This window comes from Zootoca vivipara, chromosome Z, assembly GCF_963506605.1.
Source record: "Zootoca vivipara chromosome Z, rZooViv1.1, whole genome shotgun sequence".
Classification (NCBI taxonomy): Eukaryota; Metazoa; Chordata; class Lepidosauria; order Squamata; family Lacertidae; genus Zootoca; species Zootoca vivipara.
The window spans coordinates 19863500-20007678 of NC_083294.1; the positions used below are offsets into that span (position 1 = coordinate 19863500).

Consider the following 144179-nt stretch of genomic DNA (forward strand, 5'->3'; position numbering starts at 1 on the left):
TTTCATTAACTCTGGGAGTTTATACTTGATTCTGACCAAACTAAGCCTCCTACAGCAAAATAAACACCAGTATTACCTCTCCCCAAAAATATAATAGAACCATAAAACCATGGAATTGTAGAGTTGGAAGGGACTTCCAAAGGTCATCTAGTCCAACCCCTTCAAATATGACCATAAAACCTTCATTCCCCCTCTATTCGATTTAACAGCATTAAACATGAAAAAAATAGAAAATACGCAGTGTACTTCATGTTTCAGAGAAACACTCCCCACTGTATATAGCTCTCGTGATTCACACTGTCACTGAAGAAGAGAAAAATCATACATAATCATTGGGGCCTGAGTGTTACATATAATCAGGGGGAGGGGGGATGGAATATGCAATTTAGTAGAAAAGACAAACAAACAAACAAACAAACAAACAAACAGGAAAAGGATGGAAGAGGGGAGTCACACCAAACATTTTTCAGACATTTAAGAGGTGAATTGTTGCCATCAGCTATCAGGATGGAAGCAATTGGAGAAGCAATCTTGTCCATGGAGCAGCTGGGCAATGGGAACATCCTGCAGAGGGTGGGAGCAACTCTAAAACAGGGAATAGAGCCCTTTCAGCCCAGGGATTTCTGGGCGACTTCCTGAGCGCCACATGCTGGTAGGTCAGAAAGCAACAGTGGATGGAGGAACACGTGTACATTTTGCCTGTGTTTAGCAGTCTAGATTGTACACCCACTCACAAATCTCTGCTTTCCTCTGTCTGGGTAAGCAAGAGGCATTATAAAAGTTCAAGGCGATATTTCAGCAAGGATAAGACACCTGTAATGCATCACAGGACCAGGGAGGATGAGGGCAAGCTTTGAGGACTAGATTAGAGAGGCCTGGAGGGCTGCATTTGGCCCCCTTCCTTAAGGTCCCCCACCCCAACTCCTGCTCTAAAACATGATTCTGCTTAAAGTAGCCTGGCGGGGTCTCCTTGTCTAAGAATGAATGGCTTCCTGGGGATCAGTGTAGCTCAGTGGCAGCAGGGGCGTCGCAATAGGGGGTGGGGGGGCGGGGCGCCCTGGGCTCCACTCTGCGGGGGGCAGCACGGCGCCCCCTCCACCGATGGCTGCCACTACCGCGGTGGTGGCGCGACCGCCATCGCGGAGGCCCCGATGTTGCTGGCCTCGCTCCTCACTTCTTCCTGGTGGGGCGGAGGCAAGGGGTGGGCCAGAGAGCCGCATCAGTGGCAGCCGCTGCCTGAGTAGAAAGACGCACAAAGCGCGCTATGGAGCGGGTTGCTGGCGGCGGTGCTCCAGTGCCCAGATCCGAGGATCCCGATGCCAGAGCGGTGGCGCCAGCAACCCGCTCCATAGCTCGCTTTGTGCTTCTTCCTACTCAGGTGGAGGCAGAGCGGTGAGGGGCGTCAGCGAGCTATGGAGTGGGTTGCTGGCGGTGCGGCTCTAGCATCGGGATCCTCAGAAGTTGAACATGCCACGTGCCTTCCATACTGAGTTTTCCATATTGAGTTTTCTGTATCAAGGTTTCCGTATTGAGTTTTCAGTTTTCAAACATTTCGGAACTCGAACGGTCTTCCAGAGCGGATTACTTTAAAAAACCGAGGTACCACTGTATTGATAAAAGGCGCTGTGAGAACCAGCAGGAAATTGCTTGAGTAGTCAGCAAGGGGAAAAAAGGTGGATTACAAAACAACTTGATTTTGTGCTCCTTTCTTCCTCATCTCATCAGGTATAGCCCTTACATACAATACACATCTATTTGTGCATTTTATTGTTAAGATCACTGGCATGACTGGCGGTGAGGGTTTCTGTGAGTACAGCACTCCAGTATTGGGGGAAAGGATTGCATTTTTATTCTTTGGGACACATGGTAGTCCTATTCAGAGCAGGCCAATTGAAGTTCATGGGCAATACTAACTTAGATTCACTAATTTCAGTGGATCTGCTTCTGAGTAGGACTTAGTTGAATACAACCCACATTCTTTAACATTGCCAGAAGAAGACAAAACATGATAAAGTGTCACTGTTTTAGTTTTCAACACCAAGTTAAAGCATAGGTGTTGAAATCCCCCAGAACCAGCAGTCTGGGCATCCTCAACACTACTTCCATAACCAACTCTTTCAACTCAAATAAAAAAAATTCCTTCCAGTAGCACCTTAGACTAGTCCAATTAAGTTTGTCATTGGTACGAGCTTTCGTGTGCATGCACACGAAAGCTCATACAAATGACAAACTTAGTTGGTCTCTAAGGTGCTACTGGATGGAATTTTTTTATTTTGTTTCGACTACGTCAGACCAACACAGCTACCTACCTGTAACTAAATATTTCAACTCAGGCAATGACACTACTGGGCAGCGAGGTAATGAGATCTTGAGGGGCAGGACATGAGATTGCTTGGTTTTCTAAGCTGTTTCCCAAATGGGGGAACATCCTACGTGACTGAGCAAGCATATGTCATTCTGCCCAGGATGTGGTTGTTTGTTTTACCTACCACCTTACTAAGAAAGATTTCTTACACAGAGTCTGCTCTTTAAAAAAAATTACCTACAAGAAATTTCCCTTTACAGTCCTACAGAATCTCTGCAGCGACATTTTTAAAAGTAGGAGATATTTAGTTCTGGCCATGGAGAAATTGTGTGAGGCCAATACCCCCTATCCCCTTTTGACTATTGGTTACAATGGGTGGGATCGTGCACTCTGCTGTCTCTTGCTCAGAAGTAACTCATACGTACTCGGATTCCTCTTGGCCTCTCAGTCCTGCAGAGTGAGGATGAATTGAAATCTGAAGATCTTGAAAATCAGACAGCGGAGGTGTGGGTTATGGAAAACAAGAACCAGTCCTCTAGGCTTTGACGTCAAGTCATGAAGGGCACGGAAAAATCAGGTTCAAATATCCTGAAATCTGCTCAAAGCCAAGCCTTAATTACTTATCTAGCTTCAGTCAGTGTCAGGCTTTGCAAGGCTGTTCCCCCCCCCTCCACTTAGTGATGTTAATTGTTATTAGAGTTATAATCTCATGATCTCATTAAGCTAAGCAGCAGCCCGCTCCCTGAAAGCCGGGTGGTATTTGATCCCCCTTCTGCCCCGGCTCATGGGCATGAATCAATGGGAGTTAGTTTCGCACAGCTCCCATAAATGATGTACAGGCGTCCTTGATGCATGGGTTGTGTGTCTTGCCATTGTTTTTCTCCACAGTTGCGTGCCATCTGTTTATGCTTGTGATAACTCATTTCATTTCTCTGAGATGGCACAGAACGTGTTCCTTGAAATCTCCTTTTTGTGTGCAGAGCTGGAGGTTTATTCAATGTGCTCTCCACCCCCACTATGATACCTATAATACCCTCTCTTAATTAAAAATATATCTGAGAACATTTAAAGCAACCCCCAATCATCATCATCATCATCCACAGGATAAAACTCACAACCATACATCTGCAGCACACTAATACATTAAATACTGAAACTCCATATGTGTTATATTTCTTATGATTTTACAGACGTGCAAGTTGTATGTTCAGAAAGTGAAATGTTGTTACGACTTTCTCTTGCTTTCTTTTATGGGTAAGGCATGATGTCTGTGCGAAAGGGAGGTCAGTGGCATGGCCATACCAGCCAAGATCATACTATTCCCTTCCAGCCTTTTTTCAGCCGGAACTCAGTTCTGGCCCCTCTCAGGTGGGCACCATTGCCTTTCTAAGAGAACAAGGGAGGTGTTCATGCTGAGTTCTGGCACCTCTTTTTTTCTAGAAAAACAGCACGGGAAAGCTTAATAAGCTTTTTTGGGGGTGGGGGGGTAGATAATTACACCCAGGTGTCAAAAGTCAATTACACATTATTTCAAGAGATGGCATGAATTTCAACTATGTTAGGTAGGACAGCAGCAACAAAAATAGTACCTCTTCCAATAATTCAATTTTGCCAGAATGGACTGGAGCACCTTCAGTGAATAGGATGACTCAGCCTCATGGACTGGCAAGGCAGGGCCTTTCAAGTCTTCTGTCTCCTCTTCCAGGGGCAGGAGCCATCCCACCCTCCCAGTTCTGCTTTGCCCCTGGTCATCTTGGCAGGTCCCCTTTTCCCCTGTAAGGAAAGTTTTTCCTTACTCTGTACCACTAACTGTGGCTTCTTTTCCTTAAGTTTTTGATACAACCAGGAAAGCTGAATGAGCTAACTATAATAAGACTACAGTATATTATATTATATTATATTATTATATTATATTATAGGTGGTATATATATTATTCTCCTGCCAACCTAGCAGTTCGAAAGCACGTCCAAGTGCAAGTAGATAAATAGGTACCACTCTAGTGGGAAGGTAAACAGTGTTTCTGTGCACTGCTCTGGTTCACCAGAAGCGGCTTTGTCATACTGGCCACATGACCCGGAAGCTGTACGCCGGCTCCATCGGCCAATAAAGCAAGATGAGTGCCGCAACCCCAGTCGTCCACGACTGGACCTAATGGTCAGGGATACTTTTACCTTTATATATATATATATATAATTATTATAGATGGGTGGGGCCGTGGGGGGCTGAAGGAAGAAGATGGCTGCTTAAACAAAGCTGTAGTTGGCGGGGGCGGGGGCGGGGGCGGGGAGGCTAGCTGGGGTTTTTTTTGCCCTGGGTGAAGCCTCCATCACCTTCTGTCCTTTTTTTTGAAACAGGATCTTTTATTATGATTAAATGGCAAGTTCACAAGCACTTTGGAATATTGCTTGCTTCTAATACAGGTGTTCTAATTTCTCTGTGTGTGTTAGGATCTAGAGGACAACATACATGTTTACACCATGTGAATATATAAAGAGGCCATACAATCAGCTATAAAAACTGAGACTTGTTTATACTTCAAATAAAATACCTGCAATGAAAGAAAAGTGATGCTTCTATTCTTTACTTTTTTATTTTATTCCTTAGAGTCTTACACTGCAACCCTTTACAGTGGTACCTTGGTTCTCAAACGCCTTGGTTCTCAAACACCGAAAACCCGGAAGTAAGTGTTCCAGTTTTCAAAGGATTTTCAGAAGCTAAACATCCGATGCAGCTGTCAGGCATTGTTTCCGGGGCACCTGCACCAATCAGAAGCTGTGCCTTGGTTTTTGAATATTTCAGAAGTCAAACGGGCTTCGTGAACAGATTAGGTTTGGTGCTTTTGTTTTTGCTATTTATTTTGCATTTTTGTTTTTGAGGCTTTTTTGGTTATTTGTTTTTGTGACTGTGTAGAACCCAGTTCAGCTACTGATTGAGTGAGTGAGTGAGTGACTGCGGAAATGGATAAAAGCCCCCATCCAAACAGTGACTATCATCAGTGCAGCTAAGAAAAATAAATAAATTTTAATTTTTATCATTTACAATACTGTCTTATTTATTTTATAGTATAGTACATTGATTATTGCTTTCATTTTATGGATCAATAGTCTCATTCATGAGATAGTAAAATTCATGGTGAATTGCTGTTTTAGGGGTTGTTTTTAAAAGTCTGAAACGGATTAATCCGTTTTGCATTACTTTCTATGGGAAAGCGCGCCTTGGTTTTGGAACACTTTGGTTTTGGAACAGACTTCCAGAACGGATTAAGTTTGAGAACCAAGGTACCACTGTACATGTCTACTCAAAGTAAATCCCACTGAATTCAATGGAGGCAACTGTGTAAAGATTGTGCAATCTTATACTGCAACCTTAAGCATTTTTTAATCAGAGGTCCCACTGAGTTCAATAAGACTTATTCAGATAGACGGTTGCTGCACATGGAAGCACTACTTTTGGGAAACAATTTACTTTTACTGGAAAGGATCCTCATTTGTGCTTTGGTCATACAGTCATAATACTTCTTAGGATTCCTCAAATGATCAATTACTCTCTGAGAAAATATACTTAAGGTTGCCTACTTTTTTATGCCCTGTAAGAACAAATGAGTTGAGGGGAGGGTGCGTGTATGTGACAGACTGAGTCTTTGACTCTGGTGAAACAAAGCCTAGTTTTGTCCCTGGCCTGGCTTGAACTCTAAGTTCTTTTTGAAGGCCCAGAAAAACAGCTTGGAGCAAAAGCCCCCACTGCCTAAAAAAGCCTAAACCTTGAAGAAAGTCATAATAATAATAAATTTTTATTTATAGCCCGCCCTCCCCAGCCAAAGCCGGGCTCAGAGTGGCTAACACCAAATATAAAACAACTAATTAAAATACAACTCAACAAGACTACATACATCAAAATTAAATTAAAAATGCAGCCTCATATAAAAGGGGGAAAGAAAGGGAAAATGGGGAAGGGAATCAGGTTGGCTCCAGGCCAAATGTCAGGCGGAACAACTCTGTCTTACAGGCCCTGCGGAAAGAAATCAGGTCCCACAGGGCCCTGGTCTCAGGGGACAGAGCGTTCCACCAGGTCGGGGCCAGTGTTGAGAAGGCCCTGGTTCTAGTAGAGGCTAATCTGATTTCCTTTGGGCCCGGGACCTCTAAGGTATTACTGTTTATGGACCTTAAGGTCCTCCGTGGGGCATACCGGGAGAGACGGTCCCGTAAGTACGAGGGTCCTAGGCCGTAAAGGGCTTTAAAGGTCAAAACCAGCAGCTTAAATCTGACCCTGTACTCCACTGGGAGCCACTGCAGCTGGAAGAGCACTGGGTGAATATGCTCCCATGGCAGGGACCCCGTGAGGAGCCTCGCTGCAGCATTCTGCACCTGCTGGAGTTTCTGGGACAGCTTCAAGGGCAGCCCCGAATAGAGCGAATTACAGTAGTCAAGCCTGGAGGTGACCGTCGCATGGATCACTGTGGCCAGGTTGGGGCAGGAGAGGTAAGGGATCAACTGCTTAATGCGGCGAAGGTGAAAAAATGTCGCCTCAGCTGTTGTAGTAACCTGCGCCACATTAGAAAGGGAGGCATCAAGGATTACACCCAAGCTCTTAACGGAAGGCAATGGCACTAATTGGGCCCCCGCAAGAGAAGGGAGTTGGTCCCTCATCCCCATGCCATCCCGAGTTAGCCAGAGGACCACTGTCTTCGAAGGATTTAGTTTCAGTCGGCTCCCACGAAACCATCCAGCCACAGCCTCCAAGCAACTGGTCAGTGTGTCCGGGGCCGAGTCGGTGTGGCCATCCATCAGCACATAGAGCTGAGTATCAACAGCATATTGGTGACAACCAAGCCCAAAGCTCCGGACAATCCTGGCAAGGGGGCGCATAAAGATGTTAAAAAGCATCGGGGAGAGGATTGCACCCTGCGGCACTCCACACACCAAGGAGTGGCGCGACAACATCTCCCTCCCTAGAGATAAAAGAGCACAGTCATTGTTGGGCTATGCCCTGTATCCCCACATCGGCAAGGCGGTGGTCCAGAAGATCATGATTGACCATGTCAAAGGCTGCTGACAAATCTAAGAGAATCAGCAGTCCTGACCCACCTCCGTCCAGTTGTCTACGGAGATCATCTGTTAGGTCCCAAAACCAGGGCAGAAACCGGACTGAAATGGGTCTAAAGCCGATGTTTCCTCCAGAAACCTGCCAAGCTGTTCAGCAACCACTCTCTCATTTACCTTGTCCAGATATGGAAGATTCGAAACTGGGTGGTAATTGGATAGATCTAAAGGATCTAAAGTAGAGTGGAATGCAAAAGGATTCAGGAAAGCTGAAAATAAAAGACATCACTCAATTCTTCCTACCACAAGATAGAAGGCTGGGAGAACTAATAGGAGGCGAGAAATAGACTCTTTAGAAATTAATAACACTAGTCAACCTCTTATACATGAAAACACTTTTAGAGGTAAAAACTCTAGACTTTTGGCAAACAGATGTAAAAAGCAATGGCACAAATCGCATTCTGAGCAGATGTCTCTCCTAAAGACATCTGCTCAGAATTTGCTTCGCAATCTCCAAATAAAAAAAGATACCCGCAATTTCTTAGAAAATTTAGCCATATCATCAACAACTCATGATGAGAAAACCTTTTAAGATAGCCCCATCTCCCTAGAAAAAATTGACAATGTTCTTAAAACATTGAAACCACATAAATCTCTGCTACTTCTGAGTTTTTTAAACAATTTTGAAGAAATGTCATTAGCATATATTGTCCACCTATTTATTGACCTAGCAAGAGGAGCCCCTCCTCCCCAAAACATGGTACAACTCCAAAATTGTAGCTATTCCAAAACTATTTAAAGAAGAACAGAAGGTAGAATCTTTCTGGCCAATCTATCTGATTAATCAGGATTATAAAATCTTTATGTCCATGCTAGTCAACATTATTTTACCACCAAGATCCAAAAGGAATTCACATAACTCATAGGCATTAGATTCTGTCACACAAAGCTTAGATTAATTATAGCAATAAACCTTTATTCAAAACACTGTCTCGCTTGTATGGTGGACAATTCTTCAAAATTTGAAGGGAAAAAAATGGAGCAAAACTCATTATACACTCCCAGACAGATTAGCAACAGTAAAAGTTATGATCCTACCCAAACTGGTGTTTCTATTCCAATCATCCCCAAGTCAAATCCCACTCAATCAGATACAAAAGTCTTTTCCTTCAAAGGACCCAGAATAAACGCCCTTAAAGGCAGCTGTTATTGCCACTCCCCTTAAAGAATGAGTAGTAGATCCCCTAGAAGGCTCCTTCCCCAGTGTCCCATATGCCTGAGTGATACAGAATTCAAGCCATCTAGAAAATAGAGGATGAAGACACCCTTTTCTCCTTAAATGGACCTAAGTAAGACATAAACGGGGACCCTACCTTCCAGAACTCTAGTGCTCTGCTTAAAAGGGGGGTAGGGCATGTCTTAAATCTAGGGAATACCATCTACATCCCTGACTGCATGAGGGACTAGGAAAGAAAGAAAAGAAAGAAAAGAAAGAAAGAAAAGAAAGAAAGAAAGAAAGAAAGAAAGAAAGAAAGAAAGAAAGAAAGAAAGAAAGAAGCACCTAGTCTTGGGTTCTATGAAAAACTGAATTAATTTTGGACATTAAAAAGAAGGGGTTGGGAAGAACACAACTTTATCCTGGTGGGAAAACAATGAGTTGAAGATCAGAGGACAAGGCCCTCAACTCTGAAAACCTATGAGCTGAAGTCATGGCAATAAGAAAACAGTTTTCAAAGTTAAAAACTTAAAGTACTTAAGGGCTCAAAAGGAAGACACATGGAGTCAAAGAACAAGGAAGGAGATTATGACAAAACATCAGGAAGAACTTTCTGACTGTAAGAGATGTTGGCAATGGAACAGACTCCCACAAGAGGTGGTGGACTCTCCTCCCTTGGAGGTTTTAAAGCAGATGTTGGAGGGCCTTCTGTCAGGGATGCTTTAGCTGAGATTCCTGCATTGCAGGGGGTTGGACTAGATGACCCCAGGATCCCTTCCAGCTCTATAATTAAATGATTGTATGAACAGGCAAAGCTAGCATTTGGAAATTACATAACAGCAGTTACATTTTCATTCAAACCAAGAGAACAAAAACATATTAATCCATTCTGAGTCTAAGAGAAAGCAGAGGGGGGGGGGGAAATGAGGTGGGTTAATGTTCTCCAGTCCACTCTTCAAACTGAAATTAACAGTAAGTACCAATTTTCCTCTTTTGCCAGAGTGGATTGGAGTAGATGAAGTGAATAAGTGGCTGCAGAGCATTATTCCCTCAGGACAGGGTGGGATTCTTCTGCCTCAAAACCAAATATGAACAAACCTCTGTAGCACCTTTCTACGAAAAGCAGCAAGGCCAGTCACATTCACACCATGCATTTAAAGCCCTATGATACCACTTGAATTCTCAGAGCTTCCCCCAGAGAATTCTGGGAACTGGAGTGATGGATGCTGAGAACTGTAGCCACTTCTCAGCATCCTTAGTAAACCATCAGCCAACATCCCAGCAAACCTATCAGAGTAAATGCTAATTGAATAGACAACATCGTCTAATCTCTGTGCAAACAAATCTGGATGAATGTTCAATCAACAGGATGTCTAGAAGTGCCTGCACCTAAGGGGTAAAATCTACCCTCCGTTCTGCGGTGGAGCAGGGCAGGGGGTAGCCCAGACCCTCACTGACAGATATGTTTGGAGGTATACAATACACCTCTGTGCACGATGAGCTTGTTTCTTCTACCCCTGCATTAACCTGTCACCTGGATACTCCCTTTCAATCTACACATCCTATACATTCATTCACATACCCCATCATAATAAAGGCATGACCTGTTAAATAAGGAAGCCCTCTGTGAAGGACATGCCATGGGTCTGCTTCCTGGTGACCCAGCTACTAGTAAGAGTTGGTGGGAGCATTAGCTAGCCAGGTGAGTGAGAGTGACAGTTTGATGCTGACAGTTTTAATAGTTAGGGACTTTCAGTTTAGTTGGACAGAAGGGGTCTATGGCTAATCCTCCCAGGCCCAATACCCTTTCTCCTTGTTCCATAGATGTGCCATAGGTTTCTTCTGAAACTGGCTCTCAGTTAGAATTAGGGATTGTCTGTGGGTAGACAAGACTGAACAATTTGAGTGGGGTTAGCCTAGGCAGGACAATCCAGTTTTGATTCCCTGACAGAAGGGTTAGGATACTAGAAGGGTCTGGGAGTGCTTATTTGGGTAGTGCAAGTCAGTAGTCATGCTAGAAACAATTTAAGCATCCAGTGACAAGTTTAAAGTGTGACGTTAAGAATAACCCTAAATATCTCTGCAAAGTGTTTGTTTGAAACAAAGGGCTACTGCACAGCTCTAGTTGTCCTGTGCTTTCCTGCTTGTCCTGTGCTTCTAGACGTGGGTCCAAATGATTTTGCACTTGCCTTGCAGCTTTCCCATGGAAAACACATTCTTTACCACCGAATTGCAAGAAAAAGCCATCCATGGAGAACTCAATTGCTGTTTGGTCCAATTCAGCTGTAATCCACAGGTTTCCCCTGGGAAAATGGTAGAGCAAGCAGAGGTGTGGATGGGCCCCAGAGTGTGGTGCCTTTCAAAAGTAACCACTAAGCTATAACCTCATTGAATGTAAACATATAAAAGTTCTTGTTGTGTTCTAAAATGTTCCTCAAGATCTCATCACCTTGCTGCCCAGCAGTGTCTTTGCGTAAACTGAAAGAGTTGGTTATGGAAGTAGTGTTGAGGATGCCCAGATTGCTGTTTCTGAGGAAAAGTAGTCACAAGTTCGCCTTCAGATAATGATAATATCATGCTACTATTAAACACAAACATCTTGCCCCTGAATTGTGCAAGCTGGTCTGTGAGACCTGCAGGTATAGGGCAGTATACAAATTTAATGAATAAAAATAAATAAAATACTGTATAGGAAGAACAGTTTAAAAATCAGTGCCTTAAATTTGATTCCCCCCTCCCCTTCCTTTCCTTTCCCCCTTGTGTATCATGTTTCTCTAGATTGTAAGCCTGCAGGTAGGGACTGTCTTGTTTTGACCATATGAAAGCCACTCTGGGAACCCTTTTGGGTTGGTACCAAATGCTCCAAATGAGTAAATAAAATAATTTTCTGCAGGAGCTTCCTGCAACCAATCAGAAGCTGTGCTTTGGTTTCCGAACATTTTGGAAGTTGAACGGACTTTTGGAACGGATTCCGTTTGACTTCTAAGGTACGACTGTATTGCTTTGGGGCAGGGCTGCAAACAACAAAAAGCAAGGGAATTGTTAGCCACATCCATTCCAGCATGTAACAAATGGGTCAGGTGTTGTGCCCAATCTAGTTCAACACTCAGTATCTAACAGCAGCCAACCAGATCCCCCAAAGAAACTCACAAGCAGGGTGTAAAGACAACAGCCCTCAGTTTCCATCCTGTAAGAAGAGCTTAAGTAATTTGTATAATCCTCTTTTCAAGCCATCCAGGTTGGTAGTCATTACTGCCTCCAGTGGGAATGAGTTCCATAGTTTTACAAGGCAGTGAGTGCGTGAATGACTTCCTATTGTCTGTCCTGAATATATTGACATTTAGAATCCACGGCTGTACATGGGTTGCGGTGTTATGAGAGAAGGAGAAAAACATGTATCTATTGGCATAAAAACTGAGAGCCAAATTCCATGCTGTTCCAGGGATATGTGACTGGGTCTCCTTATGTTTTTAGTGCCTGCAGTTGAGTTCTGAATTTTACTAGAGCAAAAGGATAGAAGTCATGTTATGAAACACTCAGTACAGGACAGCCACTTTGGAAATAAACATCTTTAACTGTTATCATGTTTTGTTTTGTTTTTAAAAAAATAAACTCCAAGAAGTGCTGTCAGTATGTTTTCTTAGAAAATGTATATGGTGGAGAGTACAATTTAGTCTATATCATATCTGAGAGTTGCTGTGGAATTGTGGATCTTTCCTGCAGAAATGTGTTGTCTTCTCCCCACCTGCTTCTGTGGAAATGCCCTTCAAACATTCCACATTTCTTCTGTTTATAGCAGCTTGTGTTTGCCTTGTTATGGCTTAATTTGCTCATGTTTTCTTCCTTCATTTGCAAAGACAACATGCAAAGACAACCCTATAGCTTTGCAATCATGTACAAAGGTAACCCAGTTTTTTAAAAAAGCAAAAGAGGAGGCTGTGACAGATACCCTCACTGAAAATGGGTGCTGGGCAGTGTTATTTTTCTAGAAAAAGAGGTGCACCATGAACATCTCCCTCGTTCTCTTAGTGGGGGAAATGGCGCCCACCTGAGAGGTGCCAGAACTGAGTTCCAGTGAGTTCTGGCTGAAGAAAAGCTGGGTAACATGACCAATGTTGGGGTTGTCTTGTTTAGGTTAAACCACTGAGCCTACGGCTTGCCGATCAGAAGGTCGGCGGTTCGAATCCCCACAACGGGGTGAGCTCCCGTTGTTTGGTCCCAGCTCCTGCCCACCTAGCAGTTCGAAAGCACCTCAAAGTGCAAGTAGATAAATAGGTACCGCTCCAAGCAGGAAGGTAAACAGCGTTTCTGTGCGCTGCTCTGGTTCGCCAGAAGCGGCTTTGTCATGCTCCCGTTGTTGGAAGCTCCCGACCTGGAAGCTGTACACCGGCTCCCTTGGCCAATAATGCGAGACGAGCGCTGCAACCCCAGAGTCGGTCACGACTGGACCTAATGGTCAGGGGTCCCTTTACCTTTACCTTTACCTTTAGGGCTGCCATACATCCAGAATTCCCAGGACATATCCATGATTCATCCGTCGGAAGTAGCGTCCAGGCGGAATTTCTGAAAATCAGAAAAAATGTCTGGGGAAACCTGGGTGTATAGCAAGTTTGCAAATTTCAAAAAAAAAAAAAAAAAAAGCTCAAAGACGTGAACTGAAAACTTACAAACTCAGAAAACATGTAGCTGTAATTTCATTGCACCATGTTGCATGACCATGTTATAAGCAAAAGGACAGTATCCTCAGCTACAAAAACACACCCAAACATGCATTTTCTGCATTCTTTGCCATTCTCTAAGGTACACACGGAACTCGGGTATGCATCATGAAAGGGCTCAGTCTCCCTATGTATGTATGTATGAATTTATTATTAAGGTCACAGCCCACTTCCAGCCCACATACAGTATCAAGGAAATCATAAAACACGATAGGGATACATTTGAATTTGCAATCAAATATAACAGGGACAATACAGATATAACAACAATTATTTTTGTTGTTTAGTCGTTTAGTCGTGTCCGACTCTTCGTGACCCCATGGACCATAGCACGCCAGGCACTCCTGTCTTGCACTGCCTCCCGCAGTTTGGTCAAACTCATGTTCGTAGCTTCGAGAACACTGTCCAACCATCTTGTCCTCTGTCGTCCCCTTCTCCTAGTGCCCTCAATCTTTCCCAACATCAGGGTCTTTTCCAAGGATTCTTCTCTTCTCATGAGGTGGCCAAAGTATTGGAGCCTCAGCTTCAGGATCCGTCCTTCCAGTGAGCACTCAGGGCTGATTTCCTTAAGAATGGATAGGTTTGATCTTCTAGCAGTCCATGGGACTCTCAAGAGTCTCCTCCAGCACCACAATTCAAAAGTATCAATTCTTCGGCGATCAGCCTTCTTTATGGTCCAGCTCTCACTTCCATACATCACTAACATCACTACTGGGAAAACCATAGCTTTAACTATACGTACCTTTGTCGGCAAGGTGATGTCTCTGCTTTTGAAGATGCTGTCTAGGTTTTTCATCGCTTTTCTCCCAAGAAGCAGGCGTCTTTTAATTTTGTGACTGCTGTCACCATCTGCAGTGATCAAATATATATAAATTAAAACTTAGTTACTAAAATGCAACCTAAAATTATCGTTTAAGGCCTTAATCATTATGATAGTCTCCCTGTGTATATGATTCTCTCACTACGTGGGCAAATTTTCAGTGTACAGTCAGCTAGTTTCCAATGCTGGCATTTACCTGCCAACTGCACCAAAGTTACAGCATGTCTTGACCTATTAAAAAACTAAACAATGCACAGAGTTGATTTTTACAGGCTAGGACCAGTTTACCCTCACTAGAGCAAATAAATATGCATTGGAAACGTCATGAAAACATGCACTTTTCATATTACAATAGTAATATTTCGGACTGGTAGACCCCTATGAAATTGGCATTTGGCTTGTTCACTACTGCAGTTCACTAAGCCAGTTTGCAAATTGCAATGCCTAGTTTCCTTTGAGCAAGTATTAGAGGAGCAAAAGAATACAGACTGATGCAACCAGGCAGGATGTGCCACATTGCGAACTATGCATACTTTTGCAACCTGGATTATACCAGGGCTGCCATACACATGGAATTCCCCGGACATAGCCAGGATTCGTCTGCTGAAAAAAGCATCTGGGCAAAATTTCCAAAAATTGGCAAAACCTGGGTGTATGATGAATTCTTCTTTTGAGATTTTTCAATAAAATAGCTCAACATATTTGGTGGCCAGATATTCACTTTTTGAAATGTGGCTTCTCTGCTCTCACTGCAGCAATTGCTGAACCCAGGTGGCAGTTGTCCACATGTGTGAATAATGAAAGATCTAGGAGTGAGGTGCCCTTAAATCATGTCAGCAGGCAGATGACAGCCATCAGGACAAAAAACCTGGACTGTAGCTTTCATAACATGGTTAGGAAAATTCATGGAGGGTTGGCTTCTGAGTTGTTTTTTAATGCAGTGGCAAAATGCTCAGAGGCTATCTGCTTTTGCAGTTCCAGGTTCTCAGCATTAACAATTGTGTTCTGGTCTCTTCCACCAATGCAGTTATTACAACAGTGGTGCAAGAAACACAATAACATTACAACATGCAGTTATGCTAAAGCAAACGAGAAATTTCTGGAGGGTCACTGAACTGCATGGGCAGATTGTGCCTGCATGTTCCTTTTTTTCTGGCGTCAAGATGGTCAGGAACTGGGCAATGGACTGTTTCTTCTTCTAAAGCAGAGTGTCTTTGATTTTTCACAAATAAACTAGAGGGAAAGTATGTGTTTATGGGTGCTGCAGCTGTGTTTGCAAAAGCAAGTGGCATGAGGTTTTTCTTGAGGGTGGGGTATTCAGGGATTATAGTTGTGAAACATTTTTTGGAGGCCCAAGACCTTAATTCCATACAGTCATCATCCTACCCAATCTTATAAGCGTTATTTAGAATAGCAATTTGCTTGACCCACTAAGGAAAATAACACAAGAAAATCCCGAAGAGTAACAATTAATTACACATTTATTCAAAATCCAATTGAAACTATTTAGCTTAATTAATTCAACAAAACTGATGAACTTGATCCAGCCATAACATGGTGTTCAAAGTATGATAGTCTTGGATACACCATTTTGTAACTACTTCACTGGTCAGCAAATTCTTAATGGGAGGGATGGGCTGGATGAAGTGATACCAGTTTCCCAAATTTGCATTCTCTTTAAATTAAAAAGTCCCAAACACTGCTATCTTTCCTCATATGTGAGTCAAAGGCTATATGTGCTGTTCCCCCCCCCCTCTACATTTTATCCTCCTAAAAGTCCTGTGAGGTAGGTTATGTTAATAGATTATGAGTGGCCCCCAGGGGACCTAGCAAGCTTCATGGCTGAGTGGGAATTTGAATCCCTGGTTCCCTTGGTTCTTTTCTAAAGCTCTAACCAATTCACCACTCTCTCTAAATTCTATCATTTATAAAATTAAAATGATTGACTGTGTCAGTATGAAATTTGGTATATAGGATCTGAGGCAGTGTATAATTTGGCCAGATTTCACTTACACCATGTCTTCTATCAGTTGAAAACTGGGCTTAGTTTGTTATGTGAAGAGTATACCGTTTCTCCAAAAATAAGGCACCGTCTTATATTTATTTTTCCTAAAAACAACAACACTATGGCTTATTTTCAGGGGATGTCTTATTTTTTATTAAGTATGGTACAGTTTAACCTACAAGGTTAAACTGCCTATCACTGGCTTATTTTCGGCGTATGGCTTATATAGTGGTACCTCGGTTTGCGACCGCAATCTGTTCCGCAGAGGCGGCTGCTCACCGAAGCGGCCACTCCCTGAAGGCACGCTTCTGTGCATGCGCAAGCTGCACAGATCGCGTCTGCGCATCCGGCACCGCAGAACCTGGATGTAAACACTTGGGTCCGCAGCGGTCGCTCGTCAAAGCAGTCGCAAACAGAGGTAGACGTAAACCGAGGTTTGACTGTATTCCTTGAATGCTTGAAAATCCTGCTATGGCTTATTTTATGTCTACGTCTTATTTTCGGAGAAACAGGGTACTATGTGTTGGGGCAGGAATTCCTCATCTGCATTCGAGGCAACTGTTGGGAGAAGCGTATCTGTATTATTTCTGCCTGGACATTCACTACATGTTGTTCTGGTGAGGTAACAGTCTTTTGTGCACACAGAAATTTTAAGGGCACACATCAGGAAGAAATTCTTAGCTGCATTTGCAGAATTTTTGTCTTGACATTCACATGTTGTCATGGTGAAGGAACACTGTGTATTTTGTGGATGCATCAGGCATAAATTGTTGGGTATGTACATAGCAACTGTTGGGGGGGGGGAGCTGCACCTGTATAATTTCTGTCTGGACACATCACTGTGGTGAGGGAATACAATACACGCCGTGGATGCATCAGACATAATTTCTGGCATGTACGCAGCACATATTTTCAGGAACTGGACCTGTAGAATTGAAGGACTTCTGTGCGGAGGTATTCTGACTCAGCTCCATATTTTTAACTAAATGCACAAATGTTGAAAGTTGTGGAGGCAAGCAACCCACCCCACCCTTATTCCAAATCACCCTCCTCCAGGAATTGGTGGGCAGCCTTGTGGAGCAGGGAGCCTCCTGTATTCATGTAGGCAATTTAGAACCTTGATTTTGTTCAGGGTTTTGCATCGTGCAGCCAGCCCATTGATGCAAGTAGAGCCTCTGCCATACAATGAAGCTGAATGCTGGAAGATTCTGGCAGATGAAAGAAAAGTTATTAACACAGTGCCTTGTATACCTGAAGGAGCATCTCCACCCCCATCGTTCTGCCTGGACACTGAGGTCCAGTGCCGAGGGCCTTCTGGCGGTTCCCTCACTATGAGAAGCAAAGCTACAGGGAACCAGGCAGAGGGCCTTCTCAGTAGTGGCACCCACCCTGTGGCATGCCCTCCCATCAGATGTCAAAGCGATAAACAACTACCAGACTTTTAGAAAACATCTGAAGGCAGCCCTGTTTAGGGAAGTTTTTTAATGTGTGACATTTTAATGTATTTTAATCTTTGTTGGAAGCCCCTCAGAGTGGCTGGGGAAACCCAACCGGATGGGCGGAGTATAAATAAGAAATTATTATTATTATTATTATTATTATTATTATTATTATTATTATTATTAAACTATGGAACTCACTCCCACAAGAGGCAGTGATGACACCAACCTAGATGGCTTTAAAAGAGTATTGGACAAATTCATGAAGGATCATAAGACTATGAAAGACTGCTAGGCATGATTCTTATGCTCTGGCACAGGTCAAAGGCAACAATGCTTCTGAATACCACCAGTTTGTTGGGAACTGCAATAGGGGAGAGAGTTCTTGTGTGCATGTTGTTGTTTTTTAATGGATTAATTTTAAAATATGGGGTAGACAAATTCACTGGTATCCAGAACATTCTCAGACTGTGGAGGCAGACATTTCTTTTACCTGTCCTCACTCTTCCACTGCTTAGCTTCCTGGGGTGCCCACAAGTTCTAGTGTTATGTCAGAGAGAAACACTTCTCTATCTCCTTTCTCTCTAGGCGGTGCATAATTTTACAAACTTCTACCATGTCACCTCTTACTCATCCTTTCTCTAAACCAAAAAGTCCCAAATGTTGCAACCTTTCTTCAGATTGGGGGGGGGGGTGTCACTCCACCCCCCTGATGATTTTGGTTGCCCTTTCCTGAACCTTTCCAATTTTACAGTATCTCTTTTGTGGTTGAGACTACAACAGGACAACAGCACTGTAAGGTTGGAAGGTCCCCTGGTGCTGCTGTCCATGGAAAGACTTTCTCTCCTTCATGCCTCCCCTGGAACATTTTGTGTGTTCCAACAGTGCCACACCCTGATGGCTGGAGTCTCTTCAGCTAGAGCCCTTGCAGCTGACCCTGCCCTTTTGTCTCGCTTCTCTTGGTTTAAGAGAGAAATGTAAAGGATTTGCTGGCGTGACAATCCTGAAATTTAATGAATTGTGCAAGTTTCTCATGTTAAGCATTTCCACATTTTAGCATGTGCTAAAAGAAAGAAGTGCTGCAAAGTCCTCTTGGTGTGGCAGCGTTGCAGGATGGCAAAGGCATCACTGGGGCCCCAATGAGGGAACTTGAACTTCAGTGCCCTTCCTGATGGGCGGTGGAGGCATAAGCCCCAGCTGCCTATCAGGAAGAGGATCCTAACCTGCTCCTGGCTTTGGCTAATGGGGATGCAGGCTGCACCAGGGAGCAGAACTGACAGAGCAGATAGGCTTCCCTCGGATCCTCCCCTTGCCCATTTAAGCAGCCCGCACACGGGGCACTACCTGTTCATTCCTTCGCTGGATTTCCCTGCCCACCCACCCTTGGTTTACAATGATAGTCAATGACTTTGCTGTGGCTACGGTGGTCGCTGTTCTTCATGGAGCCGGGTAGGAATTTGCCCACTGGGCTAATTGGCTCTGAGCTGGTGGTTTTGCCCACCTCATCGCAATCGTCACAGCTTGTTGGGCATTGGAGCAGTCCTTTGTCTTGGATGGAGGCGAGGTTGTAGTCTCCGTCTGCCCCTCCAAATGCTGGGGTATCCCGTTAAAGGGAGCTGGGGGGAGTGGCCACGTCCGCATGCCCGGGGGGGGGGAGCGTCCCTGTGGAGGTCACCCTATTCGATGCAAGTTTTAGGAACCCCCACCTGGATTGACCACACGTCACTTCCGGTGAGCGGGTCGGAAGTATTTTGATTGCCCCATGCCCAAGCCAAACCTCTTTCATTTGTATTCAATAAAGTTGTGGCCTGTTTTTACCCCAAACCAGTCTTATTGGTCTCTTATATGGGTTGGGGTATGGGGACCCCGATGCCTGGTCCTGCAAGTGGTTTCTGTGTACTGTGTAAGTGGTCTAAGTACTTGTGTCAGTGGCATTTTAAATGTCAGTTCTGAAACCCAAGAATTTAAATCTGCATCCATCAGTTGAACCAAAAGAATAAAAAAAGACTGGAAGGAATGCAAAAATCTATGATGAGCACTAATTAGCAGGAGCGAATGTACTTGAGTTTTGATTTGCCAGTATAAACTTTCTAATATATATGAAAATCACAGGTCCTTAATTTATTGAAAACAAAGCTTAGGATAAAATAAACCCACTGATTTTGAGAACCTCTGTTCTTCATTCCCAGATTGACACAAGAAGAGCCATATTAAATTCCCAAAAGGTTTTCCTAGCCGGTTATACAATTATTTGAAAACAAAAGTCTTCCATTTGAATAGGAACTTTGCTAGGCCTCATCATTGCCACGCAGCTCATCAGCAAACCTAAACCACCATCCCCTTTGCATTTGCTCTTCCATGTTCCTGCTTTGGATGATGGTGCAAGGGCCAAATCCAGGAATGGCAGAAAGGAGGAGGACATTTAACACTGCCTAGGGACTACAGAGGGGCTTTGCTTTTGGGAAAGCGAACCATTAAGCAACCTCACAAGGCAAACAGCAGACTTTATGGAAAGTGATTGTGTAACTAAAGCACAATCACTTTAAAGAAAAGCAATGCTAGATTGTTTCCTAGCACTGTTTTTTGAGCGCAGGGAGGACTCTCCCTGCCACCCCCACCCCCAGTCTCAAACTTTGAAGCCTTGTGAAGAGCTTTGTGAGAAAACAAGTAGCAGGTCACACTCTTTATAATAAAGGTCATTTGCCAGAGATGTGCAGGTGGGACAGGTCACAGGAATCATTCAAACTTTTGGCCCAGGAGTTAAAAAGAGAAAATTTAACTACACAAACTAACACCATCTTAATGATATTTATTTTGCTTATTGCTACAAATTTATTGAGAAGTGACTTGGGAAGATTTGGCGGACAGTGCACAGAAGAAACCAGCTTTTTGAAGTGTTGTCTTTATATTCAGTATTGTAGCTACATGCTGGCGTCATTTCACACATAGGAATTAGAAATATAATTTCCCAAAGGAAACTAATTGCTTACATTGATATTTTCTCATTGTGGCAAGATGTTCTGCACATATAACACCGATCCTAGCCCAACTGCACTGGCTAGCAATAGGTTTCTGGGCCCAGTTTAAAGTGCTGGTTTTGACCAAAGTATTATGCTTATCAGAACCCCACTACCCCAAGGACCAGCCCTTCCCATATGAACCAACACAGTCCCTGCAATTGTCATCTGAGGCCCTCCTTCTTGTGCTCCACCCATGGGAGCACCCGAGGTTGGCAACGTGAGAACAGGGCCTTCTCAATGTGACTCTTTCTTGTGGGATGCTCCTCCTTGGGAGGGAGACCTGGTGCCCTTGTTATAGATCTTCAGTGCTGGGCAAAATTTTTGCTTTCCTTTCCAACCAGGCCTCTATCTGTGATCGTTTAAAGCAGCCATTCCCAAACTTCGGCCCTCCAGATGTTTCGGGCTACAATTCCCATCTTCTCTGACCACTGGTCCTCTTAGCTAGGGATCATGGGAGTTGTAGGCCAAACATCTGGAGGGCCGCAGTTTGGGGGTGTCTGGTTTAAAGTGAGTGGGGTGTTTTAATGTATTTCTCACCTGCCCGCCCCCAGTTTTAGTGTGTGTATTTCAGGTTGTTGTTGTTTTTTTATTTCATTAGTTGCTCTGGGTCACTGTGGCAAAGAAAAAGTGAGTAATAAATTTAATAATGATGATGATGACAATGATGATGATAATAAATTTAATAGCAATAAAAAATAGAGGTGAAACCAACGAATACATAACCAAAGAATACAGCATTATTCTGACAACAGTAATTAAAATAACTGAAGAGGGAACAGCCTCTTCAGTTCTGATTTTCACAAAAGTTAATCAATCCTAACGGGAGTACAAACCACCTCTGAATCAAAATTTAACAAGAGTTAAATTATTGCAGTTTTGTAATACTAGATTTTTGTATTTTAATGTTTTGTTGGAAGCCGCCCAGAGTGGCTGGGGGAACCCGGCCAGATGGGCGGGGTATAAATAATAAATTATTATTATTATAATTATTATAGATATCATGAGACTAGACAATTTGATAGGCAAAGGTTTACAGTGAGCTACAAGTTGCTACAAGGGGACCCAGGTGGCGCTGTGGGTTAAACCACAGAGCCTAAGGCTTGCTGATCAGAAGGTTGGCAGTTCGAATCCCTGCAATGGGGTGAGCTCCCGTTGCTCGGTCCCAGCTCCTGCCCACCTTGCAGTTCAAAAGCACATCAAAGTGCAAGTAGATAAATAGGGACCGCTACAGTGGGAAGGTAAACAGCGTTTCCGTGCGCTGCTCTGGTTCGCCAGAAACAGCTTTGTCATGCCGGCCACATGACCTGGAAGCTGTCTGTGGACAAACGCTGGCTCCCTCGGCCTATAGAGCAAGATGAGCGCCGCAACCCCAGAGTCGGACACGACTGGACCTGATGGTCAGGGGCCACTTTACCTTTACAAGTTGCTAAGACTAGAAAAATTACTTGTATATAAAATTATCTACTTTATCTTTTTTGGAAAAAACAAACAAACCATTGTGGCACAATTCAAGCTTTCTAGCTGCACTGGCTTTGGTACTTAGAAAAAGAAGAATAAATCCTCCCCTTATAGAAAACCACAGATCTTCACCAGCCTTCGGTGCTGACAGCTACATCTAGGTAGCTTTTTCTCTATGAAGTCTGCAACTGGGCTGGGGAGCAGGAGGGGGGACCTCTTTAGTGGTTCCCATACACATTTCCGAAGAAAAGTGGCTGATTCAGGAGCAACAGGGTAGGTACTTGGTATACTGGACCAATGTATGCCACAGGTGCCTGACCGCTGAAAGGAACAGGAGGTCTGTTCTCTACAGAAGCCCCCAGGGGAACATTGCTGCCATATTCCATCTTGATAGTTGGAGGCTCTCCCAACATGGGATTCGCGCGGTTCTGAAACAGCTGCAAGTCTGCGAAGAGGGAAAACACAACTAAGTGAGACGCCACATGTATAATCAAGGGGTGAACAAGCAACATCGAGGGGTGGTCTGCATGTCCGAATGGGTCACAGATGTAAAGTCCACAGAGTGGACTTTATTCCTTTTATTATTTCATAAAATTTATATGCTGCTTTTGTAAAAAAAACAAAAACCCCAAAGCGGTTTACAAAAAAGAATTCCATGCTGCCTGAACCGTAATCCTTTTCTTTTCTTTTCAATTATTTATTTATTAATCATTAGCACATGACCAAGCAAACACGTAGCATACCCGGCATAAAAATAAATAAAAAGATGCAGTTGCACATATCCAAGATTTTAAGATGAGTCTATATAGCCCAGCTATAGCAAAGAGTAACTACCGGGAGGAGTACTTATGTGACTCTCCCTATTTTTATAAATAGTAATGATGATAATAATAATAATAATAATAATAATAATAATAATAATAATAATAATAATAATAAATGGAGTCCACATCAAAACTGTCTAGTTTGGCTTCTCCCCAGACCACACATATATGAGCTCATCCACTCTCCCCACCACTTTCCCCTGGGAAAACCCACTTTTTACCACTGGATCGGAACAAATGTCAATCAGGTTTTCTGTGGACTGATGTTTGCTCAGGTTCAGGGCTAAGGGTTTCCCTGGGAAAGTGGCAGGGCGAACGGAAAAACCTCTCTGACTCGTGCCTCGAAATCTCAGGACAAGCGGAAAGTCTCTCAGACATGTGCTGGGTGGGCATGGCACAAGCAAACTGTGGGCAAGCCCTATGCCTGACCAGTCCATAACCCTTCCTAATTCTTTCCGTTCATGCGTTCAGCTGCCTTTCAAGCACAGAGAAGCTGAGCAATGTGTGCCTGTGTGTATCCCAGACCTAAGAGCAACCAGAGGGGCAGAGAAAGGAAGAACAAAAGGAACGAGGGTGGATGGGAACAGACTGTTTCATGACACTTTTCAATGCGGGGGGGGGCGGGGGCGGTGGGAGCTTCACTTCCCATGAAATGTAGTAAGACATTTCACCTTTTTTTTAGTGAATAGTTATTTATTGCAATTCCTTTTTAACCTACTTTTGGGGGGGGGGGAGAAGCCATTGTGGTTAGTGTTTTAGACTAGGATCTGGGAGAGAACAGGGTTCAAATCCCTACTCGACCATGAAGCTCACCGGGTGACCTTGAGCCAGTCATTGCCTCTCAGCCTAACCTACCTCACAGGGATGTTGTGGGGATTAAATGAGGTGGGAGAAAACCATGGATGCCTTGAGTTCCTCAGAGAAAAAGGTGGGATATAAATCCATCAAAACCCACCAATAAATAAATAAATAAATACTTTTATCTAGTGCTTTTTTTCTGGGGATCCGCAGGGGTATGCATACCCCTAAACATTTTGTGAATCTTTGTACTTTTGTCCATTTACTGTATTTATTTCCCCCTGATTTGAACTATAAAATGGTGATTTTCTTGAGTCAAAATGAGAGTACCTCTAAACATTTTTTAAGAAAAAAAAAGCATTGCTTTTATACAAGCTCACTCAAAGCACCATACTTCTTCTTCTTTTTAACTTAATTCACAACTTTTGTGTTAAAGGCAAAGCTAAACCCAGGAGCATTCTGAAGCCAAGTGCTGCAGGAGTGGAATGTGTTCCCCTAAATCTAGTAGGTAGCCAATGGGCTTAAACTGAGAAACGGATGTGCAGTTTTAGACAAGGTCTCACCATTTCAGGGGCTGGAGGCAGCAAGGTTCTTAGTCAAGTAATTCTAGGCTGCATCAATGGATTATGGTACCCAGATCAAGGGAAGTCCCAATACAGTACTGTTCTATTTTGCCTTGGTCAGAACACCACCTGGAGTCTTGTGACCTGGGTGCCACAATTTAAGGCAAGCTGGAACATGTGCAGAGGAGTGCAACCAAGGGTATGGAAACAAAGCCTTATGAGGAATGGTTGAGGGAAGTTGGGGGTGTTTAGCCGGAAGAAGAGAAGACTGAGAGGTGATACAGAGGAGAGCCAGTGTGACGTGTAGTGGTTAAGAGCGGTAGACTCTTAATCTGGGGAACCGGTTCGCGTCTCCACTCCTCCACATGCAGCTGCTGGGTGACCTTGGGCTAGTCACACTTCTCTGAAGTCTCTCAGCCCCACCCACCTCACAGAGTGTTTGTTGTGGGGGAGGAAGGGAAAGGAGAATGTTAGCCGCTTTGAGACTCCTTAGGGTAGTGATAAAGCGGGATATCAAATCCAAACTCCTCTTCTTCTTCTACAATAGCCACCTTCAAACATCTGAAGGGCTGTCACATGGGAAATAGGGCAAGCTTCTTTTCTGCTGCTCTGGAGGGGAGGACCTGACCCAATGAATTCAAATGACAAGAAAGGAGATCTGGACTTTCTGATGGTTAGAACTGTTCAATAGTGGAACAGACTTCCTCAGAAGGTGGTGGACTCTTCTTCACTGGAAATGTTGGGTGACTACCTGTCAGGGATGCCTTAAGCTGTGACTCCTGCATTGCAGGGGGCTGGAGTAGATGACCCTTGGGGTCCCTCCCTTACAACTCTACAATGCTATGAGAGTTTGAAGACCTGCTCGCATACGCTCAATGTAATGTTTTTTGAAAAGCAGGAAACTTTCAAAAGGTATGACACTTGGTGCAATAGTTATTACCCTTTGTTTCATTTTTCTCAAGTCAAGGAACGTGTGCCTGGGCCTGCCTCTGCAGTGCAGGGAGCAGTTTTTATTTTCTTCAATATAGTATGTAAAAAACAGATCACCAAATGGAGATAAAAGTGTTCCCATCATCACATGGTCTTGAACACCAGGTGAACGTGTGTGTGTGTGTGTGTGTGTGTGTGAGAGAGAGAGAGAGAGAGAGAGAGAGAGAGAGAGAGAAAGATAGAAAGAAAGAAAGAAAGAAAGAAAGAAAGAAAGAAAGAAAGAAAGAAAGAAAGAAAGAAAGAAAGATATCATCTCCCTGCACTGCCACCGCCACCACCACCACCACGTTGAGCAACATCTGGGAATAAATAAACTTTCTACCTCTGGGAATAAATAAACTTTCTACCAAAGCAGTTCACCTATTTCCAATAACTCACCATTCCTCCTTGGTGCCTCCTGCTCATTCATCCCAGTCGCAAGTGTTTCCTGCCAAATAATCCAAAAGCAAACATACAAGGAAACAATTAAGGATGAACACTTACTTATATATAAATTAAATTCTGTTATTCATTTAAAAAAATCAGAGTGGTTTACAACAATTCTATATAAAGCCCATTCAATAAAGATCATGTAAAAAATTAAAATCAGGAATCAACTATTATGGAAAGTTGTATTCTTAACTACCTATATACAAGGAATACAGTGGACGCTCGGGTTGTGAACGTGATCCGTGTGGAGGCATGTTTGCAACCTACATCTGCGCACACTCGGGTTGCGATTCGGTGCTTCTGCGCATGCGCAAAGCATGGTTTAGTGATTCTGTGCATGCATGCATGCCGAAACCCGGAAGTAACCCGTTCGGGTACTTCCGGGTTCAGTGCGGGATGCAAGTTGAAAAGACACAACCTGAAGTGTCTGTAACCCGAGGTATGACTGTAGAAACATCTCAGGGACTTACGGTAAGTTGGCACAGAAGGTGCCTGCTGAATCTCTATTGGCAGGGTGTTCCACAGCACTGGGCCAATGACATGAAAGGCTTGGTCCTTCATTGTTGTCAAAGAAGCCTCACCAACTTGGGGAATGACCAACAACGCTCCTGTGGGTGATCTCAGTAACTGAGCTGGGATATTAGGGTTTAGCCAGGCATAGGCAACCTTGGCTGTCCAGATGTTTTGGAACTACAACTCCCATGGTCCCTGACCACTGGCCCTGTTAGCTAGGGATCATGGGAGTTGTAGTTCCAAAACATCTGGAGAGCCAAGGTTGCCTATGCCTGGTTTAGGCAGTCCCTGAAGTACCCAGTACCTAAGTAGCTCAGGGCCTTGTAAATTAGTTCAGGAACCATAAACCTGGCACAGTAGTAGATGAGCAGCCAGGGCAGATGCTTAAAAACCAATCTGAATGTGAGGTGACAGTTGCTTAGCTTTGCCTGGTTTGCAAAGTATTTATAATAAAACACACAGCTTGTGCATAGTTCATTTGATCAGGAATCAATAAATCTTTGAATGTTGTTTACTAATCTACTGAAAAAGGTCTACTCTTCTTTACTCTAATATACTTCATCTGTTTAGTCCTAGAGGCCAAATTCATGCAGGTCATTTCCTCATGTTTTGTCACTGACACTTTGCTTGAGATCACTTGGGGCACTGCTGCAGCTGCTCCCAGATGTGTACCAGTAAATCCCAGTATGTGCTTGATATGTTCTGTGTGTCAGCTAAAACATTAAGGCATCTAAAGTAACTATTTGGGGGGGGGTCTGTTACCCTGGTAGTTCTGCTCTGCTTAGCTGCAGTGTACCGTATACATATTTTAAATAAATAATTTTAAGAAGCACTGAGAGCCAGCCTTGGCTGCCAAGCGGCAATCAAACCGGATCTAAGGGAACTTCAGATTTCATTTTTTTGTTATTATTCTAATAATGATCTTCCAGTATTTTTGTGCAGAATTATAGGTTCACTGCATATAGCAATGCATCCTGTTCTTCTTTTTGCACCTCCAGTGTAATTCTTAATAGAACTCATTCACTGAGAGGCAGCGCGATGGTGTGGTTCAAGTGTTGGACCAGGGCCTTGGGTAACCAGGTTCAAATCCCAACTCAGCCATGAAGTTCATTGGGTGTGACCAGTCACTGCATGTCAGCCTAGGTTGTTGTGGGGATAAAATGAGAGAGCCTTGCTGGGAAAGGTGGGATATAGAGGAAATAATCGAATACATTGCTCCAATTTGATCCCTCACACTGAAACCATTTTATCTTACAATTGCATGAAAGCCAGGAGTCCAAGCTTGCAATGCTCCCGCCACCCAGTAAAGCAGCTTCTTCAAGAAGCAAGGAGCAGCAGCCTGAAGTGCCCATGCTCCCAAAACAAAACCAACCAAAGCGTCCCTGCTGCACTGCATTTTGCAAGAGAGGCTCCCCATCGCCAACCAGCCATTCTCCCTTAGGAAACCTGCACAGGGCATTCTTCCAGGAGGTCAGACTACACACTACAGTTTTGAGCAACACTTGCGGGACTGGTGTTGCTGGTAGACGCCACTGCAGCATTAGCAAAACCCAAAACATCTTGGAAAATGAGCTAATTCAGAAAGAAAAAGTGAACACGCTTTCTTCTAAGAACTTGATCAAAGAGAAGGCAGACAAGATCGTGGAAGAGGTATTTCCCACTGTCTATCTAAACACACAGAAGAGCTTTACCTCTGATGGGCCCAGGAATGGAGTGGGGGGTAGGGGGGAGGCTGGGGGGTGGGAGCGAGGAAAGGGGGAAAACTTCTCAAGAAGTCAAAGGCAGGTGCTTGTAGTATAACACAGGAGGCTTTAAAATACTGGACCCCAACTAATATTGAAGGGAAGTTAGAGAGAGTTCAGGAAAACGGGACATAAAGTGGATGTACTTAAGGGTCAACTCTGGGGGGGGGGGAAATGCCTTTAACTTATCAGGGATCATTCTTTGTCCACTGGGCTCCTTTTCTCTGACCTAGGAGTAGACCCAGCCTCCCTGTTCTGTATGTCCATTCCATGTGCAAGAACTCAACATCCCCACCCAATTTGTAGAAAGAAGTACAGACACTTCAAATGAAGAACCAATGTGATTGTCCAAATATTTTTGAAATCTGTTCGGGATAATATTTCTGACATGTTAAGATACCCTTGTTGGGCAAAATACGCACCAACTGAGTGGCAACAGCGGCAGGGTCGACGAAATAACAAAGTCGTCTTCAGTATCTTTGCTTGCTTTTATTTACAATTATATACACCACACTCCTCTACTCCTTTCCTCTCATTTCACAATACATCACCACAACCACACCCATGAACCATTTGCTTAAATACAGAATTCAAAATAATCAATTACCCAATCACATTACAGTAAGCAAACTCTACCTTCAAATATTCAAATTAGCAAAAGCTCACAGGTGTGCTATCATTCACATCAAGGTTACAAACACACATCTCTGTGTAGCACCATTGACCACATCATTCTTAAAGGAAAAACCTAACAACCCCCTGCTGGTCAATGATGCGTAGCAGTAACATCCAGCATCTTCTCTGTATGTTTAAGATGCGTAGCTGTTGGCAAAGCTTTTGTGAAAATATCTGCTATTTGCTCTAGTCCAGCTACATATTCAAAAGTAATCATTTTTTCATTAATCATTTGTTTTGCAAACTCCAAGCGTAACCGTAACGTTCTGGTACGTTGGGTATTGCCTTCTGATGTCAAAATGGCTATTCCACTTTGGGAATCAATGTGCACAGGTATTGGTAATTTTACTTTTATTTTTAGGTCTGCAAACAACTGCAAAAACCATTCAATGTCTCTGATGGCTTCAGAGCATGCACAAAGTTCACTTTCTGTGGTTGACATACAAATTATATGCTGTCTGCGCGTTCTCCATTCAAATGGACATTCATTGTATCTGTAAACAAAACCGGACACACCTTTATATTTGAAATGTTCAGATGCATGAGATGCGTCACAAAAAATATCGAACCCTGTGTCATTATGCGCCTTAAAATGTAACCTGTAATGCAGTGTGTGTTTAAGATAAAGCACCACTCTTTTTAACGCTCGGAAACACTGCTTGGTTGGATTCTCCACAAATGTGGAAAGAAAATTAAAACTGAAAGATATGTCTGGTCTGGACACGCGCTGAATAAAGTTCAGCTTTCCTAATATCGACCTGTAAAGTGTTTTGTCATGAAAAGGTGTATCCTCTTCAGTAAAAGTAAATCCACATGTTAATGGGGTTTCTTTTCCTTTTGCGTTCTCCAAATTTAGCACTTCTATTAAATCCTTAATTTTTGCAGTTTGATGTACAGCAAAAGAACCATCTGCAGCCCTGTCTATTTGCATGGACAGGTAATTCTTAACTTTCCCCAAATCTTTTACATCAAAGCGTTTACAAAGTTGAGAAAGAAACAACTGGTATTCCTTTAAATGTTTACATGAAAATAATAAATCATCAACATAAACGGCCAATTTGACAACAGAATTATCACATTGTTTGGTAAAAATGCAATTATCAGCTTTCCCCTGCACAAATCCAAATTCAATCAAGGTTTGTTTTAAAGTTTCATGCCAATTCCTGCCACTTTGATGTAGGCCATACAGAGATTTGTTTAATTTACAAACTACTCCAGGTGCAGCATCTACACCATCCGGAACTTTCATGTATATGTTTTCATGCAAATCAGCATTAAGATAAGCTGTGGAAATATCACAATGGTACAATTCACACCCATTTTTAACAGCGTCTAGCATCATCAACTTTATACTTTCAAACTTCACACTCGGAGAAAACACATTCTCGTAATCAATGTCTTCCAATTGTTGATAACCCCTTGCTACTAACCTAGCTTTATATCTCATTACTTCATTTTTATCATTAAGTTTTACTTTGAACACCCATCTTGAGTCTATGACTCGCATATCAGGTGTTTGCTTCACAAAAGTCCAGGTGTTATTTTGATTTAGAGATGCAAGCTCAGCGTCTATTGCTTTTTTCCATTGTTGAGCTTGTGACTTTGGCATGGTTTGTATCTCTTTAAAACTTTTTGGTTCAAAATTAACTTGGTTACAGTATACATTGTTTGCAACTTCTTCTATTTCCTCATCAGTAGCAATATTTCTACGTTTAAACAACTGCTCCTGTCGTTTTTGCCTTTGTAGCTGTTGTTCATCGATGTAACGCTGCGGCTGTCTAGTTATCCTACTGGAGCGTCTAAGCTCTGGTAAACTTTCACTGTCAGCTTTTAAATTTCCTTCCAAAACTTCAGAAATATGGCTAGTAGAGGGCTTTGGACTTAAAGTATGGTCTGAGTTGTCCATTGCCTCTTCTTCCCCTTTAAACTCACATTCTCCAATCTCTGACTGATTACTGTCAGGATCGGTATCAACTGGCTGCTCGTTAGCATCAGCTGTACTCTCTGGGGATATTTCTTTAAGACCATCACTATCTTGAAACTCAGCTACACCATCCCAGTGTACTGATGGTATAATGCTACGGGTAAGGTGAAACTTTTTTGTGTCTGGTAAATAAATGCGATAATTCCCTTGCTGATATCCCATAAATTTACCTGGGATACCTCTTTCCTGCAGCTTCCCTTTAGCTGGGTAATGCATCATAACATCACTGCCCCAAACACACAAATACTTTAGATTGGGACGCTTTCCAAAAAGCATTTCATAAGGTGTTACTGTTAATGCAGAATGATAGGATCGATTCTTTGTATGCGTGTAACAGCTCAAACATTCAGCCCAGAAGCTATCAGGAAGTTGAGCGTCATGGAGCATTGTTTTTATCCCAGATTGTAGGTTTTTGTTAACAACCTCAGCAATCCCATTCTGCCAGGGACTCCTGGGTGAGGACATTTGGTGTACTGTCCCCTGCGCATTTAGGAACTCTTCAAAATCCTGCGACATAAATTCACCTCCAAGATCAGAGTACAGATTTTGTATATTTTTACCAAAATGAGTCTTAACCCAATTGCAAAACTTTTTATACATTTCTAGTGCTTGAGACTTCTTAGAGATTGCATATGTCCAAACATATCTGGTTTTCTGGTCCACAAGTGTTAGCCAGAATCGGGACCCTCCAAGTGATTCTGGCAATGGTCCTACTAGATCACAGTGAACCCTTTCAAAAGGCTCTGCTACTTCTCTCATAGTGCTTTTGCCCTTTCGTGCCACCTTAATTTTATGTTTGCAGCATGACAAACAGTTCATGTAAAATTTACACGGTTTAATCTCTAGACCATGCACTATATCCCGTGTTTTCAAAACATCTGCAAAGTTTTTATGGCAAAGTTTGCGGTGAGCTTCATGTAGGCAGTTTTTATGTGGCTGGCAATTTGCCAACCCCTGCATGCTCCTATTGGCTACACCACAACAGCTATTGCTTCCTCCTGAAGAGGAGTGAAACTTGAGCCTGTAAAGCCCATGAGTCTGTTTTGCATAGAGAACCTGCTTATTGGCCCGATAAAACCGGCACATTTTTTCAGTAAATTTAGCTCTAATACCTTGACGTGCAAACTGATAAACCGATAATAAATTCCCACACAGTTCAGGGCAATAAACAACATCTGATATAGTAATATTCAAACTATGCAGTTTTATAGTACCCTTTCCAAGTGAGGGCAAAACTATTCCATTCGCTAAATGCACATTTCCAGTCTCTGGTGTGTAATTTATGAAGAGACTGCGATTGCTGCACAAGTGCTGCGATGCGCCACTATCGATGATGAAAAAGTCCCAGTTACCTCTTTTAACTTCACAAGGCTGTGGTTCTGCAAAGAATGCTTGTGGCTCGAGTTGACTACCTCGCTTCGGTCGCTGTGAAGGCTTCCACGCCTGAGTGGCTGTGTGTCCCTTTTGCGACCTAGAGGAAGTCTTTTTACTCTTTGTTCTGCATTCCGAAGCAAAATGTCCCAAAAGGCCACAGGCAAAGCATTTCTTGTTGGCTCTTAAAGCTACAACATCCCTATTGTCATTTGAATGCACATTCTGCTCTTTGGGAACTGACATAACAGAGGCATCTCGCCTGTCCAGCTCCGCCATCAGTTTTGCAGTCATGCCTTCAATACTCAGCTGGTCAGGAGGGACCAAAGCGAGCTGGCTTGCGACTGCATCATACTCTTTGTTTAATGAGCAGAGGATTATAAAACAAAATTGATTAACAGGAACCACAACGTCTCTTCTCAAAAGCTCCAACCTGATTTCCTGTAAATGTCTCAGGTGAGCTGCCAAGTCACCGCCAGGTTGCAGCTTTGCCTGATAAAGCTGGCGGTAAAAAGCCAAGGCTGACGCGGACTCTTTTCTCAAATGGACCGCAGCCAAACTCTCCCACATTTCTTTAGCCGACGTTTTATCTCTGATATACACAACTTGCTGGTCGGACACTGCTAAGTTTATAAAAGCTTTGGCTTTGTTATCCCCCCGTGTCCATTCAGGGGTAAGTGGCTGAGGAGGGGTGTCTGTGGCGTAGTTAAACAGGTCCTTACATTCGAGTAATCCTCTCATTCTATAGGACCAAAGACTATAATTACCATCAGTTAGTTGAGGAAAGGTAAGCGCCGTCTTTTCGCCGTCATCCATCTTGGATATACTTCTGGCTCCTTTTCGACTGGCAGATAGCTCAGCTTTGCAGCCCTCTTAGCAAGCAGTTCAAACACCCATGCGCAGTTCCTGGGCCCATAACCGGATGTTGGGCAAAATACGCACCAACTGAGTGGCAACAGCGGCAGGGTCGACGAAATAACAAAGTCGTCTTCAGTATCTTTGCTTGTTTTTATTTACAATTATATACACCACACTCCTCTACTCCTTTCCTCTCATTTCACAATACATCACCACAACCACACCCATGAACCATTTGCTTAAATACAGAATTCAAAATAATCAATTACCCAATCACATTACAGTAAGCAAACTCTACCTTCAAATATTCAAATTAGCAAAAGCTCACAGGTGTGCTATCATTCACATCAAGGTTACAAACACACATCTCTGTGTAGCACCATTGACCACATCATTCTTAAAGGAAAAACCTAACAACCCTTATACGCTTGGAATATAAAATAGTTCTGTTTGACCTATCTAAAGCATGCTATCCTTGAAAATGATCAATAATCAGTATTATGTCATAACTTCTACTAAGATTATGAATAATAATAATAATACCGGTAATAATTGGGGGCGGGCAGTACATCTCCTACCATATGTGGATGGATTGGAAAAAATCTGGAATATATTAGCAATTGTTGAGTTAACTTATCATAAAAGAATACTGTTAGAATCAGCTTAACAAGTTTCTGGAAATATTGGGGAGGGGTGTTAATGTTTTGGAATAATATGTTTAAAGACAATGTTCAATCTGCTGTAATATTTTGAGTGAAGCCTCTCTGAAACTTATGCAAGGGTTACATTCTGGGGATCACGCCTAAAGCCAAAATCGTGTACAGTAAAAACCCAGTGGTGGTTGGATGCTATTTATCCCGGAACCTCTGGCTTTTAATTTTCATTTTTTTATTGCCATGTGTTTAAATCATAGAACCAAAGAATTGTAGAGTGGGAAGGGACCAGCTGAATGTGCACAAGTTAAATGTGTGTAAGTTTTGGCTTTGCTTTTTAACTTTATGAATTTTCTTTCTTTCTTTATTGAATCTAAACTTTTTTTTAATTAAAAAAACAGGTTTGGACTCACTAGAAGACCCCTAAAAATGCTGTTCCATTTGCTTCTAATGGAAGCCAAGCCAGGGAGCTCAAACAGCAGATGAGCTTGTCTCAAAAGTTGCACAGAGCTGATATCACAAACTGGTAATGCATATCAGTAGGTGAAGGGGCCTCGGCCAGGAACACTGTGCTTGAGCTGCTGCCAATAGCAACAAAACTCACCAGAAGGTTCATCTAATCTCCCAGCCTATCAGATATGCTCAGAAGAAAAGCAATTGCTAAAGCAACTCAAGGCCAGTCAAAAGAATCAGCACATCACACACACACACACCCATAATCAGTCTAGCTTGGTAACCATCCTTAAGCCACTCAACAATCTGAAGAAAACCATTTGGTGCCACTTAAAGGCTAAAGAGAAAAGCAGAAGTTTGTAGCTACCATGAAAGGTTTTCTGCACCTACGGCTAATCCCTGGAGTAGTTCCCTCTCTAAGGTGGGGGTAAAGCCACCACACAGGATCCCCTTCTTCCATTACAGGAGAGTGACATTTCCTTGGGCAGAGGTGGTGGGAGGTTGGTGGGGGAGAATCCTGCGGGATTTGTCATCTTTCCGCAGGGCCTGCAAGACAGAGCTGTTCCGCCTGGCCTTTGGGCTGGACTTAGTCTGACCCCTGTGTTTTCCTCCCTCATGGCTTGGATTTATGGACTACTTAAAACGAGGCTGCATTTTAAATTTCAATATTGTATTTTAATCTGTATTTTAATTAATTGCTTTTTATGTTTTATTGTAATTTTATTGGTGTTAGCCGCCCTGAGCCCAGTTTTGACTGGGGAGGGCGGGGTATAAATAATTTATTTTTACTATTATTACTATTATTGTTGTTGTTGTTGTTGTTGTTGTTGAAAGTTGGGGGCTGGGGAGTAGCTTTTTGGACTTTTCATAATCCTTGACAAGCATTCAGGTATAGGAGGGCCGGCCTTCTCCTCACATGCACCCTGACGGCAATTCTTTCAGAAACGGAGGTTTTCTGTTCAGATGAAATCAAGGATTTAAAGCACTTTGAATCTGCTCAACTCCTGTGACTTCTTCAGAAAACTGCTTTTTGGGAGGGATTGGGGAAGAATCCCAACCATTCCCTTCAAATGAAAGTTATCAGGGTTTTAGAGATGGGCAAGTCAGACTATGTTTTTCAAGTACTTCGCTACATGACTGTTTTGCTCCTTTCTTTTGGCAGATATGGAATATCTTTTTTTAAAACAGAAATGTGGCCCTCCATCCCTGTTTGAGTTCCTTGTTTGGAAGCTGTGAGAGTTAAGGCAGAGCTGCGTAAAACAGGCAGGTCCTGTAGAAACGCCAGAAAAAGACTGCATTTGCCACATGCCCAATAGCATGGGTAGGCAAACTAAGGCCCGGGGCACGGATCTGGCCCAATCACCTTCTCAATCCGGCCCATGGACGGTCCGGGAATCAGCGTGTTTTTAAATGAGTAGAATGTGTCCTTTTATTTAAAACACATCTCTGGGTTATTTGTGGGGCATAAGAATTTGCTCATTCCCCCCCCCAATAAAAATTATAGTCCAGCCCCCCACAAGGTCTGAGGGACAGTGGACTGGCCCCTGCTGAAAAAGTTTGCTGACACCTGCCCAAGAGCTTTCCCCTCACAAATACTATTCCTACTGTTCTATCTATCTGGCAAACCTGTTGGGATAGGGCCACTGCATCCAGGTAATTTTGTTGCCCACAAAGAGACAAAAAAGTTGACTGTGAACTCAGAGCCACCTCTCCCCATATCACTGCCTCACGTCTCGCTGCCAGTAAGTGAAAAAGCCTCTGCCGCTTACGTTTTTCAAACTACCGTCTAGAGCTCCTTCAAACTTCACATCCAGATCCTGACGCTCAGGAACGAAGGTCTGAAAGCACAAACCAAGAAAATAAAAGATGTTGTCAATTAAGCAGTGATACAGCATTTTGTCTGTGAATCAGTTACATAAACTTTTGATCAACCCAAATAAGGTTCTGCCTGCCAACCAATCAGGCAAGAGACTTGAAATAGGGGAACTGAAGATGACAGATTCTCCTGATTCTCACATAGAACATAAAAACATCAGAGGAGCCTGCTGGATTAAGCCAGTGGCCCATCCAGTCCAGCATCCTGTTCTCCCCAAGAAGAGGAGACAAGCAACTCTCTGGCAGTTACGTAGATTTTCTAAATCCAGGGATGGTTTCTTGAGGTGTGGTTTTGTCACTGCCAGCCCCTCTCACAGGGAGGCATTAACCACATCCCTGGCCCAGACTGCTGTCCTCTCCCTGCTAGTTTTTATCAGCAAAGAGGGGCAAGGGTACAGACTGCAGGTTGTCACCCTGACTGATCCAAGCACCTTGTCCACATCCTTGAGCCTTACTAACTGAAACTCACCCAACACATCAGGTCTAGACACCCCATGAGATTCATCTGCTATAACGGTGGAGTCAAGATCACAGGGGATGCAAGCAATTTTATCCACAAAATGCTTTGCAAACAAGTCATATTGAGCCACTGTCAGTTACACCATCTCCTTTGGTTCAGACTGTAACGAGGCTCCACACTACCAGGAAAAGCTCTGCCAGATGACATAGTGAGAATGCAATGGAGGCAGCAAAATAGGCCTTCTTTGCTGCCTTCACTGCTGCTAGGTAGGCTTGATGATGAGCCCTCACCCATGTTCAACCAGATCTTCCCTCCACTTGTGTTCAGGCTACCTCACTCGCCCTAAGCTTTGGAGTATACATACCATGGAGCCAAGCAGGCTCCACAAAGTGGGAAAGGGTGCTCAGGGGCAATTGTGTCAATTGTCATTTGGATGTTCCAGAGGTGGGCCAGGGCTTCAACAGGAGAACCAGTCATATCAGCCAGAAAATCTCCCAGAGCCTTATGGAAACTCATTGGGTCTATCAGCCTTTGAGGGCGGACCATTCACACAGGACCCTCGTCTCTGAGATGGGGGGAAGATGCTGATAGCCTAAATCTCAGCAGGAAGTGATCTGACCATGACAAGGGACTGATGTCAATGTCCCCCACCTTCAAATCACCCTCTTCCTGCCCAGTTGAGAAAACAAGGTCCAGAATGTGGTGTGCCACAAGTGTTGGGCTGGTGACTTGTTGGGACAGCCCCATGGTCATCGTGGCAGCCATGAAGTCTTGAGCCACTCCAGAGCCAGTCACCTCAGCATGGATGTTTAAGTTCACCAGAATCACCAGTCTGGGAATCCTCAACACTGAGACCAGCTCTGTCAGCGAGATTGCTGAGCAGCGAGATGGGCAGTAAACCAGCAGAATCCCTAATCTGTTGTGATTGCCCCACGCCAGGGAACACACACTCTTGATCCCTGCCCCACGCTGGAGAGAAAGAGAATTTCTACAGAATACAGTGACTCCCCTTTCCCTGACCCTCAAATCTGCCCTGATGCTGCACCAAATATCCAGGTAGGCACAACTAGGTGAGACCAATTCCACCCTGCTCACCCACCCAGGTCTCAATTATATTGTGCAGATGAGCCTCCACATCCACAGTGGAACAATGGGTGAGGATGCTCTCACTCTGAGCCAACTTCACATTCAGCAACAGCAGCCATAGACCTGAGGGCTGGATAATAAGATAAGTCCTCGAGTTCAAGGAGAAGCTGGCACATGGCAGTCACCAACTGCCTGTGCCATGTGCCTTTTACCCTGCCTGCCCACCTCCTACACCATACCTTCCCCTACCCTGAACCACTGTGATGGGGGGGGAGGCTGCTGTTCCCAGCTCCTCTCGCCCCAGGCATATTCCACAGAAAACAAGAAACATGCAAGACAAAAACAGTTTAAAACGTTTTAAAACGTTTTAGACAATGGGGGTATTATAACAAAACTGAAACCAGCTAAGCACCCCAACCCAAAGGTCTTTTCAGATGCCTCAGCTTTCAAATCTGCAGTCAGTAAGGACCTTGCCCTCCTCCAATACTCACAACCGAGATGATAGTACAATGGCAAACCACTTTTTTTTTTATCCACAAATGCTGTTTTTGTCCTTTGTTAGAATGTGACATATAAATACATACGTGCTACAAGAACTATCCTTGCATGACTGAGTCCTGCTATTACAAATCTACCTATGTTTCTCCTAAAATAAGACACCGTCTTATATTTATTTTTCCTCAAAAAAGCACACTATGGCTTATTTTCAGGGGATGTCTTATATTTTTCCTCCTCCTCCTGCCGCGGCCGGTATTGCTGCTGTGCCTATCACTATGTCTTATTTTCAGGGTATGGCTTATATTCCTTGAATGCATAAAAATCCTGCTATGGCTTATTTTATGACTACGTCTTAAAATAGGAGAAACAGGGTAGGAACTTGCCCACATGAAGATGAACTTACCTCAGTAAGTATTTCTGAGATAGAGTTAAACTTCTCACTCAGCAGCGCACCAATCTCCACAGTGTTTGAACAGAAGAAATTCAAGAAGGCTTGAAGCTCCTTTCTGTGAAGAAAAACAGAAAGCCTAAAATTAAACAATAGGTAGAAGAAAAAAAGGAAGCATTACCACATTCACGGGGGAAGCTAAAGGAAACAAGCAGCCTGGTCAAAGAGCTGTTTCATAGTGGAATGAATTCCCTTGGAATGTGGAAGGCTCTCCTTCCTTGGAGGGTTTGAAACAGAGGTTGGGTGACCATCTGTCATGCATGATTTAGTTGAGATTCCTGCATTGCAGAGGATTAGGCTGGATGAGCCTTGGGGGTCCCTTCCAACTCTACAATACTATGATCTTTTGATTCAATGGCAGGAATGTAGTAGGGTTGTTGTTGTTTTAAATAAAGTGCTAATGTCCCACCTCTCAATACAAATCAAAGGAACACAGGTAGCTTGCCTTAAACCCAATTGGTCCATGCAACTCAGTGTTGTCTACACTGACTGGAAGTGGTTCTCCAGGGTTTCAGACAGGAAATCTCTCTCAGCCTTACTTGGAGGCACCATTGGGGATTGAACCTGGGGACCTTCTGCATGCAAAGCCAATGCTCTACCAGTGGGCTATGGCCCTTTCCCAAACAGCCTTAACAATAAAAATTGGTGCAAAGGGTAGTTACGATGGGTAGAGCCACAGCTCAGTGGTTGAGAACCTGCTTTGAAATACAGTATGTAGGTCCATATGAACCTAGCTGTGGTCAAAAACAAAGAGGACTCAACTTGGCTTAAATGTGATCTCAGAAAGGCACTTCTTCATGTTTTCAGGCAGTTTCTCCCAACCTGCGCTGGCTGCTCTGCAGGGCACCACATTAAGGCAGGCTGTTCTTAAGCAAGCACACATACTATACATAGCATCACTTAACCCTGGTTGAATTATGCCTTAACTGTGAAAAGATCTTGAAGAGGCACTTGACTTTTGCTTTATAAATTTAACACACAGGTGGAACAGTGGTACTGAAACCTAATGGGAGAGAAGAGGGGACTTGATCATACAAGACTTGGAGCTTACTCACACTTCCATTTGTGCCATGATTTCCAGGCACAGGCCCCTTATTTGTAGGGACTGGTTTGAGCAGCTTTCTGTTTGCATCAGTGCTTTCCCTGAGAAAACCCATTCCTTATCACTGAAGTGGAGCAAATACCAATCCACAGAAAACCCAATTGATATTTCTTCTTGTTCAGCAGCAAACACACCTACAAATCACGGACCTGTGCCTAAATATCATGGCATATACGAAAGTGTGGATGGGCCCTTTAAGTCAGCTCATCCCTGCATTAGATGATCACCCAAGGCCACTAATGAATCATCCTTTGGGAACCACTGGTCTGGCATTTCAAACTTTTCCAGGTCATTGCCCCCTTGGTTCCATAAACCCATCCCCAGAGCCCCCCAACCTACGTAAAGCATCGCTCAGAATACTGCTTTGCGTAACCCAATAAAGAAGATAAAACTCAAAACAGTAACAATTGATTTCATATTTATTCAAAGCTCAATTGAAACTATTTAGTTTAATTCAACCAAATTGATGAATTTGATCCAGTGACACCAGTTTTTCACGGTTTGAAAACTACTGACACCTCTAGCACCCCCTTGCCTCTTAGCACCTGCCTAGGTAATTCCACCACCTACTGGGGGTGATACCACCCACTTTGGAAACCGCTGGGCTAGCTGATTTACCAGAATGCCCAACTCAAGGAATCAGACTGTGCCCCATGAAACTAGGTGCACCTGTCATGAGAAGAGCCGCTCTGTGCTTGTTTTTTATTGGCATAGGCGGCAAAGGCGGAAAGCAGCTTCATAGCACTGGTCTCTGCTGCCGTGGTCCGGAGTGGAGTGTTCACAGTCTGGAGTCCATTGTTGGCAGGAGTGTCTCCTGTTGCAAGCACTTGGGCCACCCTAAGGGACATTCCACAGGCACAAGATGAGAATCCAGTACCCTTGCTGCTTTTTCTTAGCATATAATATAGTCAAACCAACATACCACCACTTCTATTTCATTTTATACAAAGCTAACTATAACCCTAAACAAGCCACAACATAAATGCCATGCTAATACTGCTGGCCCATTAACTTGATACCCCATGGAAAATCCACAGGCCTCCTAAAATGATTATCTCCAGCCCCTGTTGTGCCACAGCATCGACACTTTCTTGAGGCTTCTGAATGTAAACACCACATTGCTGGCTACCAGGGGCTAACTTAAAACTTTCAACAAGTAATTGAGCCTAGTGGCTATGGCCATATCTTATGGAACTCACTGAAAGAAATAGATTAACTATGAGGAAGTGCTTCCAATCGCTGGCAGCCACTTGTTCATTCACACTGAATATCCCCCACATGTCTGTGAATTCAGTAACTTCAGTTCAGTAACTGGTTTCTCCATTCATTAACTCTGTACTAATTTATACACTTTGTAAGTATAATCTTAGGAGGTGGGTACATAACCCAGCACCAAAGCACAGGGTTCCATGCAGAGAGCCCCCTGATTCAGCACTCAGCATCTCCATTTACAAGAATCTCCAACACAGAGGAAGGCTCTGTTTGGGATCTTTCCTAGCTTTGCTCTTCAAGGAAAACCCACTCAGTTTTGTACTTACTCATTTCCTTGCACACTTTGCCAGCTCTACTAAGCTTCTTTTAAAGTAAAAGTGGCTAGAAATTACAGTATTCTGCAAAAATAAAACACTCCACAACTTTTGTACTTAATGTTAACAGAAAAACTAACAACCCATGTTTGAAAGAGTGAAACGGACAAGAAAAGCAATACTTTTCAATCAACCTGGCATAGTTCTCTTTACATATGCACCGTGCTTCTTTTCTTTAAAAACAATGTTTAGGGGTATTCTCATTTTCCTACTCATACTGAAATACTGCCCCTCAATGAGACCAAACTTAGATTCACAAAATGTTTAGGGGTATGTGTCCCCCTGCATCCTCCCAGAAAAAAAGCACTGCATATGCAACACTGATAGAACGTAGTTTAGGGCCTCCGAGAACACACAAAAACTTATGGAATGATGCCTTCGTTTAAAAACTAAAATGACTGTAAAGTTAAATGTAATTAAATTTGCGGCTTCTATGTAGGATTGCTGAATATTGATTGTTTTCACTTATTTATGCAAGAAGCAACAATCAAATCTTTGGGAAGCAGGGAAGCATGTATCACTTTATTGGCATTTTGTGGTTTCCAAGCAGTCAGCCAAAGAGAGACACTCTATGCATATATCACCCAAAGCAAAAAGGGCTGCAGCACCGTCTTCAGCCTCTGAATTGTTTGCTGAGAAGCAGCCAGCCAACCTGACTGTCTAAACCACAATGCACATTTTGAATTCTGCATCCTCACCTAGTCCCACGGCGCTCATGCACTACAGCCTGCCCATTACTTGTACCAGCAGCACCCCCTGCTTCACCCTCGATTTTAGGGGTCACAATCAAGTCTTTGCGGTCTGCACTGTGTCCTGGAACAGCTGCCTGCAAGAGACAAGAGCAAGAAACTGATGTGTTAGTGTGACAACACCTACACTTTGGAACTCCCTACTAACATCAGGCTTCACTATACAGTTGTACCTTGGATCCTGAACGCCTTGAGACTCGAACATTTTGGCTCATGAACGCAGCAAACCCAGAAGTGAGTGTTCCAGTTTGCAAACGTTCTTTGGAACCCAAACGGCTGGCGTGGGGCTTCTGCAGTTTCCAATTGGCTGCAGGATGTTTTGGAAGTCGAACAGACATCCAGAACGGATTCCGTTCAACTTCCGAGGTACGACTGTAGTCTTTTCGGCCTGCCTGCTAAAAACATTTTTGTTTAGGCAAGCCTACCCAGACATATAGAATGTTGATATGTTTTAATCTGCTTTTAGCTTATTTTACTCTTAGAAGGTTTTTAATTTTCTCTTGAGGTTCTCCCCACCCCCGCAACCATCAAGCAGGTGTATAAATCTTATGAAATAAATAAAATGTCTGACTAGTCTCATACTGGTTATATCTTTTACCTGGGCTATTGTACACAAAGTAAAACAGGAGAATTGTTTTGGGTTTTTTTATTTTTTTAAAAGCTTACTGTTTCACGACCCTCCATAGCACTGCGAGCCTGTGGACGGCTGTTCTTTGGACGAGGGGCTTCTGAAGCATCATTCTGAGATCTGAGAGATAGAGAGAGAAACACACAGAGACACAACCAAATTGTTATGGCATGCTTAGAAAGAAATGAGGGGCCAAAACATCCAATTCAAAAATTCATCTGTGCAGGTGTCTTCCACATAAGGCAATCCTTACTTGGGTTAGCCTGCAGAAGAAATGGAGGAGGCAAAGCCAGAAGTAGATAGGTTGGCCTAAATCAGGGGTCCCCAGACTATGGCCCGGGGGCCAGATGCGGCCCAATTGGCCTGCCAATCCGGCCCGCGACGACCCCCGCCGCCGCCCGCTCTTACGGCGCGCAGCGCGGCAGCGCTCTTCCGGGTCGGGAAAAAAGTGCCGAAAAGCCTTTGTGCGCATGCGTATGGGCCTCTCCCGACCCGGAAGAGGTCATTTCTGGTGCACTTCCGGGTCGGGGGGGCCCATACGCATGCGCACAATGGATTTTCGGTGCTTTTTCCACCCTGGAAGTGCGCCGGTGTGCCAGTAAGCGCCCGTGCGCATGCGCACAGGCGCGTGCTCCCCCGTCCTCTGGCCCACCGCGCGATCGGCGCGGTGGGAAGCGGCCCAAACGCCGGTAAGTCTGGGGACCCCTGGCCTAAATCTTATCCACTTGCAAAAGATTTTATCCTCTTTTGCAGCACGGGAGATCCCTTTACACTAACTACTGTATTGTTAATATCAATCATATTATGATGATTGATAAAGTATCTTCACAAAGGCTTTCTGTCGTGTATGATTTCTGCAGTAAAATCTGAAAGCCAGTCTTGTGAAATTATTTAAAATGCGTAATTTCCTACCAAGCTTTTTTTTTTTTTTTTGACAGGCCAGTGCCTCCGGCCTTCCCTTACCTCAGCCATCAACTGTGGCCAGCCCTTCCATCAGGCTACCTCAGTGGGGAGAGGAAGGGAAGCAGGAAGCTCAGTCAGTCAGCTTTGTTGGAGGCCCAGTTCCACCAGACACTTGCTGGTCCTCAACTGTGCCATTTGGGCATTGTAGGAACAATTGTTTAGAAATTGGTATCTGGGTTTTGGTTTTCCTCTCCACCCCACCTTCCCTTTTCCCTTCTACCTTGTCGGTGTTGTTGTTGTTTTAAGATCTTAAGCCTTTGGGTGGGGACTGTCCTGTTTTGATTATATGTAAGCCACTCATTGATTATATGTAAGCTTTTTGGGCTGAAGAACCAGGCACAAACACTCCAAGTAAAAATTGCAAGCTCTTGCGAGCTATGGCTCCCCAAGCATCCATAAAAGGTGAGGATGTACAGAGAAAAGGACAAGGATGTAACAGGTGAACATGGACCATGGGGGAAGGAGCTTCTTAGTGGTGAGGCGCACACATTTCATGAAGGAGGGGCCAGGTTCAATCTGTAGCATCTCCCGTTAAAAGATTCTCAGGTAGGAGGGCTTGGGTGGGCAGGGAACAACTCAGAGAGCTGCTGCCAGTCCATGTATAGGAAATATTGGTCTAGATCAGTGTTTCCCAACCTTGTGCCTCCAGCTGTTTCCGGACTACAATTCCCATCATTCCTGACCACTGGTCTTGCTAGCTAGGGATGATGGGAGTTGTAGTCCCAAAAACATCTGGAGGCACAAGGTTGGGAAACACTGGTCTAGATGGATAGGTAGATGATCTGATTTGGTATGAGGCAGCTTCATGTGACCTTTCCAGGTAAGCAAGAAAGCCACAGTATCTAAAGCATCCCTAAACAGTTTAAACACTAAGTATCTCCATACAAGCCCACAACAAATATTTCACAAAACCAAATATAAGAAATCAGAGAGATGAAGCCTCAATATTTAAAATAGTGTGGTGACAGTGTGAAATGAACAGGAAGTGCCATGTTTCAAAGAAGCACCACTGAGGATACCTGGCGTCTTAGTGCCTCAGCAAACCCCTTTCTGCCAATCTTGTCTAAGACGTTTTCCAGAGGTCAAAGCACTGCATGCCGCAAATACAAGCTTTGGCTTCTTTCCCCAACTAAACAGGGGAAATTATTTTATAGGTTCATTTTGGGCAACGGGAGAAGAAAGTAGTAAGAATTACCTTTTCCTTTCAGCATCCAGCCTGCCTTTTTCAGACATCCAATTCACAATGATTTGGAGGATCTGAAGTCAGAGAGAGAGAGAGAGAGAATGAATGAATGACTGTTAGGAGCCATGTATCCCTCTTAGCCATTGCCACAGGGTCAGGGGACCATTCCAGCTGAGAGTTAGCTATCAAGTCTTGCCATGCTCAGTCTTGCAAGCTACAGAATAAGGCCTGAGTTTGAAACAGCATTTGCCATGCAGCAGCCAGCATGGGCTCTTCCCGCCCTTCAACTGCCACTTGGCAGAAGGAGTTCCATCAGGGTGCATCAAGGAAAGACCAGCTCCACTCAGCTCCATTCAGACTAGTCATTGCAGTAATTACTCAGTAACATTTTGGCAGGGCCGTCCTTCCCATTGGGCTGAATGGCGCAGTGCACCAGGGTGCCCGCCCAGCAAAGGGCGCATCAAGGAGGCACACAGAGCCGCCCACGCCTCCGCCTCGCCTGCTTCGCTCCTTTCCTGGCAGCGGTGGCTGAAGCGAGGCAGCGGCAGCAATGGCAGCAGCGGAGCTGCCTCCGTCGAGGGGCGGCAGGGAAGAGGAACAGGGCTACCTTCCGCCCACACTCCTTCAAGTCACAGCGAGCACAGACAGCGCTGCCCCACCTCATTTGCAAATGAGACTGCCTCATTTGTTAATGATTTTATGCAAGCTGCTCGGAAGCTTTTGGGGATGAAGAGTGAGAGGGAAAATGCTGTAAATAAATTGAAGAACTTGCCATCCTTGAAACTTTGCTTGCCGTTTACCAACTTTCAGGGAAGCATATTTGTGTGTTTGAATCCTCTGAATATCTGTTTCATTTGTTTTTATATTGCTGATTTACTGGTTTTAGATTGTGTCTTGTACACTGTTTAGATTTTTGAAAATATTGAATGGTACGTAAATACTTTTAAGCAAACAAGCACTATCCCTATACTGCATATTATGGAGGTGAGGCGAGGCAGGCTGTGGTTTGCACAACCGACCTAGAGCATTTAGGAGAGTTCTGAATGGGGGGGGGATGGACTTCCAAATTCACAGCTCAGTTTTAGCCACTATTCTAAATTACCCTGCCTTAACAGGACATAAAAGATTGCCATCTATCTCTGCATACTTTACTCATCTACTTCTGGTATGCTATAGTGCAGCCTTTGCAAACAGGGGTGTGCCCTCCAGATGCCACTTCCATTTGACCATTTGGAAGCCATAGTCCAAAACACACCAGGAGGACAGTTAGTTGGCAAAGGCTGCTCTGGAACATCAGGAGAAAAGCAAAGTCTTTTTCTGGTACCTGAGATAAGACGTGCTGCTGCTGCTGATTGTCCTTCTTTTGCAGAGAGGCCATTCTCTTGATAAGATATGTGCTGTCCCTGAAAGAAAAGGCACAGAGGGAGGTAAAAAGAACTAAGGAAGAGGGAACTTGGTTCACTTCACACCAGCTTTCTAGTTTACAAATAGTTCACAGGGGAAGATGGTCACATACCTGCTTTATGATGGCACAACGTGAGGGGGCATTTCATGCTGCTTTTTTCAGAGATAGAACCAGAAACAAGAAGTGGGAAGGCAATGTACCCACTTCATACAAGCATTTTAGACATAGCTGCTTTTCAGTGCCGCACTCAGTGGAAAACCACAGCTTGATGTGTCAGAAAAACAGTGATTATGTACTTGGACCGCCAGTCCTGACGACCCTTGAGTTAACCAGCTCTTGTTCCTCAACATGCCAGGCCTGCTGGGTTGGTTCTGGGGAATTTCGCATACACCTCCCTTGCTGTTCAGCCAGTCCTCGTGTTGGAAGGTACAGTACAATTGCATCTTCTGCAGGGGCTGCATTCCAGGGATAGTATGTATATGCAAAAACACATATACTGTACAGTCCTGTGTATAAGACTACTTTTTAACCCAGGAAAATCTTCTCAAAAGTCAGTGGTCGTCTTATACGCTGGGTTGTATTTCTTATACGGCGAGTGTATCCCAAACTCTATATTTTAACTGGAAAAGTTGGGGGTCATCTTCTACACCCAATCATCTTATACCGCGGAATATATGGTACTTGAAATGCACGTATGAGCAATCTTCTGGAGCCAGCACACCAAAGGAAGGTAGAGAGCTTTTAAGCTCTCTGCTTACCGGGCTGTGAGATCTCATGGGGCCACCCAAGATTTCATGAGAGCCAGGTAAGCAAAACAGGGAGATTAAAAGCTCTTTCCACTCCAGAAAAAATCCTGTGCAATAAAAGCTTTTAAGCTCTCCACCTTCTGTGCAATTAATTTGTTTGATTTCAACCAGCTGGTCTTCAACAGCATAAAGTTGAAATCACAAATGTTAGACATGCATATGTACTGTACCCTTCTAAAGCAGAAGGTGGCGCCCCCTCCAGATGTTTGGATCACAACTCCTATCATCCCTTAATACTAGACCATGCTTGCTGGGGCTGCCGGGAACTGTAGTCAAAAATATCCATTATGAATTCTTATTTCATTTATTTGTATCTCACATTCTTTTGCTGACCGGGACTGACACAATGACACAGATAAAATACAAAAAAAGAAAAAATCTAAAAACAGGGAGATAATCATTAAAAAGTAACTCTTAATAGACTTGTTTTTATATTGTTTCAATTCTGTAAGAGCTTAGTTACCTTTTAATGATGATCTTTTAGATAATAAAAACACAACAGCACTGTTGAAAACACTTCCTTAAAAAAACAGTTCCCCAAAGACTGTCAGAATAAAACCATCTTCCCCCGCCAGTGGAAGGGCAACATGGGAGCCAGTGTAGCTTCTTTGGGGAGAGAGAGCTTCAAAGCCTAGAAGCAGCCTCTCTAAATCTAGAGTTCGGGGCAGGTTTATATGAGGGAATAAGGTTTTTCAGATAGCTTGGGCTATATTATATAGGGCATCTAGGGGGCACCATGTTGGCCACACCAGTGTAGACAAAGCTGAGGGGAAATGTATGGTTCAATATAAGGCACTTTCCTTCAAGACAGAAAAAAGCTATTACAGTGGTACCTCTACTTACGAATTTAATGCGTTCCGAACATTCGTAAGTCAGAAAAATTTGTAAGTTGAATCCCATAGGAATGCACTGGGAGAAAAAATTGTAAGTAGAAGCAACCCTATCTAAAAATTCGTAAGTAGAAAAAATCCTATTCAAACCGCATCCAAGATGGCGGACGGAGCTCCGTTTGTAAGTAGAAACATTCGTAAGTAGAGATACCACTGTATTTATTCACTCAGTGCGTAAACTATGAAATCTGCTAAGCACAAGATGTAGTGATAACCACCATATGTGACTGGTTTAAAATGGGATTAGGCAAATTAATGGCGGATAAGTTTATTTGGTCTATCAGTCATGAACAAATAATGTTATCATGATGACTGTGTGCTTCCAGTACTGGGAATAGCAGGCCTCTGAATATCAGTTGCTCACAATTCTGAGTCTCTCAGAGGCATTTGGATGGCCACTGTGAGAACAGGATGCTGAACAAGATGGGTCTTAGGCCTGATCCAGCAGGATTCCTCGCATGCCCTTATTAGAAATGAGCTGTGGGTTCTCCAGCAGTTTGACTTAACCCCTGGAGGCACACTCCATTGTCTCTCAAGGCAGACAGATGCCAATGATACAGAATGGCTCTTCCTAACAGCCCCTTCAGAACCGCCTAAATGCAAGTGAGAAACAGCCAAGTGTGAAAGTATTAATGCTGCTGAATTACCCAGAAATTAAACAGGACATTTCAGTCTCTGCCCTAAATTGAGCTCTGCAAACAGATAATATGGCACACAAGTGAAGCTCAAAACATAGCACAGATAGAAGCTTCGTGGTACCTACAAGCTACTAAGCCATAATGGTGAAAAGGGCACTGAAAAGAGTGTGTAAATTACCCAGATTCTGCTTATTTTTCCCCACCCTACCTGTAGCTTTGCAAATGCAGATAAGTTGAAGATGTTGCAAAACCTAAAATGAGCAGAGTGGCTCTCATTACAAGACAGTACAGGCTCAACAGAAGAAATATGGATACCTTGCCATGGTATCCAGCTTGAGGCTTATGTTATTCTGATGTTCTCTCACTGCCCGGAATTCGGAGAGCATTGCCTGCAGGTCTATTGAGCCGGCTGCGGGCTCCTTGGGTGTAGGCACCTGTGACAGAATCAGATTGCAGGTACTTTTTTTAAAGACAAGTTATTGTTTAAGCAGGAAACAAATGCAGTTAAGAGATTGGCTTTTGCAGAGCGAGGGCTTTGGAAGCCATCCAGCCTCACCGCTATCTATCGCAGGAGAAATCCCAAATCTGGTGCATATGCCACCTCAGCTGGCAGCAGCAACACAACTGCAGCTCTATAATTTTGGAAACAAATGGCCTCTTAGAGCCTCAGTAAGAAAACCGCCAGTGCAGGTTGAGTCAGGCATCATTCAAAAGTGAGCCCTTTAAGTGGGTTTGTGCAGTTTGGAAAAAAATGTTTAGGGAACACTTGAGAGGCCACTAGTATTTCACTCGCAGAGGCCTGATTCGCACAAAAGGAAAACCTCAGCTTCCCACCCCACAGATGAGCCTCGGGTTCACACGCAAGGTCATCCTTCCCTACTCTTATACCAGCATAGTGGCCTTCTGCACCTCCAGGGGAAGGAATTCCACAATCGAGGCCCTGTCCTGAGTCACTGCATGGTCTGAAATCAGGCTTGGAAGGAAAGTGGAGGGTTGCATCAACTTTGCACTGACCCTCAGAAAATATCAGAGGAAACAGTGAGAGCCCTGTACACTCCTGGGGAGGAGAGAATTGCCCCAACAGGTCAGAGGAGCCCCCTCAGAGATGCAGAATGATGGCACAGTGAAGAATTTGCCCCCACACCGGTCCAGAAGCAGCAGGAGAACTAGGCTGCTAAGGCCAGTCCAAAGTTATTGACTCCTGACTATTCAAACAACAAGACTATTGCACAGATGTGTGAAAACAGTTGGAAGCCTTGAACATTACTTGGAATCTGTATATGGTATTTCAGCCTATATAACCAAGATATTTTTCTAATAAAATACTGCAATTTCTTAATAATCTCAGAAGGCGGCATACAAAAATGACTGCTATAGATGGCTGTAACAGCCAGTCGCAGTAAAGTTCAGACTTCCTCAACCTGGCCCCTCCACACCTTGATGGATTACAACTCCAATCATTCTTGACTGTTGGCCATGCTGGCTGGGGCTGATGGGAGCTGGAGTCCAAGATGTCTGGACGGTACCAGGTTGAGAAAGGCTGGTCAAGCCTTTATACCCAAATAATCTGAAGGTGATGGGGAATCAGTCATGTATTGCAGCAGTAATGAGGCATCTTGTAAGTTCTGCTGTGGTGGTTTATTAGCAATGCTGCCCCTCTCTCTCACACATGCACATGCAGGAATCCTGTGAGTGACGCCAACATCACTGTGGTTGCATTTAAGACCTAAGGTCTTCACCAGGTTGTGAACTGGGGGACAATACCTTCCGTTGGATGTTCACCAGCAGTTCAGGTTTCCTTTGTATGAAATATGGGTGCTGAAACTCCATGGGAGAGTTGTTGACAGCGACCATTGTTCCATTCTTTATTGACATCACCTTCTTGAAGCCATCTGTGAAGGCATTAAAGGAGATGAATGCTCTTTAGTTTCTCCTCCCAAGAGGTGATACAATTCTAGATCTGTTCACCTTCCTTAGTAAGAACATAACAATATACCAATCCATTATTTAAGGTTTTTCTATTGGTATACAAAGCCCTTAACAGCTTGGAACCAATTTACCTGCAAGATTGCCATATACACCTACTCAATAGCTTCAATCTGCAGAACTGGTACTTCTACAGGTGCCATATAACACCTGTTCCACATCTGCAAGAATTTTTTCGTGCTATAGCACATATACTTTGGAACTCCCTGCCTATTGACATCGGGCAGGCACTTTCCCTGTAATCTTTTTGGCACCTGCTAAAAACATTTTTGTTTAGACAACCCTGTCTTTACATTCTAAAAAAAAGCTGATGTGTGTTTTAATCTGTTTTTAGTCTATTGCTATTTTAACTTTTCAAATGTCTTATTCATTTTTCTTACTGATTTTATTGTTTTATCCTTTTTGTAAACTGTGTTGAGTTTTTGTCTTCACTTAACATAATCATCTGGATAGAGAGAGTTTGAGAGAATTGCTGCTGTTTCCTCCAACACTTGTGGCCAACTCACATGAATCATAAGAGTTGTGCATTGACTAATTATATCCTAGTTAACTGGGCATATCAACTGTCAGAATGATAGGCTTTAAAAATCTGGAATAACACCTACTAGGAAATTTTGAGAAGGGGTGTTTAATTGTTCCACAATTTCTGTTCTGTTCAACTACAATGGAGAATCATTTGATTTTTATTTAGAGAACAGTTTTGGATCATTTGTGTTTATGTTGTGAACTAACTGAAAATCATGGACAGAAAACAGTAAACAGACACAGATCTGGTACTTACACGAGTAGAGCTGACGAACGAAGCTGGACAAGTTGCAGTGTTTGAAGTATTTTGGGAGCAGCTGATATGCAAACCTTTGATCATCCAAGATGCAAACTTTTTGCCCATCCTAGAAATATTAAAGGTGGGGAACAGCACAGTAAGGAAGAGCGGCAACAAATCTGAGCTTCCTACATATTAGACACACAAGGAGTGCTATTGTAAGAGCCATTGTGGAGGCAGGAGGAAGAGTATGGCACAATGCCTAATGCTTTATGACTACATGCAGAAATCCTAGATTTGATTTTCCACACTCACAAATTCAGTAGGTTGTGGCCAAGCTCCCATCCTCTTTTGCCTAATCTTAGAGCAGCGATGGGGAAACTCTGGCCCTCCAGACATTGTTGGACTGAGACTACGACCAGCCCCAGCCAGCATGGCCAAGGGGCAGGGAAGACAGGAGCTGTAGCCCAGCAACAGGTCCCAGAAAATGGCAGCAGGTCCCAAAATGGTGTATGGAACAGGCATATAAAGAGTCACTTAGCTGGGGTGATTAAAGGATAGCAGCCAAACAATCACACATAAACTAGAAGGTATTTGGGTTCTTTTCATGGTTTCAGGGTGCTGATGTGCCTAACACAGGGCAGGGAGGTTTGGCTAATAACTTATGTGAACTTTTTTTTTTACAAAGGTTTGGATTGGATAAGAAAATGCTCAGCAAGACTGATTCCCATTACTGGCCCCCAGCAAGTAGCTGCAAAACACAGAGTCCCACTCAAGTGACACAAGACAGCTGTGAGCAGGGGTGGAGGAAGGGGGGTGAAGGGGATGACAAAATGCTAGGCAGCACTCACTGTGGGGCCTGCAGTGTGCCCGAGCCACGTGTCTCTCATGACAGAGATGCGGCGGCTTGGGCGCGCAGGCTCCGCACTGCCCAAATGGTCTGCCCACTGCCTCCCCCCAACTGTAGGGTGGCTGTGTGGGAGGAGGCAGGCAGACTCTGGAGGCCCCGCGGTGCACCCCGCTCCTATGGGTGGTGCGCCCTGCCCCTGGGTGCGCTGCCCCAGGTTCCTCCACCACTGTAAAATACTAAAAGGAAAAAAATAGTATCTTTAAGGGGTTAAGTTTTAAAGCAGCATATACAATATCTTGCGGCCAGAAAGTGTTGTTTTAAGAAAAGGGATACGTGCTGAATAAATCTGAAAAAGGGCTGGGGGGTGAATTGTTACATCATCCAAAAACAGTTTAAAGACCACATCACAGTAATGGTTTCATAACAGGTGATGTGGCAATATATTGCAATTCATGATGTCTCTGTGCACTGTGTAAAAATCATAATGTGGGGAAAACTGAAGCAAGTCATTGCTTTTCTCCTGATTCCTGCTGCCCCTGTTGCTCTGGCACTTCAGCTCTTTCCTGCCTCTTGCATATGGGAGCAATCCACGAGAGCAGGCACTGAAGAAAGGAGCCTACCCGGAAACTTTCCTCAGTAATATTGAGGCCATGATCTTGTTTTTAAGCTCAGAGGCCAGGCTGGTAGGTGGTTGAGGGAGGTCTCTGATGCAGGAAGCCCATTCTGTCTAGCCTCACAAAAGCTGCCATGTGGCTGCCCAGCCCTGCCTTTTGAGCGACTGCTGCCCTCAGCTGGGGCTTCCTTGGAAGCCACTGCTAGTCCTGGAGAAAAATGAACTGGGGTTATAAACATTTGAGTTAAATAAAATAGAACTAAAACTTGGCCTCTTGTTTATGCCTCCTTCCTCACTGCTCCCCTTCTCTCTCTCTCTCTCTCTCTCTCTGTGTGTGTGTGTGTGTGTGTGTGTTTCTGTCTCCCTCACTTCACAAAATTTGCTTTTCCCCCCCCCTGATTATTAATGTAATTAAACTTTTAGGAAACAACATATCACCTTACCTCTGTTAGCTATGCTACTGTTTACTGCTACAGCCTTACTTTTAGAGGAAAAGTGCAAATTCTAAAATTATCTGAGTTATGAAATAACAGCTGCAGCAATATGTGAAAGGTAGGTAAATATCTTGTCAGTCTTATGACCCTATGTAATGCCAAGTAAGTGCTTGCCCAGCTTTGGGAGGGAGAGAAGGGCTCTAGGACCCTGCCAGAACCCGACACCTTCCTTCCAGAGCCAGACTTCTTGCTCAGTGCATGATTGAGAGTGGTGCTAGCAGTTTCTCTCTGCACAGGGTGCCAAATTAAGAAGATCCCCTTGGGGGCGCTAAATAGCAGACTCAGGGCCGCCATGTTATGAAAGATCACAGAGAGTACCTCCATTTTGTCTGGCTTTTGGAGAGGGCAGCACAAGGGCTCTGGGGTACTGCCAGAGCCCTGGCACTGCATTCCCTAAGCCGGAAGCCTAAGAAGTGCTTGCCCATCTTTGGGAAGGAGGGAAGGGCTCTAGGACCAAGCTAGAGCCCTGGGTGTTCCTTTCCAGAGCCAGAGGGGTGCCAGCAGCAAGATCTATAATAGAGAAGATCCACTTGAGGACGCTAAATATTGGGAGCAGAAAAATTAACCATAGAATCATAGAACTGTAGAGTTGGAAGGGACCCTGAGGGTCATCCAGCCCAACCCCCTGCAATGCAGGAATATGCAGCTGTCCCAAAAGGGGATCAAATGTGCAACCTTGACATTATCAGCACCACACTCTAACCAACTGAGCTATGCAAAATCCACCCATCTTATTCGTCTTTGGTTGGGCAGCACGAGTGCTCTCTTCCCAAAGACATCTGTTGCAATCACAGTTCTGCACAGGAAGGGTGTGGGAGTATAAATAAAAGAAGACTGGGTTTCCTCATCTCTCCATTTATTTATTCCCCCGCATGACTCCTAACACACTTGCAAGAACAGAAAGTGATTTCCACCTCACCTCCAAAATTGGCCCCCCTTTTCTGCCCAACACTGCATAACACAGAGATGTGTACCTGTGCCTCCCTCATTTCTATTAGGCAACATTCACTTTACCTTTGAGATGTAGAATATTAATTACTTATACAACTTTAACTCTGTGCAGATTTAAAAGTTATCTGCAAAAGCCAAGGTGGCGCAAAATTACAAAGATCCACGTGGGAGCGCTAAATAGCCTCGGAAAGGTGGCCATTTTATGAAAGATTACGGAGTGCCTCCATTTTGTTTGGCTCTGGCACTGCCTTTCCTAAGCGAGGAGCCTGGCAGCTTTTGTGTCTCCCTCTTGAATGTTAAGGAACATTCTATCACCTTACCTTTGATAGCTATGCTACTATTTCTGCAACTTTAACTTAGGGGAAAATGTGCTAGGCTAAAATTATCTGTACTATGAAATATCAGTTGCAGCAATATGTTAAATTGCTGAAATAAGTATTTCAGACCTTGTGCAATATCAATATATCGCGATGTTTAGCTATTGACTTATCACGATCTTGAGAATCGCCCAGCTGTACTTGTAGCCCTTTTAATTTCTGGATTGTGTTCATGTAGGATGCTCATTTCAGTCTGTCAGTCTCCATGCCTTTTTCACATAGCAGAACCACATCTATTATCTAATACATGGCATTTATTCTTCCCGAGATACTTAACACAGTTTCCAGTCCATTATTGCTGTTCCCATGTTTACACAGTGCTATGCTATCTCAGTCATTCACAAATCCAAATGCACCTCTAGTGGTGGAACACAGAATCACATAAATACTTCATTGAACAATAAGGTAAAGCATCTAATCTACACATCACTAGTTTTGTCAGGGCAGGATACTGGAGGACAAAATCTGAGGCAAAAATGAGTAAAGCCAGTAACCCCCAAAACTGGTCCCTGGCAAGGTATGGGGCTGCTTACCTGATTTTGGGAAGGTGGTGGTTGGGGCTATGGGATGTTGCCAGAGCTTCTTGCCTGCCAGTAAGTGCTTGTCCAGCTTTCCAAATGGAAGAAGGGCTCTAGGAACCTGCCAGAATGAGGGACCCCAGAAAGCCTCCATGCTTAATACAGGATTGACAGCAATAACAGCTGTTCCTCTGTACAGGACGCCAGTCAAGGTAACACAAAATTAAGAAGATCCACTTGGGGGCGCTAAATAGCACTCACAAAGCCGTCATTTTGTGAAAGATCATAAGAGTGCCTCCATTTTGTCTGGCTTTCTGGAGAGGGTGGCGCAAGGGCTCTGGGGTGCTGCCAGAGCCCTGACACTGCAGTCCCTAAGCCGGAAGCCTAAGAAGTGCTTGCCCATCTCTGGGAAGGAGGGAAGGGCACTAGGACCGTGCCAGAGCCCTGGAGATTCCTGCCCAGAGCCAGAGTGGTACCAGCAATAAGACCCATAACAGAGAAGATCCCCTTGAGGGCACCAAAAATTGGCCTCAAAAGATTACCAATGTATTTGGGAGGGCAGCTTGAGCGCTCTGGGATGCTACCACGTTCCCAAATGCAATAGCGGTTTTGTACAGGAAGGGAGATAAATAAATCGGGAATGGGTTTACTCCACTCACCATTTATTTATTCAACACCCTTGGAAGAGCGGGAAGCGATTCGATTAATGCCTTGCCTCCCAAATTGCCCCTCCATGCTGCTGTCCAATCCTCCCAAACATACAGATGTGTGCCTGTGTCTCCCACTTAGGGACAATACTAGGAACTCGGGTGGTGCTGTGGTCTAAAACACTGAGGCTCTTGGGTATATTGTGCCAGAAGCAGTTTAGTCATGCCCACCACAAGACATGGAAAGCTGTCTGTGGACAAACTTGAAGTGAGAGTCCCCTTTGACTGGACTTAACCATCCAGGGCTCATTTACCTTTTTTAAAAAATAATAATAATAAGGGTCTGGTGACTTATGTTTCAGTGTATCTGAAGAAGTGTGCATGCACACGAAAGCTCATACCTATGACAAACTTAGTTGGTCTCTAAGGTGCTACTGGAAGGATTTTTAAAATCTATTTTACCTGTGCCTGTATCTCCCCTCCTGTCTATTAGGGAACATTCTCCTGCCTTACCTTTGACAGCTATGCTACTCATTCTTTCTACAGCTTTAACTTTGGAGCAAGGATACTGAAATAACACTTGTAGCAATATGTGAAAATTAAGTAAAAATCTATCAGTTTTCTGTCACTAAGTACCAGCAGTTGCCAAGACATTACTCCGTTTGCCTCTATGTAGTGCTGGGCTTATTCCAGACATTGTGCAATATTAGTATATCACAATGTTTAGCTGCTGATATATCACGATGTTGAAAATCGTCCATCCATAATTACAGCCCTTTTCCTTTCTATGTTCATGTAGGATGCTAATTTCAGTCTGTCAATCGCCCTGCTTTTTCACACTCGAACCGTATCTATGATTTAATACATTGCGTGTATTAGATTCTGCCCTGGACCTTCATTCCCCAAGCCAGGTGACTTGCTCTGCTGCAGTGCGGGATGAAGAGCCATGCAAGCGATTTCGCTGCACAGGGCACCAAGCCGAGGTGGCGCAAAATTGCAATGATCCACTTGGGGGTGCCAAATAGCCTCGCACAAACGGCCATTTTATGAAGGATTACGCAGTGGCTCCATTTTGTCTCACTTTGGGAGGGTGGAGCTCTGGGATGCTGACACTGCCCTCCCTAAACTAGAAGCGTGGCAGTTTTTCTGCACAGTGAGCTGAGTGGAGATGCTGCAAAAAATGAAAGATCCACTTGTGGGAGCCAAATATCAGCTTCAAAAGATTACCGAAGTCTGTCTTGTCTTATCTATCTTTGGGATGCTACTCCCTTTGCCAAGGCAGCTAAACCTGATGCAATTGCAGCTTTGCACAGGTGTGTGTATTTTTTTGGGGGGGAATATAGGGAGAGTGGGTTTCCTACACCTTTATGCAATAGCTATGCTAATAATTACTAATAACCAAAATGCTTGTTTACAAAGCTATTGTACTACCAACCTTACTCTAGGTTTGTGAAACATGGACCACCTATAAACGCCATCTCCAACTCCTCAAAACATTCCATCAACAGTGCCTCCAAAAATTTTTACACATCACTTGGGAAGACAGGTAAATTAATGCCAGTGTACTGGAAGAAGCAAAGATCACAAGTGTCAAAGCAATGATTGTTCAACATCAACTTTGTTGGACTGGTCATGTTGTGCAGATGCCTGATCATTGTCTTCCAAAGCAACTATACTCTATTCCGAACTTTAAAATGGAAAGCGTAATGCTACCGTAGTAGTCAACAAAAGAGGTTTAAAGACTCTCAAGGCAAATCTTTTTAAAATGTAGTGCAGTGGTACCTCACAAATCGAATGCCTCGCGCAACAAAAAACTCGCAAGATGAAAGAGTTTTGCATTGTGCGAGGGACTTGCAAGACGAGGAGATTTTCTATGGCCGCCGCTTCGTGTTGTGAAGCGCGGCCATAGAATGTAGCGCGGGAAGGCGGTAAAGAAAGATCAGCTGTCAGTGCGGGAAACTGACAGCTGATATTCCTTTGCCTTCTTCTCGCGCTACAGCTGGTTCCCCCAAGCTTGTTGCCGCCTGCCTTGTCAAGCCCCGGCAAGCAGCGCCCGCTGCGCTTTGGCTCCGGGCGCTGCTTGCCAGTGCTTGCCAAGGCAGACGGTGACAACCCCGGCAAGCAGCGCCCGGAGTCAAAGCGTGGCAGGTGCTGCTTGCCGGGGCTTGACAAGGCAGGCGATGACAAGGGATTGGAGAAGTGCTTTTCCGATCCCCGTCCAATGTCTGCTCTGTGCAAGGCAGCGGGGGGGGGGGGAGAAGTGGAGAGGAAAGGATCTTTACTCTCCGCTCGCCTCCCCCCCCCCCCAAGCTGGGAAAGGCATCAGGCGAAGGATCGGAGAAGCGCTTCTCCGAAGCCCCGTCCAATGCTCCCAGGGTGTCCGTGGTGTGGCGGCGGGGAGAATCGGAGAATAAGGATCCTTATTCTCAGCTTCTCCTCCCCCCCCCCCGCCTCGCACACAGCCAGAGCCACACTGGCGGAGGCGCTTGCTCTCTTGGCTCAGGGAAGGCAGGCGGCAACAGCCCCAGAGCCAGTAGGAACTGCCTGCCTGCCTTCCCCGAGCCAAGAGAGCAAGCGCCTCCGCCAGTCCCCCGGAGCCTATAGGAACGCATTGATTAAGTTTCAATGCATTCCTATGGGAAACCGCGACTCGCAATACGAATTTTTCGTAGGACGAATTGACTCCTGGAATGAATTAAATTCCTCTTGCGAGGCACCACTGTATGAACATTAACAACTGGGAAACGCTGGCCTGTGAGCGCTCCAGTTGGAGAATAGCCATTACCAAAGGTGTCATGGACTTTGAAGACGCTTAAACTAAGGACGAAAGGAAGAAATGAGCTAAAAGGAAGGCATGCTTGGCAAACCCTCACAGTGATAAACTCCTGCCTCGAAACCTATGTCCCCACTGTGGAAGGACATGTGGATCCAGAATTGGCCTCCACAGTCACTTACAGATTCGTTGTTAACTTACGGGCTCATTTTTCATGGAAGACAATCTTACTCAGCTACGATTGACTGCCAAAGAGGGGGGGGGGATAAATAAATGGAGAGTGGGTTTCCTCTTTCCTCCATTCATTCATTTTTTATTTACCCTGCACCAACTGACACACAAACCTTCCTGGGGCCCTTAGAAGAGCAGGAAGCCATTTCTGCCTCACCTCCCTAATCGTGCCCCCATGTTGCTCCCCAACATACAGATGTGTCCCTGTGTTTCCCTCATGTCTATTAGGGAACATTCACTCACCTTACCTTTGATTGCTGTGCTACTAATGATTTCTAGAGCTTTAACTTCGGAGAAAAGGTGTTAATAAAAATTATATGCACTATAGAATCACAGTTGTAGCAATATGTGAAAGATATGGAAAAATCTATCCGTTTTATGGTCCTAAGTACTAGCAGCTGCTATGACATTATTCCATTCGCCTCTACATAGCCACATAGCTCTATACTTATTTCAGACATTGTAATATAGGTATATTGCAAAGTTTAGCTGCTGGTATACCACAATTTTTGAGAACCAGACATTGCCCAGCCCTACTTGCAATACTTTTAATTTCTGACCTGTGTTCATGTATAATACTCATTTCAGTCTGTCAATCTCCATGCCTTTTAAATTAGCAGATTCTCAACCACGATCTAATACAGGGCATGTAGGACCTTCTTTTCTTGTAGGGCATATTCCTTCTAAAACACTTAACACTGTTTGCAGTCCATTCCTGCTGTTCTCTCCCCCCCCCCATGCTACATTATCTCATTCATTCAAAAATCCTAAATGCGCCTCTGCTGGTGGAATCTCAAAATTGCAGAAATACTTCAAGGTACAAATGGGTAAGCATATGTACATCATTGCTTCTGTCAGGGCTGGACATGGGAAGCAAAATCCAAGGCAAAAATGCATAAAGCCAGTAATCCCAAAATTGGTTCCCCAGCAAGGTGGAGGGCTGCTTACCAGACTTTGGGAAGGTGGTATGTGTGGGTGGGTGTGGGTGTGCTCTGGGATGCTGCCGGAGACCTCCTGCCTTCTTCCCAAAGTCGAGAAACATTTGCCCAGCTTTGAGAAGGGGGAGGGAGGGCTCCAGGACCATGGACCTTAATTCCCAAAGTCAGGATCCTTGCTCTGCTGCAGTGCAAAATTCGTAGAGGTGCTACCGGTAGCAGTTTCTCCGCAAAGGGTATCAAGCAGAGCTGGCACAAAATAACAAAGATCCACTTGGGGGCACTAAATAGCCTCCCAAAGGCGGCCATTTTATGAAGGATTACAGGGTGCCTCCATTTTGTCTGGCTTTGGGATGCTGCCAGAGCCCTGCCCTGAGCTGGAAGCATATGGAACAGAGCTGAGGTGATGCAAAATTAAGAAGATCCACTTGGGGGCGGCAAATATCGGCTTCAAATCGTGATGTTTAGTTCCTGGTATATCATGATCTCGTATCGCCCAGCCGTAATTGCAGCCCTTTTCCTTTTTGATGTTTGTTCATGTTGGATGCTCATTTCAGTCTTTCAGGCACCATGCCTTTTCATGCAGCAGAACCGCACCTATGATCTAATACACTGCATGTAGGACCTGCTTTTCTTGTAAAGTATATTCCTCCTGGGCACTTACAGCTGTTTCCAGTCCATTATTGCTGTTATCAGTTTTGAACGATGCAATCCTTACTTCAGCCATTCAAAATTCCTAAATGCACCTCCACTGTTGAATCCCCAGAATTAAATAAATACTTCCTTGAACAAAAAGGTAAGCATCTATAAATAACTGGTTTTTGTCAGAGCAGGACACTGGTGGATAAAATCTAAGGCAAAAATGAATACAGCCAGTAACCCCTACAACTGGATTCCCAGAAAGGTGGGGTGCTGCTTATCCCATTTTCTTTTATTCTTATAAAGAATAAGAAACAAAGGGGGGAAAGGAAATTATTAATTGCAGTTCTGCACAGGTGTATGGAATAAATAAATGGAGTGTGGTTTTCCTTTGCTCTCCAATTATTTATCCCCCCCCCCGCACCTCCAGATGTCATCTATGATACATGGCACAGAGGACCTGCTTTTCTTGTAGGGTATATTAACACTGTTTCCAATCTATTATTGCCATAGCATCTTTACATAATGCTACACTGTTTCAGTTATTCAAAAACCAAAATGAACCTCTAGCGGTAGAACCAAGAAATGCATAAATACTTCATTGTACAAAAAGGTATATATACACATCACTGGTTTTGCGGCAGCAGGACGCTGGGGGGGTACAACCTGCTGCCCTACTCAGCTGAATGTGCTGGAGGATCCTGTATACAGGGAAAATCTGTAAACTTAGAAAACCCCTGAACTAGAGCCACAGCATGGTGTAGGGCTGTTTGGGGAGGTGGCATCATGACTCTGGCAGTTCAGTACATAACACTTCCCAAAGCCATTAAGTGGATGCCCAGCTTTCAGAAGGGAGGAAGGGCTCTAGGATTCTGCCAGAGCCCAGAAGTTACCTTCCCTGAGTCAGGCACCTTGCTCATTGAAATATGCCAGCAGAGAAAGTTTATCTGCACAGGGTGCTAACCGATGCGACGCAAAATTACGAAGTTCCACATGGGGGAGCCAAATAGCCTCGCACAGGCGGCCATTTTATGAAACATTACAGAGTGCCTCCATTTTGTATGGCTTTGGGAGGGCGGTGTGAGAGCTCAGGGAATCTGCCAGATCCCTGGCACCACCTTCCCTAAGCTGGAAGCCTGGCTGTTTTTCTGCACAGGGAACAAGAGCAGAGGTGCCGCAGAGGGGACTCAAATATCAGCTTTGAATGATTACCAATGTTCATATATCTAGTCTATCTTTGGGATGCTGTCCGCCCCCCGCAAAACCTGAAACAATCACAGTTTTGTACAGGTGTGTGTATGGGGGGGGAGGGAGAAGTGAATGGAGAGCATGTTCCCGTGTCCCTCCCCACCAGCACCTCCTGAATGAGCAGGAAGTTGCCTCCCAAATCGCCGCCCCATGTTGCTGTCCAACCCTGCCCAGCATACAGGTGTGTACCTGTGTCTCCCTCCTGTCTATTAGGGAACATTCTCTCACCTTACTTTTGACATAAATGCCACTAATTACTTCTACAGCTTTAACTTTAGATAAAACGTGTCAATTTTAAAACTATCTGCATTACTAAGTAACAATTGTAGCAATAAGTGAAAGATAAGTAAAAATCTAAGAGTTTTATGCCACTAAGTTGCCAAGACGTTACTCTGTACGCCTCTATGTGGTCCTGTCCTTATTTCAGGCATCTTACTATTTCGGTATATATATATCGCAATGTTTAGCTGCTCACATATCACGATGTTGAAAACCAGACATCGCTCAGCCGTACTTGCAGCCCTTTTCCTTTCAGACCGTTGTCCGTGTAAGATGCTCAATTCAGTCTTTCTACCTCCCTGCCTATTCACAGAGCAGAACTTCATCGATGGTCTAATAAAGGGCATATAAGACCTGGTTTTCTTGTAGGGTATATTCTTCCTGAGATACTTAACGCTATTTTCACTCCATTATTGCTGTTCTTGGTGGGTTTTTTTTTTACACAGTGCTATAATATCCCAGTCATTCAAAACTCCTATATGCACCTCTAGTGGTGGAAAAGCAGAAATGCATAGACGCCTCATTGAAAAGAAGGGTAAATCATATGTTCATCACTGCTTTAGTAAGGCAGGACACTGAGGTCGAAAAATGCGCAAAGGACCCCCAGAACAGGGTCCCCCAGCAAGGTAGAGGGCTGCTTACCAGACTTTGGTGAGGTGGAGGTGGTGGTGAGGTGATCTGAGATGCTTCCAGAGACCTCCTGCCTTCTTCCCAAAGCCCAGTAAACACTTGCCCAGCTTTGGGAAGGAGGGAAGAGCTCTAAGATCCTGCCAGAGTCCTAGACATTAATTCCTGGAGCTAGAAGCCTTGCTCTGATGCAGTACAAAATTCAGAGAGGTGCCAGCGGTTTCTCTGCACAGATGTCAAGCAGAGATGGCACAAAATTACAAAGATCCACTTGGGGGCGCTAAATAGCAGCCTTCCAGAGGCGTCATTTTATGAAAGATCACAAGAGTGCCTCCATTTTGTCTATCTTTGGGAGGAGGGAAAGGCTCTAGGACAGGGGTCCCCAAACTAAGGCCTGGGGGCCAGATGCGGCCCAATCGCCTTCTAAATCTGGCCCGCGGAGTGGTACCTCACACAACAAAGAACTTGCAAGACGAAAGAGTTTTGCGTTGCGCGAGGGATTCGCAAGACAACAAGGTTTTCTATGGCCGCCGCTTCGTCTTGCGAAGCGCAGCCATAGAATGTAGCGCGGGAAGGCAGCAAAGGAAGATCAGCTGTCAGCGTGGGAAGCTGACAGCTGATCTTCCTTTGCCGCCTTCCACGCTACAGCTGGTTTCCCAGGGCTTGCCAGGGGGGACGGAGCCAAAGGCGGCGGTGTGTGGGCTGCCTCCGCCTGTCTTCCCGAGCCAAGGGGAAGACAGGAGGCAGCAGCCTTGGCAAGCAGCACCCACCATGCTTCGGCTTCATACCCGGAGCCAAAGCGTGGTGGTACGGGGGCTGCCCCCGCCTGTCTTCCCTGAGCCAAGTGGAAGACAGGAGACGGCAGCCTTGGCAAGCAGCGCCTGCCGCGCTTTGGCTCCGTCCCCTGGAGAAGAATTACCAACTGTGGACGAATGGTAGAAGAAATTGATAGAATTTATGGAACTGTGAGTTGACGGGGAGACTTCGGGACTGGAGTGAAGAAGCAGCGGAAGAAGATTGGAAGAAATTTAGAATTTATTTGAAAAACAAGCATGTAATAGATTGATTTAATGGTAGTGAGGGAGATACAAGGAAGTTGTAGATTATATAAGGGTTTGAAAATAAGTATTGTTAGAAGATAGGGATATTAGTATTAAGATGAAAGATATAGACCGGATGTTTAAAAGATAAGATATAATAGATATAGTAATATGGTAATATTGATGCAAATCTACGGTAGAATCTATATAAGATTTAGAATTTACTAAATATGAAATGTAAAGAAGCGCAGCAGGAGGAGGGAGAGGAAGTCAATAGATTAGAAATAAGGTTTATAAATAAGAAGTTTGGTTTATGTATATTTTTTGTGTTTTTTATGTATTTTGTATTTTTCGTATTTTTGTATTTTTTGTGTTTAGTGTGTTTTGTATTTTTGCATGTGTGAAAATCCTTAATAAGTATATATATATATATTTTTAAAAAGTGCGGCAGTTTGGGGGCTGCCCCCGCCTGTCTTCCTCAAGCCGGCCGGAGGGCGAGCACCACACACTTTCTCCTGCTCGCCCCACGCGCTGCGCTCGCCCTCGGGCCGAACTGGGATCGGCCGCTTCAGCGCCAGCGCCGCCAAGGCGAGCGGGAGAAAGTACGCAGCGCTCGCCCTCGGATCGGCCCTCTCAGTGCTGCAGCTGCCACATACTTTCTCCTGCTTGCCCCGCACGCTGCGCTCGCCCTTGGGCCAGGCCGGGATCGGCCGCCTCGGTGCTGCCGCCGCCTGGCTTCCCTGAACCAAGCAAGCGCTGTTACCGCCAGTCCCCCAGAGCCCATAGGAACACATTAATTAAATTTCAATGCATTCCTATGGGAAACTATGCTTTTGCAAGACGAAATTTTCGTAAAACGAATTGACCGGTGGAAGGAATTAAATTCGTCTTGCACTGTATTACCAAAGTCCGTCTGTCTCGTTTATCTTTGGGATGTTGCCGCCTTCCCAAAGCCGGCTAAAACTGATAAATTCACAGTTTGCACAGGTATGTGCACTGGGGGTGGGGTGGGGGTGGAATGAAAAAATGGAGTGGATTTCTTCCACTCTCCGTTTGTTCATTCCTTCCCACCTGGTCCTCCCGACACCCTTGAAGAAATAGGAAGCCGCCTCCCAAATTGCAGACCATGTTGCTGCCCAACTCTGTCCAACATACAGATCTGTGCCTATCACTTCCTCTTGTCTATTAAGGAGCATTCTCTCACCTTACCTGTGATAGAAATGCGCTAATCGAAAATTATCTGTACTAAAGAATCATAATAGAGAAGATCCACCTGAGGGCGCCAAATAATGACAAATAAATATTAACCATAGAATCATAGGATTTTGGAGTAGGAAGGGACCCGAGCATCCTCTTGCCGAACCTTCTGCAGGCAGGAATATGCAGCTGTGGCATACAGGGATCAAACGCACAACCTTGGCATTATTAGCACCCCGCTTTAAGTAACTGAGGTATGAAAGGTACGTCTTTGGGAGGGTGGAGCGAGGTTTGCACAGGTGATTGTGTTCATGGGCAGGGGGGAATAAATAAATGGAGAATGGGTTTCCTCGGCTCTCCATTCGTTTATTTATTTACCCTTCACTACGGTGGTGCTGTGGGTTAAACCACAGAGCCTAGAGCTTGCCGATCAGAAGGTTGGCACTTCGAATCCCTGCAACGGGGTGAGCTCCTGTTGCTCGGTCCCAGCTCCTGCCAACCTAGCAGTTCGAAAGCACCTCAAAGTGCAAGTAGATAAATAGGTACCGCTACAGCGGGAAGGTAAACGGCGTTTCCGTGCACTGCTCTGGTTCGCCAGAAGCAGCTTTGTCATGCTGGCCACATGACCTGGAAGCTGTACGCCGGCTCCCTCGGCCAATAATGCGAGATGAGCGCCGCAACCCCAGAGTCGGTCACGACTAGACCTAATGGTCAGGGGTCCCTTTACCTTTTTACCTGACACCCAAACCTTCCTGGGGCCCTTGGAAGAGCAGGAAACCATTTCCACCTCACCTCCCCAATCACACCCCCATGTTGCTCCCCAACAATCAGGTGTGTCCCTGTCTCTCTCTCATGCCTATTAGGGAACAATCACTCACCTTACCTTTGATTGCTGTGCTACTAATTACTTCTAGAACTTTAGATTTAGAGAAAAAGTGTTAATAAAAAATTATATGTACTACAGAATCACAGTTATAGCAATATGTGAAAGGCAAGGAAAAATCTATCCATTTTATGCCACTGAGTACTAGCAGTTACCAGGTGATACGCACAGAACTACGTACAGGCGAACAGAGTTATTTCAGATGTTGTGCGATGGTAGTATATCGCAATGCTTAGCTGTTGGTATACCATGATCTCGATAATCAGACATGGTCCAGTGCTAGGCTATCTGTCATTCTAAAACCCTAAATGCACCTCTGGTGGTGGAACCCCAGAACTGCAGAGATACTTCATTGAACACAAAAGTAAGTATACTAATTTGTTTGGTCAGGGCACGATCCTGGAGGGCAAAATCTGAGGCCCCACTCAGCTGAATGTGCCCAGCCCTACCACCTGCCATCATGGCTGAATAGTCAGGCTCCAAAATAAATAAATAAATTAAGGTATGCTTTTTAAATGTTGCAAAACATTCTTTATTCACCAATAAATGAAAAAACCAAAGATAGAAAACTTACAGAAATACTGTTATAGCAAGTTGAAAGCAGCATAAGTTTGGGCATTATCTTTGAACTTCCTGCTCAGTTTTTTTCTTTCAAAGAATACAATTCCCTCCATAAACCTGCTAGGCTGGTTTATATGTATTCTTTTGCAGTAAGTTAGGTTAAGCATAGTTGCTATGGACCAAGGAAAGACATACCGTATTTTTCCATGTATTGGACGAGGCTTTTTGACTCAAAAATCACGTCAAAAAACTGGGGTCGTCCAATACACAAATAGTGGCATGGGGGGGGAGAGAAGCGCTGTGCTGGCAGCCAGCTCATTTGTGGGTGCTGGCCCCAGGGACATGGCACACATTTTGGGACGGGGGCGCATTTTGGGGGCGTGGCGGGCAGCGGCAATGCCGCCCCTGGGATCGCATCGCTCAGGGCGCACCACCCCCACCGCCCCTATCTTCCTATGCCCCTGAGTGCGGCTTCCCCCAATGCCACAGCGAGCGGGGAGTGTTTCTTGCCCGCAGATGTGGGGGGGGGGAGAAGCTGCACGCTGCCAGTCGGCTTGTTGGTGAGAGTGCAACTTCCCCCTGATGCCGCTGTGCACTGTGGGCACTCCCTGGGTCGTTTCTCGCATGTGGTGGCATCGGGGGAGGTTGTGATCCCAGAACGCAACTTCCCCCGGTGCCACTGCATGCGGCGGGCGCTCCCTGGATTGTTTCCCCTGTTCGGCAGCATTGGAACGCAATGGCTGGTGGGAGTGCAAATTCCTCCGATGCTGCTGCGTGCGGAAACGATCTAGGGAGTGTTTCCTGCCCGCAGCTGCGTGGGGGGAGAGGCTCAACAACTTTGGGCCATCTCCCCCAGGGTCGGTGCTAGGGTTTTTTGTGCCCTAGGTGAGATCACCTTCTGGCGCCCCGCCCCCCATTAATAAAATAAAATAAAATAGAAAAAATAAAAATTAGAAATAGAAAAAATAAAAATAGAAAATAGAGAAAATAAAAAGTAGGAAAAAAAAAACAGCTGAGAGGCGCGGCGAGATGGCACCTCCAGAGGTTCGCGTGGGGAGCGCGAGCCTGGGGCCGCCTCCACTGCGCCTGTCAGCTGTTTTTGAGCAGCTTCAGGCCGCTCTCCAGAGGCATGCCCGCACCTTAGGATAACGGCCTGAAGCCGCTCAAGTGCAGTGACAGGTGCGGAGGAGTCAGGCAGCCCCAGGCTCACGCTCCCTGTGTGCCTCCGGAGGTTCGCGCAGGGAGCAGGAGCCTGGGGCCGCCTCCACTAAACAGTATGCGTGCACCTCGGGATAGCTGCCTGAAGTGCAGTGACAGGCAGGAGGGAGGCAGGCAGCCCCAGGCTCACGCTCCCTGCACACCTCTGGAGCTTCGCGTGGGGAGCGCGAGCCTGGGGGCCCCTCCACTGCACCTGTCAACTGTTGTTGAGCGGCTTCAGGCCGCTCTCCGGAGGCGCGCCTCAGGATAGCGACCTGAAGCCACTCAAGTGCAGTGACAGGTGCAGAGGAGGCAGGCAGCCCCAGGCTTCCATGCCCCACATGCCTCTGGAGCTTCATGCAGGGAGCGCGAGCCTGGGGCCGCCTCCACTGCGCCTGTCAGCTGTTGAGCTGCTTCAGACCTCTCTCTGAAGGCAAGCACATGCCTCAGGATAGCTGCCTGAAGCTGCTCAACAGGTGACAGGCGCAATAGAGGCAGCACCGGGGGGGGGCGGCAGCAGGCCGGCCGGCCAGCCAGCGCCCCCTCCATTTTGGCGCCCTAGGCAGCTGCCTAGTTCGGCTAAATGGACACGCCGGCCCTGATCTCCCCTCATTTTCCTAAAATTGAGTCCCCCAAAATAGGAGGGCGGGTCTTATACCTTGGGGCGTCCTATAGACGGAAAAAACCTGGTATGTTTTCCAAAGGGTTGGAATCTCAACCCAAAGAACAAGAGGAATCCTATGCTACCGTATTACACTTAATGTAGAAATATAAATGGAAATCTTATCCAAGAGAAAAGACAACTATCTCAGTGACAGTAATGAAACTGGGTCACTGGCGTAACAAGGGTGTGTGTTTGGGGCAGGTTGCCCCATGTGCCACCCTGGAGGGGGGTGACACTCGGTGCCCCACCGCGACTCCCAAGCCGAGCTCTGCCACCGCCTGGTAAAAAGCCTTGCTTAGTGCGGTGGAGGCTGACTTGCTCGCTCATGGTGCTGGGATCCTCTGCTCGCGGCTGCAGCACCATCGTGGCACCATCCATATGGCCCTGGCAAACCACTTCGTAGCACACATGTGTGGCGTCACTATGTACGCCGCCGACGCTGCACATGCACGCTATGAAGCGGTTTGCCGGTGGTATCACTCCAGCCCCGTACGGATGGTGCTGGGATCCTCTGGTCACGGCTGCAGCCGCATGTAGAGGATCCTTCCTTCACAGCTGCAGCCGTGAGCAGATAATCCTGTCACTACCCGTACGGCGCTCGAGCAGCGCCACCAGCAAACTGCTTCGTAGCGCGCATGTGCTACGTCAGGCATCCCCAAACTTCGGCCCTCCAGATGTTTTGGACTACAGTTCCCATCATCCCTGACCACTTGTCCTGTTAGCTAGGGATCATGGGAGTTGTAGGCCAAAACATCTGGAGGGCCGCAGTTTGGGGATGCCTGTGCTACGTTGTACGTAGTGATGCCGCACATGCACGCTATGTTGGCTGCTCCGGGTGCCTGAGCGGCTTCCTCCGCCACTGAACTGGGTTGCTAAAACTGCACAACACACTGCCAGCAGCACAGTGTAGGTGGGAATATGGTTAACGCATAAACTATACTTGCAGCTGCTAAGAACATATAACACCTGTTTTTTAGCACAATTCAACGTGTTGATGCTGACTTTTAAAGCCCTAAACGGCCTTGGCTCTGTATACCTGAACAAGTGTCTCCACCCCCATCCTTCAGCCCGGACATTGAGATCCAGCTCCGAGGGCCTTCTGGCGGTTCCCTCATTACAAGAGGTAAAGTTACAGGGAACCAGGCAGGGGGCCTTCTTGGCAGTGGCGCCCACCCTGTGAAATGCCCTCCCATCAGATGTGAAGTAGATGAGTACGTAATTATATAACTTTTGGAAGGGAAGCTTTTTAAGGTTTAGATTTTTCTATGTTTTAATATATGCTGGAAGCCGCCTAGAGTGGCTAGGGGAACCCAATCAGATGGGTGGGGTACAAACATATTATTATTATTGTTATTACTACTACTACTACTACATGCATGGACCCAGGTGTATGAACTGAAAACTTACAAACAAAGAAAACACGTAGCTGTAATTTCATTACACCATCCTTCATGGCCATGTTATAAGCAAAAGTACAGTATCCTCAGCTTAAAAAGCAAACTCAAGCATGCATATTCTGCCTTCTTTGCCATTCTCTAAGGCACACATGCAACTTGGCTATGCATCTTAAAAGGGCTCAGTCTCCCTACGTATATATCACACCATTCAACTGTTTCTGATTCTCTCACTACATGGGCAAATTATCAGAGTACAGTCAGCTAGTTTCCAATGCTGGCATTTACGGTACTTGCCCACTGCACCAAATTGACACCATGTCCTGTCCTACTAAAAAACTAAACAATGCAAAAAGTACAATTTTACAGGCTAGGACCAGTTTACCCTCACTAGAGCGAATAAATATGCATTGGAAACATCATGAAAATGTGCAATTTTCATATTACAGTAATAATATTTCAGACCAGTGGACCCCATGAAATTGGCATTTGGCTTGTTCACTACTGCACAATTCTCCAGTTTGCAAATTGCAATGCATATATGCCTAGTTTCCTTTGAGCAAGTATTAGGGGAGCAAGATAATACAAACCGATACAACCAGGCAAGATGTGCCACATCGAGAATTAGGCAAACTTTTGCAACCCAGATTATATACCTTCATATGAACATACATGGGCATGCACACACACAGAATGTATTCGTGCATTCCAGAAAAGAAACATGTGCATACATCAGGTTACACTATTTAACTATTTAACACTATTATACTAATTAACTATTAGAAAACTAGAAGAAATAAAACAAAACTACTACTACAATCCTAAATGCATGGGAGAAACTTTTGGATACATAAATACATTTATGCGACCACAGCTGCACAGATGCTATTGGCCAGAAGTAGAAAGTAGATAAAGTCCCTACCAGAGAAGAATAGCAGATTAAATTGATATAATATGTTGAAATGGCTAAAATGACTGGAAGAATAAGAAATCAGGAAGACCAAAAGTGTTAATAAGGAATGGGGGAAATTCATAATTTATCTTAAAAACCATTGTAAACAGCTAAAATCGTTGGTAGGATTCAGAGTGGATAAAAATCAATGGGGTTTTTTATTAAAAAAAATATCAGGGTTTTTTTATCAGTTTTTTTTATTTAAATTGGATGTTTATTTAAATTGGATTTTTAAAATAAAATGCTTTTGGAGAAAAAAAATCTAAATATGGTCTTTTATTTAAGTTACATTATAGTCCAAAGGCTATTCATCAGGAAATAAAGATTTGTTTAAGTTTCTCATTTGTGTTAAAACTCAGTCTAAGTGGTTTTTTAAAAATACTTTAACCACATCATTCATTCAACAAATATGGATACACATGCTATAATGTTATTTAGTTAAATAAGTTGTTTAAATTGTGCTATAATGCTATAATATTATTTAGTTAAATAAGTTGTTTAAATTGTTATTAAGGAAATGATTATTTTTCTCCTTCTAATAAAGTACAGTAGAAAAGTTTTCCAAATATAAAGTTAACTTATTAAACCTCACAATAATTTCATAATTATCAGTCTTTGTATTTCTAATAGTATAGTCATATCAGTAATTTTTGATATGACTGTAAAAACTACTCTGAAAATTTATTATTCCAAAAATGAAACCTTCATCTGGTTGTAAATATTAAGATTATACCAGCAAGAATGAATATTTCTGCAAAAAATAAAATAAAAAATTATTTAAATAAAGTCTTAGTGATTGAAATCGATTTGATTTAAATCAAATCCACCCTGGTAGGATTGGAATAAGACTTGTAGTTTAATGGTGAATTTTGGACACAATAGAGAGGTAAAAGACTTGGATTATCATAAAAGAAGGAGGAGGAAATAATTAACAATAGGACCCAGAAAGTGGAGGAGGTAGGTCCAGGACAGAATCCTGTTTTTATGTTGTATGTTGGATATGTGATTGTAAAATATTAATCTGAAAAAACCAAATAAATAACTTTTTAAAGGAAAAACTTTTGGATAGACATGCACAGGATTGTGCAGAAAAGGACCCCCGTCAGGTCACAAATTCAGTCTCCAGCAGCTGCTGCCAATAAACAACACAGAGCTTAGATGAGCCAAGGTTATCAGAACGCAGAGGAGGCTGCCTATTACATCTCTGCATGAGTTCCTGCAATGGTGTTCCTAACTTCCCTACATGAAGCCTTCTACTGCATTGGGGAAGGAAGCAGGCAGCTCTGCCCTGGGTCTGCAAGGGGCATGGCTGAAGTAACCCCCACCATTATAGAACTTTAGACACTTAGTGAAGGGATGACATCTTGAAAAGGCACTTGGATAACGAATTAAATTTCTTTGCTGAACTCTGTGCTTATTTTTTAGTTGTTTTCGGAATTGTTACATTCGTCTTTAGCTTTACATTAACATTTTGACTGTGGTTTAATTCTGTGTGTGCATGCCTTGTCACCTGTTTTATATTTGTCAGCAGCTGATTTGCAGGTGCCTTGAAAACCCCTGGAAACAGAGAAACTCAGATATATAATAAGCTAGACACCAAATGACTCCTTAAACCAGTTTTACAGTCATCAAAAAGGAAAGTCACCAAAAAGCTGCCATGCAGCTTGAAAATCGTATTTTTCAATGCAGCTTTTTCGTTCCTGAAATTCATTCCAATTGTGCAGATAAAATATAAGGAATAGAATTCTACACGATGTGTTGCTAGCCTGCGTGCATGCCAAGGATCCCCAGGCATGCACATCCAGATGGTGGAGATATCAGGTGCCATCCTGGCACCTTGGCATCTTCACTTGGTTGCAAGTGACCAATAGCCAGGTGCAAAATGCACCTGGCGGATTTTAAATGCCTCCTGGAAAAATGTAAGAACATAGGAAGAGCTTGATGGATCAAGCCAACGGCCCATCTAGTTCAGTATCCTTTTCGCAAAGTGGCCAAACAGATTCCTATCTAGGGAACCCGCAAGCGGGATTTTGAGAACAAGATCAACTCTCCCATCCTGTGGCGTCTGGCAACTGGTAGTCAGAAGCATAGCTGCCTCCTACCACTTTACCAGTTCCCTTGCAGTAGATAACCCTCTCCTCCTTCGTGAGTTTTGCCTATTCCGCTTTAAAAAGCTGTTTAGGGCTGGGGACCATGATTGCCGCCTCCCGCGGGAAGCTGTTCCACAGTTTAACTTTGCGCTGTGTGAAGTTAAGACTTTCTTTTCTCTGCCTTCTCCCAACATTCAACTTCGATAGAGTTCTAGTGTTACGGGAGAAGGCAAAAAAACATTCCTCTATCGCAGTGGTTCCCAAACTTTTTTTGGCCATGCCCCACCTAGGCATCTCTAAAATCCCATGACATTTAATTCTTATTGTTCAAAAAGTGAACTCCTATTCACGTGGACGAAGCCTAAAATGCCATTAACTTGGTCTAAACCAGCTTCCAAATTGCCCTCCCTTTAAAAAGAAGCGCAAGAAGTCTATTACAGCTCGCTCCCCCGACCTGCACATATGTCCCGCGGAACCCTCCATCCCCAATCCAACCCCACCGCTCCCCGCCTCACCGGGCTCCAAGTTATCATGCTGTCGTTCCGAGAATCCTCCAGGATAGCCCACAGCTTCATCAGGAAGGGGGGCAGCTGCGGGGTTGCGGGGGCTGCAGAGACCCCCACGGCAGCCGCGGCAGGAGCAGCTTGCGCCTTCCTCATGGTACCTGGAGAGCGGCTGCTGTTCGTGCCAGAGGGAATCCCTTTGCTGGGAAGAGAGATGGGGCGGTAGAGTTTGCTTAACTTTGCTTTAAGGGGGCGGGGCCTCGCGCTCGGCCGCCCATTGGCTGCCCCTGGAGCGGAGGCGACGCAAATACGCACACATGTGCTGGAAGAGCGCTCCGGCTATTGAAAAAGGGAGGATTTCGGAGGTAGCGGCCAAGCGTCACGGCCGTACGTGCGGTAAAAACGGTGCAGCGGGTGCGGTCTGCCGCTTGCAGACGCTGGGGCCGCGAATGCGCTCTAAGCGCATCGCTTAGCTTTTCTGACATATATATGTATGTAGTCCTAAGTCCTTTCACTTTCCCTTTCCCTTTCCCTTTCATGTATTAATTTATTTCGAAGAATTTATACGCAAAAAACCCCCGACCTCAATGCATTTTACAAAATAATAACAAAGCAATTGGATTAACAACAAAAAATTAAAACTTTCAAACGTTAAAATAGCATATCTGAACAATCTGGACGTAGCCAAGAGGAGGAGCTGCGCCCCCCCCAACAAGTAAAACTACAAACTTAATTGACTGAGGTTCTGCTCCCCACAGCATGAAGCCTGCCCCCCAACATAAATCCTGACAGCACCTATGCTAAACAATAAATACTTTTAGCAGGTGCCGAAAAGAGCATGCTGAAGGATATCAAAAGGCAGGGAGTTCCAGAGTGCAGGCGACACCACACACAACAGAAGATCAATTTCTCGCAAATGCAGAAGGTATTTTGTGTGGCACCTGTAACAGTGCTAGTTCTGCTGATCGAAGCAGTCAAGTGGACACGCATGCGGTAAGGCAATTTTGTATATTATAAAATTAATATAACCATGCTCAACATTTGTGTTGTTTTGGAATCGAGTGGAAAATAAATAAATAAAAGATAATATATTACAAAACAATATACATGAAGAAATTGGAAATGAAAAATGTTTTCCCCCACCAACTCTCCATGAAAGATGGTGGTCCTCTTCCAAATCCAAATCCAATTCAAGTCCACTTCATATATCCTGGCTCAAGAGATCCATAAAGGGTAACACAAAAATAAATAAACACTGAAACCAACCAAAAGTGTTTATATGAAACCCTTTATTGTAGGTTCTTCACTGTATGCACAATGAAACTACTTTCTTTCCTTTTGCTCTTTGCTTGAAGTTTGGGAGTTTTTTTCCCCAGTTTGTTGTGGGTTTTTTTTTAAAGCTGTGGTTTTGCTCAGACCACCCCTGCCCATTTTCGGCTCTTCCAGCCGCTGCCTGCTGTCCAACTAGATTAATTCATTTATTTATTGCATTTATATATACTGTACGGTGGCGGGTGGCGCTGTGGGTTAAACCACAGAGCCTAGGGCTTACCGACCAGAAGGTCGGTGGTTCGAATCCCTGCGACGGGGTGAGCTCCCATTGCTCGGCCCCTGCTCCTGCCAACCTAGCACTTCGAAAGCACATCAAAGTGCAAGTAGATAAATAGGTGCCACTCCGGCAGGAAGATAAATGGCGTTTCCGTGCGCTGCTCTGGTTCGCCAGAAGCGGCTAGTCATGCTGGCCACATGACCCGGAAGCTGTATGCCAGCTCCCTTGGCCAATAAAGCGAGATGAGCGCTGCAACCCCAGAGTCGTCTGCGACTGGACCTAATGGTCAGGATCACCTTTACCTTTATATACTTTATACAGTGGTACCTCTACTTACGAATTTAATGCGTTCCGAATGCACATTTGTAAGTCGAAAAAATTTGTAACTCAAATCCCATAGGAATGCATTGGGAGAAAAAATTCGTTAAGTAGAAGCAACCCTATCTAAAAATTTGTTAGTAGAAAATATCCTATCTAAACCGCATCCAAGATGGCGGACGGAGCTCCATTCATAAGTAGAAACATTCATAAGTAGAGGTACCACTGTATACTGTACCAGCTTTCCTCCAGGAACGAAAAGGTGGCATGCACATTCACACTTCAATTCTAGGTATGCTCTTCAAACATATTTGGGAATATACGAACAGAGGAAGAGCCCTGCTAGATCAGGCCAATGGCCCATCTGATCCAGCATTCACTTTTCCCACTGGCAAATCCCATACCTGTGGAAAACCCTCAAGCAAGACCTGAGCGCCAGAGCAACTCTCCCCTAATGCAGTTCAGAAGTATTGCTGCCTCCAACTGTGGAGGCAGAGCAGGTTATAGCATGACCCTACAAAATTTCAGGTCCCCAGTTTACTCCATTTTGGTCAATTTCTACTTTCTTATCACACAGTTAATTCCGACCAACATATTAACATTTGTTCTTTCACTCTGCCATAAAGCAATATCCAGTCATAATTGACCTGGGAGTGACAAGCTGCACAAGACCTGGGAGTGACAAGCTACACAAGCAGCTTGCCCTTGCCATCTAAAGCTTGAAAATGAAACAAATGCAGGCAGCATACAGATATGCTAATGACATCAAATTGATCAATGTAGGGCACAGCATGTATACCTTGCTCAGCAGCCAATCAGCTTGCAAAATGTTTATTCTATTTAGTGCAGTCCCAAAGCATTACGTGTTCCAGATAGGCCAATGGCTTGAGCCCAGGGATCAGCTGGTTTTATGGCCTAGACTTTGCCCCCTCTTGGCGTCTGTAGCTATCATAAAGCTTCTTTGGAGCTTCAGGAAGAAAATGTTCGGGGAACACTTCTGAAGCCCTTCCCATGGTCTCAGCTTCTAACCAGCTCTTCTCCTGTATCAAAGTAAGGGATCTGTGAACTTCTTTAATTGAATACTTAGTTAGCAGGGGGTGGGTGGGTTGCTGAGGCCGCAATACTAGGCACACTTTTTGTTGTTGTTTAGTCGTGTCCGACTCTTCGTGACCCCATGGACCAGAGCACGCCAGGCACTCCTGTCTTGCACTGCCTCCCGCAGTTTGGTCAGACGCATATTGGTCGCTTCGAGAACACTGTCCAACCATCTCGTTCTCTGTTGTCCCCTTACTTGAGTGTTAATTCTGGCTGGGCTTACTTCTTAGGAAGCGTGCAAATTGCACATGTACAAGTGGGTCACATCTCTCAATGGGACATGAGGTATGATATGGGGAGGATAAGGAGGGGAAATATTTCTGAAGCAGGTGACTTCTAAGATGGAAATCTTCACTATCCTGGTCTGCCTCCAGGTTTTTTTGGGCTACTTAGGGTGGGAGCAATAGTTCAGGACAACTGGAATGCACTAGATTAGGCAGAAATTGTGGCAAGCTTTCAGTACTTCCTGAAGATTCACTTATTTAAACAGGATTTCCCTTGCTCATAAGATTAATAAAACCGCTCTGTTTTATTATTTGTTGAAATTTAATTTAATGTTTTATTGATGGATTTTCTGTTTTTGCTAATGTATTTCTTTGTATTTTTGATTATAACTTTGTGTATATGTTTGCCTATAATTTTCTTTTATGGTCTTACTGTGTTTTAAGTAGACCACTTAGGGATTTTGTTTATCAAGCAGTATTTAAAGACTGGGATCATCTTCATAGTTTCCGGACGTCTAAAGTGTTTCGCAATCTCTGCCACTGAAAAGAGGCAAACAACAGAGCTATTATTGTCCTTCACCTTAAGATCCTAGGATGTGTTGCTTAGTGCTGCCATATGTCCTGAAATTTTGAAAGAACTTCGCCAGAAAACAGCTCAACAACTTTCGAGTCCCAATTGTCACTTTTTGAAATATGGCTAGCATTGCTGCATTAAAACACAATATTAAAAACAACTTAACAGCGGCTTAGTCATGCTGGCCACATGACCTAGAAGCTTTACGCCAGCTCCTTTGGCCAATAACGCGAGATGAGCGCCGCAACCGCAGAGTCGGACACGACTGGACCTAATGGTCAGGGGTCCCTTCACCTTTACATAAAAATAAATAAAAAAGGTAACAGCAGATTAATGTCAAATGTACCTCTGGTCTTGTTGCCTGTATCAGTAACTAAAAATGTGAAACCAGGCAACTGATGATTGTTGGGGGGGTTTAAACCTTCACGCTATAGGCACACAAACAAATGTTTTCATTTCATTCCATATCATTATTTCTGCCAGCAAAAATAAAATAAAATGTTAGCAGGCTTTAGTTGTGTTTGGAATGGGCTAGTGCACTGAGAGTCTATTCCAGACTTCCCTCTATCCCACACTTCCCTAACCTGGTACCCTTCAGATGTTTTGGCAGGCTGATGAGTCCATCCAAAGGCAGGCAGGGCCAGAGTTTGGCTGCTACCCAGGTGAAGGCCCCAACTTTGAAGGATTTATAGCCCATCTGGGATTAGAGGAACCAAAGGGCCATGAAGGGTGCTGGTGGTTGTAGACTAGGAGACTGAAGTCTGAATCCTAGCTGATTCAATTCCATCAACCCCTGCTCCACCATCAAAGAGAGTCCTTGAAGCTGTATGTCATCTTGACATTATCTGGCACTTAATTAAATGGACAGTAGTGCGGTGGATTACATGCAGAGAACATCACCTAATCTTCATTCACCCACACATGCCATCTGTTGGAAAATAAAATCTGCAGATTTATATGGCCTTGTAGCGTCTCCTGCCTTTTTTTATGGAAAGTCTATCACTTAGCAGCAGAGAACAGAGTTGAATGTGAAAGGTACTAGGTTTAATCCCCCAATGTTTCCAGGTGGGCTGAGAAACAGGCCATGTCAGAAAGCCTGCAGAGGTGCTGTCCGTCAGCAAGGCCAGTACCGAACTGGTTGGACCCATGGCATGGCTCACTATAAGCCAGTCTCCTCTGTTCCTTCTTCACTTGTGCTAAGATTTTATTTTTATTTCCTCCCTTTTTGAAGATCTTGACACCTGAACTGACCTTCCAAGAGCTGATATGTTGACCTGTAAACAAACATGGCACACTGCATTCCACCTCCACCTCCTTGTTCATGTCTTGGCCGAAGGTGCCACCAGAGTCTACTACCTGGGCATCCGTGAAGTGGACTGGAACTATGCTCCCTTGGGGAAGAACACCATCACAGGACAAAGCATAGCAAATGATCTGTGAGCTTCATTTCTTGGTTTACTAGGTCCTGGCTTAATGGCTTAGTTAACTTTAGCCACTTCAGAGTTGCATTTATTTTTATTTTTTAAAGGAGGATAATATGGTACATTCTTGATATGTATCTGGTCTTGGTTGGTTTAATGGTTAATGCCACGTTACGTAAGAAACAGGAGAATCAACAAGCTTCAGTAGTGTAACATACAAAATACCAGGATGTATACCTATGACTCTTCAGATGTTGGATACAGTTCCCATCATCCCTGACCATTGGCCATGCTGGCTGGGGCTGATGGGAGCTGGAGTCCAAGATGTCTGGAAGGTCCCAGGTTGAGAAAGGCTGGTCAAGCCTATGTACTCAAATAACCTGAAGGTGATGGGGAATCAGTCAGGTATTGCAGCAATAATGAGGCATCTGTAAGTTCTGCTATGGTGGCTTATTGGCAATGCTGCCCCTCTCTCACACACATTGCACATGCAGGAATTTCTGTGTGTGGCACTGACACCACTGCCATGGCATTTAAGAGCTGAGGTTCACAACCAGGTTGTGAACTGGGGGACAATACCTTCTGTCCAATGTTCACCAGCAGATTGAGTTTCCTTGTTTGAAAAGTGGGTGCTGAAACTCCATGGGAGAGTTATTAGCCCAGAGGTTCCTAAAACGTTTTGGGTCCCAACCTCTTGGTTCCATAATCTCATCCCTAGTGCCCTCTACACTTTCATATAAAAAGCATCATTTATAATAGTGGCTTGTAGGACAGTTTGATTTTTTAAAAATTCAACAACAGTAATAAATAATTGCATTTATTCAAAATCTGATTAAAACTATTCAATTTAAATATTTCAACAAAATTGATTAACTTGATCCAGTGATACCAGCTTTTCAAAGCCTGATAGACGTTTATAGATGCAACACCCTCCTTGCCATCCCCATGCCTTTTTGTCACCCTCAGGGAACCCCCACCCTGGTGTTGCTCACTTTGGGAGCCACTGGTCTAGCCCAAAAATAACCTTCCTGAAGCCATCTGTGAAAATATTAAAGGAGATTAACACACTGGTGTTTCTCCCCAAAGGCAACATAATTCTGGATTATTATTTTTTCAGTTCCCCTTTTTATATAAAAAATATCAATTCAAGCATTTGAACAGCTGGTTCGAGGGGCACCCTGCTGGCTGGGGTTGATAGAAGTTGGGAGTCCAACATCTGGAAGTGAGAACGAGTTGTACATGTCCAACCACTCTTCAGGTACATGTATGTTTTATAGAATCATAGAATCGTAGAGTTGGAAGAGACCACAAGGGCCATCCAGTCCAACCCCCTGCCGAGCAGGAAACACCATCAAAGCATTCTTGACATATGCCTGTCAAGCCTCTGCTTAAAGACCTCCAAAGAAGGAGACTCCACCACACTCCTTGGTAGGAAATTCCACTGCCGAATAGCTCTTACTGTCAAGAAGTTCTTCCTAATGTTTAGGTGGAATCTTCTTTCTTGTAGTTTGAATCCATTGCTCTGTGTCCGCTTCTCTGGAGCAGCAGAAAACAACCTTTCTCCCTCTTCTATATGACATCCTTTTATATATTTGTATATGGCTATCATATCACCCCTTAACCTTCTCTTCTCCAGGCTAAACATACCCAGCTCCCTAAGCCGTTCCTCATAAGGCATCATTTCCAGGCCTTTGACCATTTTCATTGCCCTCTTCTGGACACGTTTTAGACAGCTTAGAGAAGCCTAGTGGAGAATGGCTGCACTTCTGAACACTGATATACAGGACTTTTGGCTGGTGTAGGTTGTTATGCAAGGGGCAGAGAGAAATTGTATCCACTAGAATTCAATTTTCTGTATCAGTGAAAGATACAGGAGATTGCCTTTCCCACGGGGGGGGGGGGGATGGTTTCACCTCTGTCCACTCCCCACTTGCCTGGAATCATCATAAACTACCCCCCACCCCACCCTCTGCATCCAATACTCAAAACCTGACATTCATTCATTCATTTTATTTGTATCCTGCTTTTACACACACACACACACACACACACACACACACACACACACACACACCATGCTCAAAGTGGCTTGCAACAAAGAAACAGATGCATTTCGAACAAGCACTGGAAAAACACCAATAATATAGCAAAACAATAGCAAATATAATAACATACCAAAATACCATATTCTAATGCTATACATATAACAAGATTCCTTAAACACCATCCGATAGCAAGAATAGCAAGGTAGCTTCACACTTTCACCTTAGTCCTAATAAATACCTGATGTGTTGCTCACAGCACATCTCCTGCAGCAGTTTCCAAGGCCAAAGGGTGGGGTAGCTGGAAACATCCCTCCCAAGATGTTGCCGTGCACATTAATGGCTGTGCACCTCTCACCTTCAAGTAGAGATAAAAAGCACGTCACTGCTTGGCTGGACTTAGGACTCCCACTGGTTGCTTTAACTTCGATAAAAGGGCCCATGTAGTTACCTGCTAGAGCAGAATTCTTGCCAAGGGGTATGTGACCCCTAATCTGATGTAGTAAAGCACAGTTGAGTTTCTTAAGCGGAACAAGAACATACTCAGAATTTATTAAACCAATGGTTTAGTTCCATTAATTGGACATTTACTGTATTTAAAACCCAATTAAAACTTTTTAGTTTGATTGATTCAACAAAACTGATAAACAGTGGTGCCTCGCTTAACGAACGCCCTGTAAGACGAAATTTTCGCTTAAAGAAAGGATTTTTCTAGCAGAGGTTGCCTCGCTAGACGAATTCATTTTACGAAAAATTTGTCTAGAGAATCATGGTTTCCCATAGGAATGCATTGAAATTCAATTAATGCGTTCCTATGGGTAATTTTTTTTAAAAAAAATATCCAATGCATTCCTATGGGATTCACTAGACAAATTTTTCGTTATAAGAATAGACCCGTGGAACGAATTAAATTCGTCTAGCGAGGCACCAGTGAACTTGATTCAGTGATGGCAACTTTTCAAAGTCTGATAGCCATTTCTACCTCCATTGCCTCCCTGCCAGCTCCTTGTCTCTTAGCGTCCAGCTAGGAATCCCCACCCAACAGGGAAGGTACCATCCACTTTGGGAACTTCTGTACTAAACCTGCTTTTAGAAGTGGGTGGGATGTTTTTAATATATTTATTTTCCCTCTTGGTTTTAATGTACCTATGTGGGGGTTTTTGGTTGGGTGGTTGTAAGCAACTCTGGGTTGCTTTGGGCAAGATAAAGTGACTAATAAAACACACATTTTCTTCTCTCTGCCTTGCCTTAAACACAATCAGCTGTGCATACAGATAGCAGGAGAGAAACTCCACGGGATGTTTTAGCATCAGCACATATGAAAATTGCTACCAATATTGTTATTGTTGTTCCCCCTTTCTTTTCAGGACAGCTTCTAGATTCCTCCAGCCTGCCAAGAACAGAATTGGCAGCATCTACAGGAAATCTGTGTATAAGCAATACTTAGATGAGACGTACACATCAGAAATACCCAACCCCCCCTGGCTGGGATTCCTTGGGCCCATCATACGAGCAGAAGTGGGTGACACCATCATTGTACACCTGAAGAATTTTGGCAGGCAACCATTCACCATTCACCCTCATGGTGTCTTCTACAAGAAGGACTCGGAAGGTAAATATTTTGATAAAGGGCAGTATATAAATTGAATAAATAATAATAAACAAGTTTCCTCTCACCTCTGCTTTCGTGGATGTTTCTACATGGGGTGGCATGTTGCATATGATGCTTTTATTTATCTATATATTTATTTATTGCATTTATACGCCACCTTTTTTCCAGGGAGCTCAAGGTGTACATGGGATGCAATGACTGGCCCAAGGTGATCCAGTGAGCTTTTGGGCCAAGTGGGATTTGAGCCGTGGTCTCCTAGGTCCTAGTCAAACACTCTAACCACCGGCTCTCTGATCACTGGATGATTTAAAAGCAATTCATGGTGGAGTGTTAAGTTGGAGAGGCTGCTGTCCAAATGGAAGCTCTCAAAGTATACTGTTATAGGTTGGAGCATTAAGGCTGTGAGCCCCTCCACCCCATGTTCATATAGTATATATGTGTAAATAAAAACATATATCCTAACAACGCCACAGTCTCAGCTTATTTTCTTTCCAACGGAATGGAACCCTGGCTAAGCACTGGCACCCTGCAGTCTCTTGAAACTCAGAAGTTGGGGTTGTGTGCATCAATACAATTCATGGAAGATTAGGCTGCCAGTGGCTTCTAGCCATGATGGCTGTGCTCTGAATACCAGTTGCTGGAAATCTCCAAAGCAGAGGGCGCTCTTGCACTTGAATCCTGCTTGTGAGTTTCCCAGAAGAGGCGTCTGTTCAGCCACTGTGAGAACAGGATGCTGGACTAAATGGGCCACTGGCCAGGTTCATCAGGCTCTTCTCAAGGCTAATGCAACAGTATTAAATGGAAATTGTACTGAATGGATACTGCCATTTCTCAATTTTTCCAGGATCCCTATACCCTGATGAGTCCTCTTCCCAAGACCTTAAAAAGGATGATGCCATCCCCCCGGGCAGGAACCACACATATACTTGGACTGTTCCTGAGGATCATGGCCCAACAGATGATGACCCAGCCTGTTTAACATGGATCTATCATTCTCATGTTGATGCAGCAAAAGACATTGCCACTGGCTTAATTGGGCCCCTCCTGATATGTAGAGAAGGTAAGGCTGCCCTTGGGGAAATATTGCTTAGTTTCATAGCTTATTTTTGAAATTATATCACAAACAGTGCAATAGGCCACAAGTACCTTCCCTGAATTGTTCCTCAGTTCAGGTTTAAATTGACTTAAACAAGCTTCTAGACCGTATTCAGCCTGGGAGTTTAAATGAAAGAAAGAGATCGTGCCATTTGCAGAACTGGAAATGAAAGAGGCATTGTTATATTTTCTTGTTTGGGTGTTACTGGTTTTTGAACTCATACAGAGGTGGCAAGATGTCAATGCCTTGGCCACAGTTCTGTTTGCCCTGCCACTTTCCTCCAGAGTGGCCAACATCTAACCATTCATTACATCACGCTGGCTCTCAACTGAATGTGATTTAAATGTATGAAGTGGATTTCGCCAGACTTGCTTTGAGAGCAGAAGTGTGTTCCCTCAGGGCTAAGAGAGGTGGGTTTTCTTGAAAGTAGGAAGAAAACCAGCATTTCCTACAACATCAGGCCTCCTGGCTCCTTCCATTCACTCCTATCTTCTCCTGGCCCAGGAACTCTGAAGAGTGTTTCTCAAAGGCGGCATGACGTGGACCTCGATTTCTTTCTGATGTTCAGCGTGGTTGATGAGAATGAGAGCTGGCACCTGGATCAAAACATTGCCTCCTTCTGCGGAGATCCAAGCACTGTTGATGAGGAAGATGAGGGGTTCAGGGAGAGCAACAAGATGCATGGTGGGTGCAGTTGGGCAGGGCCCTTCCTTGACCTCTGTTTATATCCAGGTAGGGACAGCTGTAGCACACCCTCTCTGGATCAAAGAAACTCAGAGATCATAAAGAACGGAGGTGTATTAACTTCAGGGGTGTCAAACTCTGAAAGAATTATAACTGATTAAAATGACTGACTGACTGATTGATTGATGATTGATTGATTGTCTGCTCTTCACCCTAAGTTTCCAATGGATGTTACCACATTGAAACAACACTGAAAACAGTTTGAAACAACTTACAATCATAAAAATAAAGTGACTCCTAAAAAATATACACCTCAGGTGTCAGGTAAAGAGGTGTGTCTTCAGCATCCTCTGGAAGTTGTACAGTGGTGCCTCACTAGACGAATTTAATTTGTTCCACAGGTCTTTTCTTATAACCAAAAATTTGTCTAGCGAATCCCATAGGTGTGCATTGAATTTTTTTTGAATTTTTTTTTCCCCATAGGAACGCATTAATTGAATTTCAATGCATTCCTATGGGAAACCGTGATTCGCTAGATGAATTTTTCATAGAATCATAGAATCACGAGTTGGAAGAGACCACAAGGGCCATCCAGTCCAACCCCCTGCCGAGCAGGAAACACCATCAAAGCATTCTTGACATATGCCTGTCAAGCCTCTGCTTAAAGACCTCCAAGGAAGGAGACTCCACCACACTCCTTAGTAGCAAATTCCACTGCCGAACAGCTCTTACTGTCAAGAAGTTCTTCCTAATGTTTAGGTGGAATCTTCTTTCTTGAAGTTTGAATCCATTGCTCTGTGTCCGCTTCTCTGGAGCAGCAGAAAACAATTTTTATCCCTCCTCCATATGACATCCTTTCATATATTTGAACATGGCTATCATATCACCCCTTAACCTTCTCTTCTCCAGGCTAAACATTCCCAGCTCCCTAAGCCGTTCCTCATAAGGCATCGTTTCCAGGCCTTTGACCATTTTTGTTGCCCTCTTCTGGACATGTTCCAGCTTGTCAGTATCCTTCTTGAACTGTGGTGCCCAGAACTGGACACAGTACTCCAGGTGAGGTCTGACCAGAGCAGAATACAGTGGTACTATTACTTCCCTTGATCTAGATGCTATACTCCTATTGATGCAGCCCAGAATTGCATTGGCTTTTTTAGCTGCTGCATCATAAAATGAATTCGTCTAGCGAGGCAACCTCCGCTCGAAAAATCCTTTCGTTAAGCGGAAATTTCATTAAGCAGGGCATTCGTTAAGCGAGGCACCACTGTACAGTGTATAGCAAAGTGCCAGGGGAGCCTCTGTGAGGAGGAAGTCTGGCAGCTTACAAGGCCCCCTCCCGCTGGGATACCCCTCCCCAAGCCTCTGAGAGTTGGAGGAACGTGTTAATCACTTTACATGACTTGACAGTAGGGAACACAATACAAGGGTGGCAAGTGAGATCTCCCATCATCCTTAGCAACTGTATCTTGTCCACAGGTTTGCCACTGGAGCACCAGTGATTGAGCATCATGTGGACAGGCCATTCTGATAACCTTCCACCCTAGCCTCTTCAGCCACAGCTTTCGTTCTTTCACATGTACAACTAGTTCTCTCATATGGGTACTGCCTTAGGGAAACCCATGCCTAATACTTTATGAAAGCAAATGTGAGCCTGGGAACGCTGTACTGGGAAACCACACAACCCAAGCCACTCAGTTACACAACTTCACAGGAGTTACACAGCCATTGAAAGCAAAATTGGCAAGCCACAATGTGACTCCAAACTGCAAAGCAGAAGGAAAATGAAGCAAATCTATTAATATTGGAGCTTCCCCCCCCCCAAAAAAAGTAGGCGGAAGGTATTTAAATTATGATTAGATTAACAGGATATTTAAATTATGATTAGATTAACAGGATACATTGAACCTGTGGACCTCTGTCTTTGCTTTATTCAAACCTCTGCTGTTGTTTGAAACCACCATTTTAAACTGGCCTTCTCTTTTTCTCCCCTCTCTCATCCTGACTTTATGCAAATCCAGGATTGTGATGAGGCACTGTAAATTCTCCAGTTGCACAGTAACAGCCTTACATTTTTATGACTATAGGATGCTACATATATGTACACCCACACACTGATACTAAACACCCTTTTCGTGTTAACATCTTCATCTCTATTTCTGCAGCAATTAATGGTTACGTGTTTGGTAACCTGCCTGAGATGACCATGTGTGCTGGGGATCACGTGTCATGGCATCTTTTTGGGATGGGCAATGAGATCGATGTCCACACCGTCTTCTTCCATGGACAGACCCTGATAGTCCGGGGCCACAGGACTGACGTGGCCAGCCTCTTCCCAGCCACTTTTGTGGCAGCAGAAATGATCCCTCGCCACATTGGGAAATGGCTGCTGAGCTGCGAGGTCCATGATCACCTGCAAGGTAAGGCAGTCTCCCAGACCGAGTTCCCCTTGCAACTGTGATCACTAGTCCTTTGCTGAATTCCTTGCCCACGACAACAAAAAGTGGGCATATGGCTGCCTGAATCAGTATTTTCTTTTTCACAGATGATGTAAATAGGCTAGCCATCCCTGGAATTCTCCAGATGTTTTGGACTACAGCTCTCATCACTATATATAGCGATGGAGGCAGTGGTGTCCACCATCCTAGATGGCTTTTAAAGTGGATTGGACAAATTCATGGAGGAGGAGAGGGCTATTGATAGCTGATAGGATGGCTATGCTCTGCCTCTGTGGTTGGAGGCAGTAAATGCTTATGAATACCAGTTTCTGGAAACCACAGGAAGAGGGAGGGCTCTTGTGCTTGAATCCTGCTTGCAGGCTTCCTGTAGGTATCTGGCTGGCCTCACTGAGAACAGGGTGCTAGACTAGGTGGGCCACTGGCCTGATCCAGCAGGCTTTTTCTTTTCTTTTCTTTTATACATTCTTAGACATAGGACTCCAGCTCAACTAAACTGCAGCCAGGGCTTAGATAACCATATTAGCTTCTGCCCAGCCATGTACTTCAGAACTCCACTTTGAATTCTTGAACTGTGTAAAGTGTAACCTGATCTAGGTATATGCCATGCAGTAGTTTTTTTGAATCATACCTTCAGGAACAATTGAGTTGAGAGGGCTCATCCACACTTACCTTTCATCCTGCGTTTTCTGGGCACAGGTCCACTCTTTAAAGTGCCACGTTTTACCTTTTTACTTTTTTCTGCCCTGGCATTTCCCCCAGGAAAACCTACTCTTTATCAGAGAAATTGGGTTTTCTGCAGATTTGCTGTTTGCTCTGATTTTTCTGTAAAGAGTGGGTTCTCCTGGGGAAAGTGCAGGACAAAAAAAAGAGGGGAGGGGGGCTCGAACGCAGCTCTTTAAAACATGGACCTGTGTCTAGAGAAGGTAAGTTTTAAGTGCTGTGTGGCTGTAGGAGCCAAGATAGGAATATACTTGTGATACCAGCAATCACTAAGGGTACAAGGATGGATTTTTCATACAGGTCGAAGCTTGAAAGCTGCATATCTCTTACTACATATGAACAAATTGAGAAAAATTGGTCTCTTAATAACTATGATTAAGTTAATCTACTACAAAAGAATATATGTAAACCAGCCTATGGTGGGAAAAATTAGTAATGTTTTGGAACAGTAAATTTAATGGTAGCGTTCCACCTAATGCTGCTTTCGACCTGCTGTAACATTATGAGTACAGCATGTTTGCATCTTGCACAGGGGTTACGTTCCAGGGGTGGCGCATATATGCAAAAATGTGTATGCTCGAACCAGCCCCTTGGAACAGCCCCTGCATGAACAATCTTACCTTCTGGAGCTGGTGCACCAAATGGACCTTGCCCCACAAGCAAGGCAGGGAGCATTTAAGCTTTCTGCCTTGCTAACTGTGTTCTAGGAAGCTCTTCTGAGATCTTGTGGGGCCATCCGAGTTCCCACAAGGTCTTCCAAGAGTATTCCTGAGCCCAGCAGACAAGTCTGAGAGGTTAGAAGCTCTTTCTGCACCAGGAAAGCACAGCTCAGAAGGAGCTGTTAAGCTCTCTGCCTTGCATGCATTTAATTTGCACAGTTTCAACCAGCCTGGGTTCAACCTTTTAAGGATGAAATTGTGCATGTTGATCACTCTCAAGATGTGATCATACTGAATTTCTTTATGCTTCTTCCCTTGTGATATGTACTATAAAAATGGTTTATTTAAGTGAAATAGAGTTTGGAAGTTGCATCTGTGGTGGTGAACAGGATCTGACTGTTAGGCTGCTCCTGACATCTCCCCCGCCCCCATCCCTCCCAACCTGCAGGCTGTTTTGACAACAGACCAGGCTGAGTGTGTTGTGCTCTGTTGTGCTTCCTACAGCTGGGATGGAGGCTCTCTATGAAGTCAGGAACTGCTCCTATCAGAATTCAGAGCCTGCCGTGAAAGGGAAACTTCGCAAATACTACATAGCAGCAAAAGAAGTTCAGTGGAATTACGGACCCTCAGGGTTAGACCTGGGCACTGGGGAAAGCCTGCTGCAGCCAAACAGGTAAGGGGGCTTTTATTTGTGGATTTCCTTCTCTGCTTGAGAATGCATTTACACAGTGCTGAAAGGGTGTCCCCATCACACAGGAGACTTTAACTTTTCAACAGAGTAGCTAAATCTGCACTTTTCAAGACACTACAGTATGGCACATTTTGCCCCAAGAAACCAAAATATTTTTTGAACCAAGCTTATTTGTAATGTGGTGGGCCAGGTTTTGAATTTAGGTACCCATACAGCAAATATAAAGCAGCTTAAAAATGGTTAACCATAGCAGTTTGTCCACCTGTGGTCTGTTTGATAACAAGACAGGAATTTGTTGGCTAGTCCACCTCCCTCCTGCAATTAGAAATAACAGCAAGTGGATAGACACCTGGGCTCCTTTGGGAGGAAGGGCAGGATAGAAGTCTAATAATAACTAAATAAAAATGATGGTGATAATACCCCCAAACCCCTAATCATGGCAATTGTAGTCTTCTACAGATCCTGAGATCTCCCTATCCCTTTTAATTCCCTGTGTCCCAAGGTTGGGAGGTAGATCATCAAAACATTAGAGGAGCCTTTTGGATCAGGCCAGCATACTATTCTGACCAGATGCCCCAAAGGGAAACCTGCCGGCAGGACCTGATCACAAGATCACTTTCTCCCCTCCTGTGGTTTCCAGCAACTGGGATTCAGGAGCATAGCAGGCTCCAGCTGAAAGCAGAGCATAGTCACCCTGGCTGGTAGCTATCAGCTGTGCTGTGTGAAGAAGTCCTTATCTGTCCTGAGTCTCCCAACATTCTTCTTCATTGGAAGTCAGCCAGTTCTAGTGTTAAATTGCGAGAGAGGGATAAAAACTTCTCTCTCTTCACTTTCCATGGGCCATGCATAATTTTTTAATCTTCTATCAGGTCACCTCTTACTTGGCCCAGATGCTGTTTTTTTTTAAATGAAATAATGGGGTGGATTGTGCTTCCCTGGGAAACAAAACACTAGGTACATGTTTACAAAGCAACAGCTCTGACTCCTTACTAGTAGTGGGGCTGCTCTGCAGTTGCTTTTTTGGTGGTGTTTTATGATTACTGAACAGTTGCACTTTCTCATCCCATCTGCCAGCTGCTCATTATCTGGGCTTCTTCATTTAAAGCTGGGGGTTTCGAATGAGCCTCCCTACCCCAATCTTGATTTGGGTGAGAGCTACTTCTCTTAATATGGACAAACTATACTGACAAAGGTCCATATAGTTAAAGCTATAGTTTTCCCAGTAGTGATGTATGGAAGTGAGAGCTGGACCATAAAGAAGGCTGATCACCGAAGAATTGATGCTTTTGAATGATGGTGCTGGAGGAGACTCTTGAGAGTCCCATGGACTGCAAGAAGATCAAACCTCTCCATTCTGAAGGAAATCAGCCCTGAGTGCTCACTGGAAGGACAGATCGGGAAGCTGAGGCTCCAATACTTTGGCCACCTCATGAGAAGAGAAGAATCCTTGGAAAAGACCCTGATGTTGGGAAAGATTGAGGGCACAAGGAGAAGGGGACGACAGAGGACGAGATGGTTGGACAGTGTTCTCGAAGCTACGAACATGAGTTTGACCAAACTGCGGGAGGCAGTGGAAGAGAGGAGTGCCTGGCATGCTCTGGTCCATGGGGTCATGAAGAGTTGGACATGACTAAACGACTAAACAACAACAACAACTTCTCTTAATTGTCTTGCTTTTGGATCACTGGGTATGCACAGTGTTCTGTCAACTCCACCCCAAGTCACCCTGATTTCAGCTACTTATAAACAGCACGATCACATCGAATGCTCATTTAACTCGCACCATTTCAACCCCACACAGCTGAAGGCCCACTGGCTAAAATTCCACAATTTAAATGCAAGCAAGGCAGAGCTCTTTAAAGCTCTTTTAGCACCAGGTTTTCCCTTCACAAAGAGAGTTTTCAGCTCTCTGCCTTGCTTAGGCAGCCCCCACTGTTTTCTTGCAAAATCTCACAGGACCTGATTCAGCAGGCTTTTCTTATGTTCTTATGACATTATCCACCTCTGGCCTGAGCTGACTAGCAAAGGGGAAATGCTCCCTACTTCCTAGGAATCCAACTTTCATGGAGTCAAACTATTGGTCCATCTAATTTAGGGCATATCCACACCTCTGTTCACCCAGCTGCTTTCCCCTGGAGAAACCCAATCTTTAGCACTAAATCAGAACAAACAGCACTCGGATTGACTTTTGTTCCAATTTAGTGCTGAAGAACAGATTTTCCAGGGGAAAGCAGCAGAGAAAAGGCAAAACCTCTTGGAACTGTGGCTAGCATAGCTGCCAAGTTTTCCCTTTTCTCGTGAGGAAGCCTATTTAGCATAAGGGGAAATCCCTGAAAAAACGGGATAACTTGGCAGCTATGGTGGCTAGAAAGTGCAGGACAAGCAGAAAACCATTCAGACTCATGCTTTCTAGGCAAGGGACAAGCAGAAGTGTGGATGAGACCTCAGTGTGGTCTACACTGATTGGCAGGAGAGGCTTTCTATCATCTCAGACATGGGTTTTCCCCAGGTTTACCTGGAGATGCCAGGGATGGAACCTGGGACCTTCTGTTTGCTAAGGAGATGCTCTGCTACTGAGCCTCTCTGGCCCTTCTCCCCAAAGGCAATTAGCTGGATTTTTTTTGTCAGCCTAGCTGCACTATCAGCCTTTATATGTGACACATAAACACCCTCCCCACCTCCCTAAAAAGACAGTGTTAATGATGAGAACTGTCTTCTTTTGCCAAGTCTCTTAGATAGTTCAGCATGAAAACTCATGTGGACCTTGGCTGATGCAGCTGTATTTGCAGAAGCAGCAACAAAAGCTGCAAAATCTAAAGATTTGGTTGTTGTTGCATCAATCACATGTTTGCTTCTTTGTGTTTAGTTTCTCAGAGCAGTTTTTCAAGCAGAATTCCACTAGGATTGGGGGAACATACTGGAAGGTCCAGTACACTGAATACACGGATGGAACTTTTCAGGTGGAGAAGGGGCGGACAAAAGAAGAAAAGCATCTTGGAATACTTGGTAATACATCAAAATTAACTTTCCTGCCCAGCCAGATATATGGGCTGTGACTTGTTACATTTTGAGAGGCACGGTGGGAAGTTTTATCTATTTATCTTGAAGATTTGTATCTCGCTCATTCTGTCTTAACAGAGACACTCAATGCTGCTCACATCAACTACTGTATAAATGTTTTATGATCTCGGAAACAGGGGTAGTCATTCAAAAGCCAGTGCAGTGTTACAAAAACCTAAAAACAAGAGCAGCCCCAAAGATGAAATGCCTACTACGAAAAAAAATAGTATTCACAAGGCAGTGGAAAACCACCAATGAAGAATCAGTCAACCCTCCCTAGGCAGGCAGATTCCCACAATCTGGGTACAATCACTGAGGGGGTTCCACATTTTGTTGCAAACAATTTTCTTTGTGCACGATAGACTATCAATACACACTGCATTTTAATCTTAGATTTTTCATATGCATTCTGCTAGTTCCTGTCCACACAGCAATAGATAGTCTCTGATACAATGATTTCTGGCCCCCGCCCTCAGTCATTATTCTCCTGTTTTCCACTACTTTTGCCTGTTCTGGGGATGAATGGAGGTATTTCTGTGCCCGTGCACAAATACCTTTTTTTAAAGTTGTTTTTTAACCAGAAATGTGTTAGTGCAAAACAGCAAATGTTACCAGCTCCTAGTTACCATGCTTCGCTAAGGGCAAAATGTAGGTGGTAATGGCTACGAACTAAGATGGTTTTAAAAGAAGATTAGACAAACTTATGGAGGAGAAGACAGCTATCAATGTCTACTAGCCATGATGGCTATGCTCTGCCTCCATGGCCAGACACAGTAAATGCTTCTGCGTCCATTGCTGGAAGTGCAGGAGGGAAGAGTACTCTTGCCCTAGGTTCTGCTTGCGGTTTCCCAAAAGAGGCTTCTGGTTGATCACTGTGAGAACAGGATGCTAGACTAGGTGGGCCGTTGGCCTGATCCAGTAGGTTCTGCTTACGTTCTTACGGAGGCTTGTGCTATTTTGGGACACACGTTTTCTTTTTTGCTTTTTAATATAGAGCTCTTGCACAATACTGATTTTTAGCTATGCTTCAATTCTTATAAATAGGTGCCTTCTGCACGCAGTGTTCAGTGGAAATAAGGCATGCTCCTGCTGTTTGAAAACAAAATGGCTTGCAGAGGGGGCAAACTTACAGACTAGCTTTAGTTGTGATTCCTGCATTGCAGGGGGTTGGACTAAGTCCCTTCCAGCTCTACAATTATATGACCTATGATTCCTGTCTTTCTCCCTGCAGGACCAGTGATCAAAGCTGAAGTTGGAGACACCATCCAGGTTACGTTTGCAAACAAAGCCTCTTGGCCTTTTAGCATTCAGCCCCATGGTGTGTTTTATGAAAAGGAATGGGAAGGAACTGCTTACCAGGATGGTTAGTTCTTACATGCACATTTTCATTTTAGCAACAGCTGCATAAAAACTGTGCTCTTCACTTGCTTAGCGAGACCAGGATAAATTGCTTGGGGTGAAGAAGTAGAGGTTGTTTTCAGTTATTTCAGAAAGGGTAGGTTTCACAATGGTTTTAATACAAGAGCTCCCTATGAGAAGCAGTTGCAGTCTTGGAACTTTCCAGTTTGGAGTGAGGTCTCACATTCAAACTTACTTTTGTGCCACATATTTTAGGATCAGGTCTCTGCTTTAAAGCTCCATGTTCGACAACCCCCCCCCCCTGGTGCTTTCCCTTGTGAAACCCGCTCTTTACTGCTCAATCGGAACAAACAGCCATTTGGATTTCCCACAGGATTCTGTTTGCTCCGATTCAGCATTAAAGAGCAGGTCTTTCTGTGGAAAGCAGCAGAGCAAAAAAAATTTAAAGTGCTTGGACATTGACTTTTAAAGTGTGGACATCTGCCTGGAAAGTGTGAGGCTTGATAAGTGTGAATGAGCCCTAAGAGATGGCATGATAGAAATCTGCATAATTGTGCATGGCATTTCAGAGAAAGTGGATGGCGAAAAGTTGACACATAGGGCTTATCCATGCTCCCGCTTGTCCCATGTGTAGAAAGTATGAGACCGAGTGGTTTTCCTTCTTGTCCACTGCTTTCTAGACCTGGGGCTAAGCGACCCGCAATATTCTAGTGTCACTGCCAGAGGAATTATGATTCTGAATAACAGTTGCTGGAAATCAGGTGAGGAATCCTTTTTCAGCTAGAGGGCTGATTCCTCATATGGGCAAGTTTCCAAGGGACCTGGCTCAGAATGGGAAGAAGCCCATGAGTAGAATCTAAGCACAAGGGCAGTCCTCTCTCCTCAAGGGCAGTTTCCAGCAGCTGGCATTCAGAAGCATTGGAGGCAGAGCATGGCTATCCAGCCTAGTAGCCATCAATAGATCCCCTGCCCATTTTTGCCTCCAGCCCCACCCACCACTGATATGTGGCCCCTGGAAACTTGCCTGGAAGAGAATGCAGCCCTCAAGCTGAAAAAGACTCCCCACTTGCTGGGAGAGGGAGCAAGGCCCACTCAGAGCATGGGGTCTGGGAGCATGAGGGTTTCTCTTTGTCCACCCCACCCTTCCAGTTGTAGGGCGGCTCTGAGGCTTTGGATAGACATAAACAGAACCCCAAATAAGATGCAATTGTACTTGTTGCAAGCCGTGCTGACAGCTTGGTTATGAAGTGGGGGAAACGAGCCGAACCACAAAAATTAAGAAGACACAATGCCACGAAAAGGTAGACAAAAGAACAACTCAAATTGTCAAGGGATTGAAGAACTCTTCCTAAGAGTAGGTGTTAAAGTTTCTGAGGCCTTTGAGGGTAAGGCAGGTGAGGGGAGATAGTGGAGGTATATAGAATGATGGATGGTGTGGAAAATGTAGCGTGAGAAAGGAGTGTCTGCCTATCATAATTCTTAGACTCAGGAGATTGCTGAACAGCACTGGTCAGTAAGATCCAGACTGACAAGATCCAAACAGGAAATTAACCCCTCACAGCACTGTCTCTCACCAGCTTGGCGCACTCCAGATAGTTCCCATCATCCTTGACCATCTTCGTGGGGACTCATGGGAACTGGAGTCCTGCAGTATTTGGAGATCACTAAGCAGGCTTTCCCTGGTTCACACTGTCTCCCCCAGCTGCTATGAACGGCTTTAAATTTTCATTTATTTATTTTTTCCTTTTATATCCCACCTTTTCCTTCAAGGAGCCTGAGGTGTGGTATGCATGGTCTCCCCATTGTCATCAAATCCCCACAACTGTGAGGTAGGTTTGACCGAGAGGCAGTGACTGACCCAAGGTCACCCAGCAAGCTTCATGCCCAAGTGGGGATTTGATCCCTGGTCTCTGCAACACTCTAACTACTACACCATGACTAGCTCTAATGATACAAGGAGTTGCATAATCCTTCTTGCTTTTCAAAGGCTTATCCAGGAACGGAGCTGCTGTGAAGCCTCTGGGGAGCTTTGTGTACCACTGGACGGTCCCTCCGCATGTTGGGCCTATAGCCACCGACCCTCCGTGTCTGACCTGGATGTACTCTTCTGCAGCAGATCCGGTCAGAGACACCAATTCTGGCTTAGTGGGGCCCTTGCTTATATGTCGGCCTGGGACTCTCGATGAACATAATAAGCAGGTATGCTTTGTTGCTTTGCCATTGTGCCATTGACCAGTATCAACAGAAGGGACTGGAGATGGGTAATTTTTTTGAGACTGAACCTACATTAGTACTCCCATGCAACCACCATCAAAACGTCCAGCCCTACAGGGTCTGAATTCCCTGGCTCCCTATTTGACTGACAGTGGCTTGTGTTTAGGTGGGTGGACCTGGAACATGATGGGGATTATTTTATTGCTTATATCTCGCCCATCCTCTCAGGAGAGTCTAGGGCAGTGTTTCCCAACCTTGTGCCTCCAGCTGTTTTCGGACTATAATTCCCATCATTCCTGACCACTGGTTTTGCTAGCTAGGGATGATGGGAGTTGTAGTCCAAAAACAGCTGGAGGCGCAAGGTTGGGAAACACTGGTCTAGGGCAATTAACAGCAAAGTTACAGCATTAAACACAAACCAAAAGTTTTACTTATTTACTTACTTTATTTATAAGTACAGTGGAACCTCGGTTTTCAAGTGTCTCAGAAGTCGAACGTTTCGACTTTCAAACTCCAAAAACCTGGAAGTAACTGCTTTTTGGAACAATTTTTGGAAGCTGAACGTGCCACGTGGCTTGCGTTTTGAGTTTCCCTATTGTATTGAGGCTTCTGTATTGAGTAGTTTTTGAATGTTTCTGAAGTCGAACGGTCTTCTGGAATGGTTTAAGTTCGAAAATTGAGGTTCCATTGTATATTTGTATGTCGTTTTGTCATTAAAAAAATCTAAGCCATTTACAGCAACAAAACCATACAATAAAACCATTAAAAAGTTAAAAACAGATATCAAATAACAATTGCTGTAGGATGTGTTATTAACTGCCAGCATAGGCCTGGCAGAATATAAAAGATTTCAGCAGAAATTTAAAAGTTGACAAAGAAGGCATGAATCTCCAGTGGCAGGCAGTTCCACTGCACTGGACCAATGACACTCAAGGATTAGTTTCTCATTGTTGTCAAATGAGCCTCACCAACTTGAGAATGACCAGCAATGCTCTTGAGACTATAACCAATAATGATTAGTGCATGAGAATCTGTATTTTTCAAAAGCTGACATCCTGTGTGTTGTTGCTATCATAGAAAGGTGTTGAGAAGGAGTTTTATCTCTTGTTTGGTGTGTTCGATGAAAATCTAAGTTGGTATCTGGATGCAAATCTGAAGTACTTCTTGAGAAAGGACCATCCTTTTCAAGACCAAGACTTCAAGGAATCCAACAGGATGCATGGTATGTTATCACGCCCACTCTTAATTGGAGCACCTATCTGAAATATCTACTCTGAGCTTTCACCTCAGAAAGGATGTTATAGAGTTGGGAAAGGTTCAGAAACGGGCAACCAAAATGATTAAGGGGATGGAGCAACTCCTCTGTAATCAGAGGTTGCAACATTTGGGACTTCAATTTAGAGAAAAGGCATGTAAGAGACAACATGGTAGAAGTTTGTAAAAATCCATGGCATGGAGAAAATGGATAGAGGAAAGCCCCCCCCCCCCCCACACACAACTCCAGAATGCATGGGCATCCAATAAAGCTGAATGTAGGAAGATTAAGGACATATTAAAGAGAGGACTTCTTCACTCAGAGCATAGCTGAACTGCAGAACTTGCTCCCAGAAGAGCCAAGGATGGGCCACTAACCTATAGGTTTAGACAAATTCATGGAGGAGAGGACTGTATTGATGGCTACAAACCTATAGTACTGTTCTTGGGGGACAGGGGGCAGACAGGTGTGGAGGACTGTGTGGTCCTGAATGGGGTAACTGTGCCCCTGAAGAACCAGGTGCGCAGCCTGGGGGTCATTTTGGACTCACAGCTGTCCATGGAGGCGCAGGTCAATTCTGTGTCCAGGGCAGCTGTCTATCAGCTCCATCTGGTACGCAGGCTGAGACCCTACCTGCCTGCAGACTGTCTAGCAAGAGTGGTGCATGCTCTAGTTATCTCCCGCTTGGACTACTGCAATGCGCTCTACGTGGGGCTACCTTTGAAGGTGACTCGGAAACTACAACTAATCCAGAATGCGGCAGCTAGACTGGTGACTGGGAGTGGCCACTGAGGCCATATAATACCGGTCATGAAAGACCTACATTGGCTCCCAGTATGTTTCCAAGCACAATTCAAAGTGTTGGTGCTGCCCTTTAAAGCACTAAATGGCCTCGGGCCAGTATACCTGAAGGAGCATCTTCACCCCCATCGTTCAGCTCGGACACTGAGGTCCAGCTCCGAGGGCCTTCTGGTGCTTCCCTCACTGAGAGAAGTGAGGTTACAGGGAACCAGGCAGAAGGCCTTCTTGGTAGTGGCGCCCACCCTGTGAAATGCCTTCCCATTAAGGAAATAAACAACTATGTGACTTTTAGAAGACATCTGAAGGCACCCCTGTTTAGGGAAGTTTTTAATGTTTGCTGTTTTATCGTGTTTTTAATATTCTGTTTGGAGCCGCCCAGAGTGGCTGGGGAAACCCAGCCAGATGGGCAGATTATAAATAATAAACTATTATGATAGTATTATTACAAGCCATGATGGCCATGCTCTGCGTTAACACATTGGAGTGAGCAATGCATCTCAATGCCAGTTGCTGCAAACCACAGGAGGGGAAAGTGTATCTCTTGCGCTGCTTGCTGGTTTCCCAATGGGGCATCTGGTTGGTCACTGTGAGAACAGGATGCTGGATTCGATGGGGTCCCTTTGGCCTGATCCAGCAGGCTCTTACGATTTATTTCATTTATTTCTTCTGTAAAATTTATACTCCGCTTGGTTGAAGAAGAAAAAAGCCCCCCAAAATTCAAAGAATTATTTGAAAAGGTATGGTCTATGCATGAATCAAATAAATAAATGTCTCCTTTTTTGTTTCTATTCCTTTGGTGTTCCCCTCCCCTTTAAAGCCATTAATGGCTTCCTGTTCAGCAACATGCCTCTCCTAGATGTCTGCAGGGAAGAAACTGTCTCCTGGCATCTCTTGGGCTTTGGCAGTGAAGCTGACGTCCATGGCGCAACCTTCCAGGGAAATACGGTCTTGATGAATGGGATGAGGCGAGACGGAGCCAGTCTCTTTCCTCACACATTTGCCACAGCCCTCATGTGGCCGGATAGTGAAGGTAAATGCCTCGACCCATTTGCAACCTTTCTCTCTCTAAGGCTTATCATGGGGTTTCTTTCAGCATCAAGGGAGACATAGGTCATGCCCAAACCATATATTTTATGCATGCTTAAAAGCACAAGGCTTCCCCGAAAGAATTCTGGGAACTATAGTTTGTTAAGGGTCTTGGGGAATTATAGCTCTGTGAGGCATGGACTACATTTTGCAGGATGCTGGAGAGGGGGGGGAGCGTGTGCTTCCAGTGTATCCAAGGAAAAAGAGTTATGCAAGCTTTCAGCCAAAGCCATGTACAGATAGTGACCTTGGATATGCAAGATCCCTCTCCTGAATCCCTAGAAAAGTTTTGCAGATTCCCTGCCCAAACGAATTTTTGTGGGTTTTGTTTTGCTTTCAAGCTCAGTAAAGCACCAACATTGTAATGTGCTTGAGGCACAAGCCAGTGTGGTAGAATCACAGATTTGTAGGGCATAGTGCAATTGAATTAGAACCTGGGAGACTAGTGTTCAAATTTCCACCCAGCAATGAAGCTTCGTGGGCTATCTTGAGTCACTCCCTCCTTCTCAGCCTAACCTACCTCACAGAATTTTTTTGAGGATAAAATGAGGGTTTGTTAGTTAGACCCATGGCTTGATATGATAGAACACATCTGTCCTGCAAATGCAAACCCAAGGGAAGGGAGGTGACATGACTGATGTTTATAAAAAATTACGCCTGGCAAAGAGAAAGTGGATAGAGAAACGTTGCTCTACCTCTCTCATGACACTAGAATTTGTGGGCATCCAATGAAGCCGAATGTTGGAAGATTCAGACAGATGAAATAATATTATAATATTATTAATAATTTATTATTTATACCCCACCCATCTGACTGGGTTGAACTGTGGAACTCCCTGCGGTGGACTACAAAGCCCATCAGCCACAGCCAACGCAGCCATATGGTATGGGGGGGGCATTCCTGTGTTGGCTGGTGGGAATTTTGATTGGAAACATCTGGAGGGACCTGTTTGCCACCATCTTGCACATCTCTGTTTATGCTGCCCACTAGGGACTTTTGAAGTATACTGTCAGACTAGCAACCACTACCAGTCTGGGATGAGAGGACGCTACTCAGTTCAGCAGTGTGGGAAGAACACACTGTTTCCGGACCAGCAATATGAGCAAGTGAGGACCCTCTACATTATGGCAGAAGAAGTAGAGTGGGACTATGCTCCAGATCGCCATTGGGCACTGGAAAGATATAACAGCTCTGTGGAGGAGAGGTAACTGGGTCTGCTTCAGAAAGGAGCAGGAGGACTAGATAGTCCATTGGCCTGATCTAGCTAGCAGGCTCTTCTTCTGTTCTTCTGGCTCCTTTCCATGCCATGTTGACTGAGTTAACTTTTATTTGCTTGCTTTACATTATGGATTTGTATGCCACCTTTCAAAACAAAAGTTTCCATAAGGGGGCTTATAGTCAGTGTCATTAAAAAAGGGGAAAAAAAGAAATATCTGCAATTTTATAAAGAGACAGCATAAGGCAATTACTAGTCCATACCCACAAAATAATGTTACAGTTCAAAAACAGAGAGCTTAAAAACCCAGCTTGTCCTTTTAAGCCAAAGGGGCAATGAGGTTGCCAGACCCCCAGGACTTTCCTGAAGTTCCCAGGTTTGCTTGGCTATTACCAGGTGACGGGGGGACGGGATGGCTTGAATCTCCAGATGGACAAGACCACCTGAAAAATTATTATTATTATTATTATTATTATTATGGCTGTGAGTGCAGCTTGCAAGCTTCAGCCTAGTAGGAGCCAGCTGAGAATCATTGCACAAACTCTCTGGGGATATCTTCACTTCCCCCCTCCCCCTTCCACTTTTCTAGTTAGACTCTGTCTTTGCAAATTATTGCATAGACATAGTGACGTCACCAAGACCTGTTCCCCCATGACATCACTGGGACCCATACCTGCATCCCAGATTTGGGCCCTAAAATATCAGGGTCTGTGAAAATCCTGACTTGACAGTCTTCGGGGCAAAGAGATCATACATGCATTCCAGGTCAGTTTATTAATAATAGTAACAACAGCAGCAGTGTGTTTTAAGTGTAGTTGCTGTGGTGCTTATAATTATGGTGATATTGTTCATTTTAATTCATTTAATAAAAAAATATTCTATGCTGCTTTATTCTGGGGGGACGGGACCCCAAAGCTGTTTATGAAAAAGCTAAAGCAATAAAATTATAAGTAAGAATAGTTAATTGCAATACTTTGGGGCCCTTTCCAGCTCTACAATTCAGTGATTCTAAGCTAAGACTTTTTCAGGGGGTTGTATGTGGAAATCAAAATGACAATAAACTAAAAACAAATTGACACCGACTTCGTAAATGTATGGGTTTAGGCTAGCCTAAACAAAATACATATCTTGGTAGGTGCCGATAAGACAGCGCTGAAGGTGCTTGCTGGTATCAGTATCAGCGCAGCCCAAGGAAAGTCTCTTGAGAAAGAGACTGTTTTTCTAAGCTTTGGGAATGCAGGCCGAAGTTGAGTGGTTAGTCGCAATAGTTGCTCAGAGAATAGAACAAGGACGCAGGCAAGAAGTAGGGGTGCTTCCTGAGTAATAACCCCAAGTGCTCTAGAAAACCAGGCAAGGCTGAATCACAGTCCACCCTCCTCGCTCCCTGGATAACATTCTGGGACACATTCTACCCTCCCATCCCACCTCCTGCTCTCTAGTTTAAAATGAGGCAGATTCCTCTCCTTTTCCCTGTTTCCTTGCCCCTTCCCAACTTGGCTGCTTGCTCCCAGGCATTTGCCCTCTTCAGTCTTCCTGAACCTCTCGAATATCTGCACACAAAAGGGATGGTGTGCCCTCTGGCCTTTTAACATGCTTCCTTAGCTCCTGCTCTGCTATTGCTCCCTAGCCGCACCATAGGGAAGGCAGAAGATTTTTGATGCCTTAAATGTGCTGATCGCAGCAATATGGCCTAAGGAAAGGCATGGGGAGCCTAAGGCTGAAGGGAAAAGGAGGCCCTCTCTCGGCCTCCAACCACCCCCTCAGTTCCGCACACTCCTGAGTGCTTTTACCTGAGTGAAATGTGTCCTTCAACAGAATGCCTCCCACTTGCCGGAACAGAGGCTGGGAAGACATGTGGGTGGGTAAAAGCTTCTGACTTTTGCACAGCTAGAATGCAGCTGATTGCAGAAAGGGAGCAACAACATCCATTTTAGCTCTGGCCACATCCACTTTTGCCTCTCTGGCCCTGCTGATCCCTGAAATTTGGCCCCTTGAAAGTTGCTCATGTGGGAATGCAGCCCTGAAATCCCTGGTTGGAGGAATCTCATGCAACCACTCCACCACAAACACCAAGGTCATGCACCAGAATATTACCGTTTTTAGTTCCCCTGCTAGTTCATTAGCTGACCCGTACCCAGGTCCCCCTATGCTAAGCCTTTTCCAGGCATCTCCCGAAGCCTTTCATCTCAACGGGCTTCACATCTCCAGAACCCAGATTCCCTAGAGCCGTGACCTGCCCCTCACAGACAAGATGTGTGTTATTATTTTATTAATGCCAACAGAGCATCATTAACTCACAAAGGAACTTCAACATTCACAGGTATAGCGACGTGTTTCTGAGTGGCAAGAACGGACTCCTTGGCTCCCGGTACAAGAAAGCGGTGTACAGGGAATACACAAATGGGACGTTCAAGACCCCAAAGAGCAGGAAGGATGTCGAGGAACACTTAGGGATCCTGGGTAAGGAGAAGGATTGTACACAAAGTAGGTGCTGCTCCTCTCACTTCTGCAGGAGGGAGTGATGAGCCACCAACTTAGATGGGTTTAAAAGATGGCCCACTGACCCGATCCAGCAGGCTCTTCTTTTGTTCCTGTGTTCCAGTCGAGCAAAACTGCAAGCAAGTTTATTAGATAGCACAATCAGAAACAGGCCTTTGGCCACCTGGGTCTTTTTTACTTACTTTTCCTTTTACTTTTTTTTTAACTTCCATAGAAAAGGGTGAATATAAATTAATTGCATCTGGGGGTTGGGGTGCCAGTTGTCACTTTGATGAAAACAGCATTGCATGGACACTGCAAAAATAATAATAATTGTGCACAAAAATCCCACAGTGAACACCCATCCAGATGCACCTGGTCTACACGTGCAGCAGAATGAGATGTTTGAAATCTAGAGACAGTAGGGTGCACTGCACTGTTTCAGACAGCAGGTGGGGGTATAACTTCTGAATCAGCCCCTTTGTAAAAACATTCTCTGCAAATGATCTTTAATGCAGTGGGGTGCTACAGGACTCTCATTTTTCACAGCAATAGGCTAGCTCAGCTATCCCGCTGGAAATTGTTGCTAGATTTACCAGTTTTCTAATTAACAAGAGGTGGGTTTTTTAATGGTTTGGTTTAGTTTGATACTCTAGGAGAGTGTTCAAAAAATAGGATGCCTCGTGGTCTGAGGTGGTACATTGCATTCCACCACCTCAGAACCCTGCCATGCTATTGATACTTCATATGTCTGTGTGTGTAAACCAAGCCCGGTCACGGCTTTTTTTTCCAGCTGGAGCTCACCTCTTAGGTGGGCACCGTTGCCATTCTAAGAGAACATGGGGGGTGTTCGTGGTGAGTTCCGGCACCTCTTTTTCTAGAAAAACAGCACTGGAGGCATAAGGGTTTGCTATTCTGACTGGTGTGTAATTGGACTGCAGAGTAAATTATCAAATCATCAATTCTAGCACGCAGGGGGCCAACAAAATAATATAGTTTGGCATCTGAACAATTGGTATTATTAATTGTATTATGATTTGGTATTATAATTTGGTATTGACAACGAGGCTTTTATTGGGTTATTGTAACTGAAAAAATTATTACATAAAAAGAAGATGTACCTCAGACTTCAAATTATCATCATGATCATATTTCTTAGACTCTCATTATAAATGTGTAGTAAGAACTGAGGATGTCTAGGCACTCGAGGGTCTTCTCTCCCCCCCCCCTTGTTATGCCTCTCCAGATGTAGATGGGAGTCTCTCTCTGGCAACATTCACAACACACATTTAAAGCAGCATGTGAGCACCATGCCACTTTAAACAGTCACGACAGGCCTTCCCCCCCCAAAAAAAAAGAATTCCGGGAACGGTAGTTTGTTAAGGGTGCTTAAAGTTGGTAAGGTAAAGGTAAAGGGACCCCTGACCATTAGGTCCAGTCGTGACCGACTCTGGGGCTGCGCACTCCTCTCGCATTATTGCTGTGGCCAGCATGACAAAGCCACTTCTGGCAAACCAGAGCAGCACAAACCAGAAGACTGTGCTGCTCTGGTTTAAAGTTGGTAGGAAACCCCTATTCCCCTCCCAGAGGTACAATTCCCAGAGTGGTTTGATAATCAATCCCTCTTTGCAAGAAGCTCTGGGAATTGTACCTCTGTGATGGGAAATGAGAGGGGTGGGTGGGTGGGTCTGAGACAACTCTCAGCACTCTTAAAAAAAATTGCAGCTCCCAGAAATCTTTTGGGGAAGCCTTGACTGTTTAAACTGGTACCATAGAACTTTAATGGCATGGTGTCAATGTGGACTGTATCTCTGTAGTGTTGTGTTCTTTTAAGAAGTTTTTCTGCTTTTCCCTCTCAGTGGCTCTTTGGTGTACTGTGGGTAGCGATGGAGATTTATTATGGGTTGCTTATTATGGGCTGTTCTGTCCGTGCCCACTCTCTTCTGCCCATGCCTTTCCCCCCTCACATGGGAAAATAGCTGGGTCAGTACAAATAACTATTACAGCTTAGTCACACTGCAAGCCATCAGAAGAGATGGGTCTGCTCAGGACTGACAATAATAATTGCAGGGGAGCACAGCTGTACTAGGCACAAAACAAATCTGGGGTCCAGACTCTCAGCTTTCCTTTTTCCTTTTCCTTTTTAAAAATGGTTTTATTAACATTATTATTGCAATTCATTGCCATAGCTATTATATATCAAGCATTCTTGTTTCCTAAGAAGAAGAAAGAAAACAAATTAACTAGAAATAGGGAGGGGGGGGAGAGAACATGGGATGTGGAAGGCGGAAGGGATAATATAACAAAAAATTCTATGGGGCAATTATTAAAAGGAAAAATGTCATCGTTTACATTGTCATCCAGAAATGTAAGAACTTCTCAATACATTTTGTTTTCTTAATTATTTCAAATTGCATTTTTCTTTTCTTTCTTCGGTTTTCTTGGTAATTGGTTTTTCGATTTCAATTAACAAAACATGCCCATACAAGGAAAACCAGACTTAGTAGATGTTCAGAAAAGAAAGATAAATAGCAGCTGACGGTTGTATTTTTAAACATTCCAAAGACAATCAAATGAAAGTGTCTCTCCATAAGTTTCATTGAGTCTGTAGAGAGTGAAAACCATGTTTGATTGCCTTAACAAAGCGAATAAAAGGATATATAGAAAGTGTTAGTCATCCCATCCCACTGGATCAATATTCCGTTTGTGAAATGTTTGTCCATACGCATGACGTCCCATACTTGCAAACTTCAGCCTTCAAAAAGATTTGCATTTAAAGTTTTCCAAATCTTTGTGATCACTAATCTAGCTGCCAATAATAAATGGAGGATGAGGTTCTTATTGGGTATGTTCTTAATCTGAGGAGTAAAATAAGTGCTGCATGTTTCTTATACATAAGTTTTATCATTAAGATACTTTGCCAGGTTTTCCTTGGCTAATTAGTTGCAGGAGGGGGGTCTTGGTTTCCCCGTAGCTTTCCTTTCCTTTTGTAAAAGTCTCTTCCCCTTGAAGAATGAGAATTCTGAAGCAAGATATTCAGGCACCATTCTAACCAGTTCATTCAGGAGAAGGGAGCCTCCTCCTGCCTTTCAGTGTTTTAGCTAATTAAAATTGTTTGCAAAGATGAGTATAGTAGCAAGATTTTTTTTTTGAGGGGGCAGGCCGTTTGTTGGGGTGACAGAACCTCAGTTAACTATGCATTTTTATTGATTTGGGGGGCAACTATTCTTCCCTGCCCCCCTGGTTATGCCCAGGTAAAGGTAAAGGGACCCCTGACTATTTGGTCCAGTCGCGGACAACTCTGGGGTTGTGGTGCTCATCTCGCTTTACTGGCCAGCATGACTAAGCTGCTTCTGGCAAACCAGAGCAGCGCACGGAAACACCGTTTACCTTCCTGCTGGAGCGGTCCCTATTTCTCTACTTGCACTTTGACGTGCTTTCAAACTGCTAGGTTGGCAGGAGCTGAGACCGAGCAACGGGAGCTCACCCCATCGCAGGGATTCGAACCACCAACCTCCTGATCAGCAAGCCTTAGGCTCTGTGGTTTAACCCACAGCACCACCCGCATCCATGTATAGTAGGCTAAATCAAACACACTCAGGTAAAAGCAGGCAGGGTTGTGCAGAACTGAGAGGCGTGGCCTGCATTGAGGCCTGGAGAGTTGCTTTCTCCCAAAGCAGCAGGTTAAAATAGTGCTTGCGTATTTCACTTCAGAACTCTCATTAGTTAGTGAGTGGGGACTTACTTTGGGAAGCAGGCAAGTGGGGTGTGGGCCTGGGTCCCAAATTCACTCTGAACCTAGTATAGCAGTGCCCCCTGCACATCTTGGCAGGCTTGAATAGACCCACTTCTTCCGATAGCTTGGACTGTGGAAACATTGAGATAATTCTTTGTACTGACCCAGCAATAGCCACAGCTACTGCATGACCGGGACACAGGTGGCGCTGTGGTCTAAACCACAGAGTCTAGGCTAGGACTTGCCAATCGGAAGGTCAGCGGTTCAAATCCCCATGACGGGGTGAGCTCCCATTGTTCAGTCCAAGCTCCTGCCCACCTAGCAGTTCGAAAGCACGTCAAGTGCAAGTAGATAAATAGGTACTGCTCCGGCGGGAAGGTAAACGGTGTTTCCGTGCACTGCTCTGGTTTCGCCAGAAGAGGCTTGGTCATGCTGGCCACATGACCCGGAAAAACTGTCTGCGGACAAATGCCGGCTCCCTCAGCCAGTAAAGTGAGATGAGCGCCCCAGAGTCGTCCGCAACTGGACTTAGCTGTCAGGGGTCCTTTACCTTAACCTTTTTACTGCATGACCACATGCACATCACTGTATGAGCATTGTTCTGTCACCCACGTATTGCTTTCAATGCACTGCTTTCAAGTGTAAGGTACATCTTTTTATGTTGTTCTCATCCATTCCTAGTCACCGTCCGAACAGCGTTTGTTACCTAAAGCATCTCCTTGCCTCTAGGTCCATTCATCTGGGCAGAAGTGGGAGACGTCCTCAATATTGTGTTCAAGAACAATGCCACACGGCCTTACTCCCTTCATGCCCATGGAGTCCTGGAGAAGAACAGTAACAAAGGCTCGGAAGTAGCACTGCCTGGTGAGTCTTAGCCAGGCATCCCCAAACTGTGACCCTCCAGATGTTTTGGCCTACAACTCCCATGATCCCTAGCTAACAGGACCAGTGGTTGGGGAAGATGGGAATTGTAGTCCAAAACATCTGGAGGGCTGAAGTTTGGGGGTGCCTGGTCTTAGCCCTCTGCTGTGAGTTGCCTTGCCTAGACCCCTGTGTCATGTATAGCAGCCGAGCTTCTTATTAACTATCCCCCCCCCCCCGCAGTGCTCACAAAGACCACCTGGAGTCCATTCTCAGGCACCTGTATGGTTAGAGGCTGGGTGGACTCCCTATCATTTTGCATAGTCTGGGACCCACACCAATGGACTTGAGTGACAAGAAAGGAGATTCTGATGAAACATCAGGAAGAACTTTCTGCCAGAGCTGTTCGACTGTGGAATGGACTCCCTTGGAAGGTGGTAGACTCTCCTTCCTTGGAGGGTTTTTGTTTGTTTGTTTGTTTGCTCCTGAGCTTTCCCCGTAAAACCTGCTCTTCAAAGCTCAATGGAAGCAAACAGCAACCCACAGGAACCCCAAATAGCCATTTCCTCCCATTAAAGGACCGTTCGCTCCTTTAAAGAGCGACATATCACGGAGAAAGCTCCAGAGGGAAAGGAACAGATACAGAACTTTAAAGTGTAGGCCTGTGCCTGGGAAGAGCAGGGCAAAAGGTATTGTTTTGTTTTGTTTTTTTGCAAACCCTTTTGAGATGTTTTTTTAAAATATAATTAAGCACTGTACGGTATAAGTGACGTGGGTGGCGCTGTGGTCTAAACCACTGAGCCTAGGGCTTGCCGATCGGAAGGTGGGCAGTTTGAATCCCTGTGATGGAATGAGCTCCCGTTGCTCGGTCCCAGCTCCTGCCAACCTAGCAGTTCGAAAGCACGTCAAAGTGCAAGTAGATAAATAGGTACTATTCCAGCGGGAAGATAAACAGCATTTCAATGCGCTGCTCTGGTTTTGCCAGAAGGGGCTTAGTCATGCTGGCCACATGACCCGGAAAAACTGTCTGCAGACAAAGGTCAGCTCCCTCAGCCAGTAAAGCGATATGAGCGCTGCAACCCCAGATTCGTTCATGACTGGACTTAACTGTCACAGGCCCTTTACCTTTACAGTATAAATGTTATGAAATAAGTAAGTCGCTGAGATTCCGAACAGAAGTAGAAAGATGTCTCTCTCTCTAAAATAATTGAAACAAAAAATTAAAAAAATTCCTTCCAGTAGCACCTTAGAGACCAACAGACCAACATGGCTACCTACCTGTCTTAATAATAATAATAATAATAATAATAATAATAATAATAATAATAATAATTTCTGCCTGTTTCTGTCTCAGGTGAAATTGTCACCTATCGGTGGGATGTTCCTGAAAGATCTGGCCCAGGACCAAATGATTCTGCCTGTGTCTCTTGGATCTACTATTCCAATGTGGATCCTGTAAAGGTTTGCAGTTTTTCTCTGGCTTTTGTAAGAGGATTATACAATCATGCGATGGAGCTCCCCACCAGGAAGTTTATTCATACCAAACTTACACTGTGCAAGCAAAAGACCTGTGCTCACTGTACAGGTTTCAGGGACTAGGTTGAAGAGGAGGAATGGTGAAGGTCACCACCCCCCTTCTCCTGTAGCTCCCAGAGAAGAGGATGGCAGTCTTGAATTACAGCAGGGCTTTGAGGAAGATAACAGCTTAGAGAGAGGCAAACAGGTGTTAGGAGAAGGAGGAGGGGAGACAGAACAGTTAGCTGACACATCACTGGAGAGCATAACCAACCCCCCTTCTCCCAAAATGCAACATTCGTTAAGGGTGCAGGAACAAAGGGCACAGAGACAGTTGACCATGGATGGACACCATAGAAGCAGGTGTTGTTGCTAGAAGGGAAGGAGGGAGGAGCTCAGTGCGAGCAATGCCACCATTGAGGATTGACTGGATTCTTTGCCCTTCACAGTGATGAATGAAAAAAAATTCATAAGAAAAAACTTTGTTTCCTCCCTGCTTCTTGGTGCCATCGGGAGAGGGAGAGAATTCCTCACAGCTGGCAATAGGGTTGCCATATTTCAAAAAGTAAAAAAAAAACAACAGGACACCCCAAAGCTGTTGAGCTTTCATTTTACAAAAACACCCCCCCCCCAAAAAAACACAAGACAAATAACCCCCCACCCCCAGACATCAATTCCACCTTTGAAATCCCAGTAATGTCCAGGGAAATCCAAAGTATGGCAGTTTGGGAAACCCTGGTCTATAGAAAGCCATGGTTGTAGCCCATAGAAATGTCCTTTGAAGGAGAATTATTTTGGTTCCAGAAGCTGCACCAGCTAACAAGAGTCTGTAACTAACACTGCTACATGCGAGAGCCAACGGTAGGCTTCCCAACTTTTCTCTCCCCTTTTACCCCCAGGATGTGTTCAGTGGTCTCATTGGCCCCCTAAAAGTCTGCCGTAAAGGGACGCTGGATTTAGATGGGAGAAGGAAAGGTGTCAACAAGGAGTTTGCACTTCTCTTCTTGATTTTTGATGAAAATCAGTCCTGGTACCTAGAGGAGAATGTGCAAAAGTATGCCCAGGGGGACTGGGCTCATTCCCACCGAGAGGACGAAGAGTTTCTGGAGAGCAACAAAATGCACGGTGACTTTGTGTTATTACTTTTTCATCCTGCATGGCTGGCTGCCTTTGCCCTGGATTGCAAAGTGTTGCCTAGAATTGTCTGTATTAAAAAAAAAACAACACCTGGGCAATTGATTTTCCCACTGTTACCATCTTTTCAAAAGTAATGTTCCTATTTATTTATTTGGGTTTCTTACTGGAAAGTCTTTGGGGGTAGGGAAAAGAAAGAGACCTCTCTACCGCCTTTCAACCAAGGTATTGTGTGTTTTCAGATCCCACCTTATTCTGATGACTGTAATTTGTGTTAATTGGTTTTAGTATTTAAGTTTAAACTTTAGCAAACTGTCTTGGGACCTGCTGGTGAAGGGCAAGTAATAAATAAATGATAACAGCAGCAATAACTATAATATTTATAAGATAGGCAGCAATACTTCTGAAGCCCCTGGAGGGTAGGGAAGAGATGCTCTTGCAGGACCAGGCATCAGGCTCCCCTACCCCAACCCATGCAAATAAGAGACTAATGAGGCTGGTTTTATGAGTCAAAACAGGCCACAACTTTATTGAATGCAGATGAAGGAGGTTTGGCTTGGGCATGGGGCAATCAAAATACTTCCGGCCTGCCCACCTAAAGTGACGCATAGGCCAATCCAGATGGAGGTTCCTAAAATTTACATCAAATAGGGTGACCCCCACAGGGACCACCATATGGGGCAATGCCTTCGACCCTGGCCCCTCTGGGCACACAGACATGGCCACTCCCCCCAGTTCCCTTTAACAGGATACTCCAGCGTTTGGAAGGGCAGGCAAAAACTACAACCTCCCCTCCATCCAAGACAAAAGGATTGTCCCTATGGCCAACCTGTTGCGACAATTGCTTTGAGGTAGGCAAAACCATGGGTCAGAGCAAATTATCCCAGTGGGCAAATTCCTACCCAGCCCCTTAAAGAACGGCAACCACCGTAGCCACAGCAAAATCATTGACTATTAGCTTAAACTAAAGGTGGGTGAGCAGGGGAAAAACCCGGAACAAACAGCCCTAGATGTGGGCTGCTTAAATGGGCAAGGGGTGGATCCGAGGGAAGCCCACTGTTGGCTCCATCCGCTCCGCCCCCTGGCACAGCCCACGTCCCAGCCTGCATCCCCATTAACCAAAGCCGAGTGCAGGTTAGGATCCAGTTCCTGACAGGCGGAGGGGGCTTAAGCCCCAACCCCCTATCAAGAAGGGCACCGCTGTTCCAGTTCCCTCAAGGGGGGGGGTGAAGCCTCTGCCATCTTGCAATGCTTCCTCACCAAATGGGGTGAGCAGACTTGTGTCCAAATTCTGCTTGCATTCAGTTGGGCACTATGAGAAGAGGATGCTGGAGTAGATGAATCGTTGGCCTGATCCAGCAGGCTCTTCTGAAAAACAGAGGGTAGAGGGGGAGGCCCACAGCACAATGGTGTGATGAGGTTGGTCACACCAACTACCTGTTGTGTTGGGGAAGCTTGGCAGAGAACTCAGGAGAACTGTTTTGGGTAAGGTTCAATTCCACTTTGTGCCCTCACCCAATGTTTCAAGAGTCGAGAAGGTGTTGCATAGCACCCTGCACTCAGGACCATTAAACACACCTTCTGAGGAGGGAGGAGTAAGGAAGGATCTCAGACTTTGCAGGGGAGCACCCTTTTATAGGAAAAGTGCAGCAGCACAGACTTCAGAACCTGCCACTTTCAGCCATTAGCTTTTCTCTCTACGGTAATTGTTGCTAAGTTGTGAAAGAAAAAAGCCTGCTGTGTAGCAATTTGCACATGATTAGTTGCTGGAAGTAATCCGTGAAAGACTCAGAAGTTGTTAGGATTTGACTTTTGGCTGCACCTTAAATGCCCTTTTTAATTACTGTACTGGTAAGTTAGAATCCACTGATAATGAAACCAGACCAACCCAACCCAAACCCCCAAACCCTGCCATGAGGGAAAGCAGGGGTGTTGCAGGAAGGACACCCAGGAGCAAAGAAGAGAGGGAGAGTCAATGTGGCATAGTGGTCAAGAGTGTTGGATTAAAACCTTGGAGACTGGGGTTCTAGTCCCCACTCGGCCATGAAGCTCACTGGGTGACCTTGGGCCAGTCACTGTCTATCAGCCTACTCTACCTTGTGGGGATAGGAAAGGGAGACATAAAACCATGTATACCACCTTGAGCTTCTTGGAAGAAAGGTGGGATATAAATGTAATGTAATGTAATGTAATGTAATGTAATGTAATGTAATGTAATGTAGCTACATTATAGGGAGAGGCAACTAAAACCTTTACCGGAGTCACTAGACAACCTTTCCTAGGGAAGATTCCTCTTTATTCCCAGATAGGGTGGTCAACCAGACCTCATTGTTGGGGCGGGGAAAATATCCCACCCACAGAAGCATCCCAAGAGATTGTAACAGTTCCTGGTGTCTCAGAAATGAGAAGTGAGGATCTTAAGATCAAATATTTCAGCCTTCAGCAACCAGGTAAAGGTAAAGGGACCCCTGACCATTAGGTCCAGTCATGACCGACTCTGGGGTTGTGCGCTCATCTCGCGTTATTGGCCGAGGGAGCCGGCGTACAGCTTCCAGGTCATGTGGCCAGCATGACAAAGCTGCTTCTGGCAAACCAGAGCAGCACAGGAAATGCCGTTTACCTTCCCGCTGTAGCAGTACCTATTTATCTACTTGCACTTTGACGTGCTTTCGAACTGCTAGGTTGGCAAGAGCTGGGACCGAGCAACGGGAGCTCACCCCGTCGCAGGGATTCAAACTGTCGACCTTCTTATCAGCAAGCCCTAGGACCCACAGCGCTACCTGCGTCCTAGTAGCCCCCATAATTGTTTTGGACTACAGTTCCCACCAGCCCCAGTCAATAACTGTACCCCTGTGGGTATAAGAAGATGGACAAAAAAATGTATGTTATTAGGATGCATTGAAACCTTGTAATCGTTTCTGACTTTTAGGCTTCAAGGTGAGTTGCCACTATCTTTATGGATAGCAGCTCTGTGCCATTACAAGGCATGTAACCTGCAGAAATCAACTTTGCCCATGTTTCTGCTTGTATGAACCCATGGAAATCCCAACAGTGCCCCCTAGCAGCAGTTTGCAATATTTCATGAACCAAAGAGAGGTGGGTTCCATTCATTCAATAAGCAGACCTTTTCTTCCTTCCTCCCGCTTAGCCATCAATGGTAAACTCTACGCAAACTTGCCTGGGCTGACAATGTACGAAGGAGACTGGGTGAACTGGTACCTGCTGGGAATGGGCCAGGAGATTGACATCCACACAGTTCATTTCCACGCTGAGACCTTCATTTATCGGGTGAGCATCTGAAGCTGTTGCTTGAATAACCTTATGACACTATGTAATGTCAGTCTGCTGCTACAAAGCAGAACTTTCCCATGTAATGAATCCATGCAGTGCTCTGCCCGTATATGTAGAACTGTGGGGTCAGTGTCCTTCTCAACTTCACCCCTCCCCCGAAGTTGACATGAAAAGTTTTTGTTTAAAGAAAAAGCAAGCAAGAGGTGACATGACAGGGATTTCTAAAATTATACAGGGCATGGAGGAAAAGCGGACAGAGAAAAGTTTTCATAACACCAGAATTCCTGGATGCCCAATGAAGGTGAATGTTGGGAGATTCAGGAAGGTCCATGTTTATGCAGCACACAGACTGTGGAACTCACTCCCACAGTAGGCAGTGATGGCCACCAACTTGGAAGATGACTCCAAGGATGATTGGCCAAGTTACTAGAGGAGAGGGCTATCAATGGCTACTAACCACAGCAGCTGTGTTCTGCCTCCATAGTTCTGGAGGCAGCCATGCTTCTGAAAACTGGACGCTGGAAATAAAGGAAGGGAGATTGGCTCTTGTGCTTGGATCCTCCTTGCAGGTTCCCCACAGGCATGTGGTTGGCCACTATGAGAACAGGATGTCGGACTAGATGGGCCATGGGCCTGATGCAGCTGCAAGCTCTTATGTTCTTATGACAATCCCTGTGTTGCTTCTAGAGGCCACTAATAAGATACTTAACTTTTTTATTTTTAAGCCGGGGGGAATGGCAACCTTTTTTCTTTTCTTTTAAATTGCATTTAAATCCCACATTGTTCTCTCCTTCCTGGTTTTATCCTCACAGCAACCTTGTAATGTAGGTTAGGCTGGGAGGCAGTGACTGGCCCCCAAAGTCAGACTCAGTGAACTTAATGCCAAGTGGGGATTTGAACCCAAACAAACGCAGGTGGCGCTGTGGTCTAAACCACAGAGCCTGGGGCTTGTTGATCAGAAGGTTGGTGGTTCGAATCCCCGCAACGGGGTGAGCTCCTGTTGCTCGGTCCCTGCTCCTGCCAACCTAGCAGTTCGAAAGCACATCAAAGTGCAAGTAGATAAATAGGTACTGCTCCAGCGGGAAGGTAAACGGCATTTCCGTGCACTGCTCTGGTTTCTCCAGAAGCGGCTTAGTCATGCTGGCCACATGACTTGGAAAAACTGTCTGCGGACAAATGTAAAGCAAGATGAGTGCCACAACCCCAGAGTCGTCCGTGACTGGACTTAAAGGTCAGGGGTCCCTTTACCTTTACCTTTACCGAAAAATCAACAAGATTGCAGCATAAACTTACCTTTAAAAAAAGCCTTACCTAATAGGTACAAGTAACATGATTTGACTTTCCTGGCCCAGAAACCCAGCTCTTCTTGGTGCAGGCAGTAGCTTTGCAGGGGCAGCCCTCCCTGTTCCAAAGTAATGTTTGCTCTCTGGGTCCTCCCCACATGACAGAGTGGCAAGACGTACAGAGCAGATGTGGTGGACCTCTTCCCTGGGACCTTTGAAGTGGTGGAGATGCTGGTTGGCAATCCTGGAACATGGCTGCTTCATTGCCATGTGGCCGATCACATCCATGCTGGAATGGAAACTCTCTTCACAGTCTTTCCTAAGCACGGTAAGGAGAGAGCAGGTTGGTTGCTTGTTTATTTGTCATCATCATTATCATTATATCATTACTATTATTTTATTTACAGCCATTGTCAGGGATATACCTAGGTTGGCCCCCACCAAGGGTGCAGGTCCGGGGGTGGGGGCAGAGGGACACACAAAAATTGAGCCTCTCCACTCTGGCACCGAGTGATTAGGAACCCGCCTTGCCTGTCCATGCACTCAGACAGATGGACTGATGGAAGAAGAGGAGGAGGAAAAGCAGAGCAGAGCCAGCCCTGATGGCCATGGACAAAGTCACTAGAAGAGTGCAAAAGCACTGTTAAGCCGTAGAAATCTCTCCCACAGGCGGCAGTGATGGCAAGCAACCTAGATTGCTTTAAAAGATTATTAGACAAATTCGTGGAAGAGGAGAGGGCGATTGATGGCTATGCTCTGCCCTCTACAGTCGGAGGGAGTAAATGCTTCTGAAAACCAGTTGCTGGAACTCACAGGAGGGGGGGAATGTTCTTGTGCTTGAATCCTGCTTGCAGGTTTCCCACAAGCATCTGGTTGGATGTCAGACTAGATGGGCCATTGGCCTGATCCAGCAGGCTATTCTTGTGTTCTTAATATTAGAATAAGATGCTACAGACACCCATTTTATCTGGCTTGAACACAGGGATCTCTTGTGCTTATTTGTTTTGTCTCATTTTTTTCCCCCACCCTTCACCACCGGGTCAGAGGGTGGGTAAAATATGCAATTACAAAACAAATAAAACAGTTTGCAGTCCAAGAAACAAGTGTAAAAACTATTAAAAACAATGTGAATGTTTAAAAACAGTTCCCCCATAAAAAAATATTTCCAGTACAGTGTCCCAGTGCTTGGGAAGGGCCACAGTTTGGTGCTTAGAAGATCTTCTTTGAACGCAGAAGGTCCCAGATTCAATCCCCAGCATCTCTAGGTAGGACTGGGAGTTGTCCCCTGTCTGAAACCTTAGAGATCTGTTCTCCTTTGGTCTAAGTAGAACACAGCTTCCTATGCCATCTGTGACGGATTGGGCTGGCTTGAGTAGAACTCCAGGGTGTTAAGTGTTAAACCCAGCCTCCTAGTTGATTGACGGCATTCCATTCCATGAGGGGCGGGACAGCCAAGGGTTTAAAAGAGCATGGGTAGCCGTTAATTCAGGAGAGAGAGGGTTTTGGGAGCGTGAGCGTGTGGGAGGTTGTGGAGTAGGTTACTAGAGTAGGTGTAGATGAGGAATTGGTTAGTTTTGCAATTATATGATTAACAAGAACAGTTCTATTGAAACCACATGCTTGTACACATGAAACCTGAATGCAACCGTTAAGATTTTACGACATTAAATGTTAAGTTAAAGTGCCATTTAAACTATCGTCGGTGTGATCTTTCCAGCAGAGGTATCTACTGCTCATCTGGTGGGGATACTCATTAAAAGGACAAAACCCCTACCTAAAGCAGAAAGGATAGTTGGTTGTCCCTTGAGTGCACCGAGAGGGGGAGGAAGAGGGAGACTGGTTCAAGGGTGACACAGAGTTTCCTCAGGAGGGAGGAAAGCTTCACAGTGGGGAAAACTCAAGTGAGAAGAACCCCTTACTGGTGTGTACACTAAGAATAGTCTCATATTCACCCCAGAGCTTAAGAAGATACCGGGCCACGTTTGGGCTGGAAAAGTACTATCATTTTATTTGTAAAACCCACAAGGGATAGGGGAATTACAATAAGGCTATAGGGAAGAGTGGAGAGGTTTAGTGTTACATCAGAAATCCCTATTAGTGCTTTTATAATTTGAGAGGTTTGAAAACAAAAGGCGTAAGGTGGGGACTTCTTACGTCGCACCATCCTTTTGTGCTTCCCAGTAGCTTCCTACTAAATTGTGTACTTCTTTTTTTCAGATTCAGTGCTTCTGAAGACCAATTCCTATACAGGTATGGCTGTCATTGCATCTCAGGTTTGAGCATCCTTGAATAAGGACAGTTCCTGGTGTGAAGCCTAGCAAGGCACCCCTTTTGTCCACCCTTATTCTTCTTTCATTCCTGAAGTTCACCCCATGGTCCAGGGCTGCTAGCTCCCTGCAAACCCCATGCACTGCAGGGGGTTGATTAGGTTACCATTTGGGTCCCTTCCAACTCCATGATTCTATGAGAGCTGGAAGAGAGTCAGTGTTCTCTGTGTGCACTCTACCCAGCTCCCTTCTCCCATAACCATTGCAAATTATCTTGTCAGCTTTAACCATGGTTTCCTGTTACATCTTCACTGACTCTGACTAACTAATGCTAGGAAAATTCCCTCTTAGCCATGGTTTGCAAACTATGTTCAGACTTAAGATGGAATCCCATGGCAATCTTAGTTGGAGGGGTCTGGTTGCGGCCTGGATATATACTACAGGGATAGACCTAAGGGAAGTCAGGCCTGTTGCCACAACCTCTCTCTCACACACAGCCTTCTAACGTCCCCCAGTGGCCGTGCTTTGCCAAAGATGGCCCACAGATTGGGCCATGGCTGCACCAGGCTGCAAACTGCTGCTTCCCAGGTAAGCAGCCATTACTTTGCCAGTTTTAACCATGGTTTGCTATTACGTCTTCACTGACTAACTGCACCTAATGCTAGGAAGATTCCCTTTTAGCCATGGTTTGCAAACAGTGTTCAAACTCTGGTTAAGATGGAAGTCCAGTTAGCCATTGTTATGGCTGATATCTGTGCAAACGTAACACTCCAAGGAATTCAAATTGTAATACAAAACAATTGCATCCAGAGCTGTAGCTACCGGTAGATGATCTTGCAACCCTGGCAGAACCGTCCAGATTGCGCCCCCTGGCTCTTCTTTCTGCCTCTCCTCCAACCTCCCCCCTCCACCCATTCAATTCCTCACACACTTTACCTTGTAATGAATTCTTTCACAGAAAATCCAATATTTAATTTTTATGGACATACTTTTAGCAGATTTTGTGCACTCGCCCCCCACCTGCCCCCTGGTGGGAACTTTCCTCACCACCCCCTAGCTACGGCCCGGATTGCATCTTATACGGGGGTGGGGTGGATTGGTTCCAAGGGCTCTGCATATACAGTCAAACCTCTGTTGTCGAACATAATCTGTTCCGGAACCCCATTTGGCTTCTGAAATGTTTGACAACCGAGGCACAGCTTCCAATTGATTGCAGGAGCTTCCTGCACTCAAGCGGAAGCTGCATTGGACATTCAGCTTCCAAAAAATGCTTGAAAACCAGAGCATTTACTTCTAGGTTTTCGGCGTTCAGGAGCCAAAACATTCCGAAACGGAGCCATTCGGAAACCGAGGTTTGATTATACACAAAAATCACATATACCCAAGGAATTCCAAAGTTTAGGTGCCACCACACCAAAAGATTGAGTTCTTACAAATGTGGAATTTGTAAGCACTAAAAGAACAAAAGTATTATGCGGCATCTTGCATAGTGCCAGTTTTGAGTGACTCAGGCCTGAAATATCTGAAAGTCCTTTCCTTCAGACCCAGGGGTCAACAAACTTTTTGAGCAGGGGGCCGGTCCACTGTCCTCCAGACCTTGTGGGGGGCCGGACTATATTTTGGGGAAAAATTTGAACGAATTCCTATGCCCCACAAATAACCCAGAGATGCATTTAAATAAAAGGACACGTTCTACTCATGTAAAAACATGCTGATTCCCGGACCATTAGCAGGCCGGATTTAGAAGGCGATTGGGCCGGATCTGGCCCCCCAGCCTTAGGTTGCCTACCCATGCTTCAGACCTTCTTAGGTGCTGAGATTGGCAGGGACAGTCCTCTTGGAAGTTCCTCTGCCCTCAGAAGCTGGGGGGGGGGGAGCCCAGAATATAACATTCTGTGTGGCCATGGTGCTCCCTTCCTTTCAGAAGATGCTGAAAGCCCATCTCTTTACCCTGGTTTTTAAACACTTGACGTGTATGTTTTCAGGACCCTTTTTACTTTATGGTTTGTAAGTTGTTTTACATTGCTTTTAATACTGTGTTTTAAAAATGTAACCTGGCCTGGGACCTTAAGAGTGAAGGGTGGGGAATAAATAAATTCCACCGATCAAAGTGGTTGAGCGGGCTAAGGACTGGTTCCAAGTTGTTCCAAGTTCTTTGCATGGTACAAGTAACAGGGACCTGTTTTTCCTTGGAAAATTTGAATTTGCTCTTAAACTGAAAAGACAGCAGAATGATTGTTTGCTGCTGTCGTTCTTACTATTAACTTCCATATGCAACCTCATTTCCTCCCCACCCACCCGCAAAAAGTGACCTTTCATCATCCATTTGTCCTCAGAAACACCTCCTGAAGATGAAGACAATGGCCATGACATTGTTTTGTTCGGGTCAAAACTGGCGCATAGCCAAGTAGAGGCAACCATTATTTTCCTTGTCGTCACCGGTGTCTTGCTGTTCCTCATTGCCTGCAGCTTTCTGGGAGTGATAATTTACCTGCAGAGACAAAAGCGGCTGAGACGCAACAGGAGGTCCATACTAGACGAAGGGTTCAAGCTTATGTCTACAAAAAAGCACTAACATCTGGAGAGGAGTGGCGGAGGTTTTTGTGGCCTTTTAGCTGCATGCAAGGAGGAAGTGCCTTGAAATGCCTTTTGCAAAATAAAAATTTAAAATCACTTTGGGAGCTATGTTTCAAAACCACCCATGGTGTTGTCCTCTTAGGGAAAATAAAAAAAGGAAACCCCTCCAAGTGCCATCCACTTTTCTACTTTCTACTCAGGACTCGAATTAAGCCACAATAAGTTCAATCAGGCACATTTATACAATAATCCTGGGATCCTCCTGAACTTGGAGAGTCAGCTGAAAAGCAAGGACCAACCCGGAGCAATTTTTCATATTATAAGAAAGGAGATTCCGCTAAACATTAGGAAGAGCTCTGCGGCAGCAGAACAGACACCCTTGGAAAGCATTGGACTCCCCTTCATTGGGGTTTTTTAGAGAGAGGTTGGATGGCCATCTGTTTGGGACTCTTTAGCTGTGATTCCTGCATTGCAGCGGGTTGGACTAGATGACCCTTGGGGTCCCATCCAACTCTATAATTCTGTGATTCTGTGGAACAAAGCTCCTGGATGTGCAGCATTCCCTTGGTCTTTTTTTTTTTTTGCTCAGAGAAGCCACCCATTCTGCTGCTCTCTCTCCTTCTGCTCCTAGTCAGTTTGTTTCAGACAGTCTGCTTGGCTACTGTCTGCTCCAGCAGGTCTAACTGGACTTACCAGCCAACTGAAGAGAAACAACATACTGTATGTGGGAAGGAATCTTCCCAGAGAAGCATGGGGGAGGAGGGAGCAAATACTCCATGGGACTGTTTTCTCTATGGGACAGTTTTCAAACAGCAAATTCTTTTCCCTGCTTTGACCTGCTTCTATCTCCTCCCACCCCTTCATGCACAGAAAGTAAAAACAAGGAAATCTTACAGTGTGACTTCTGTTTGTCTCTGCTTGGGGGGGGGTGATTCTTCCTAATTGGCCATTGCAGTAAAATAGTCATGACTGCTAATTAAATGAAATGGAGGAATCAGTGTTTGGTGGCTTGTGATTGTATACACATTAGATGGGGCAAATGAGTGAAGGTGCACATTAATTTGCTGTTCTAAGTAGCAGGAGGCTTGCAATTTGTAAGCTCTGCTCATACCCCCATCTGGACAGGGCTTGAGGCAGAAAGTGGACAAAGTAGCAGCAGTGACTCTTGCTTTTGTGAAGTAGGCTACCTTCCGGCCACACAGAAGCCAGAAGCTTCTACACACCCACACCCACACCTCCATCCAAGCAAACAAGAGGTATTAGCACAGTTGAGGCTGAGTACATCTTGGAACAGGCGCTCTGATCCCTGTTCTCTGTCCAGAGTCCTGAAAGTCTTGTTTCTTGGCTGCTCCCACACACACACTTCTTAACTATTTTTCAGTTTCCATATATATAACAATTCCCTTATACCACCACCCAACAATGAACCATCCCATGAATATGCAATGTACAGTCAAACATTATGTTTGTAATTAGTTTAAAATTGATTGCATCGGTTACATAGTTGTCTTCTACTCTCCATATTTATCCAGAGTTGAGTCCTGCTCGTCATTTTCCTTTCCTTCAAGAGAGTTCTTGCAGGACCTACACACTCTCACTGGCTTTGCCTTGCCAGAACTGATCCATCACTGGCAGCTGAACTTGTGAATGGACCCCAACATTGTATTCCAAGCGATGTGTAGTACTCTACCTATGATGCTGTTAGATATACCATTTCCCACTTAAAGATGCAACAAGAAAATGTCTCAAAAGGGCTTGATCTTTCAGCAAAGAGGCAAGGGGCACCAAATTTTGGCACCACACAAGGTGCCACTAAAATTTGAGACCCCCAATTCCTCCACTGGTATCAGGCCATGGTGTACTTATAGCCTCCTTGAAAGGCACTGCTGCCATTTGTCAGAATAGACAAGATAGATGGAAACATTATTTGCATTAGCCACTAGCCATAGCGATAAGATAAAATATGCTGGTGATAGAGTTAAACAGTTGACTATACAAAATATGTTCTGGAGTTTTACATCAATACAAATGACGAAATTGATACATGATCCTTTAGCCACAGATAAAACGTGAGCCAATAGACTTTGTTTTGATTTTTATATTTTTAAAAAATGCCGAGCAATGACCTGTCAGAAGTAAGCATAGACCAATGGTATCAAATAGTATGGGAAATAGCCTTATTAGAAAAACTAACCAACAAACTGAAACTGATGTGGGGACAAACAGAAGAAGACGCCTTCACCCCAATATGGTTCCCCTTTATCACATACACAGCCCAACAAGACGACAAGAACCCGCCAACACCATACGAATCAACCTGGCTAACCTGATCCAAACACACACACCTCACTCACACATGAAAACAAAGTTCACCACAGCCAATCACAAACAAACAACCACACCCTAGGCCAACCCCAACCTCTCTCACCACCAAAGGAATACAGGCAAATAGTAAAGAGAACCCACACAAATGACGCTGACATAAAACCCCACACATATACTAAGTGGAATAGAAGCATTGCCACCCCACCCCACCCCACTCATCATGCCCCCCTCCACCTCTTTCCCCCTTTTCTTCCTAATGTAACACTAATGTCTCAACAGATGAAACTGATCTGTAGAAAATGTAACTTGAAAAAGAGACATTGCACATAATTTTGTAAACCAAGAAATCTTTAATCAAATATTAGATCTTATTCTAATTGCACCTGCTAAATTTTTTGCAGTTTTTGCTGTCACCTGGTTATCTTGATCTGTCAGAAGAAAAGACATACTGTAGTATCAAGGGTTGAGTAACCTGGTATAGTAGAGGTAATAACCTCACTCCTCAAATCTTTACAAACAGTATCATCTAGCAGTACATGAGCTACTGATTCAATACTGCCATCTCCACATGGACATAAATGGATTTTCAGCGGAATTTTTTGAAACCGACCCTGCAGAAATGCAGAAGTCAGTATGTTCAATCTTGCATAAGTGAAAGCACATCTGTATTTTGGAATTGTTACATTTTGCAAGTAGGGTGCCAATGTGTCAAGAAGACTAGGTGGAAAATAATCATACCCTGCACAAAATTTCCTTTACCATGGCCAAATTAATCTGTCATTCGATATATAAAGTGCTGTCTATTTAAATTATCAGCTTTGCTGAAGCCCAATGATAATAACTGTTGTGATAAACCAGAGGAGTAAAGCTTTTGGGTGACAATTTTAGTCCAAGTGCTCTCATGACAGTCTTGCAATACTAGGGGTAGTAGACCAGTGGGGGTTAAATTCAGCCAAAGCCAATAATTAAATGTCCTATGCCAAATCTGTAATTCAACAAGTTCTCTGCACCGACTGCCAAAGTATTTGACATGCATGAGTTTAGCCATAGACTTGCCCTGGTCTGGCCACCACAAACTCTTATGTAAAAGAGAAATTTCTTTTGGAAAGCAGTTTGAAAGAAAATTTCAGTCAAACTGGAGCACAAAGGTCTTCTGTAGAAATAATTAATATAATGGTGTTTACTTGATGAGCATAGCACTGTGTACTGAAATGTTCCTTAGCATACATCTGCACCATTTTCACATTCACACATCATTCAAAACCAGTATTAGAATAAATCCTTTTAGCATCTGATTAAATCCTCTTTGGTAATGGAGGGACAGCCTGGAGAGAGAGGAACCTGATCAGCTCATAAATATGGATCCAGATTCTGCAAGACAACATGGGAAACAGTCTATAACTGGCTGCTAATTCAGTTACCAGCCATAGGAAGAAAAGGGGAAAAAACCTGGACACTTTTCTTCCTATATAATTAAAATGTGTTTTGGGGGGATGGGCTGGGGCAGAGGTTCTGTACATAAATGATACAGAAAACCCTGTAAACATCAGCGTCACCATTTAATAAAGTCCTCTGGATGCTGGAGTGGAAAGTCTGAGCCATTTGATAAAAATAGTTTTATCAAATGGATATTAGCATTTGATGGGCTCAATTATCCACATTTACTAGCTGGCCAGAGAACCGGTTCCACTGGATTTCCATTTTTCACAGAAGCAAGCAATTCATTATGCTGCAGGTGTCCTATGAACTCTATATACAAAACCAAATGCTGGATTGGTGAGTGCTCCTTTATACATGAAAGAGCTACATTGGATGTGCAACCTTTACCTCAACAAACAGGCCCCTTCACCTGCAGTCAAACATTCTGAATCCAGAAGTTCATTAGAGAAGCAAAGTTACTTCACCACAAGGTAAAATAGTGGAAGGGGGAACCAGAAATGACTAACACTCTGGCTCATCAGACCCATACTGACCTTCTCTGACACATCCCACTTTTGGGGGATTCTGGAGTCTCCATTGCTACCATTAAACACACAGCAGAATCCTGACTATTCCCACAAAGGGGTTTTCAGTTCCAGGCGTTTCTGTGGCAAGGCTCCCTCCATACACATATAGGCCCCCTGAGCCAATTTGGACCAACAAGACGATCATATACCTTAGCTGTGATTCCTGCATTGCAGGGAAATGACCCTTTGGGTGCTTTCCAACTGTAGAATCATAGAGTTGGAAGAGACCACAAGGGCGATCCAGTCCAACCCCCTGCCAAGCAGGAAACACCATCAAAGCATTCCTGTACTGTACTATGATCTGAGCGCATTAAAAGTAGAGTGAAGGAGTGGGGGATTTTGTTAAGTCAATGTTCTCTTCAAACAATGCAATTCTCACCATGTTATTATTACTTTAAATTTGATTATGGTATTCCAGACTGAGAGTAGACCCACTAGGCTTAATGAAACCAAGTTAGTCACACCCAGTAACTTCAATGCATTTACTCTGAGTAGGACTAGTGTCAAATACCACCCTACTGTTTTTCAATTTACTGGTATCTGTCATTTACTGCCCTGGGATTTCAATCAATGGCCACAGCAGACTTAGAGGGTGCACACTACTGCAATACCTGTAAATTGTTGCCTATCCTTTTCTGGTCAGAGAGAGATGGAAGATATTGCTCACTATGGATTATATGTTGTTGACATTATTTAGATTTCCTGGGGTGGGCTGAAACAATTTAAAAATTACAATATAAAAAAGTTGAAACAAATTGCTGTTACTTGGTATGTTTAAGTTGTTGCATTGCAACCATTTGACTCTGTTCTCTTGACTGTGGTTTTTGTGGAATTATTGTTTGGTGGATTTTTTTGTCTTGGCTGTCGCTGAAGGATCTCCAGCTATTTAGTGTCTGTTTAGTGACCATCTCTTTAGTTATGCCAAGGCCTATTCTCCCAACAAAAGTAAAACTGCTAAGTCAGGGGTCACTAAACCTTTGGGGCCCATTGTCCCATTTGCAAACTAGAGAGCCAACAGTGGGCACAACACACACATTGAGAGGGCATCTATGGGGTAACAAAATAAAAAAAATCCTTCCAGCAGCACCTTAGAGACCAACTAAGTTAGTTGGTCTCTAAGGTGCTGCTGGAAGGATTTTTTTTATTTTTTTCGACTACGTCAGACCAACACGGCTACCTACCTGTATCTATGGGGTAAGACGGTCTCTCAGATAAACTGATCCCAAGTTGTTTAGGACTTTGTATACTAATAGTACTGAAATACTTTGAACTTGCCCCAGTAGCAAATTGACAACCAGTGCAGCACTCTGAGCAGGGGGTTATATGCCAACAAGGCCTAACTCCACTCAACAATCATGGTGCAGCATTTTGCACTAACTGCAGCTTCTAGACCAAGCACAAGGGAAGACTCCTATAGAGCACATTGCTGTAATCCAGTCTTGCCATAACCAATGCATGGACTAGGGGGGTTGGCTTTTAGCAAATGAATCTGACTGAGTGATTCATCAGCTACATCATGTCAATGCAGGATTTCACTCACTTTGGACATGTGCCGTGGATTTTCTTCAATTAAATGCACCAGCTGTGATGTTTTAAGTCACCTTTATTTCAGTCAAAGCAGCAGCCTCTGGGGATTGAATTCAGAAGGCCTCAAGAGCAGGTCAACTTTTATAAGCTTCCAGATTAACACATCTAAGCACATGCACACTTTCTATGTCACGTAACAGGCAGAGGTTACAACTCGGCATCTACACAATGACCTTATCAGAATAGCAAGAGGTAATATTATAATTATATTATAATAATAAATTTATATCCAGATTCCAGCCCTCCCCTGCCAAGACTGGGCTCAGGGCAGCTAACATCAAAATCTATAATATATTAAAACATAAAATCAAATGATCAATTGAAATACAGCTGAAAATCAGAATAAAATCACAGGAACAGAGGAAGAACTAGGTCATAAACCTAGCATCAATGCCAGTAAATTCCTTCACACATCTTCATAGAAATCTTGGCTCTTTTTACAACATTGACTCCTGAACATCCTTCTAACACTTTCTTTTAGTGCCCATACACTGTAGACTATCTATCTATCTATCAATGTATGTATATACCAATCATTTCCCCACTACACTTGCATCAACTTTTCGAAGTCCTTTGGTCAAAGGAGCTACCTGCGGGCCTTCCTAGTGGTACTTTGCACCTTGATGCATAAAAGAAGACACATCCTTTAGAAATGTACCGGTAAGTTGTTTTTTCACTTACCAAACCAGCCACAAAACACTGGAAATTAGAGGAAAGGCATTCCAGGAGCAAAAGCTGTTCCTTCCAGGCAGCATCTCTCATTTCACATATTTATTGAATTTGTAGCTCTAGATTGCGCCGAAGATTCCTGCTGTTGATCTTCATGGAGAAAGACTGCCCATGTAGGTTCCTGTAAATGCTTTTCTGACCTGGTGCCTCTGCCCTGTACCTCCCAAAATGCTGTATCTAGGTGCCCTTCTTTGTTGCCATGGAACAGCTTGTTGATTTGTTGAGAAGCAAAAGGAGTGCAATTGTAATGCATTTATGACCTTTCAAGGAACTGAATTGCTAAATTGCATTATATTTAATGGGAATCTTTGCCTTGGAAAAGCTCATTAGTGGCCTATTAGCCTTTGTACAACCTCTGTGCCTGCCTTCAGCACTAAACAAGGATACTTCACAGGAGACTTTTCCTCCTGCTAGACACAGCTACAGCTTCTCAAAGGAGCAGCTTCATAGATTTCAGTTTTCAGCGAGATTGATTTGGGCCTGTGGTGTGCAACATTAACATCTAAAACTACAGATGCATATACAGTGGTACCTCTGGTTATGAACTTAATTCGTTCTAGAGGTCCGTTCTTAACCTCAAACTGTTCTTAACCTAAGGTACCACTTTAGCTAATGGGGCCTCCCGCTGCCGCTGCTGCTGCAATTTCTGTTCTCATCCTGGGGCAAAGTTCTTAACCCGAGGTGTTTGTAACCTAAGGTACCACTGTATATAAACATTCCAAACTCTTGTTGAACATGTCAGAGATCACAGTGCAGATAGACTCTGCAACCAGTAGAGATGATCCCAGCAATTCCCCCCAGCTGGGGTGTGGGAAGGAACCCTAGTTACTGGAGGTGTGTGGGGGGAGGAGATTTTTTGTCCTGGAAGAGAACTATACTCCACCCAATGTAAAAGCTGGTATAAAGCCAAAAAAAAATTTGCCTCTAACATCAGTATTGTATCTAGGAATACCCCGAGAATGCACAGTCAGTACTTCAATCAGTACAACCCCTTCAAGGCAGGTAATATACCTACACCCAGATCACCAGAACCAAGTGCAAAAACACACCCATCCTGTCTGAACAAGTGAGCTACCATGTGGCCTTGCTTGTCAAACAGGCAAGGAACTTGTCGTCCTCCAGATGTTGTTGGAATACAATACCCATCAACTCCCACCTGCATGACCAGCTTTACATTGTGTGAAATTACAATTCTCAAATCTGCATGCATCAATGTTGCTTGACTTGCAACTTCATCTGTAATTTTTGGAAACAGGAAAAACCAATCTTTATTTGCTTAAAACTCCTACAGACATGTCTGATGAGTTCCCTTTGGCTTCCATTTTCTTATTGTGTCAAAAATGCATTCTGTGAGAACATACAATTTATTATCATGTGCTTTGACAACAGCCTGTGTGAATTCTTAAATGTCAAACAATGCTGGAAATTGACCTCAGTTTATAAAGGTTTTGTTGGGTTGCCTCAGAAGCATTTCCTCAGAAATGTCCTGTATAAAGGACTCAAAAGTAATAAGGCAACATCTGAGGGATAATAAGAGCAAATTTCACTTTCTGTCTCTTGTAAAATTCACAATTCTGAACACAATTTCAAACCAACATGCTGTAGGGCCCTTGTGTTGGGTCCGTCCTTGTGTTGTCTTGCTATTCGTCTGGGATTTTAATATGGATGAATGGATCTGGCAATTTTGGTTCTCTCCATTTCACTTCCCCCCCCCTTCTCAATCTTAAATTCAGTTCCCTACATTTCTGCAGCAATTTGTGGTTTGGTGTTTTTTTTAATAAAAAAAATCCTCATGAAAATGCATCAACATTCCCCTAATAAACATATTTTTCCACGCAGTTTTGACTAATGGACATAGTTTCTGCAGACAATGTTCCTTAATATTATTTTGCATGTTGTTTTCACTAATATATTCACTTTTATGCACCTACCCCTAATGTATCCATTTTGTAAACATTGGTTGGTTGGAGAACTGTATTTCAAAATTGAAGGTCAAGTTAAGGAAAAGGATGCATGTGGGGAAGTGATTGGCATGTTGGGTTAGCAACTGGGAGAGGAGTGAGAAGATTATTTATTTTGCATAGGTGGAGCCTGAGGAGAAGCAGAGGTACCTCACCAACCCCATCCTTGGACCCCTGTGGAAACTTGAAGGAAAGGTTCATTTTTCAAAATAAATAAATAAATAATAATCGTAAAGTAAGGCTGCAATCCTAAGCATGCCTGCTTAAAAGTTTAAACCCTCCTTCTCCAACTGGTGTTCTCCAGATGTTTTGGACTACAACTCCCATCAGACATGGGCTTATATTGTCTGTCTGGCAGAGTTGTAGTCCAAAAACAGGCATCAGGTTACAGAAAGCTGGATCAGACAACCAAAATCAATAGGACTTCAGAGGAAATATGTTTAGGTCTGGGAGCATTAAGTATCTTTTTTTTTCTTCAGATTTTTGACATATGGGACAGAGCTCCCCTCCAACACTGAAAAACTTTGCCCCTTCATAATTTACTTTTAAATATTTTAAAATTACTTGATGTTAAAAATACTGTTATGAGTTTGGAGGATCAGTATGGGTGATATTTTGGGGTCACTTCCAAACATGTGACCCTGTGTATGTGGTGTTAAGAGTCTATGAGAAGAAGCCTACTGAACCAGCCAAACCAGAGATAGTTGGGACACACACACACACACACACGTTCTGTATTAATAGGTGAGGAAGAAAGGAAGAAAAGTATGGGCCAAAAGCAGTTCCTTTTCTTATCACTATTATTTATTAAATGTTTATACCACCCTATACCCTCAGGTCTCAGGATGGTTACAACATAGAATCACAATATAAAAACACAAAAAAATAATAAAATCAAAAACAACCCAATCCTCTCCTGTGTTGCCTTGTTTCTATGGGAAGAGGGTACCAAATACTCTCAACACTGATTGCTTGTAGCTTCCCAAAGCATTGAGCAAAATCTACTCCGGAAGATTAACAAAAGTGTGTGCACCTACAGAAAAACTTCTGTATTGCCTTTTAAATAGTTCATCAATAAAATATGAATGTAATTTTCTTATTAGGCAGGCACAGTACGGGGCTTGGAACTTAATATAGTAAATTTAATTTATATTCAGCAAAATTGCTAGCTGAGCAGCAAGCACTGAGTGTCATTCTATGTTCATTGGCTCTTCTGAAGTTGTGCATAAATTTGAGCATAGGAATGTAATTGGTAGAACTGAGCAGCAACTGAGAGACCCCACAGTGAGGGTGTGACACAACAAATTTCTCCTGTTGGCTGCAACACCCATGAATACTTCCAGGGTCAGCGCTGCAAACAAAGCAACATAAGCAAAGGGACCTGGCACACAGAACGCAAATCACCCCCCCCCTTTTATTAATGGTAAATGAGAACGATGTAGCACTAAATACAACAAGAACTGACTACGGTATTGGTCCCAGCACTACCCATTGATTGGGGGGGGGCAAATTGAAGCAACCTGAGATCACAAAATGTGTAAGATGAAGAAACAGCATTTGGAAGACTGAAGGAAGTAATTCACAAATTTTTAGGCTAGAGGTAAAAATGCTATAGCTATAGTACCAGTCCAAAATAGATGAAAAAGGAGACCAAGCAGCAGAAAAGGATGTTTTCGATTTCTCAATAGGGCTTATCCATGTGTGATAAAGGGGAACCATACTGGGGTGAAGGCGTCCTCTTCTATTTGTCCCCGTGCCAATTTCAGCTTGTTGGTTAGTTTTTCTAGTAAGGCTGTTTCCCATACTACTTGGTACCACTGGTCCATGTCTACTCCTGACAGGTCCCTCCAATGCCTGGTTATGACACTCCTGGTTGCTGAAAGTAGGTGGGTTATGAGGTCTTTGTGGTCTAAATGAGCATTATTATCTTGAAAGGTGTTTAGTAGAGCCAATTCTGGGGTAATTTCCATTACTTGTCCGATTATTTTACATATTTCTCGTATGGTTGTTGCCCAGAATAGTTGGATTTTGGGGCATTCCCACCACATGTGAAGGTATGTACCTGCAGAAGTGCATCCTCTCCAACATTTTGGGGAGGTTCCTGGGAGTATTAGTGCTAGCTTTCTTGGTGTTAGGTACCACCTGTAAGTGAGTTTTAGGGTGAGATTTAAAGGGGGGGGTTAGACCACATTCTGTTCCACTGGGTAGCATAGCTGCCAAGTTTTCCCTTTTCTCGCGAGGAAGCCTATTCAGCATAAGGGAAAATCCCTTAAAAAAAGGGATAACTGGGCAGCTATGCTGGGTAGGGTTGATTTCATATCCTATGTCATCCTCCCACTGTCTTTTTATCGTATCTAGGGGGTTGGTGTGATTTTGTAGTAGTATTTTGTATATTGCAGATACCATTCCTTTGCCGTGTCCTTTTGTCATTAGGAGGAGGTTTTATCACACACGCAGCCCAACAAGATACTGACAAAAATTTACCACCAGCATACAAATCGGTAAGGCTAACCTAATCTAAAAATACCCACCCACCCCACTCACACATGAAAACAAAGACCATCATAGCCAATCACAAATGAACAACTACACCATCTCTCTCACCATCAAAAGAACACAAGCGAATAAAGGAATACCAACAGAAACAAAGCTGACATCAAGCCCTACATATATTAAGCAAAACAGAAACATCATCACCTACTCAGACCCCCATCCACCCTCCCATCCCCTATCTACCTTGCTTTCCTTCTTTCTTCATAGTGTCTTAACAAATGAAACTGATTTTTAAAAATGATGCATGTTAAAATATGAGTGACACTGCACATACCTTTGTAATTCAAGAAATCTTTAATAAAAAATAGGGTTTATCCACACTTATATTTTGCACTGCTCTTTCCAGACAGAGGTCCACACTTTAACACTCAGGTCAAAGCATTTATTCCATCCCCACCCCCACCCCAAGCTTTCCCTCCAAAAACCTGGTCTTTAAAGCTGAATCGGAGAAAAAGTCACTTCTGGTTTTTTTGTGGATTGATGTTTGCTCTGATTGAGCTTTAAAGAGCAGGTTTCCACTGGGAAAGTACAGGGCAAAAATGGATACAGTGGTACCTCGGGTTACAAATGCTTTGGGTTACAAACTCCGCTAACCCGGAAGTATTACCTCGGGTTGCAAACTTTGCCCCAGGATGACAACAGAAATGTGCGGCGGCAGCGCAGCAGCAGCGGGAGCCCCCATTAGTGAAAACGCGCCTCGGGTTAAGAACAGTTTCGGGTTAAAGACGGACCTCTGGAAGGAATTAAGTTCGTAACCCGAGGTACCACTGTAGCCTACTCTGACGCAGAGCTTTAAATGGTGAACCATGCCTGGAGAAAGGTAAGTGTGGATAAGTCCTAAGCTTTTCTAAAATTGTCAACTGCCACATCTTGTTCCACCATCCTTTCAGGAGAAGTGGGAATGAAATATCCAATACTGGGCCAGTTCTAACCTAGTAGTTGGTGGTAGGTGAATAATTAGGTCATTGTATAACACATTTTGTAAGCTTTCTGGAAATGGCCCTGCTTGAAATGATACCTCATATACTACAAGTACCTGTATAAGGTAAAGGTAAAGGGACCCCTGACTATTAGGTCCAGTCGTGACCGACTCTGGGGTTGCGCGCTCATCTCGCATTATTGGCCGAGGGAGCCGGCGTATAGCTTCCAGGTCATGTGGCCAGCATGACAAAGCCGCTTCTGGCAAACCAGAGCAGCACATGGAAACGCCGTTTACCTTCCCGCTGTAGCGGTTCCTATTTATCTACTTGCATTTTGACATGCTTTCGAACTGCTAGGTTGGCAGGAGCTGGGACCAAGCAACGGGAGCTCACCCCGTCACAGGGATTCGAACCGCCGACCTTCTGATCGGCAAGCTCTAGGCTCAGTGGTTTAACCACAGCGCCACCTGGATCCCCCACAGCGCCACCTGGGTCCCACAAGTACCTGTATATTCCTGTGTAAAAGACTACTTTTTAACCCAGGAAAATCTTCTCAAAAGTCGGGGGTCGTCTTATACGCCGGGTCGTATTTCTTATACGGCAAGTATATCCCAAACTCAATATTTTAACTGGAAAAGTTGGGGAGTCGTCTTATACGCCCAGTCGTCTTATTCGCCGGAATATACGGTATATAAAGGACAAAGGTTGATGATCATTTCTCTCCCCCTCCCCCAATATATATTACTTTATTTCATATGTGAATATTGAGGCACATGGTCACTCAGGGCCACTGGTATATGCAAATGTCTGGCTCAATTAAGACTATATAGAACCTTTATTCTCAATAATGATGGAACTCATAGGTGGAGAATATATAGGTGGAGTAAATGGGATATTTTTGGAGCTGTAGCCTACTGTATGTTTGCACTTTTGTCCTACTTGGCTGTGGTGCTTTTTGGTTTTACATTTTTTGATTCTTTGTTTCTTTTTGCTATGTTTACACTCCCCCCCCCAATTGATAAAGCAATAACATTTTTAAAAGATAAAAAGAAAAAAGAAACTATTTTCTTTGTGCATTGGACAGAACCTGATGCTCAGAATTGCCATTGTGTACCTCTTAAAAATGATTTCCCAGAAAAGGCAGGCCTGAACCATCAATCATAGCAGGCTCTGAGCTCTCTCCGTGGATATTATGTAACTCACAAGCACTTTAGGTGAAAAAATAAAAATAAAAATCAATGTTGCAATCCATGAAAGGGTATTCCAGAAGAACTTTGTTTGCAACGTTCTCTTAAGAAATGGTAACTATGGTTGTACTTTCATGAATTGCTAGATTAAACAAATCACCTAAAGTTTTGAGGCCTTGTGTCCCAAATCCTATTTGGACATGGGAAGATGGCAAACAGGACCTGAGAACAACAGCAATATTGAATACCAGCAATCCAAGTTATGAAGATTAAAGGTCTACCAGGATTAGGCAATACAGCCTTGGGGTGCTGTTAAGAGATGAGAAATAAGCACATACAGTAGTTTCTGACCTCTGAGTGTTGATGAGAAATTGGGGCTGGGGCTGCAAGAAGATATGACCAAGTGAGGGTTTGGTTCTTTGTTTTTTTTTCCTGCTTCAAACATAGCAAAGTTATATATGTAGCTTGTTAGCAATATCCACTGCTTCCAACAAGTCCCATTCATCCTGCCATGCCACTCACCCCACAACTACCATTGAGTCCACCCACCCAATGTTCCTCCTGCTTTCTTGACCCTGGCCTTGCCAACAGAAACTCTTTCTATCAGTCATGAGGCTAAACACAACCTCCGTGATCAGAGGATATTTGGCACAGTGGTGCAAATGTTTTCTGCATTCCCACACCAGTGCCCTCATTAGAGCCCCCAAAAGAACACTTTGTCCAATCACTGCAACAAAGGCAAAAAGCAAAAGCCAAGAAACCAGAATTAAACTGTGCAGGGCTGTCTTAAGCATGTTGTGCGCCCTGGCGCCATGGTGCGGAGATCGCTCCGGCGCCCCCGGCCCCATTTCTCATCGCAGCTGGTGGGCGGGCACCACCCAGCCTTCCCTTAGAGCCGGCCCTGAAACTGTGTCCCTTGCAGTCTTGGTTGGGAGGGAATCCCACATACCAGAGTTTGCCAGGTCAGACGTCACAGTAAACTGTAGTTTGAATGAACAGGGGGGAAGGAATAAAATAGCACAAGGAGTAATGGTGCTAGGTAATTTTAGATCCTGGACTTTATAGTCATGCTCTACAACTCCTTCTAGATTATTGATATGTTAGAGCAGAAGGAGGGGTCTGTCTTGGAAATCCTGATTTTTTTTCTAACAAGAAATATTTTGATCATATGCAGGTTCACATTTCAAACTCACTTAAATCACAGCACCATCAGGACTCTAGTAATGAAATGGAGTTTGTTTCTGCTGCTTGGATGCTACACATGCTTGCTTTACTACACAAAATGATAATATGCATATTTTAAGTAAAAATGATAAAGCCAGTGGCTGTCACTTTGAGCATGCCTGCCTGACAATAACCCTGACAATAAACCAGCGGTAGCTAACCTGGGGGCCTGGAGGTTGGATCTGACCTGCCAAACCACAGGAATGGAGGATTGTTGGGTTGTTCTTGTTTTTATTATGCATGTTGTGTTTTTTATTGTGGCTTTATGTTGTGAACTGCCCTGAGACCTGCAGGAATAGGGCAGTATACAAATTTAATAAGTAGTAGTAGTAGTAGTGCCTGGCGTGCTCTGGTCCATGGGGTCACGAAGAGTCGGAGACGACTAAACAACAACAGTAGTAGGAGTAGGAGTAGTAAGGGATCCAGCAGCCCCCACAATAAGGCCAGCTCTTCTATGAGACAGAGTGAGGCAGCTGCCTCAGGTAGCAAATGGTGAGGGGTGGGACATGGACAAAGCTGTGTGTGCCACATGGCCCACACAGGAGTTTCTAAGCTGCCCTGCTACCCTCAGGGAGATTGGAGGGTGCTATCCTGCACCAACACTCTGGCTGGCTGGCTGGCTTTTGTACATGAACTGTGGGAGGTGCTGCCTTATCATTCATCTCAGGCAGCAACATGTATTTGGCCAGTCCTGCAGCTGCCCCCACAGCTTTAAGATTCTCTCTAATGGGCACTTGGAACTTAGTGCTAAGTACCAGAGTGCTATTAAAACCTCCCTGCTCTTGGAAGACTGAATGACAACATTGACAAGGGCACAGCCCAGCACTGGAGTTTGTGAGGGGTAGATATAAATGCTGGGTTTTACTGTACTTTGCACATAACAATCTGCGTGAAGTAAAGACAGCATTTCCAGCCCTGGAATGGGGAGCATTGGAAATGCTATTCTCTCAGACCCTCCCAGTGTCCCTATTTTCCAGGGATAGTCCCAGATTTACAGAGGTCATCCTGGTTTCTTATCTGATCCCAGAATGTCCTGTTTTTCCTTAGAACATCCCTGTTTTCGCATCAGAGAAATGTTGGGGGTATAGAGTTATGCAACCCCTGAGCCAAGGAAATAAGTTTGCAACCTTTAGAAGATATCAGAAGGCAGCCCTGCATAGGGAAGGGTTTTAAAAAAGTTTAATGTTTTTCTTATGTTTTTATATATGTTGCAAGCTGCCCAGAATGGCTGGGGCAACCATAATAAAATTATTTTTATTATTGAATAGGATGTCCCTATTTTCATTCAAGAAATGATGGAGGGTATGTATTCGCTCTGTGTGACATGTGTGTGTGTGTACATGTTTTTGTGTGAGAGGTTGTATCTATTGTATGAGAGAAAGAGTGAAATGAAGGCATTTGCCTAGTAGTGTGAGTGTGTGCGGCCCATCCTCCACAAAGGCCTTCGTTGCAGTAACAGACCATCAATGCAGCCCTCGGGCTGAAAACAAGTTAACCACCCCTGTTTATTTGTTTGTTTGTTTTTGTTTTGTTTTTAAAAAGAAAAAATGCTGCTATAATCAGCGCCAACGCCAGTGGCCCCCATTGTACCCTTGCTGACCCAAGAGATGACATTGGACCTGTTTCCCATAGCTTCCCTTATTCACCACCCTTTGGGTGGTTATTTGCTCCCCTCCTAAATTGGGTGTTCTGTCTGTCAGCCCCAATATCCAGTCCTAGGTGCACCAACTCACAATGAAGGAAAGAGGTTGGGAGCACAGCGCTTACACTCAAGCACAGTGTAACGGATTAGCCCTAGTATGGAAGATTTATTACACCCTGGATTAGAAAGAGTTAATCCATCTCCAACTTAACGGACACAGCGCATCTTTTGGAGGTGGGATGGTTCCCGGTTCAAAAGAGGAGGGGATAGCCATTGGGAGAGGGAGAGGGGGGTGTGGGGACAAAGGAGGGAAGGAGAAGGGTGTGAAGTGAGGTTAGTGGTGGTTTAGGTTAGGCTTAGGTTAACTTGGAGTTAAAGTTTGACAGAGTTAGTGCACAACTGTAACTAAGTTTGTAACCTTATGAATTGTTAAGAAGAAGGAAAAAACTATGTTCTCAAGAAAATAAAATTCATCTTTGTTGTGCCAAGGAGAATCGTCTCAGTTGTTCCAGCAGCGTATCAAAACTCACAGAGGTGGAGACTCAGAAGAGGGCAAAACTTACCTCAGGGAAAAGGGAGGAAAATTTGTGTCCTAGAATCACACAAAAGGGGCAATAGGGTGAAAACCTAGAGTGCCACAAATTTGCCAAGGTGAAAAGGCAAACTGATACAGTGGGGATCCTAGCTAAAGGGGGGACTCTTTACTGTAGGCAAGAGGTTGTTCATTTAAGTAGCCCTGAGTTTTTATGAGATCAGGCCACGAAAGCTGGAATTAGGCTCTCATTACTAAGAAGCCCAGAAGTAGTGAGGGGTTTATTTTAAGGCGAAAGCAGTTGAGTGGGAGATTGCTACACCCCCTGGACCCCTTCGTCTCATAATTTATTGACAGCATCGGAGTTTCGTTGCACACAGCGCTTACTCTCGAGCTTCCTAACCGCAGTTTACAGAGCAGTCTTAATGGAAGGGCCCAAATCAATTCTGATCTGAGTATGGGGATGGTTTGGACTTTCCTGTTGGATGCCTGGAACCTGGTGAATACCATTTTATCCCAGCAAAGAAGTGTAAGAAAATTTTCTGGCTTGATGGTTACTCTTGGCAGATTTTTTATTATTATTACTACTATTAACTTTAGAGGTAATTGTGTCTATAACCTGTGGGACCAAGTAAATCAATAAACTGAAGCACATGGCCTGCTCAAAGTGTCCTCAGCAATATGCTTCTGTGTGCCTGCAAAATCTGCCCCCTCCAGTGTTTACCAAGGTTTAAAAAATGACTTGGGCTTTTGGGTGGTAATTCTTAAGATGTCATGCCAAGTTGGCCCTGACCCTGAGCTTCCATTGCTTCCTCTGCCTAAGAGATGCCTAAGGAAAGTATCCGGCTGATAATGAGTCTGGCTGAGTCATTCAGACTTGAAAGGTGCCAGCATATGCCAAGGACAGATGTTAACCAGACGCAAAACTCAATTGTTATTGAAATATGACCAAAAACCCCAAAACAACCTTATGGCTGTGAGCACAGCAGAACCTTTAAAACAAAGTGGCCAGCTTCTTCAGCCTGAGACCACATTCACTCCAGATATTGATTTATTTACAGTGTTATCACAACCTACGCAGATTTGACTTGCACAGTTTCAACCATATGCAATTGAACCATATTGGCTGTTAGTCCTTGCAGGCTGCCCACCCCTACTCCCACCCAGCTGCCAAGTTATCCCTTTTTTAAAGGGATTTTCCCTTATGCTGAATAGGCTTCCTCGTGAGAAAAGGGAAAACTTGGCAGCTATGCCCAACGACATGGTCTGGGAAGGTGGGGCCCTATTTGACTCCAGCTATGAAAGCTGAGGCTGCTGAACAGACTCTTGGGTTGGGGTATTGTTTAGGGGGTTGGGGTGAATTGTTGCTGGCTTTGATATTGTATCTTTATTTTGGATCTTATTAGGATTTCTGTGGAAATTGTTTAATTTGGTTGTGTACTTTTGATGTTTTATGTAATGTTTATTTATGAATGCTTTTACTACCGGTATGTTTGTAATCAGTGCTCTCCCCCCGCCCCAAGAAAAACAGATGCTGGAACTCACCATGAAGTTATTGCAGTAAGTTGCCGGTGGTTCGGGACAGCCCTGAACAGAAGCCAGTTTGACATCAGCCATGTTCACCAACTGTGGAGGTGCTAAAAACTATGGCAAACTATCTCCCTATCTGGTTTGGGGGTTGCCCGTGATCCTGGTGACTTCAAGGGTTTTGGTAAAGGCAATTTTCATGTATGTACAGAATCCTTGGAACGAACCCCTGCATAAGATGTGATGATATTTATTTATTTCTTGCATTTATAGCCCATGTTTTCCTGCAAGGAGTTCAAGATGGTGCAGGTGGTTGTCTCCCTCCTTGGTTGATCTCCATGACAATCCTGTGATGTAGGCAGCAACCAGCCTAAGGCCAGACTCAGTGAGCTTTCATGTGCTCGAGTGGGGAATTTGAACCCTGGTTCGTTACTCTTGATATGTTGATCTGACACCTCTGCTCCTGCAAATGTGGAAACAGGTCCAAGGTGGCTTTCTTTGTGGGCACCAGTTGGTGCAAAAGAATGGTTAGGCTTCCACAGCTCCAATCCAATTCTGAGCTCCTCACAGCTGTGCTATGGTTAAAAATGAGAGAGGAGGGACTCCAGTTTGGCTCTCACCTTCAGAGTACATTCACAAAGAGTTGCCAAGGTGACTCAGGAACAAGTCACATCCCTCTTTTTCAAAGGGTTTATCAACATCCACACTGAGTGGATGTTCCCAAGGACTGCCTGACTCATGGAGAATGGCACAAAGCAAATCAGAGTGAGACCCTGCAAGTAGACCTTAAACAGCAGCCTTTGTGTGGGGGATATATTACCCAAGGTTGTTACATTTCTCTAGCAGGAACAACAAATGCTCAGCAATACTCAGCCTTACACTGAGGGCTCATCCAACTTTTGTTTGACCACCTATATTTAGGTTATATTGCTCGGTTAATTCCCTTGGGTCCAAGAGCTTTTCTCATTCTTTCACGGCGGTGCCTTGCAAAAATCCCACCTCACCCGCTGAATTGGAGCTCCGTAAAGCAAAACTACTCTTTAGATTTCCCATGCATCTGCTAAGATCCACTTCTGTGGATTAGATCAGATTTTCACATGGCACAGCTATGGAACATAAGCAAAATGCAGGGGGCCCCAAGCTAAAGTGTGGATGAACTAAACGATCTGAACAAGTCAGATCGTTGGTCCGGCTAACTCAGTATTAACTGGCAGCAGCTTTTCAGGGTTTCAGGACATTTCCAGTCCTATCTGGAGCTGCTAGAGATGGAGATGGAGACCCTCTGCATGCAAATGTGTTGTTCGTTTAACTGATCTCTGGCCTTTCCCGGAGCTCCCACTTAGAAGAGCTCTCATTTGACGAAGTCAGAACACTTTAATATGGAAGGATACTACCTTTCGTTAGAGTGATGGCCTAGCTTGAATTGAAGCCCCATCCAGTACCTTTCTGAGCCTTGAAGATTGTCTTTTGGGGGGCCACTGCTAATTAAGCATAAACAGGAAGGACCTGCAACACCATTGTAGATGCACAGTGCCTTGTGAGTGCTAGTTAACGCAACAATACAGCTCTCCAACTAATCGGCAAACTTCCAAAATTGACCTCCCTCTAGGACTTTCCTGTTCTGTTCTCTGCCAGTAAACACTTATATAAGTGGGGAAGATTATGTAAGAATAAATTTATGGTGCAGTCACATTTAGAATGTTGTGCATTAGTTTGGTCTTAAAAGAATGTCATGGGGCTGAAAAAATTGCAGAAATTGACAGCTTAAACAACACCCTTTACCACAATTCAGTCTCCCAGCTTCCCTGTTTGTACTTTAATCCAGCCGCAGGGGGCTCTGAATTTCATTGAAACAGCCATACCATTGGCAATGGGGGGGCAGGCTTCTGCACCCCCCTCTGTGCCCGCTTTCATTTTGCCTCGGTAGTACAGGTAATAAGGTGTCCAAGCTCTTCTGAGTCCCCAGTTCATCTCAAAATTGCCTTACATAAGTGTAGATACGCTTTATTGCATTGTGAAATTCTGAGATGCTTCACGAGACGCATTTCAAAAATTAAATGGACATCATACTAATAGATTTCAGTTGAAAGCGTCCATAGCTATTACTCATCAGAGGCATTTCTCATGTTCCAAGGTAGATAATTTCAACAATATTATTATTATACAAATAAAAAAACTAATTACTACAATAATGTTTGCTATCAGATTTTTGTTAATAGGACTATTTATTCGACTAGCCTTGAAGCAGGGATGAGGAGCCCCACAAATAAACCAGAGGTGCATTTTAAGTAAAAGGACACGTTCTACTTATGTAAAAACAGCTGATTCCTGGACCATCCATAGGCCAGATTTAGAAGGTGATTGGGCCAGATCCGGCCCCCAGGCCTTAGTTTGCCTACCCATGCCTTAAGACAATAGCTGGTCAGAGTATTGGATTTCGGCAAAGGCGTATCAGTAGCCTGATATATACAGGCATTGTGTTTCCATGGGAAGTAATTGCTAGACAATTGTTTGTTGATGCAGGTAAATGATCCCAAGAAGGCTAGCAGATGGCTGGAGGAGAACAGGTTTTTTCAAGTGGGACACAGACAAAGCACAGTTTTGGAGGGCTCTGTAAGCTAACACAAACCCTCCAAGTGTCCCTATTTTCCAGGGACAGCTCCGGAATTACAAAAGTCATCTTGCTTCTGATTTAGTCCTGGAATGTCCCTATTTCTCCCATCAGCACAAACCAGTGCCATCAGTGCTTGCCACAAGTGGTGGCAGCAGCTGTGGCAGCTGCAAGAGAGCATCCTTTCACCTCTCTATGGTCTCTCCGTGGCTGCCGTTGCTGACCTTCTCTCTTGGGCAGCTTGTAGTGGCTACTGGAGGGCGGGTGGAGGAGGAGATGCTGTCGCTGCCAAGCCCCAGCCCTGCATGACATGCTTGCTGTGAGGGGCAGGCAGAGAGCTGGGCCATCCTGGGTGGGAAGAAAGGGGGAGCAGAGAGGAGTGCAAGGAGTCTTGGCTTTTGAAAAATAAAAATAAAAATTGAAGTTTTGTTTGTTTTGCAAATCTACTAAAGAATAAAATAAAATTGGGATTAAGGGGTTTTCTCAGGACAGTGGTGGGTGGGTGTGCTGTGTCCCATTGATATAGTGGTGGTGGCACTTGCTCTACAGGACGGGGAACAACAATGGGGGCTTGAGGAGTGTCCATTGCAGGGGAGTAAGAAACATTCCCTAAGGAATGTTGGAGGGTATGCTGACCGTATCAGGAAATATCAGGAAATATAGCGATCTCTCGGGATAGATAAAAAGTCATTTACTCAGTGCAGAGTTAAACTACAGAACTTGCTTCCATGGAAGGCAGTGATTGCCACCAACTTGGATAGCTTTAAAAGAGGATTGGACAGATTCATGGAAAGGAGGGCTTTGAAGGTTACTAGCCAGAGTGCCTGGGGCAACCCATTCAGATAGGCGGCATAGAAATAATGAAATTATTATTGTTGTTGTTGTTGTTGTTGCTACTGCTACTGCTATGCTCTATCTCCAGAGGCAGCAATGCTTCTGAGTACCAGTTTCCAGTTGCTGGAACTGGTTTCTGAGTTTCCAGTTGCTGGAACTGGTTTCTGAGTTTCCAGTTGCTGGAAACCATAGGAGTGGAAAGTGTTGCCCTTGGGCTTGAATTTGTTCATTTATGGCATTCATTCCTCCAAGAAGCTTAAGGTGGTATGTGTGGTCCAGCTCCTCTCCATTTAATCCTCACAACAACCTGTGAAGTAGGTTAGGCTGAGTGATGGTGAGTGGCCCAAGGTCACCCAATGAGCTTCATAGTTGAGTATGGATTTGAACCCAGGTCACCCAGGTCCTGGTCCAGTACTCTAACCACCACAACAATTCTAGGAGAGAGAAACAACAGTGATGTTGGTGCAGTATCTGCTATAGACCACCAAGCAAGAAACTACAAGAAGGAAGCAGCTGGAGCGAATGACTTATGGTTTCAGTTGTCTCTGTACTAATGCGCAGAGCAGGCCCGGCTCTAGGTGTAGTCCCGGTGGCGCAGGGCGCCAGGGCGCCGGGCCGGCAGGGGGGGGGCTGCGCGTCGAAGCTGCGCGGAAACCATGCTGTGCTCTGCGAGGGCAGGGGCACCGGAGAGATCTCCGCACCTCAGCGCCAGGGCGCCCGACCTGCTTGAGACGGCCCTGGCGCAGAGTATGGGAAACAAGCAAGATAAATGGAGCTTTTAATACAAGGTGGCAAATATGACCTAGTAGGCATTACTGAAACCTGGTAGGGTAAGACTCATGACTGAAATCTGGGAATTGAGAGTACAACCTGCTCAAAAAGAATCAGACAGGAAGGAGGGAGGAGCAGCACTGTATGTAAAGGATGTGTACACATGTGAAGACATCCATGACATGAGCTGGAACATGGAAAGCAGATTGAGAGTATATGGGTAAAAATTGTAGGAGAGAGAAACAACAGTGACCTTACTGTGGGTGTCTGCTATAGACCACCAAGCCAGACTGAAGACTTGGATAATGCCTTACTAGAGCAGATTACCAAACATTCCATGTTTGGATATTTCAAACAGACTATATAAAGCAAAACAAAGTCAGATTATTTTCAATTCTTTAGAATGGAGAGCCAGATGTCCCCTACAGAACATCGCTCAATCCTCATACTAAGCACTGAAGGGGAATCATAGAATGGTAGAGTTGGAAGGGATCATGAGGGCAATCTAGTCCAACCCCCTGCAATGAAGGAATTTCAACTAGATCATATGTGGCAGATGGTCATCCAAGCTCTGCTTAAAAACCTACAAGGGAGGAGAGTCCACCACCACAGAAAAGCCAGGTGCTCGAGATAGCAAGAGGACCGAGCCACATAATGGAGGTCATGGTATGGTACAGTGGTATAGTTCTGTAATAAGATGGATTTCCTATTTTTGTGAGTGTGTGTGGTGTGTGTGTGTGTGTGTGTGTGTGTGTGTGTGCATATAAATGATCTCAAAAGGCATCTTGCAGGTTGGGAAGATAGAAACCATAAATGCACAGATTGATTAGGAGAATCGGAGGAAGCTAGACAAAAGAAGGAACAGCTGGTTCTAGAGAGCTCACAGCAAGAAATAAAATAAATAAAAGCACACTGGGAGTATTTCCAAAAGGGGCCATATTTAGCTCACCCAAGGTTTTTGTGAAGTTGCTTATTCATATGCATTACACAGGTCCACCAGAGAGCAGCAAAGCCCTCTGCTTCTGCTCTACCCTTCAAAACCTTCAGCTGATAGGGCAGTTCCCTAGTGTTAGCTATGTATAGAGCTTTTAAAAAACAAAACAAAAAAAACACCTGTCCAAGGTAATATTGGTAGCATCTTTCCATCCTTTTGCAACCTCTAAACGCTCGCAGTGCCCTCCATCTCCCTCTCCATGCCTTTTTTGCAGTGCAATGCAGAAGCAACAACAAAAAGGTTACTAGGATGTGTAAACAATAGGGTAGTACAGCAGACCCCCAACCGTTTTTTCCCCCATTCAAAAATTGTTTGGTAGACCACTTAATGGTTTTTTCGCTTGTCGCAGTGATTGTAATGGTGCTGGATGTTGTATTGTATTATAGTGTGAATTGTAAATACCATTTAAAACATTTATTTATTTATTTCACAGAATTTATATACTGCTTGATTAATAATAATAATAATAATAATAATAATAATAATAATAATAATAAACAACCCCACAGCCTCAAAATGATTTACAAAGGGAACAAAACAGTAAAGTAAGAACAACACTTGAAAACATCCAAAAGATAAAATCAGCAATAAACTAAAAATGGATTAAAACGCATATCAACATTCTACATGTCTGGACAGGTTTTTTGCAGGCACCAAAAAGAGTACAGTTCCTGTTCAGTGCTTTGTATACTAAGATATTCGGGGCTTCATATACTACCCTATTAGCAAAGGGCTTGTATGATCAAGTGAATCAGTGAATCAAAATGCCCACTGGATGGCAGTGATGAGGACAAAGTGTGTGTGTGCTCACTGTGTGCTCACCGTTGCATATTACAGTAGGGTTACCATATTTTGAAGAGCAAGAAAGAGGACACATTTGCCAACTTCCAAAGGATGTTCATATTTCAGCACCATATACTACTGTCTGAAGCAAACACACTCACCAAACAGATTTTTATTAGTTGTGGGAGCCCATGGGATATTGCATTCAGAGGCTTTGCCCAAAATATCTCTTAGCCACATAGTGTTTATAGTGAGGGAGCCTAGGCTAACACATCACTTTGAGCTTCTCAGACTGAGGAGGACTGCAAATGCAATAGTGTGATGATGATAATAAAACATTGTATTATGGCCCAATTTAGATTCTTACAACACAGTGTGTCAGAACAGTACTAGCTCAAGTGCATAGTGCCTCTCCTTTAAAAGAAGGAAAGGATTCTCAGAGCAAAAATGACATTCTCCTTCCTTTTCCAAAGAGACAATCTCCTACCATGAAAAGATTTGGGGTTTGTTTGTTTTTTGAGGGGGGAGCAGACTTAAGCATAATGCATCTTCTTGATTTGCCAAGAACATCCCTTCTGTCCCCCCCCCTCCCCTGCTTCTGTAGAAGTCAAGGAAGGTGACCATGGGGGGGGGGGGCGCGACACAAATCTTGACAGCCCCAAACAGGAAGAAGAAGAAGAGTTTGGATTTGATATCCCGCTTTATCACTACCCGAAGGAGTCTCAAAGCGGCTAACATTCTCCTTTCCCTTCCTCCCCCACAACAAACACTCTGTGAGGTGGGTGGGGCTGAGAGACTTCAGAGAAGTGTGACTAGCCCAAGGTCACCCAGCAGCTGCATGTGGAGGAGCGGAGACGCGAACCCGGTTCCCCAGATTACGAGTCTGCCACTCTTAACCACTACACCACACTGGCTCTCAGGAAGACAAAATCTGCTTCTCTTCTTCCCCCACCCTAAAGAAAAACAAGTTTCCCAAGTTCCGGTGCGCTGCGTGGGGAGGCAGTAAGTTCCACACCCAGCATGTGCCACATCAGGGCATTGAAGCCTCGTACACTGACTTCGAGGAAGATTGCTTTGTTCTCCTGAGATTTAGGATGAATATGTCCTTTACAGGGGGCAGTCGTCTATTTAATGGGCTGCTCTATGTCAAGGTGTTCTCTATCTGATGTTCACTTCAGGTCCAGTTTGTAGCAAAAATCCATTGATGTACTGATGCTGTGAGCCTCTCCATCCTGTGCTCAGGTTGTGTACATGCGTCAATGAAACCATACATCCTAAAGGAACTTCTGGCCTTCATTCCAAAGAAACCAAACCCTGGATCAGTGCTGGAACCCTTTGAGTCTCTCACAGCTTGGCAATAGGAGTGCATGATGAGACACTGGTGTCAGTGGTGGGATTGTGCTTTGAACGTTGCCTGCATAATTTCAGGAAGATATTTGCAGCTTTAGGCCTTTCCCCAGACAGAAGAAGGGCTGCAAGGCTGTCTCCTCACACATACATTGCCTCACACATTCATCCTTTCTCCCCTGGTAACATACAGTATATTAATCCATAATGACCGGCATGTGAGATCACTATGCTCAGAGTTTTCCCAACTCAGACCTGCTTCATGTGGAAGGGGGAAAGTGTGTGGTTGGATGGTGTCATATCACACTTTCAGGATTGATACATATTACCAGGGTAGGGTATCAAACAATATACAGGCAGTTCATTCCATTTCCCCAATGGAAATTTCTGTGGCAGAATATAGTACAAATCTAGTGTTCATTTCCATGTTATTTGCTTCGGGGGGGGGGACCTTTTGCAAATAACATAGAAATGAGCACTACATTTGTGCTACATTTCTGGAAGTGGCTTTTACATTGTGCAAAAGCTCAGATATAATGTGGAAATCAACAGTTGAGGAAACCTGAGGAAAAATTAATAAACTGCCATGTTGTAGATGCTAAAGGGTTTTAAGCTTGTTGGAAAATGCTTGAAGTTCTCAAATCAACCTCTGGAATGAATTAAGTTTGTAACCAGAGGTACCACTGTACTCTGATAGTGCTTGAGGGTTTCCCAGAAACATCTGGTTGGTCACTGTGAGAACAGGATGCTGGCTCACCTGATGTTCTT

General features: G+C 44.4%; 2 protein-coding genes across 3 annotated transcripts; one reads left to right on the forward strand and one right to left on the reverse strand.

Annotated features, from left to right (window-relative positions):
- Positions 1-21305: 21305 nt before the first annotated feature.
- LOC118079254 (heat shock factor protein 3-like) lies at positions 21306-72722 on the reverse strand. Its single transcript, XM_060270248.1, has 12 exons — positions 72616-72722; positions 50959-51067; positions 49956-50083; positions 48507-48625; positions 45777-45855; positions 44465-44526; positions 42345-42426; positions 41628-41755; positions 38197-38299; positions 35644-35712; positions 25575-25623; positions 21306-22466 (listed from the first exon to the last, which is right to left on the reverse strand). The coding sequence occupies exons 1-12, from the start codon at positions 72673-72675 to the stop codon at positions 22240-22242; spliced, it is 1215 nt and encodes a 404-aa protein (XP_060126231.1). The 5' UTR covers positions 72676-72722; the 3' UTR covers positions 21306-22239.
- A 2656-nt stretch (positions 72723-75378) lies between these two features.
- On the forward strand, positions 75379-118891 carry HEPH (hephaestin). Of its 2 annotated transcripts, XM_035103280.2 has the most exons (21): positions 75379-75520; positions 77595-77799; positions 81194-81438; positions 82283-82498; positions 83039-83218; positions 85381-85635; positions 87558-87726; positions 90611-90750; positions 92036-92167; positions 94151-94362; positions 95455-95599; positions 97251-97463; positions 98511-98724; positions 101057-101196; positions 105680-105814; positions 107166-107272; positions 108226-108451; positions 111609-111748; positions 113200-113362; positions 115252-115284; positions 117638-118889. In XM_035103280.2, the coding sequence occupies exons 2-21, from the start codon at positions 77630-77632 to the stop codon at positions 117874-117876; spliced, it is 3474 nt and encodes a 1157-aa protein (XP_034959171.1). In that variant the 5' UTR covers positions 75379-75520; positions 77595-77629; the 3' UTR covers positions 117877-118889. The 2 variants fall into 2 exon arrangements, with proteins under 2 accessions (XP_034959171.1, XP_034959172.1); XM_035103281.2 differs by lacking the exon at positions 83039-83218 and having other exon boundaries at positions 117638-118891.
- The last annotated feature ends 25288 nt before the right edge of the window (positions 118892-144179 follow it).

Excerpts from the sequence above, each read along its gene's own strand:
- LOC118079254 (XM_060270248.1), bottom strand. The coding sequence starts at position 72,675 with ATGAAGCTGTGGGCTATCCTGGAGGATTCTCGGAACGACAGCATGATA. Across the intron at positions 42,427-44,464 it reads CTGGATGCTGAAAGGAAAAG|ATCTCAGAATGATGCTTCAG; the intron begins GTAATTCTTACT and ends TCTATCTCTCAG. Across the intron at positions 41,756-42,344 it reads CTATGGAGGGTCGTGAAACA|GCAGCTGTTCCAGGACACAG; the intron begins GTAAGCTTTTAA and ends TGTCTCTTGCAG.
- HEPH (XM_035103280.2), top strand. The coding sequence starts at position 77,630 with ATGTTGACCTGTAAACAAACATGGCACACTGCATTCCACCTCCACCTC. Across the intron at positions 83,219-85,380 it reads GGAGAGCAACAAGATGCATG|CAATTAATGGTTACGTGTTT; the intron begins GTGGGTGCAGTT and ends CTATTTCTGCAG. Across the intron at positions 105,815-107,165 it reads CTCGGAAGTAGCACTGCCTG|GTGAAATTGTCACCTATCGG; the intron begins GTGAGTCTTAGC and ends TTTCTGTCTCAG.